The 118,136-nt window shown below is 45.7% G+C and overlaps 1 protein-coding gene across 2 annotated transcripts; it reads left to right on the forward strand.

The window, feature by feature from the left end:
* Positions 1–45,088: 45,088 nt before the first annotated feature.
* On the forward strand, positions 45,089–110,421 carry LOC136579064 (N-acetyllactosaminide beta-1,6-N-acetylglucosaminyl-transferase-like). 2 transcript variants are annotated; one of them, XM_066579354.1, is made up of 4 exons: positions 45,089–45,222; positions 45,357–46,168; positions 90,513–90,602; positions 109,318–110,420. In XM_066579354.1, exons 1-4 carry the CDS (start codon positions 45,191–45,193, stop codon positions 109,506–109,508), a joined length of 1,125 nt encoding a protein of 374 aa, XP_066435451.1. In that variant the 5' UTR covers positions 45,089–45,190; the 3' UTR covers positions 109,509–110,420. The 2 variants fall into 2 exon arrangements, with proteins under 2 accessions (XP_066435451.1, XP_066435450.1); XM_066579353.1 differs by having other exon boundaries at positions 45,091–46,168; positions 109,318–110,421.
* The last annotated feature ends 7,715 nt before the right edge of the window (positions 110,422–118,136 follow it).

Raw genomic sequence — 118,136 nt, forward strand, 5'->3', positions numbered from 1 at the left:
CTTCAGTACTCGGGTGAAAAGATTCGGGGGGGCGCCGGGGAGCGGGGGGAGGCGTGGCGGCGCGGGGGGTACCAGCGGGGAACAGGGGGGAGCCCTCTCTCTCTCCCCCCCACTCCCCGCTGCAACCCCCCACTCACCCACGGAGCCCACCGAATCTTTTCGCCTGAGTACGGAAGTACTCGAAAATCGCGGTACTCGGGCGAAAAAGGGGCATGGCCGAGTACGCTCGCTCATCTCTAATCATAATATATGATCTAATGAGTTTTATGTTCAACTCAAAGTACTTCCACAAGCTCAGGGGGACTGCGATGGGGACTCCTTGTGCCCCATCGTATGCCAATCTATACCTGGGCTGGTGGGAGGAACGAGTTGTCTTCTCGGAAGATAATACACAGTGGACTCAATATATTCTTTTCTGGGCCCGTTATATCGACGACATCCTGCTTCTTTGGACTGGAAACGAATTACAGTTCCATGAGTTTGTCCAGTTCCTGAACTCCAATGAGCTCAACTTGAGATTCACGTCAACAATTAATGACACCTCTATTGAATTTCTCAACGTTATTATTGCATTAAATCAGGATGGGTCGATTTCCTTAAATCTATATCAGAAACCAACAGTGACTAACAACTTGCTCCAGTGGGACAGGTTTCATCCTTACAATCTTAAAAAGAGTATTCCAAAAGAACAATACCTTAGGATCAGAAGAAACTGTTTAGATCTCCCAGCCTTTGAACTCGAAAGTCACAAACTTCAACGTAGGTTCCAGGAAAGAAGATACCCATTGGAAATTTTAGAGAGCGCATGCGAATTTGCTCGGCGTCAAAACCGGGAAGAACTATTGATACCAAAGAAACAAGATGAGCCGTGCACTATACGAGTATTGGGCACGTATGACACTTGTCATACAGAAGTTAAAGAGATCTTTAAGAGATATTGGGATATCCTCAGTAATGATAAGGATTTAAAAGGTAGAATCCCGGAGACACCACGTATTACATATAGAAGAGGATGAAACATCAAAGACCATCTGATTAGAAGTCATTTTGATCCAAGGACACGTCAGGAGAACTGGCTGGCTAGGAGTAGACCTAATGGAACTTTTCCATGTGCGGGCTGTCTAGGATGTAATGATAAACAGAGAAGTGAGTCATTTGCTTCTACAAATACTGGCAAAATATATCAAATTAGGAATTTTTCTAATTGTACCACAAAAAATGTTGTGTATCTCATTACTTACTAGTATTTAGATAGGTTAATTATTTGCATTTTATCATTGGGCGGTAAATTAGATGACACCATCGTTATATGCATGGTTTTGACGGTCTCAGTTATCAGCATGGATTGTGTTGGTCCCGATTGCCCCTTAAAAAATATCTAGAGATTGGTTGGTCCAGGAAGTTTTCAGGGGTTTGTCTTGATATACCTCTGCCTCTGCAATGCTATTTCTATACTATATTTGATTGGGGAAATAATAATACTGCCCTATACATAGCATATTATTTATAATTGTGTGCTGTGTACTCTATACTTACTATTAACAACTGTCCAACTCATATCATGTCATCTTTAATTGCATATTAAGTGCAATATTACTTTTTAGAGTTGCGCCTTGTGTATTTTATACCTACCATTAATAATTGCCCAACTTTGATTAAATTATCTACAAGTACATTCTGCCATATAAGTGTTCTTGACTGTCAGTTGGCTACTACATATCACTTTTTACTCTGGGAATGTCTGTTACAAAGATGGCCGTTTCCAGCTATTCGCCCTCCCACTGCCGGCTATTTGTCCGACGTGAGTCATGGCGTCAGCACATACCGCTGACGCATCACGTCATCGGGCTGCAGTATGCCTTTGCATTATCACGTACGCTCCGCTGAAGCGTCGTGCGTAATGACGTGATTACACTACATGATTTCATCAACACCTACAACAAAGTAAGTCCGGAATCGGGGACTAAAATGAAAATCTCTACCCGTATTAGGAATCGGACATAATCATTGACATTCCTCTGTTGTTAAAGCCTATTGTAGATAGTCTTAATAATAGTTTGGCAGAGTAGTGTGTCTAGAAGATCTAATCATGTGGCTCATTCTGTTTTGATATTCTCCGGATTGGACTAGCCTCTACAAGCACCACTCAGGGGAAGGGCACATATAGCTCTGACCTACCATCAAGGCCGGAGGCTCTGCCTCTCTTATCATTAATGTTACCAGTTCCTCTGCTTAACAGATTAACGCTAGGCTGATCACACAAAACCCCTATATTGGTTCCAAGTCATATTGAATCAGGATTTAACTATATCAAATAAGCATCGATACATCTAGGAGCCAATTGTCTTTTAAGAGGGAAGGATTTAGTGGAAATCCAACTAATGTCTGATCATTCCTAGAGTTGGTCTAGCTATTATGCTAAAGGCAATATCTTCAACACTTATATCAACCAATGGTGTTGTAATAGATACCCAACAACTCTAATACAGACCAATGTCCGTTCTGTTTGTGTCATTACAAACAGAAACAAGTTAAACATCATAAATACCGCAATGATTGTTCATGGAGTTGGTCTATAGACATCTATTGAACAGATGAACAAACATCTTTGATCATACAGTTTGCATATCTATCTTTGTCCTCACTTATTTCTGGGTAAATGTGGGGTATTCTCAGAGCATCAATAAGATGAAAATTAGAGATGAGCGAACACCAAAATGTTCGGGTGTTCGTTATTCGTAACGAACTTCCCGTGATGCTCGAGGGTTCGTTTCGAACAACGAACCCCATTGAAGTCAATGGGCGACCAGAACATTTTTGTATTTTGCCGATGCTCGCTAAGGTTTTCATGTGTGAAAATCTGGGCAATTCAGGAAAGTGATGGGAATGACACAGTGACGGATAGGGCAGGCGAGGGGCTACATGTTGGGCTGCATCCTAAGTTCACAGGTCCCACTATTAAGCCACAATAGCGGCAAGAGTGGGCCCCCCCCCCCTCCCAACAACTTTTACTTCTGAAAAGCGCTCATTAGCATGGCATACCTTTGCTAAGCACCACACTACCTCCAACAAAGCACAATCACTGCCTGCATGACACTCCACTGCCACTTCTCCTGAGTTACATGCTGCCCAACCGCACCCCCTCCCCCCCACAGCGCACACCAAAGTGTCCCTGCGCAGCCTTCAGCTGCCCTCATGCCACACCACGCTCATGTCTATTTAGAATTGCGTCTGCCATGACGAGGGACCGCAGGCATACACTGCAGAGGTTGGCACGGCTAGGCAGCGACCCTCTTTAAAAGTGGCGGAGCGATAGCCCACAATGCTGTACAGAAGCAATGAGAAATAGAATCCTGTGCCACCGCCATCTGGAGCTGCACACGTGGGCATAGCAATGGGGAACCTATGTGCCACACACTATTCATTCTGTCAAGGTGTCTGCATGCCCCAGTCAGACCGGGCTTTTTAATTCATAGACACAGGCAGGTACAACTCCCTATTGTGAAGTCCCTGTCGACCCACAGCATGGGTGGCTCCCTGGAACCCACCGGCGGTACACAAAAATATCCCATTGCATTGCCCAACACAGCTGAGGTAGTAATGTCGTGCGTAATACAGGTGGGCTTCGGCCCACACTGCATGCCCCAGTCAGACTGGGATTCTTTACAAGTGGACACATGTAGGTTTAACTCCCTGTGGACCCACTGCCTGGGTGGGTGCCAGGAAGCCACCGGCGGTACATAGAAATATCCCATTGCATTGCCCAACACAGCTGAGGTAGTAATGTCGTGCGTAATACAGGTGTGCTTCGGCCCACACTGCATGCCCCAGTCAGACTGGGATTCTTTACAAGTGGACACATGTAGGTTTAACTCCCTGTGGACCCACTGCCTGGGTGGGTGCCAGGAAGCCACCGGCGGTACATAGAAATATCCCATTGCATTGCCCAACACAGCTGAGGTAGTAATGTCGTGCGTAATACAGGTGGGCTTCGGCCCACACTGCATGCCCCGGTCAGACGGGTTCTTTAGAAGTGTACAGATGTATTAAAAACTCAGTGTGCACCTACAGCATGGGTGGCTCCCTGGAACCCACCGGCGGTACACAAAAATATCCCATTGCATTGCCCAACACAGCTGAGGTAACGTCAGCTGTAATGCAGGTGGGCTAAAAATTAATTTGATTACACTGTAGGCGAGGGCCCACACAAATTGCTGTATCAACAGTACTAATGTACATCCCAAAAATTGGCCATGGCCAGCCAAGAGGGCAGGTGAAACCCATTAATCGCTTTGGTTAATGTGGCTTAAGTGGTAACTAGGCCTGGAGGCAGCCCAGTGTAACGAAAAATTGGTTCAAGTTAAAGTTCCAATGCTTTTAAGCGCATTGAAACTTATAAAAATTGTTCTGAAAAATTATTTGAGTGAGCCTTGTGGCCCTAAGAAAAATTGCCCGTTCAGCGTGATTACGTGAGGTTTCAGGAGGTGGAGCAGGAGGAGGAGGAGGAGGAATATTAGACACAGATTGATGAAGCAGAAATGTCCCCGTTTTGGATGGTGAGAGAGAACGTAGCTTCCATCCGCGGGTGCAGCCTACGTATTGCTTACGTATCGCTGCTGTCCGCTGGTGGAGAACAGAAGTCTGGGGAAATCCAGCCTTTGTTCATCTTGATGAGTGTTAGCCTGTCGGCACTGTCGGTTGACAAGCGGCTACGCTTATCTGTGATGATTCCCCCAGCCGCACTAAACACCCTCTCCGACAACACGCTAGCCGCAGGACAAGCAAGCACCTCAAGGGCATACAGGGCTAGTTCAGGCCACGTGTCCAGCTTCGACACCCAGTAGTTGTAGGGGGCAGAGGCGTCACCAAGGATGGTCGTGCGATCCGCTACGTACTCCCTCACCATCCTTTTGCAGTGCTCCCGCCGACTCAGCCGTGACTGGGGAGCGGTGACACAGTCTTGGTGGGGAGCCATAAAGCTGGCCAGGCCCTTAAAGACTGTTGCACTGCCTGGGATGTACATGCTGCTCGATCTACGCACATCCCCTGCAACATGGCCCTCGGAACTGCGCCTTCTGCCACTAGCGCTGTCGGCTGGGAATTTTACCATCAGCTTGTCCGCAAGGGTCCTGTGGTATAGCAACACTCTCGAACCCCTTTCCTCTTCGGGAATCAGAGTGGGCAGGTTCTCCTTATACCGTGGATCGAGCAGTGTGTACACCCAGTAATCCGTCGTGGCCAGAATGCGTGCAACGCGAGGGTCACGAGAAAGGCATCCTAACATGAAGTCAGCCATGTGTGCCAGGGTACCTGTACGCAACACATGGCTGTCTTCACTAGGAAGATCACTTTCAGGATCCTCCTCCTCCTCCTCCTCCTCCTCAGGCCATACACGCTGAAAGGATGACAGGCAATCAGCCGGTGTACCGTCAGCAGCGGGCCAAGCTGTCTCTTCCCCCTCCTCCTCATCCTCCTCATGCTCCTCCTCCTCCTCCTGTACGCGCTGAGAAATAGACAGGAGGGTGCCCTGACTATCCAGCGGCATACTGTCTTCCCCCGCCCCCGTTTCCGAGCGCAAAGCAGCTGCCTTTATGGTTTGCAGGGAATTTCTCAAGATGCATAGCAGAGGAATGGTGACGCTAATGATTGTAGCATCGCCGCTCACCACCTGGGTAGACTCCTCAAAATTACCAAGGACATGGCAGATGTCTGCCAACCAGGCCCACTCTTCTGAAAGGAATTGAGGAGGCTGACTCCCACTGCGCCGCCCATGTTGGAGTTGGTATTCGACTATAGCTCTCCGTTGTTCATAGAGCCTGGCCAACATGTGGAGCGTAGAGTTCCACCGTGTGGGCACGTCGCACAGCAGTCGGTGCACTGGCAGCTTAAAGTGATGTTGCAGGGTGCGCAGGGTGGCAGCGTCCGTGTGGGACTTGCGGAAATGTGCGCAGAGCCGGCGCGCCTTTACGAGCAGGTCTGACAAGCGTGGGTAGCTTTTCAGAAACCGCTGAACCACCAAATTAAAGACGTGGGCCAGGCATGGCACGTGCGTGAGGCTGCCAAGCTGCAGAGCCGCCACCAGGTTACGGCCGTTGTCACACACGACCATGCCCGGTTGGAGGCTCAGCGGCGCAAGCCAGCGGTCGGTCTGCTGTGTCAGACCCTGCAGCAGTTCGTGGGCCGTGTGCCTCTTATCGCCTAAGCTGAGTAGTTTCAGCACGGCCTGCTGACGCTTGCCCACCGCTGTGCTGCCACACCGCGCGACACCGACTGCTGGCGACATGCTGCTGCTAACACATCTTGATTGTGAGACAGAGGAGGAGGAGGAGGAGGAGGGTGCTTTAGTGGAGGAAGCATACACCTCCGCAGATACCAGCACCGAGCTGGGGCCCGCAATTCTGGGGGTGGGTAGGACGTGAGCGGTCCCAGGCTCTGACTCTGTCCCAGCCTCCACTAAATTCACCCAATGTGCCGTCAGGGAGATGTAGTGGCCCTGCCCGCCTGTGCTTGTCCACGTGTCCGTAGTTAAGTGGACCGTGGCAGTAACCGCGTTGGTGAGGGCGCGCACAATGTTGCGGGAGACGTGGTCGTGCAGGGCTGGGACGGCACATCGGGAAAAGTAGTGGCGACTGGGAACTGAGTAGCGCGGGGCCGCCGCCTCCATGATACTTTTGAAGGACTCCGTTTCCACAACCCTATACGGCAGCATCTCAAGGCTGATGAATTTTGCGATGCGGACGGTTAACGTTTGAGCGTGCGGGTGCGTGGCGGCGTACTTGCGCTTGCGCTCGAACACTTGCGCAAGCGACGGCTGAACGGTGCGCTGAACTACACTGCTGGATGGGGCCGAGGACAGCGGAGATGAGGGTGTGGGTGCAGGCCATGAGGCGGTAGTGCCTGTGTCCTGAGAGGGGGGTTGCATCTCAGTGGCAGGTTGGGGCACAGGGGGAGAGGCAGGGGTGCAAACCGGAGACGGTGAACGGCCTTTGTCCCACCTTGCGGGGTGCTTGGCCATCATATGTCTGCGCATGGTGGTGGTGGTGAGGCTGTTGGTGTTGGCTCCCCGGCTGAGCTTTGCGCGACAAAGGTTGCACACCACTGTTCGTCGGTCGTCAGGCGTCTCTGTGAAAAACTGCCAGACCTTAGAGCACCTCGGCCTACGCAGGGTGGCATGGCGCGAGGGGGCGCTTTGGGAAACACTTGGTGGATTATTCGGTCTGGCCCTGCCTCTACCCCTGGCCACCGCACTGCCTCTTGCAACCTGCCCTGCTGATGCCCTTGACTCCCCCTCTGAAGACCTGTCCTCCTGAGTAAGCGTTGCACACCAGGTGGGGTCAGTCACCTCATCGTCCTGCTGCTCTTCCTCCGAATCCTCTGTGCGCTGCTCCCTGGGACTTACTGCCCTTACTACTACCTCACTGCAAGACAACTGTGTCTGATCGTCATCGTCCTCCTCACCCACAGAAAGTTGTTGAGACAGTTGGCGGAAGTCCCCAGCCTCTTCCCCCGGACCCCGGGAACTTTCGAATGGTTGGGCATCAGTGACGATAAACTCCTCTGGTGGGAGAGGAACCGCTGCTGCCCAATCTAAGCAGGGGCCCGAGAACAGTTCCTGGGAGTGTTCCCGCTCCTGAGCAGGTGTCATTGTAGTGGACTGAGGAGGCTGGGAGGAAGGAGGAGCAGCAGACAGAGGATTCGGATTGGCAGCAGTGGACGGCGCAGAACTGCGGGTAGACGATAGGTTGCTCGAAGCACTTTCTGCCATCCAGGACAGGACCTGCTCACACTGCTCATTTTCTAATAACCGTCTCCCGCGTGGACCCATTAATTGGGCGATGAATGTGGGGACGCCAGAAACGTGCCTCTCTCCTAATCGCGCAGCAGACAGCTGCGACACACCTGGATCAGGAGCTTGGCCTGTGCCCACACCCTCACTTGGCCCTCCGCGTCCTCGGCCACGTCCACGTCCACGTCCTCTAGGCTTACCCCTACCCCTCAGCATGCTGTATTACCAGTGATTAGATTTCCCAGGCAGGAAATAAATTGGCGCAAGACTGCAGGCCAAATATAATTTTTGCCCTTTTTGGAAAACGAAAGGCCCCACTGCCTCTAGTGAATGAATTATCTAAGTTTAATAACTGTGCTGTGTCCCTGCTTATGTGTCACAGAACGTGAGGGTAGCAGAGTTATTATAACTCTTGGAGAGCAGGTATTTTTTTTCCCAATTAAGGAAAGCAAATGGCGAACCCAGCAGTAAAGCGTAGCTGGGTGCGTATGATTTAGCAATGTTTTTCACGCAGCTCACACGTCTACACAGGCGTAAGGACGGACACAGGCTGGACAAATAGATTTGTTTTCAGTTTTTTCCCACCAACAGGCAGCACTGCGTATATTCAATGAACCTGCGAAGTTTAATAACTGCGCTGTGTCCCTGCTTATGTGTCACAGAACGTGAGGGTAGCAGAGTTATTATAACTCTTGGAGAGCAGGTATTTTTTTTTCCCAATTAAGGAAAGCAAATGGCGAACCCAGCAGTAAAGCGTAGCTGGCTGCGTATGATTTAGCAATGTTTTTCACGCAGCTCACACGTCTACACAGGCGTAAGGACGGACACAGGCTGGACAAATAGATTTGTTTTCAGTTTTTTCCCACCAACAGGCAGCACTGCGTATATTCAATGAACCTGCGAAGTTTAATAACTGCGCTGTGTCCCTGCTTATGTGTCACAGAACGTGAGGGTAGCAGAGTTATTATAACTCTTGGAGAGCAGGTATTTTTTTTCCCAATTAAGGAAAGCAAATGGCGAACCCAGCAGTAAAGCGTAGCTGGGTGCGTATGATTTAGCAATGTTTTTCACGCAGCTCACACGTCTACACAGGCGTAAGGACGGACACAGGCTGGACAAATAGATTTGTTTTCAGTTTTTTCCCACCAACAGGCAGCACTGCGTATATTCAATGAACCTGCGAAGTTTAATAACTGCGCTGTGTCCCTGCTTATGTGTCACAGAACGTGAGGGTAGCAGAGTTATTATAACTCTTGGAGAGCAGGTATTTTTTTTCCCAATTAAGGAAAGCAAATGGCGAACCCAGCAGTAAAGCGTAGCTGGGTGCGTATGATTTAGCAATGTTTTTCACGCAGCTCACACGTCTACACAGGCGTAAGGACGGACACAGGCTGGACAAATAGATTTGTTTTCAGTTTTTTCCCACCAACAGGCAGCACTGCGTATATTCAATGAACCTGCGAAGTTTAATAACTGCGCTGTGTCCCTGCTTATGTGTCACAGAACGTGAGGGTAGCAGAGTTATTATAACTCTTGGAGAGCAGGTATTTTTTTTTCCCAATTAAGGAAAGCAAATGGCGAACCCAGCAGTAAAGCGTAGCTGGCTGCGTATGATTTAGCAATGTTTTTCACGCAGCTCACACGTCTACACAGGCGTAAGGACGGACACAGGCTGGACAAATAGATTTGTTTTCAGTTTTTTCCCACCAACAGGCAGCACTGCGTATATTCAATGAACCTGCGAAGTTTAATAACTGCGCTGTGTCCCTGCTTATGTGTCACAGAACGTGAGGGTAGCAGAGTTATTATAACTCTTGGAGAGCAGGTATTTTTTTTTCCCAATTAAGGAAAGCAAATGGCGAACCCAGCAGTAAAGCGTAGCTGGCTGCGTATGATTTAGCAATGTTTTTCACGCAGCTCACACGTCTACACAGGCGTAAGGACGGACACAGGCTGGACAAATAGATTTGTTTTCAGTTTTTTCCCACCAACAGGCAGCACTGCGTATATTCTATGAATAATAACTGTGTTGTGGCCCTGCCTATACAATTCTTTCCCTGCAGTATCAATGGAGGGTGCAATGCTCTGCAGAGGCGATTTTGAGAAGCCCAAAAAAAATGCAGCACAGCCAACAGCAGCCTGGACAGTACTGCACACGGATAAATATGGCCCTAGAAAGGACCGTTGAGGTTCTTGAAGGCTACACTCACTCCTAACACTCTCCCTGCCTATGCAGCACTTCTGTCCCTAATGCCAGGTGCAACGGTCTGCAGAGGCGATTTTGAGAAAAAAAAAAAAATCCCACTGCTAACAGCAGCCAACACACAGCTATCAGTGGCCCTAATAAGGACCTTTGGGGGGTCTTGAAGCCTACACTAACTACCAATTCTTTCCCTACAGCAGCTCCGGTATAAACAGCACTGTCCCTCATCTAACTCACACCGCATCTGAGGCGAGCCGCGGGAGGGGCCGACTTTTATATTAGGCGAACACCTGATCTCGCCAGCCACTCACAGCAGGGGGGTGGTATAGGGCTTAAACGTTGCAGGGGGAAGTTGTAATGCCTTCCCTGTCTTTCAATTGGCCAGAAAAGCGCGCTAACGTCTCAGGGAAGGAAGTGAAAGTAACCAGAACACCGCATGGTGTTCGTCACGAATAACGAACATCCCGAACACCCTAATATTCGCACGAATATCAAGCTCGGACGAACGCGTTCGCTCATCTCTAATGAAAATACATCTATCCCAGAGTACTAATAGATGAAAATACATCTATCCCAGAACACTAATAGATGAAAATACATCTATCCCAGAGTACTAATAGATGAAAATACATCTATCCCAGAACACTAATAGATGAAAATTAGAGATGAGCGAACACCAAAATGTTCGGGTGTTCGTTATTCGTAACGAACTTCCCGTGATGCTCGAGGGTTCGTTTCGAACAACGAACCCCATTGAAGTCAATGGGCGACCAGAACATTTTTGTATTTCGCCGATGCTCGCTAAGGTTTTCATGTGTGAAAATCTGGGCAATTCAGGAAAGTGATGGGAATGACACAGTGACGGATAGGGCAGGCGAGGGGCTACATGTTGGGCTGCATCCTAAGTTCACAGGTCCCACTATTAAGCCACAATAGCGGCAAGAGTGGGCCCCCCCCCCTCCCAACAACTTTTACTTCTGAAAAGCCCTCATTAGCATGGCATACCTTTGCTAAGCACCACACTACCTCCAACAAAGCACAATCACTGCCTGCATGACACTCCACTGCCACTTCTCCTGAGTTACATGCTGCCCAACCGCACCCCCTCCCCCCCACAGCGCACACCAAAGTGTCCCTGCGCAGCCTTCAGCTGCCCTCATGCCACACCACGCTCATGTCTATTTAGAATTGCGTCTGCCATGACGAGGGACCTCAGGCATACACTGCAGAGGTTGGCACGGCTAGGCAGCGACCCTCTTTAAAAGTGGCGGAGCGATAGCCCACAATGCTGTACAGAAGCAATGAGAAATAGAATCCTGTGCCACCGCCATCAGGAGCTGCACACGTGGGCATAGCAATGGGGAACCTATGTGCCACACACTATTCATTCTGTCAAGGTGTCTGCATGCCCCAGTCAGACCGGGCTTTTTAATTCATAGACACAGGCAGGTACAACTCCCTATTGTGAAGTCCCTGTCGACCCACAGCATGGGTGGCTCCCTGGAACCCACCGGCGGTACACAGAAATATCCCATTGCATTGCCCAACACAGCTGAGGTAGTAATGTCGTGCTTAATGCAGGTGGGCTTCGGCCCACACTGCATGCCCCAGTCAGACGGGTTCTTTAGAAGTGTACAGATGTATTAAAAACTCAGTGTGCACCTACAGCATGGGTGGCTCCCTGGAACCCACCGGCGGTACACAAAAATATCCCATTGCATTGCCCAACACAGCTGAGGTAGTAATGTCGTGCGTAATACAGGTGGGCTTCGGCCCACACTGCATGCCCCAGTCAGACTGGGGTTCTTTACAAGTGGACACATGTAGGTTTAACTCCCTGTGGACCCACTGCCTGGGTGGGTGCCAGGAAGCCACCGGCGGTACATAGAAATATCCCATTGCATTGCCCAACACAGCTGAGGTAGTAATGTCGTGCGTAATACAGGTGGGCTTCGGCCCACACTGCATGCCCCAGTCAGACGGGTTCTTTAGAAGTGTACAGATGTATTAAAAACTCAGTGTGCACCTACAGCATGGGTGGCTCCCTGGAACCCACCGGCGGTACACAAAAATATCCCATTGCATTGCCCAACACAGCTGAGGTAGTAATGTCGTGCGTAATACAGGTGGGCTTCGGCCCACACTGCATGCCCCAGTCAGACGGGTTCTTTAGAAGTGTACAGATGTATTAAAAACTCAGTGTGCACCTACAGCATGGGTGGCTCCCTGGAACCCACCGGCGGTACACAAAAATATCCCATTGCATTGCCCAACACAGCTGAGGTAGTAATGTCGTGCGTAATACAGGTGGGCTTCGGCCCACACTGCATGCCCCAGTCAGACGGGTTCTTTAGAAGTGTACAGATGTATTAAAAACTCAGTGTGCACCTACAGCATGGGTGGCTCCCTGGAACCCACCGGCGGTACACAGAAATATCCCATTGCATTGCCCAACACAGCTGAGGTAGTAATGTCGTGCTTAATGCAGGTGGGCTTCGGCCCACACTGCATGCCCCAGTCAGACTGGGGTTCTTTACAAGTGGACACATGTAGGTTTAACTCCCTGTGGACCCACTGCCTGGGTGGGTGCCAGGAAGCCACCGGCGGTACATAGAAATATCCCATTGCATTGCCCAACACAGCTGAGGTAGTAATGTCGTGCGTAATACAGGTGGGCTTCGGCCCACACTGCATGCCCCAGTCAGACGGGTTCTTTAGAAGTGTACAGATGTATTAAAAACTCAGTGTGCACCTACAGCATGGGTGGCTCCCTGGAACCCACCGGCGGTACACAAAAATATCCCATTGCATTGCCCAACACAGCTGAGGTAGTAATGTCGTGCGTAATACAGGTGGGCTTCGGCCCACACTGCATGCCCCAGTCAGACGGGTTCTTTAGAAGTGTACAGATGTATTAAAAACTCAGTGTGCACCTACAGCATGGGTGGCTCCCTGGAACCCACCGGCGGTACACAAAAATATCCCATTGCATTGCCCAACACAGCTGAGGTAGTAATGTCGTGCGTAATACAGGTGGGCTTCGGCCCACACTGCATGCCCCAGTCAGACGGGTTCTTTAGAAGTGTACAGATGTATTAAAAACTCAGTGTGCACCTACAGCATGGGTGGCTCCCTGGAACCCACCGGCGGTACACAAAAATATCCCATTGCATTGCCCAACACAGCTGAGGTAGTAATGTCGTGCGTAATACAGGTGGGCTTCGGCCCACACTGCATGCCCCAGTCAGACGGGTTCTTTAGAAGTGTACAGATGTATTAAAAACTCAGTGTGCACCTACAGCATGGGTGGCTCCCTGGAACCCACCGGCGGTACACAAAAATATCCCATTGCATTGCCCAACACAGCTGAGGTAGTAATGTCGTGCGTAATACAGGTGGGCTTCGGCCCACACTGCATGCCCCAGTCAGACTGGGATTCTTTACAAGTGGACACATGTAGGTTTAACTCCCTGTGGACCCACTGCCTGGGTGGGTGCCAGGAAGCCACCGGCGGTACATAGAAATATCCCATTGCATTGCCCAACACAGCTGAGGTAACGTCAGCTGTAATGCAGGTGGGCTAAAAATTAATTTGATTACACTGTAGGCGAGGGCCCACAAAAATTGCTGTATCAACAGTACTAATGTACATCCCAAAAATTGGCCATGGCCAGCCAAGAGGGCAGGTGAAACCCATTAATCGCTTTGGTTAATGTGGCTTAAGTGGTAACTAGGCCTGGAGGCAGCCCAGTGTAACGAAAAATTGGTTCAAGTTAAAGTTCCAACGCTTTTAAGCTAATTGAAACTTATAAAAATTGTTCTGAAAAATTATTTGAGTGAGCCTTGTGGCCCTAAGAAAAATTGCCCGTTCAGCGTGATTACGTGAGGTTTCAGGAGGAGGAGCAGGAGGAGGAGGAGGAGGAATATTAGACACAGATTGATGAAGCACAAATGTCCCCGTTTTGGATGGTGAGAGAGAACGTAGCTTCCATCCGCGGGTGCAGCCTACGTATTGCTTACGTATCGCTGCTGTCCGCTGGTGGAGAACAGAAGTCTGGCGAAATCCAGCCTTTGTTCATCTTGATGAGTGTTAGCCTGTCGGCACTGTCGGTTGACAAGCGGCTACGCTTATCGGTGATGATTCCCCCAGCCGCACTAAACACCCTCTCCGACAAGACGCTAGCCGCAGGACAAGCAAGCACCTCAAGGGCATACAGGGCTAGTTCAGGCCACGTGTCCAGCTTCGACACCCAGTAGTTGTAGGGGGCAGAGGCGTCACCAAGGATGGTCGTGCGATCCGCTACGTACTCCCTCACCATCCTTTTGCAGTGCTCCCGCCGACTCAGCCGTGACTGGGGAGCGGTGACACAGTCTTGGTGGGGAGCCATAAAGCTGGCCAGGCCCTTAAAGACTGTTGCACTGCCTGGGATGTACATGCTGCTCGATCTACGCACATCCCCTGCAACATGGCCCTCGGAACTGCGCCTTCTGCCACTAGCGCTGTCGGCTGGGAATTTTACCATCAGCTTGTCCGCAAGGGTCCTGTGGTATAGCAACACTCTCGAACCCCTTTCCTCTTCGGGAATCAGAGTGGGCAGGTTCTCCTTATACCGTGGATCGAGCAGTGTGTACACCCAGTAATCCGTAGTGGCCAGAATGCGTGCAACGCGAGGGTCACGAGAAAGGCATCCTAACATGAAGTCAGCCATGTGTGCCAGGGTACCTGTACGCAACACATGGCTGTCTTCACTAGGAAGATCACTTTCAGGATCCTCCTCCTCCTCCTCCTCCTCAGGCCATACACGCTGAAAGGATGACAGGCAATCAGCCGGTGTACCGTCAGCAGCGGGCCAAGCTGTCTCTTCCCCCTCCTCCTCATCCTCCTCCTCCTCCTGTACGCGCTGTGAAATAGACAGGAGGGTGCCCTGACTATCCAGCGGCATACTGTCTTCCCCCGCCCCCGTTTCCGAGCGCAAAGCAGCTGCCTTTATGGTTTGCAGGGAATTTCTCAAGATGCATAGCAGAGGAATGGTGACGCTAATGATTGTAGCATCGCCGCTCACCACCTGGGTAGACTCCTCAAAATTACCAAGGACATGGCAGATGTCTGCCAACCAGGCCCACTCTTCTGAAAGGAATTGAGGAGGCTGACTCCCACTGCGCCGCCCATGTTGGAGTTGGTATTCGACTATAGCTCTACGCTGTTCATAGAGCCTGGCCAACATGTGGAGCGTAGAGTTCCACCGTGTGGGCACGTCGCACAGCAGTCGGTGCACTGGCAGCTTAAAGTGATGTTGCAGGGTGCGCAGGGTGGCAGCGTCCGTGTGGGACTTGCGGAAATGTGCGCAGAGCCGGCGCGCCTTTACGAGCAGGTCTGACAAGCGTGGGTAGCTTTTCAGAAACCGCTGAACCACCAAATTAAAGACGTGGGCCAGGCACGGCACGTGCGTGAGGCTGCCGAGCTGCAGAGCCGCCACCAGGTTACGGCCGTTGTCACACACGACCATGCCCGGTTGGAGGCTCAGCGGCGCAAGCCAGCGGTCGGTCTGCTGTGTCAGACCCTGCAGCAGTTCGTGGGCCGTGTGCCTCTTATCGCCTAAGCTGAGTAGTTTCAGCACGGCCTGCTGACGCTTGCCCACCGCTGTGCTGCCACACCGCGCGACACCGACTGCTGGCGACATGCTGCTGCTGACACATCTTGATTGTGAGACAGAGGAGGAGGAGGAGGAGGAGGGTGGTTTAGTGGAGGAAGCATACACCTCCGCAGATACCACCACCGAGCTGGGGCCCGCAATTCTGGGGGTGGGTAGGACGTGAGCGGTCCCAGGCTCTGACTCTGTCCCAGCCTCCACTAAATTCACCCAATGTGCCGTCAGGGAGATGTAGTGGCCCTGCCCGCCTGTGCTTGTCCACGTGTCCGTAGTTAAGTGGACCGTGGCAGTAACCGCGTTGGTGAGGGCGCGCACAATGTTGCGGGAGACGTGGTCGTGCAGGGCTGGGACGGCACATCGGGAAAAGTAGTGGCGACTGGGAACTGAGTAGCGCGGGGCCGCCGCCTCCATGATACTTTTGAAGGACTCCGTTTCCACAACCCTATACGGCAGCATCTCAAGGCTGATGAATTTTGCGATGCGGACGGTTAACGTTTGAGCGTGCGGGTGCGTGGCGGCGTACTTGCGCTTGCGCTCGAACACTTGCGCAAGCGACGGCTGAACGGTGCGCTGAACTACACTGCTGGATGGGGCCGAGGACAGCGGAGATGAGGGTGTGGGTGCAGGCCATGAGGCGGTAGTGCCTGTGTCCTGAGAGGGGGGTTGCATCTCAGTGGCAGGTTGGGGCACAGGGGGAGAGGCAGGGGTGCAAACCGGAGGCGGTGAACGGCCTTTGTCCCACCTTGCGGGGTGCTTGGCCATCATATGTCTGCGCATGGTGGTGGTGGTGAGGCTGTTGGTGTTGGCTCCCCGGCTGAGCTTTGCGCGACAAAGGTTGCACACCACTGTTCGTCGGTCGTCAGGCGTCTCTGTGAAAAACTGCCAGACCTTAGAGCACCTCGGCCTCCGCAGGGTGGCATGGCGCGAGGGGGCGCTTTGGGAAACACTTGGTGGATTATTCGGTCTGGCCCTGCCTCTACCCCTGGCCACTGCACTGCCTCTTGCAACCTGCCCTGCTGATGCCCTTGACTCCCCCTCTGAAGACCTGTCCTCCTGAGTAAGCGTTGCACACCAGGTGGGGTCAGTCACCTCATCGTCCTGCTGCTCTTCCTCCGAATCCTCTGTGCGCTGCTCCCTGGGACTTACTGCCCTTACTACTACCTCACTGCAAGACAACTGTGTCTGATCGTCATCGTCCTCCTCACCCACAGAAAGTTGTTGAGACAGTTGGCGGAAGTCCCCAGCCTCTTCCCCCGGACCCCGGGAACTTTCGAATGGTTGGGCATCAGTGACGATAAACTCCTCTGGTGGGAGAGGAACCGCTGCTGCCCAATCTAAGCAGGGGCCCGAGAACAGTTCCTGGGAGTGTTCCCGCTCCTGAGCAGGTGTCATTGTAGTGGAGTGAGGAGGCTGGGAGGAAGGAGGAGCAGCAGACAGAGGATTCGGATTGGCAGCAGTGGACGGCGCAGAACTGCGGGTAGACGATAGGTTGCTCGAAGCACTTTCTGCCATCCAGGACAGGACCTGCTCACACTGCTCATTTTCTAATAACCGTCTCCCGCGTGGACCCATTAATTGGGCGATGAATGTGGGGACGCCAGAAACGTGCCTCTCTCCTAATCGCGCAGCAGACAGCTGCGACACACCTGGATCAGGAGCTTGGCCTGTGCCCACACCCTCACTTGGCCCTCCGCGTCCTCGGCCACGTCCACGTCCACGTCCTCTAGGCTTACCCCTACCCCTCAGCATGCTGTATTACCAGTGATTAGATTTCCCAGGCAGGAAATAAATTGGCGCAAGACTGCAGGCCAAATATAATTTTTGCCCTTTTTGGAAAACGAAAGGCCCCACTGCCTCTAGTGAATGAATTATCTAAGTTTAATAACTGCGCTGTGTCCCTGCTTATGTGTCACAGAACGTGAGGGTAGCAGAGTTATTAACTGTGGCAGAGCAGGTATTTTTTTTCCCAATTAAGGAAAGCAAATGGCGAAGCCAGCAGTAAAGCGTAGCTGGCTGCGTATGATTTAGCAATGTTTTTCACGCAGCTCACACGTCTCCACAGGCGTAAGGACGGACACAGGCTGGACAAATAGATTTCTTTTCAGTTTTTTCCCACCAACAGGCAGCACTGCGTATATTCAATGAACCTGCGAAGTTTAATAACTGCGCTGTGTCCCTGCTTATGTGTCACAGAACGTGAGGGTAGCAGAGTTATTAACTGTGGCAGAGCAGGTATTTTTTTTCCCAATTAAGGAAAGCAAATGGCGAAGCCAGCAGTAAAGCGTAGCTGGCTGCGTATGATTTAGCAATGTTTTTCACGCAGCTCACACGTCTCCACAGGCGTAAGGACGGACACAGGCTGGACAAATAGATTTCTTTTCAGTTTTTTCCCACCAACAGGCAGCACTGCGTATATTCAATGAACCTGCGAAGTTTAATAACTGCGCTGTGTCCCTGCTTATGTGTCACAGAACGTGAGGGTAGCAGAGTTATTAACTGTGGCAGAGCAGGTATTTTTTTTCCCAATTAAGGAAAGCAAATGGCGAAGCCAGCAGTAAAGCGTAGCTGGCTGCGTATGATTTAGCAATGTTTTTCACGCAGCTCACACGTCTCCACAGGCGTAAGGACGGACACAGGCTGGACAAATAGATTTCTTTTCAGTTTTTTCCCACCAACAGGCAGCACTGCGTATATTCAATGAACCTGAGAAGTTTAATAACTGCGCTGTGTCCCTGCTTATGTGTCACAGAACGTGAGGGTAGCAGAGTTATTATAACTCTTGGAGAGCAGGTATTTTTTTTCCCAATTAAGGAAAGCAAATGGCGAACCCAGCAGTAAACCGTAGCTGGCTGCGTATGATTTAGCAATGTTTTTCACGCAGCTCACACGTCTCCACAGGCGTAAGGACGGACACAGGCTGGACAAATAGATTTCTTTTCAGTTTTTTCCCACCAACAGGCAGCACTGCGTATATTCAATGAACCTGAGAAGTTTAATAACTGCGCTGTGTCCCTGCTTATGTGTCACAGAACGTGAGGGTAGCAGAGTTATTAACTGTGGCAGAGCAGGTATTTTTTTTCCCAATTAAGGAAAGCAAATGGCGAAGCCAGCAGTAAAGCGTAGCTGGGTGCGTATGATTTAGCAATGTTTTTCACGCAGCTCACACGTGTCCACAGGCGTTAGGACGGACAGAGGCTGGACAAATAGATTTGTTTTCAGGTTTTTCCCACCAACAGGCAGCACTGCGTATATTCTATGAATAATAACTGTGTTGTGGCCCTGCCTATACAATTCTTTCCCTGCAGTATCAATGGAGGGTGGAATGCTCTGCAGAGGCGATTTTGAGAAGCCCAAAAAAAATGCAGCACAGCCAACAGCAGCCTGGACAGTACTGCACACGGATAAATATGGCCCTAGAAAGGACCGTTGAGGTTCTTGAAGGCTACACTCACTCCTAACACTCTCCCTGCCTATGCAGCACTTCTGTCCCTAATGCCAGGTGCAACGGTCTGCAGAGGCGACTTTGAGAAAAAAAAAAATCCCACTGCTAACAGCAGCCAACACACAGCTATCAGTGGCCCTAATAAGGACCTTTGGGGGGTCTTGAAGCCTACACTAACTACCAATTCTTTCCCTACAGCAGCTCCGGTATAAACAGCACTGTCCCTCATCTAACTCACACCGCATCTGAGGCGAGCCGCGGGAGGGGCCGACTTTTATATTAGGCGAACACCTGATCTCGCCAGCCACTCACAGCAGGGGGGTGGTATAGGGCTTAAACGTTGCAGGGGGAAGTTGTAATGCCTTCCCTGTCTTTCAATTGGCCAGAAAAGCGCGCTAACGTCTCAGGGAAGGAAGTGAAAGTAACCAGAACACCGCATGGTGTTCGTCACGAATAACGAACATCCCGAACACCCTAATATTCGCACGAATATCAAGCTCGGACGAACGCGTTCGCTCATCTCTAATGAAAATACATCTATCCCAGAGTACTAATAGATGAAAATACATCTATCCCAGAGTACTAATAGATGAAAATACATCTATCCCAGAGTACTAATAGATGAGAATACAGCTATCCCAGAGTACTAATAGATGAAAATACATCTATCCCAGAGTACTAATAGATGAAAATACATCCATCCCAGAGTACTAATAGATGAAAATACATCTATCCCAGAGTACTAATAGATGAAAATACATCTATCCCAGAGTACTAATAGATGAAAATACATCCATCCCAGAATACTAATAGATGAAAATACATCCATCCCAGAGTACTAATAGATGAAAATACATCCATCCCAGAGTACTAATAGATGAAAATACATCCATCCCAGAGTACTAATAGATGAAAATACATCCATCACAGAGTACTAATAGATGAAAATACATCCATCCCAGAGTACTAATAGATGAAAATACATCTATCCCAGAGTACTAATAGATGAAAATACGTCCATCCCAGCGTACTAATAGATGAAAATACATCCATCCCAGAGTACTAACAGATGAAAATACATCCATCCCAGAGTACTAATAGATGAAAATACATCTATCCCAGAGTACTAATAGATGAAAATACATCTATCCCAGAGTACTAATAGATGAAAATATATCCATCCCAGAGTACTAATAGATGAAAATACATCTATCCCAGAATACTAATAGATGAAATACATCTATCCCAGAGTACTAATAGATGAAAATACATCTATCCCAGAGTACTAATAGATGAAAATACATCTATCCCAGAGTACTAATAGATGAAAATATATCCATCCCAGAGTACAAATAGATGAGAATACATCTATCCCAGAGTACTAATAGATGAAAATACATCCATCCCAGAGTACTAATAGATGAAATACATCTATCCCAGAATACTAATAGATGAAAATACATCTATCCCAGAGTACTAATAGATGAAAATACATCTATCCCAGAGTACTAATAGATGAAAATATATCCATCCCAGAGTACAAATAGATGAGAATACATCTATCCCAGAGTACTAATAGATGAAAATACATCTATCCCAGAATACTAATAGATGAAAATACATCTATCCCAGAGTACTAATAGATGAAAATACATCCATCCCAGAGTACTAATAGATGAAAATACATCTATCCCAGAATACTAATAGATGAAAATACATCTATCCCAGAGTACTAATAGATGAAAATACATCTATCCCAGAGTACTAATAGATGAGAATACATCTATCCCAGAGTACTAATAGATGAAAATACATCCATCCCAGAGTACTAATAGATGAAAATACATCTATCCCAGAATACTAATAGATGAAATACATCTATCCCAGAGTACTAATAGATGAAAATACATCCATCCCAGAGTACTAATAGATGAAAATACATCCATCCCAGAGTACTAATAGATGAAAATACATCCATCCCAGAGTACTAACAGATGAAAATACATCTATCCCAGAGTACTAATAGATGAAAATACATCTATCCCAGAGTACTAATAGATGAAAATACATCTATCCCAGAGTACTAATAGATGAGAATACATCTATCCCAGAGTACTAATAGATGAAAATACATCCATCCCAGAGTACTAATAGATGAAAATACATCTATCCCAGAATACTAATAGATGAAATACATCTATCCCAGAGTACTAATAGATGAAAATACATCCATCCCAGAGTACTAATAGATGAAAATACATCCATCCCAGAGTACTAATAGATGAAAATACATCCATCCCAGAGTACTAACAGATGAAAATACATCTATCCCAGAGTACTAATAGATGAAAATACATCTATCCCAGAGTACTAATAGATGAAAATACATCTATCCCAGAGTACTAATAGATGAAAATACATCCATCCCAGAGTACTAATAGATGAAAATACATCTATCCCAGAGTACTAATAGATGAAAATACATCTATCCCAGAGTACTAATAGATGAAAATACATCCATCCCAGAGTACTAATAGATGAAAATACATCCATCCCAGAATACTAATAGATGAAAATACATCCATCCCAGAGTACTAATAGATGAAAATACATCCATCCCAGAGTACAAATAGATGAAAATACATCTATCCCAGAGTACTTATAGATGAAAATACATCCATCCCAGAGTACTAATAGATGAAAATACATCCATCCCAGAGTACTAATAGATGAAAATACATCCATCCCAGAGTACTAATAGATGAAAATACATCCATCCCAGAGTACTAATAGATGAAAATACATCTATCCCAGAGTACTAATAGATGAAAATCCATCCATCCCAGAGTATTAATAGATGAAAATACATCCATCCCAGAGTACTAATAGATGAAAATACATCTATCCCAGAGTACTAATAGATGAAAATACATCCATCCCAGAGTACTAACAGATGAAAATACATCTATCCCAGAGTACTAATAGATGAAAATACATCTATCCCAGAGTACTAATAGATGAAAATACATCTATCCCAGAGTACTAATAGATGAAAATACATCCGTCCCAGAGTACTAATAGATGAAAATACATCTATCCCAGAGTACTAATAGATGAAAATACATCCATCCCAGAGTACTAATAGATGAAAATACATCCATCCCAGAATACTAATAGATGAAAATACATCCATCCCAGAGTACTAATAGATGAAAATACATCCATCCCAGAGTACTAATAGATGAAAATACATCCATCCCAGAGTACAAATAGATGAAAATACATCTATCCCAGAGTACAAATAGATGAAAATACATCTATCCCAGAGTACTTATAGATGAAAATACATCCATCCCAGAGTACTAATAGATGAAAATACATCTATCCCAGAGTACAAATAGATGAAAATACATCCATCCCAGAGTACTAATAGATGAAAATACATCTATCCCAGAGTACTAATAGATGAAAATACATCTATCCCAGAGTACTAATAGATGAGAATACATCTATCCCAGAGTACTAATAGATGAAAATACATCCATCCCAGAGTACTAATAGATGAAAATACATCCATCCCAGAGTACTAATAGATGAAAATACATCCATCCCAGAATACTAATAGATGAAAATACATCCATCCCAGAGTACTAATAGATGAAAATACATCCATCCCAGAGTACAAATAGATGAAAATACATCTATCCCAGAGTACTTATAGATGAAAATACATCCATCCCAGAGTACTAATAGATGAAAATACATCCATCCCAGAGTACTAATAGATGAAAATACATCCATCCCAGAGTACTAATAGATGAAAATACATCCATCCCAGAGTACTAATAGATGAAAATACATCTATCCCAGAGTACTAATAGATGAAAATCCATCCATCCCAGAGTACTAATAGATGAAAATACATCCATCCCAGAGTACTAACAGATGAAAATACATCTATCCCAGAGTACTAATAGATGAAAATACATCTATCCCAGAGTACTAATAGATGAAAATACATCTATCCCAGAGTACTAATAGATGAAAATACATCTATCCCAGAGTACTAATAGATGAAAATACATCCATCCCAGAGTACTAATAGATGAAAATACATCCATCCCAGAATACTAATAGATGAAAATACATCTATCCCAGAGTACTTATAGATGAACATACATCTATCCCAGAATACTAATAGATGAGAATCCATCCATCCCAGAGTACTAATAGATGAAAATACATCCATCCCAGAGTACTAATAGATGAAAATACATCTATCCCAGAGTACTAATAGATGAAAATGCATGTATCTCAGAGTACTAATAGATGAAAATACATCCATCCCAGAGTACTAATAGATGAAAATACATCCATCCCAGAGTACTAACAGATGAAAATACATCTATCCCAGAGTACTAATAGATGAAAATACATCCATCCCAGAGTACAAATAGATGAAAATACATCTATCCCAGAGTACTTATAGATGAAAATACATCCATCCCAGAGTACTAATAGATGAAAATACATCTATCCCAGAGTACAAATAGATGAGAATACATCTATCCCAGAGTACTAACAGATGAAAATACATCCATCCCAGAGTACTAATAGATGAAAATACATCCATCCCAGAGTACTAATAGATGAAAATACATCTATGCCAGAGTACTAATAGATGAAAATACATCCATCCCAGAGTACTAACAGATGAAAATACATCTAACCCAGAGTACTAACAGATGAAAATACATCCATCCCAGAGTACTAATAGATGAAAATACATCCATGCCAGAATACTAATAGATGTAAATACTTCCATCCCAGAGTACTAATAGATGAAAATACATCCATCCCAGAGTACTAATAGATGAGAATACATCTATCCCAGCGTACTAATAGATGAAAATACATCTATCCCAGAGTACTAATAGATGAAAATACATCCATCCCAGAGTACTAATAGATGAAAATACATCTATCCCAGAGTACTAATAGATGAAAATACATCTATCCCAGAGTACTAATAGATGAAAATACATCCATCCCAGAATACTAATAGATGAAAATACATCCATCCCAGAGTACTAATAGATGAAAATACATCCATCCCAGAGTACTAATAGATGAAAATACATCTATCCCAGAGTACTAATAGATGAAAATACATCCATCCCAGAGTACTAATAGATGAAAATACATCCATCCCAGAGTACTAATAGATGAAAATACATCTATCCCAGAGTACTAATAGATGAAAATACATCCATCCCAGAATACTAATAGATGAAAATACATCTATCCCAGAGTACTAATAGATGAGAATACATCTTCTTTCCTTGATGTTCATAACATCTAGCTCACTCTGTTCCTGATGATCCGCTGATATACAGCGGGGAAACGTGTCGAACTATATATGAGCCGTTTATTATTACGAAACATCTAAAAAGTTACTAAATATCTAGAAATATATGAGAAACCTCTATTATAAGGTCCCCTATCGGGAATGGAAAGTAAATACATAATTAGCCCACCTTTATATGTGAATAAAAGACACAAGGAACCTAGTGTTATCAATAGGTATTCACAGCTTTATTGGAAGGACTGATTCACTATTTGGTAAACATAACTGGGGGAAATAAATGGAAGATAAACCCAGTATATTATTATTGATATCTGCTCTGTATGAGAAAAGCAGAATATACCATCAGAGTTTTTGATATACATATACTGGTTGCATGTCTGGTACGTGGAGTAGGTCTGATCCACACGCTGGAAGAAGCCGCACTATTATCCTTAACCTATGACTTCTGAATTACGGCATTAGATCATAATATATGCTAAGCTTATAACTAGAGACAGCAAAATCTGCGTGAATACATTTTCTGTTTTGAGGACGACTCACGTACACTACGGCAAACCACAGTATTTGATTTATATGTATCACATATGTGTCTGTCATTGTCTATGATATCACGATACCCACTTTATTGAAGTTTTTGTTATTGTCTTTATGTCTTCTTCCCGTGTGCCCATGAGATATGTTTTTAAGTGATATTTAATAAAATTTGGGATATTTTATATTGTCTATGCTCGCTACTATGGAGCATATTAGCGAATGAACCGATTTTTTTTTTTGGACTATTGGAAACTCCACGCTAAGCTGTATGAGTTTTTTCAAAAAGCAGGACAATAGGGGAGGTCCTACCTTTCTCGCACGTAGTTAAGATTGAGCAACTCCTATCTTATTACTACGCAGGGGAATCCTCATAGTGGAAACAAAGCCGTTGAAATCATAGGTTTCGCTTCGTCCCGTTTTGCGACTGTGATTTTCATCTGTTTAAGGGCTTAAACACTTGAACATGTTTTATTCCCCTTTATGCGGCCATCATAATCGCGGTCACATAACGGGACAAAACCATTGATTTCAGTGGTTCCATTTTCACTATCAGGATTCTCACCCCTTCATTGTACGGTTGAGAAAAGATAGGTCCTGCCCTTCCTTTCCCGTACGTAGTTAAGATCGGGCAGGACCTATTTTCTCCCGTTTTTTTTTCAAACTCCTGCACTATGGCACGGAGTCTGAACGACTGGTAAAAAACCTTGTTCATGCGCAACTACACTCTGTACCGGATGTACAGACGGACATATAAAACCGCCCTAAGGGTAACTTCACACTCCTGATTCACAGATTCGCAGATGCAAGTGCTTTTTATAACAAAACCGCATCTCATAAGGATCGTGGCATGTCATCCATTGTTTTCAATGCCAAGAGCTCTGATCGCACCATGTCTACCTAGCACACAGTGGGATGCTACCGCCATCTCCATTTTAAACAATGGGCGCTGCAATGCGAGGGCACGACCAAGGATAGGTTGTGCCACAATTTGTTTCCCGCATCGCTCATATGTATGACCCCATTCAAAAGAATTGGGTTCATATTCGTGCAAGAATCTCGCCCTTGTGAGGTCGGCCTGAGTCCTAATTAAGCAAAATCGCAAGCAAATTCTTGGAAATTAGGACTTAAAGGGGTTGTCCCGCGAAAGCAAGTGGGTCTATACACTTCTGTATGTCCATATTAATGCACTTTGTAATGTACATTGTGCATTAATTATGAGCCATACAGAAGTTATCAGAAGTTATTCACTTACCTGTTCCGTTGCTAGCGTCCTCGTCTCCATGGTGCCGTCTAATTTTCAGCGTCTAATCGCCGGATTAGACGCGCTTGCGCAGTCCGGTCTTCTTCTTTTCTGAATGGGGCCGCTCCTGGTAGCTCCGCTCCGTCACGTGCCGATTCCAGCCAATCAGGAGGCTGGAATCGGCAATGGACCGCACAGAAGCCCTGCGGTCCACCGAGGGAGAAGATCCCGGCGGCCATCTTCACCAGGTAAGTAAGAAGTCACCGGAGCGCGGGGGTTCAGGTAAGCACTGTCCGGTTTTCTTTTTTTACCCCTGCATCGGGTTTGTCTCGCGCCGAACGGGGGGGCTGTTGAAAAAAAACAAACCGTTTCGGCGCGGGACAACCCCTTTAAAATAAATAAATCAATAAAATATGTCCCATCATGGTCTGATCGCTGTGTATTTACCCCTTAAACCCCCTTGGGCAGGTCCTGACTCCTTTTCTTCACAGGTTGGACTTCCTGTATTGGCTGACTACACTGCTCAGGAATATAAGAAGTAGTTAGAATTAAATGTAACAATTCTTCCTTCCCATAAAGTTTCAGAAAGCAGGTGGACAATCATACAGAAAGTTTGCTTGCCATGATACAATCTCTTTCTTACATTCTGCACGGTAGCAACCAGAAAAAGTAACCAACTAGATACATTTCCTGATTCTGATCCTCAGACGTGTATCTGGAGCAGTTGTGGCCCTCAGGGGGCCAGAAGTCTTTTGTTTAAAATGTATTGAAGGATATACAGAGGAAGGACTGTGCAAATAGAGTTATTGGTCAGGTCTTTGTTCCTTTTATGTTCACGGAATATGATGTTTTATTAAACAAGTCTTGATGTGTATTTTCACAAAATATCCCTTATCTCGGGTAAATATACACACAGGTACAGAAGTGCCTTGGCATACAAGAGTAATTCATTCCATAACAGAGCTCTTAAGCCAAAACACTCGTATGTCAAATCACTTTTCCCCATTGAAATGAATGCGTTTCAGATTAATGGCGTTTCAATTCATTTCAATGGGGAAACTAACTACACTACATGTAAAAAAAGAAACATCAAGACTCCACTACCGCCGGTTCTCGTGCGGGTCTTCGTCCCTGCTGCCGTGTCCTCCTCCGGGCCGACAGAGCATTTCTTCCTGGAAGCGGGGCTTGAATACCCCGCCTCCAGCAAGCTAATGCTCTGATTGGTTAATCCTGTGCCCCGTCAGCCAATGTAAGCCGGCACTGGGTTAACCAATCACAGCCATTTAATGACATCAAGCTTTCATTGGTTAATGCGGCGCTGGATTAACCAATCAGAGCATTCGCTTGCTGGAGGCGGGGTATTCAAGTCCCGCTTCCTGCTTTGTCGGCTGTGAAGGAGGACGCGGCAGCTTGCAGCAGTGCCACAGACCACGGCGAGGACTGGAACGCCAGAGGTAGTTAAGTATTATACCCTCCAAACCAGCTTGAGAGTTTCTTGACTTGCAAGCAGGCTCGTAACCCGATTTTTTTGCTCTTATATCAGAGCAAAGATTAGTGAGTAGAGATGAGCGAGCGCACTCGTTGAGGCAAATTACTCGAGCGAGTATCGCCATTTCCGAGTAGATGCCTGCTTGCCTGAAAAGATTTGGGGGCCGGCGGAGGGTGGGGGCGGCGGGGAAGAGCGGGGGGGGGGAGATCTCTCTCTCCCCCCTGCTCCCCTCGCTCACTCCCACTACTCACCGCTCACCCCCGCCAGCTTCCGAATCTTTTCGGGCGAGCAGGCATGTACTCGAAAATGGCGATACTCGCTCGAGTAATTTGCCTCAACGAGTGCGCTCGCTCATCTCTATTCGTGAGATAGCCTGCTCGCAAGTCAAGAAGCTCGCAAGCTGAGGCACTCGTAACCCGAGGTACCACTGTATTTCTGAACTATGGACAGTTTTACAGAGCATCCCAGTGTAAGACCTCTTATCTGGTACTTATTGCTGCTTTTACAATGGAGGATTCTCGTTTGCACAAGCGAACGATCTGATGACATCATCACCACCTTGCTCGTGCTTGTACAGCCTGTGTAGACAAGCTTATCCACCGTTGGCTAGTTCAACGAGAATTGTTCACTTCTCGCTCCGGGTTTCCCAGTCTCTATGTGAAAAATTGATCGAATGCTGATTAAGTGCAACAAGCCAACGATGATTTTTAGTCCTGCAGAAACTGAACAACGAATGAGAAGCAAACGATTCTCGTTCGTCATTGGCTCACATTTAGACTGCACGATTATCGTTTACTTTCGTTCATTTGAATGATAGTCGTTCCATATAAATGTATCTTTAGGCCTCCTTCTTACAAACATCATTATAACGCTTCAGTAGCCTAATAAAAATTGGGACTTTTGGAGCTTAAAATCGCGGCTATTTTTTGCAATTTTTGATGTCTGTCTGCGACGGAGTGCTCTGATGTCAGAGCCCCGAAATCCCTTGGCTGGCAAAACAACTTAAATGACTTGAAATGCCTCAATAGAGGCATCTGTCATTGTTTACCAGTGCTCGCCGCTGTTTAACTCCCCCCCCCCCTTTACCGTCCGGCTTGCATAGACATCCATAGAAGTCCATGCAGCCTCCAGTGTTTTGCTGTCAAAAGATAGGACAAGTTGTATATTTTGGCACGAGACTTATTGGCGTTAAAAAAACTTTTTAGGCACGTCAAAAAATCGTTCGTCTAAAAGAACCCAAAGGAAACCATTGGTTCTTTTAGACATGATTTTTTGACTCATTAAAATGATGCTCGTGTGAAAGAGGCTTTAGGGTGGATTTGCATATTGAAATGAAATTTCCACATCCTTCCCCATTGGATGACCTAGACCACATTACCCTCCCTGTATAGACAATTTATACTGCTATTTTTGTAAATGGGCCGGACTTGATATCAAATATCAACGTTATAAAATCAACCTTCAGGGGATGGACAAAAATATAAAAACACTGTACAAAATGCATGGGATTTTAACCATTAGCACTGAGCTGCCCTTTTGACTCCTGCATGGCTGAAAGCTTTCCCAGCAAAATTTATGTTTACTTCACCTCTTGCCTTGCTCTGGGTGGTTTTGGGAGCCAACTGGTAACAGCATCTGAGTGCCTCAAATCCCTGACCAACAGAACCTTGTTGCTTAGGCAGATGTTCACTTCTGCCTGGCAGCATTTGTGTTCTATCACCTCCACTTAAAATTGGTCTTTACATGTCTTATTGAAATATGATTTATAATCCCATGTAATTTAAGGCATGCATTTTACACGGTGTTTCCATATTTTTCTCTACCCCTTGTATCTTACAATAATAATTTCAAGCTGATACAATGCAGGGTAAATGAGGCTTTTTGGAGCCTCAATAATGAATAGCTGACATTCAGAGACCTAAATTATGAAATTATCAAAGCATGTGGTACAGCAACATTTCATGCGTATGCTCTTTTTATCCCAACCACGCCTCCAAAGCCAATCCTAGTCATAATTCAAGACAATCCTGCATTCTCTGGCCCAGTGCCCAGAACAAACCATGGAAATAATGCCCCTGAATTCTTCCCAATATTAATGCTCACTGTCCCCAAACTAGGGTCAACCAGTGTCTAAACAGTGGTGCCACTTTGCAGCTATTAGTCACTATTACAGCCATGAAGAATTAGTACTTGTGATGGTAACAAAGAAAAGTAAAAAATAGATAAGATTGATACCAGAAAATCCCACATGGTCCATCTAGTCTGCCCTTATATTAGCTCCTTTTTGTTTCCCTCTTAGTATAGATCTATGCTTCTCCCAGGCATGCTTAAAGTAAATCACTATGGATTTTCCAACCATGTCTGCTGGAAGTTTGTTCCAAACACCTACTGACATTACTTCTGATGTTCCCTCAATTTATTTCATCCTGTGCCGTCTTGTTCCTCTGTTGAATTTCTTCTTAAACACGTCTCCCTGGCACCTTATTTCAACCACCTGATATGCTACCAGCCATATAACACCTTTTGACTTAATCCCTTAAGGACCAGGGGATTTAGGTCCTAACGGGTCAGACGCTTTTTAGGGATTTTTCCTGTATGGTGGTTTTTCATGCCATATTTTTTTTCTATAGCCACCAAAATGATTTCTTCTGCGTTTTCTTTTTTTGTGATATATAGGGCTGTTTTTTAATATATTTTTTCACAGATTTTTTTTTCTATTTTTTTAGCGTTAGTAAGGGTAAAATACCCAATTAAAAAAAAAATTATACTTATTTTTAAAATTAGTAGATTTACTCTAAAATCAAGCACAGGAATGGGTTCCTCATTTAGTTTCAGGTGTTTTGATATAAAATATTGTATATTCTCGGATTACAGGGCGCATATGGAGATGGTTTAGGTTAGCGTCGGTGGTGGGCCATTTTCTTTTTTATATATATTTTTATTTAATTCAGTAATTTTTTTACTTATTTTTGTAACATTTTTTTTACATCTATGTCCCAAGTGACGTTATATAAGGCCTCTAGGGGTCATTCACATTGTCTTTTTTTAATTTTAAACTTTTCCACTGTGGTGTCAGTAGTCACTGGCAGAGCTGGTCTGGTACTGCTAAGACCCTGCAGCTGCGCTGTGGCAGGGGACACCCAAGCAGTCACGTGATCGCCAAGTCGAGTAGCAGAAGTGACACTTTAATTTTCTCTATTCACTACATAGCGCTCATTGAACACTATGTAGCCTGCAAGAAAGAAGGCAGAAGCGGTTAAAAACTGCTCTGTCCTCTCCAAGCTCTCAGTTATAACCAACAGCTGTGACCCGACCTGCTCCTGCTACATTTCAGGAGCTTTAAACCCGTGCCATATTGATACTATCAGCCGGGATTAAAGCCTAGCACCAAGCACTGTAAATTAACGGTTCTTGGTCCTTAATGGGTTAATAATGGATCGGCACAGCTGAAACATGCATTGCATTTTAAGGGTATTCCAAATGTATTTGCAGCAGAAAATCCGCACCAAAATCCACATCAAATTTTGTGTAGAAATTTACACCTTTTGTACTGATTGGGCCGTGCATTCTGGTGCAGATCAATTCAAAGTACAAAATTAGTCGTGGATCTGCAGAGGAATCCACTTCAAAATCCACCCCAATAGTAATGATGCAGATTTTGGTGTGGATTTTCCAGTGCGGATAATCCACACCATGTTCCTCTACATGTGAACATACCTTAACCCCTTAGTGACCAGGCTTTTTTGCTTTTTTCCATTTTTGTTTTTTCCTACTCCCTTTTAAAAAATCGTAGCTCCTTAATTTATCCATCAATGTCGCTGTATGAGGGCTTGTTTTTTGCGGGACGAGTTGTATTTTTCAATGGCACTATTTATTGTACCATATAATGTACTGAAAAACTTTTTAAAAATTCTTAGCGGGGAGAAATGGAAAAAAAAACGACATTCCACCATCTTTCGGTGCATCCTGTTTCTACGGCGCACAAACTGCAACAAAAACGACCTGATATTTTTATTCTATGGGTCAGTATGATTACTACGATACCAAACTTATATAGTTTTTTTTTTGCTGTAGTACTTGTATTTTTTTTTCAAAGATATTTAATTTTTTTCAATTATTTTCTGCGGTCATTTTGTGCGCGCAATAACTTTTTTATTTTCTGTCGACGTAGTTGTGGAAGGGCTCAATTTTTGCGGGATGTCCTGTAGTTTCCGATAGTATCAATTTGGAATACATACAACTTTTTGATCACTTTTTATTGCAGTTTTTCTGGAAGACAGGGTAACTAAAAAAGTGTATTTCTGGCATTCTTTATTTTTTTTTTCGGACGACGTTCACCATGCAGGAAAAATAATGCACTACTTTGATAGATCGGACTTTTACGGACGCGGCGATACCAAATATGTATTTTTATTTTATGATTTAGATTTTTTAATAATTGATATGGCAAAAGGGGGGTGATTTAAACTTTTATAACTTTTTTTTTTTTTTACAATTTAAAAAACTTTATTGATCTTTTTGTTAACTTTACTTTGAAGTCCCCATGGGGGACTTTAACATGCGATGCTTTGATCGCTCCTGCAATATGACGTAATGCTATAGCATTATGTCATACTGCTTTTTTACAGGCAGTCTATCAAGCCACCCTGTGTGGATGGCTTGATAGGCAGTCTGCTAAGGCAGCCCTGGGGCCATTCATTAGGCCCCCGGCTGCCATGACACCTGCACGGATCCCCCGATCTCACCGCGGGGGGGCCGTGCGGGACCCCCAAACAGCGTTCGGGGCATTTAAAGCTGCAGGACGTAAAAACACTATAGCGTGGTCACTAAGGGGTTAAGGAAGAGATGAATAAAGACTGATTTTATTATCCTGGATGTCTCTAGTGCCTTGGGTTTTCTTTGCATTGTTTGACATAGTGGATTGGTGGAAAGGCCACATCGCGCAGTAGGAAGGAGTGAGGAGTGGTACATGGGGTTCCAACAGTGTTTCACGATGTTGCTCCAATAACACAGCTATGCCCAAAAAACAGTTTCTGTTAGGGCTATGCCCAGAGGCGTAACTTGAAGCAAAACTTATAACAGGGCCCCCAACTATAATGCTTTACTCATAGTACTGGGTTACCTATATGGAGAAGAGAGGCCTTATGGGCCCCCTAAGGCTCCTGGGCCCGGGTGCAACCGTATCCCCTGCATCCTTTATAGCTACGCCCCTGGCTATGCCCAAACATATGTCTTAGCCATCGTGGATGTTAGCACTTGTAATGTCAGGATTACTTCACAAGGAACAATTGTTGTGATGGTTCTGAGATCCCATCTTTTCTAGTAATCTGGTTCAGGTCTTGTATTTGGTTCTCTGCATCTTCTGATCTGGTGGGAGTGGTTTTAGGTGAGACTTGCTTGGTTTTACCTGTGGATAATTTAGGAGGACTTTTTAACCTGGCCTTGCGCTTGGCTCACTGCTGTTTAATTCAGTCTCCCTCAGACTGTGGTGGAAATTAGAGGTTGGTGCTGGATTACCTGTTTTGCTGGTTCTTCCCTACGCTAAATACTGAGGTTACTATTGTGCTGTGTTTTCTTCTCCTTTTCCACATAGGGTCTGCTAGTGGCCTAGCTACGTGGTCAGGTTCGCCCTTATTAGGGCGGGTTAGCTGTGTAAAGGTTGGTCCCTTTCCTGGGTAAAGGCTTCATAGGCACAATGTTTCCCTGGTGTCTGTTTTCTTTATTGTTTACCATGGTTTTGTGTACACTTGTGGTCTGTTTGTTCACAGCCCATGAGACCATTTAAATTGGACATGACAACAATCTTTTTTTCCAACATCGGTAACAACTCCAAAATGAGATTGGTATTGGAGAAGACAGAGCATAGAACGTAACATCCCTAAACACTTTTTTTTTACACGGAACTGGACAGTCAGGAGCCAGGAGTACAAAAATTTTTCTTGTCTGTTGGCCATATTGCCAAAGGGAACTACTTCCAAGGACCGCAAGGATATTCTCATCTGAAACATTTACTGCATATGCTATAATAAATCGAACTTGTCCTAATACATAGGGGAGCCAGGCATGACTACTCAGTGCACCCTTAGTACTTGTCCTAATATATAGGGACCCAGACATGAATACACAGTGCACCCTTAGTACTTGTCCTAATATATAGAGGACCCAGACATGACTACACAGGGCACCCTTAGTACTTGTCCTAATACACAGTGCACCCTTAGTACTTGTCCTAATATATAGGAGACCAGACATGACTACACAGTGCACCCTTAGTACTTGTCCTAATATATAGGGGGCCCAGACATGACTACACAGTGCACCCTTAGTACTTGTCCTAATATATAGGAGACCCAGACATGGCTACACAGTGCACCCTTAGTATTTGTCCTAATATATAGGAACCAGACATGGCTACACAGTGCACCCTTAGTACTTGTCCTAATATATAGGGACTGAGACATGGCTACACAGTGCACCCTTAGTACTTGTCCTAATATATCGGAACCAGACATGGCTACACAGTGCACCCTTAGTACTTGTCCCAGTATATAGGAGACCCAGACATGGCTACACAGTGCACCCTTAGTACTTGTCCTAATATATAGGAACCAGACATGGCTACACAGTGCACCCTTAGTACTTGTCCTAATATATCAGGGACACAGACATGACTACACAGTGCACCCTTAGTACTTGTCCTAATATATAAGGGACCCAGACATGGCTACACAGTGCACCCTTAGTACTTGTTCTAATACATAGGGGACCCAGACATGAATACACAGTGCACCCTTGGTACTTGTCCTAGTATATAGGAGACCCAGACACGACTACACAGTGCACCCTTAGTACTTGTCCTAATATATAGGGGACCCAGACATGGCTACACAGTGCACCGTTAGTACTTGTCCTAATATATCGGGGACCCAGACATGGCTACACAGTGCACCTTTAGTACTTGTCCTAATATATAGGGGACCCAGACATGAATACACAGTGCACCCTTAGTACTTGTCCTAATATATCGGGGACCCAGACATGGCTACACAGTGCACCTTTAGTACTTGTCCTAATATATAGGGGACCCAGACATGAATACACAGTGCACCCTTAGTACTTGTCCTAATATATAGAGGACCCAGACATGACTACACAGTGCATCCTTAGTACTTGTCCTAATATATAAGGGACCCAGACATGGCTACACAGTGCACCCTTAGTACTTGTCCTAATATATAGGGGGCCCAGACATGACTACACAGTGCATCCTTAGTATTTGTCCTAATATATAGGAGACCCAGACATGACTACTTAGTGCACCGTTAGTATTTGTCCTAATATAGAGGAACCAGACATGGCTACACAGTGCACCCTTAGTACTTGTCCTAATATATAGGGGACCCAGACATGGCTACACAGTGCACCCTTAGTACTTGTCCTAATATATAGGAGACCCAGGCATGGCTACACAGGGCACCCTTAGTACTTGTCCCAGTATATAGGAAACCCAGACATGGCTACACTGTGCACCCTTAGTACTTGTCCCAGTATATAGGAAACCCAGACATGGCTACACTGTGCACCCTTAGTACTTGTCCTAATATATAGGAACCAGACATGGCTACACAGTGCACCCTTAGTACTTGTCCTAATATATAGGAACCAGACATGGCTACACAGTGCACCCTTAGTACTTGTCCTAATTAGAGATGAGCGAACGTACTCGTCCGAGCTTGATATTCGTGCGAATATTAGGGTGTTCGGGATGCTCGTTACTCGTAACGAGCACCACGCGGTGTTCCGGTTACTTTCAGTTTCCTCTCTGAGACGTTAGCGCGCTTTTCTGGCCAATTGAAAGACAGGGAAGGCATTACAACTTCCCCCTGTGACGTTCAAGCCCTATACCACCCCCCTGCTGTGAGTGGCTGGGGCGATCAGATGTCACCCGAGTATAAAAATCGGCCCCTCCTGCGGCTCGCCACACATGCCTTGTGACTTAGCTGAGGGAAAGTGCTGCTGCTGGTGCTGCTGTAGGGAGAGCGTTAGGAGTCAGTGTAGGCTTCAAGAACCCCAACGGCCCTTCTCAGGGCCACATCTACTAGTGTGCAGTACTGTGTTAGCACAGTATTTATTTTTTTTTTGTCCAAAATTGGATCTGCAGAGCATTGCGCCCAGCAATAGGGACAGAAGTGGGGGTTAGGCAGGGAGAGTGTTAGGAGTTAGTGTAGGCTTCAAGAACCCCAACGGTCCTTTCTAGGGCCACTTCTATCCGTGTGCAGTACTGTCCAGGCTGCTGTTAGCAGTGTTGCATTTTTTTTTTTTCTTCTCAAAACCGGCTGTGCAGAGCATTGCACCCGGCATTAATACTACAGGGATAGAATTGTGTAGGCAGGGCCAGAAGACATACATTATTCATTGAATACACGCAGTGGGGTCTTCCCTTTGCTAAAAAGGAAAAAAATTATATTTGGCCTTCCTGTGTCAGTCCTAAGGTCTGCGTGTACGTGTGTGCTGCGTGTACAACGTACAAAAATCTGACGCAACCAGCTACGCTTTACTGCAGCCTAGCGCCATTGTGTATCCTGACTGGCAAATACCTGCTCTGCTAGAGTTAATAACTCTGCTACACTATACTTGTGTGACACTTTTTGAGGGCCACACCACAGATATTAAACTTCTTGTTCATTGAATATACGCAGTGGGGTCTTCCCTAAGCTAAAAAGGAAAAGAAATTATATTTGGCCTGCCTGTGTCAGTCCTAAGGTCTGCGTGTACGTGTGTGCTGCGTGTACAACGTACAAAAATCTGACGCAACCAGCTACGCTTTACTGCAGCCTAGCGCCATTGTGTATCCTGACTGGCAAATACCTGCTCTGCAAGAGTTAATAACTGTGCTACACTATACTTGTGTGACACTTTTTGAGGGCCACACCACAGATATTAAACTTCTTGTTCATTGAATATACGCAGCGGGGTCTTCCGTTTGCAAAAAAGCGAAAACATTATATTTGGCCTGCAGGCTTGCGCCAATTTATTTCCTGCCTGGGAAATCAAATCACTGGTAATACAGCATGCTGAGGGGTAGGGGTAAGCCTAGAGGACGTGGACGTGGACGTGGCCGAGGACGCGGAGGGCCAAGTGAGGGTGTGGGCACAGGCCGAGCTCCTGATCCAGGTGTGTCGCAGCCGACTGCTGCGCGATTAGGAGAGAGGCACGTTTCTGGCGTCCCCACATTCATCGCCCAATTAATGGGTCCACGCGGGAGACCTTTATTAGAAAATGAGCAGTGTGAGCAGGTCCTGTCCTGGATGGCAGAAAGTGCTTCGAGCAAGCTATCATCCACCCACAGTTCTGCGCCGTCCAGTGCTGCAAATCCGAATCCTCTGTCTGCTGCTCCTCCTTCCTCCCAGCCTCCTCACTCCACTACAATGACACCTGCTCAGGAGCGGGAACACTCCCAGGAACTGTTCTCGGGCCCCTGCTTAGATTGGGCAGCAGCGGTTCCTCTCCCACCAGAGGAGTTTATCGTCACTGATGCCCAACCATTCGAAAGTTCCCGGGGTCCGGGGGAAGAGGCTGGGGACTTACGCCAACTGTCTCAAGAAGTTTCTGTGGGTGAGGAGGACGATGACGATGAGACACAGTTGTCTTGCAGTGAGGTTGTAGTAAGGGCAGTAGGTCCAAGGGAGCAGAGCACAGAGGATTCGGAGGAAGAGCAGCAGGACGATGAGGTGACTGACCCCACCTGGTGTGCAACGCCTACTCAGGACAGGTCTTCAGAGGGGGAGGCAAGGGCATCAGCAGGGCAGGTTGCAAGAGGCAGTGCGGTGGCCAGGGGTAGAGGCAGGGCCAGACCGAATAATCCACCAAGTGTTTCCCAAAGCACACCCTCGCGCCATGCCACCCTGCAGAGGCCGAGGTGCTCTAAGGTCTGGCAGTTTTTCACAGAGACGCCTGACGACCGACGAACAGTGGTGTGCAACCTTTGTCGCGCCAAGATCAGCCGGGGAGCCACCACCAACAGCCTCACCACCACCAGCATGCGCAGACATATGATGGCCAAGCACCCCACAAGATGGGACGAAGGCCGTTCACCGCCTCCGGTTTGCACCGCTGCCTCTCCCCCTGTGCCCAACCTGCCACTGAGATACAACCTCCCTCTCAGGACACAGGCACAACCGTCTCATGGCCTGCACCCACACCCTCACCTCCGCTGTCCTCGGCCCCATCCACCAATGTCTCGCACCGCACAGTCCAGCCGTCGCTAGCGCAACTGTTGGAGCGCAAGCGCAAGTACGCCGCCACGCACCCGCACGCTCAATCGTTAACCGTCCACATAGCCAAATTTATCAGCCTTGAGATGCTGCTGTATAGGGTTGTGGAAACAGAGTCCTTCAAAGCTATGATGGCAGCGGCGGCCCCGCGCTACTCAGTTCCCAGTCGCCACTACTTTTCCCGATGTGCCGTCCCAGCCCTGCACGACCGCGTCTCCCGCAACATTGTACGCGCCCTCACCAATGCGGTTAGTGGCAAGGTCCACTTAACTACGGACACGTGGACAAGCACAGGCGGGCAGGGCCACTACATCTCCCTGACGGCACATTGGGTGAATTTAGTGGAGGCTGGGACAGAGTCAGAGCCCGGGACCGCTCACGTCCTACCCACCCCCATAATTGCGGGGCCCAGCTCGGTGGTGGTATCTGCGGCGGTGTATGCCTTGTCCACTAAACCACCCTCCTCCTCCTCCTCCTCAACCTCTGTCTCGCAATCTAGATGTGTCAGCAGCAGCAGGACGTCGCCAGCAGTCGGTGTCGCGCTGCGTGGCAGCACAGCGGTGGGCAAGCGTCAGCAGGCCGTGCTGAAACTACTCAGCTTAGGAGATAGGAGGCACACGGCCCACGAACTGCTGCAGGGTCTGACAGAGCAGACCGACCGTTGGCTTGCGCCGCTGAGCCTCCAACCGGGCATGGTCGTGTGTGACAACGGCCGTAACCTGGTGGCGGCTCTGCAGCTCGGCAGCCTCACGCACGTGCCATGCCTGGCCCACGTCTTTAATTTGGTGGTTCAGCGCTTTCTGAAAAGCTACCCACGCTTGTCAGACCTGCTCGTAAAAGTGCGCCGGCTCTGCGCACATTTCCGCAAGTCCCACACGGACGCTGCCACCCTGCGCACCCTGCAACATCGCTTTAATCTGCCAGTGCACCGACTGCTGTGCGACGTGCCCACACGGTGGAACTCTACGCTCCACATGTTGGCCAGGCTCTATGAGCAGCGTAGAGCTATAGTGGAATACCAACTCCAACATGGGCGGCGCAGTGGGAGTCAGCCTCCTCAATTCTTTTCAGAAGAGTGGGCCTGGTTGGCAGACATCTGCCAGGTCCTTCGAAACTTTGATCAGTCTACCCAGGTGGTGAGCGGCGATGCTGCAATCATTAGCGTCACCATTCCTCTGCTATGCATCTTGAGAAGTTCCCTGCAAACCATAAAGGCAGCCGCTTTGCGCTCGGAAACAGAGCCGGGGGAAGACAGTATGTCGCTGGATAGTCAGAGCACCCTCCTGTCTATATCTCAGCGCGTTCAGGAGGAGGAGGAGGAGGATGAGGAGGATGAGGAGGAGGGGGAAGAGACAGCTTGGCCCACTGCTGACGGTACCCATGCTGGTTGCCTGTCATCATTTCAGCGTGTATGGCCTGAGGAGGAGGAGGAGGAGGAGGAGGATCCTGAAAGTGATCTTCCTAGTGCGGACAGCCATGTGTTGCGTACAGGTACCCTGGCACACATGGCTGACTTCATGTTAGGATGCCTTTCTCGTGACCCTCGCATTCAACGCATTCTGGCCACTACGGATTACTGGGTGTACACACTGCTCGACCCACGCTATAAGGAGAACCTTCCCAGTCTCATTCCCGAAGAGGAAAGGGGTTCGAGAGTGTTGCTATACCACAGGACCCTGGCGGACAAGCTGATGGTAAAATTCCCATCCGACAGCGCTAGTGGCAGAAGGCGCAGTTCCGAGGGCCATGTAGCAGGGGAGGTGCGTAGATCGAGCAGCATGTACAGCCCAGACAGTGCAACAGTCTTTAAGGGCCTGGCCAGCTTTATGGCTCCCCAGCAAGACTGTGTCACCGCTCCCCAGTCAAGGCTGAGTTGGCAGGAGCACTGTAAAAGGATGGTGAGGGAGTACGTAGCCGATCGCACGACCATCCTCGGTGACGCCTCTGCTCCCTACAACTACTGGGTGTCGAAGCTGGACACGTGGCCTGAACTAGCGCTGTATGCCCTGGAGGTGCTTGCTTGTCCTGCGGCTAGCGTCTTGTCGGAGAGGGTGTTTAGTGCGGCTGGGGGAATCATCACAGATAAGCGTACCCGCCTGTCAACCGACAGTGCCGACAGGCTAACACTCATCAAGATGAACAAAGCCTGGATTTCCCCAGACTTCTCTTCTCCACCAGCGGACAGCAGCGATACGTAAGCAATACGTAGGCTGCACCCGCGGATGGAAGCTACGTTCTCTCTCACCATCCAAAACGGGGACATTTCTGCTTCATCAATCTGTGTCTAATATTCCTCCTCCTCCTCCTCCTGCTCCTCCTCCTGAAACCTCACGTAATCACGCTGAACGGGCAATTTTTCTTAGGGCCACAAGGCTCACTCATAATTTTTCTAAACAATTTTTAGATGTTTCAATGCTCTGAAAAGCGTTGGAACTTTAACTTGAACCAATTTTTCGTTAAACTGGGCTGCCTCCAGGCCTAGTTACCACTTAAGCCACATTACATTAACCAAAGCGATTAATGGGTTTCACCTGCCCTCTTGGTTGGCCATGGCCAATTTTTTTCAGGTACATTAGTACTGTTGATACAGCAATTTTTGTGGGCCCTCGCCTGCAATTTTTAGCCCACCTGCATTAAGCACGACATTACTACCTCAGCTGTGTTGGGCAATGCAATGGGATATTTCTATGTACCGCCGGTGGCTTCCTGGCACCCACCCCTGCTGTGGGTCCACAGGGAATTATAAATGCATCTGTTTCCACTTGTAAAGAACCCCAGTCAGACTGGGGCATGCAGTGTGGGCCGAAGCCCACCTGCATTAAGCACGACATTACTACCTCAGCTGTGTTGGGCAATGCAATGGGATATTTCTATGTACCGCCGGTGGGTTCCAGGGAGCCACCCATGCTGTAGGTGCACACGGAGTTTTTACTACATCTGTCCACTTGTAAAGAACCCCAGTCTGACTGGGGCATGCAGTGTGGGCCGAAGCTCACCTGCATTAAGCACGACATTACTACCTCAGCTGTGTTGGGCACTGCAATGGGATATTTTTATGTACCGCCGGTGGGTTCCAGGAAGCCACCCATGCTGTCGGTCGACAGGGTCTTCACAATAGGGAGTTGTACCTGCCTGTGTCTATGAATTAAAAAGCCCGGTCTGACTGGGGCATGCAGAGACACCTTGACAGAATGAATAGTGTGTGACACATAGGTTCCCCATTGCTATGCCCACGTGTGCAGCTCCTGATGGCGGTGGCACAGGATTCTATTTCTCATTGCTTCTGTACAGCATTGTGGGCTATCGCCCCGCCACTTTTAAAGAGGGTCGCTGCCTAGCCGTGCCAACCTCTGCAGTGTATGCCTGCGGTTCCTCCTCATGGCAGACGCACTTCTAAATAGACATGAGGGTGGTGAGGCATTAGGGCAGCTGAAGGCTGCGCAGGGACACTTTGGTGTGCGCTGTGGGGGGGAGGGGGGGGCGGTTGGGCAGCATGTAACCCAGGAGAAGTGGTAGTGGAGTGTCATGCAGGCAGTGATTGTGCTTTGTTGGAGGTTGTGTGGTGCTTAGCTAAGGTATGCCATGCTAATGAGGGCTTTTCAGAAGTAAAAGTTTTTGGGAGGGGGGGGCCCACTCTTGCCGCTATTGTGGCTTAATAGTGGGACCTGTGAACTTGAGATGCAGCCCAACATGTAGCCCCTCGCCTGCCCTATCCGTTGCTGTGTCGTTCCCATCACTTTCTTGAATTGCCCAGATTTTCACACAAGGAAACCTTAGCGAGCATCGGCGAAATACAAAAATGCTCAGGTCGCCCATTGACTTCAATGGGGTTCGTTACTCGAAACGAACCCTCGAGCATCGCGAAAAGTTCGTCCCGAATAACGAGCACCCGAGCATTTTGGTGCTCGCTCATCTCTAGTCCTAATATATTGGGGACCCAGACATGGCTACACTGTGCACCCTTAGTACTTGTCCTAATATATAGGAACCAGACATGGCTACACAGTGCACCCTTAGTACTTGTCCTAATATATCGGGGACCCAGACATGACTACACAGTGCACCCTTAGTACTTGTTCTAATATATAGGGGACCCAGACATGAATACACAGTGCACCCTTAGTACTTGTTCTAATATATAGGGGACCCAGACATGAATACACAGTGCACCCTTAGTACTTGTCCTAATATATAGGGGACCCAGACATGAATACACAGTGCACCCTTAGTACTTGTTCTAATATATAGGGGACCCAGACATGAATACACAGTGCACCCTTAGTACTTGTCCTAATATATAGGAACCAGACATGGCTACACAGTGCACCCTTAGTACTTGTCCTAATATATAAGGGACCCAGACATGGCTACACAGTGCACCCTTAGTACTTGTTCTAATATATAGGGGACCCAGACATGAATACACAGTGCACCCTTAGTACTTGTCCTAGTATATAGGGGACCCAGACATGACTACACAGTGCACCCTTAGTAGTTGTCCTAATATATAGGAGACCCAGACATGGCTACACAATGCACCCTTAGTACTTGTCCTAATATATCGGGGACCCAGACATGACTACACAGTGCACCCTTAGTACTTGTCCTAATATATAAGGGACCCAGACATGGCTACACAGTGCACCCTTAGTACTTGTCCTAATATATAGGAACCAGACATGGCTACACAGTGCACCCTTAGTACTTGTCCTAATATATCGGGGACCCAGACATGACTACACAGTGCACCCTTAATACTTGTCCTAATATATAAGGGACCCAGACATGGCTGCACAGTGCACCCTTAGTACTTGTCCTAATATATAAGGGACCCAGACATGGCTACACAGTGCACCCTTAGTACTTGTCCTAATATATAGGGTGCCCAGACATGACTACACAGTGCACCCTTAGTACTTGTCCTAATATATCGGGGACCCAGACATGACTACACAGTGCACCTTTAGTACTTGTCCTAATATATAAGGGACCCAGACATGGCTACACAGTGCACCCTTAGTACTTGTTCTAATATATAGGGGACCCAGATATGAATACACAGTGCACCCTTAGTACTTGTCCCAGTATATAGGAGACCCAGACATGGCTACACTGTGCACCCTTAGTACTTGTCCTAATATATAGGAACCAGACATGGCTACACAGTGCACCCTTAGTACTTGTCCTAATATATCGGGGACCCAGACATGAATACACAGTGCACCCTTAGTAGTTGTCCTAATATATAGGAGACCCAGACATGGCTACACAGTGCACCCTTAGTACTTGTTCTAATATATAGGGGACCCAGACATGACTACACAGTGCACCCTTAGTAGTTGTCCTAATATATAGGAGACCCAGACATGGCTACACAGTGCACCCTTAGTACTTGTCCTAATATATCGGGGACCCAGACATGACTACACAGTGCACCCTTAGTACTTGTCCTAATATATAAGGGACCCAGACATGGCTACACAGTGCACCCTCAGTACTTGTCCTAACAGTACTTGTCCTAATATAGAGGGGACCCAGACATGGCTACACAGTGCACCCTTAGTACTTTTCCTAATATATAGGGGGCCCTGACATGACTACACAGTGCACCCTTAGTATTTGTCCTAATATATAGGAGACCCAGGCATGACTACTCAGTGCACCCTTAGTATTTGTCCTAATACATAGGAGACTCAGACATGACTACACAGCGCACCCTTAGCACTTGTCCTAATATATATATAAGACCCAGACATGACTACACAGCGCACCCTTAGCACTTGTCCTAATATATATATAAGACCCAGACATGACTACACAGTGCACCTTTAGTACTTGTCCTAATATAGAGGGGACCCAGACATGGCTACACAGTGCACCCTTAGTACTTGTCCTAATATATAGGGACCCAGACATGGCTACACAGTGCACCCTTAGTACTTGTCCTAATACATAGGGGACCAGACATGGCTGCACAGTGCACCCTTAGTACTTGTCCTAATATATAGGGACCCAGACATGGCTACACAGTGCACACTTAGTACTTGTCCTAATATATAGGGGGCCCAGACATGGCTGCACAGTGCACCCTTAGTACTTGTCCTAATATATAGGGACCCAGACATGGCTACAGAGTGCACCCTTAGTACTTGTCCTAATATATAGGAGACCCAGGCATGACTACTCAGTGCACCCTTAGTATTTGTCCTAATACATAGGAGACTCAGACATGACTACACAGTGCACCCTTAGCACTTGTCCTAATATATATATAAGACCCAGACATGACTACACAGTGCATCCTTAGTACTTGTCCTAATATAGAGGGGACCCAGACATGGCTACACAGTGCACCCTTAGTACTTGTCCTAATATATAGGGACCCAGACATGGCTACACAGTGCACCCTTAGTAGTTGTCCTAATACATAGGGGACCAGACATGGCTGCACAGTGCACCCTTAGTACTTGTCCTAATATATAGGGACCCAGACATGGCTACACAGTGCACCCTTAGTACTTGTCCCAATATATCGGGGACCCAGACATGACTACACAGTGCACCCTTAGTACTTGTCCTAATATATCGGGGACCCAGACATGGCTACACAGTGCACCCTTAGTACTTATCCATTCCTGTTGCTCTGCTATGTTCCACTCCTCTTCACGGCATTGTAGACTACATGTGGCCCCTGGACCGCATTCTATGCACCCCTTTTTTGAAACCCAATAAAGAATTAATTTAAAAGCAGGACATGTAAAGGCAGACAATACTAATTTCAACAATATTATTGTATTTGTAGAAGAAACTTCCTGTCGAGCAGCAGACCTCAGTGATACAATTGTTGCGATGTGTCTGCAGCTGTAATTGCTCGTTAATGTGATGCTACTGTATTCTTGAGTACAGAGCAGATTCAGTAGCAGGGCTTGCTGGTGAAACATATGCAAGGAAAAGGGAAAGGACAGATTAGAGCAGTCAGTGACATGCTGCTGGGTGCCAGAGCCTTAACCAATGAGCGCACTAAGGGTTTTCATATGCAAATGTTTAAAGTGAACAGAAGGTCATCACAGCCTCATGCAGAAAATCATATGAAGAAAGGGAGAGAACATCGACTGGTGCTGCTGGAAACCCAACAGAGATGACATTGCCAGAAAGGAGGCTTCCACAAAGAAAAGACAATGCACCATTTAGCAATCCGGGGGTATGCAGAAGATGAAAGGGACCTTTCGATGGAGGTATAAGATTTATTACCATCCTATTTAATGATGAGTTCTTGGATGCGATGCATGTTTCCTATTCCGATACTAAGTGTTGCTCTTCTGTTGTTATATTATAACAACAGTCTTACAAAGTGGAAATCTTCCCACAGAATGAATGCTACGGAAGAAAGAATCCTTTTACTGGAAGCCTGTGATGCACTTTTAAATGGACGAAAATCCCCTTTTGAACTCCCAGCGACCAACCCGTCTGAAAGGTATAACTGTCAAGATTATATCAAGCACAGGCACTACATCACAGCTCCTCTCTCCGATGCAGAGGCACATTTTCCTCTAGCTTATGTGATGACAGTACACAAGGAATTTGACACATTCGAGAAACTGTTTAGGGCTATCTACATGCCCCAAAATGTATACTGTATCCATGTGGATGAGAAGTCAAGTGCCGATTACTTGCAGGCGGTCGACGATTTTATAAATTGCTTTCCTAATGCTTTTCTCGCCTCAAAAATGGAGCCTGTGGTTTATGCTGGAATATCGAGACTGCAGGCGGATCTGAACTGCATGAAGGATCTGCTGAAGTCAGAGGTGCGCTGGAAGTATGTGATCAATACGTGTGGACAGGATTTCCCTTTGAAGACTAACAAGGAGATTGTGCAACATTTAAAAAAGTTTAATGGGAAAAATATCACTCCCGGGGTCCTGCCTCCAAATCATGCCATCCCCCGCACCAAATATGTCCATCGTGAGGATATAGCACATGCTTATGTGCGGAGGACCAACATTGTAAAGCCTCCCCCTCCTCATAATATCACCATATACTTTGGGTCGGCATACGTTGCTCTGACAAGGGAATTTACCAAATTTATTCTAGAAGATCCGAGAGCTTTAGATCTACTGAAATGGTCTAAGGACACTTACAGTCCGGATGAACATTACTGGGTGTCACTGAATAGAATACCAGGTATGTAGTATCGAAACCAGTTAGACGCAGTTGGTTTGCTATATCTTACGTGGATTAACCCAAAACAACATTCTTTTACTAAAAGTCCTAGACAATGTATACTTGAAACGTAGCTGGTGGCTCACATTGTTTTGCCTTAAATATTTAGCTCTAAGGCTTGAAGATAAGACGTCTACGATTACTAATAGTATGAGGTCATTTGCCTAGTATACCTATTTTGTTCACCTGTTATTAATTCCATGGCTGCAAAATAGTCTACGCTTTAAAATGCTTTCATTTAAAGAGTGGGACAATGAAAACTCCATTTTCAGGTTCTGTCACATTCATAGTGCCTTATTAATTCATTAGATTACTAAAGTAGACGGGACAATGAAAACTTCATACTCGGCTCTCTGTCACATCCACAGGACCTACATTTGTCCATTAGAATACTAAAGCGGAGAGTAAGGATGGTCTCACACAGGTGGGTCGGATTCCGCATGCGGGAGCTCACAGTGGAAGCTCTGATCCTGGTTGGTAAACCTGCGTTCCTGTCATTTCTGTAAAGCGGATGACCGTGGACGCTCACCGATGGTCATGCGCAGTACAGATTTTTTTTAAAAAGTCAATTGTGGATGGGCTGCGAATCAGACAGCTTCAATGGAAGCCATCCGTGCAGATTCCACAGAGGAATAGAACATGCTGCAATTTAAGATCCACTTGCGGAAATCGCAATTGCTATCCGGTAGAGATGAGCGAGCATACTCGCTAAGAACAATTACTCGATCGAGCATTGTCCTTAGCGAGTATCTCCCCGCTCGGAAGAAAAGGTTCGGCTGCCGGCGCGGGTGACAGGTGAGATGCGGCCATGAGCAAGGGAGAGAGGGAGAGAGAGATCTCCCCTCCGTTCCTCCCCGCTCTCCCCCGCCACTGTCTAGATGAATCCTAATGTTAAAAACCCATATAATGTGTCTAAAACCTAAAGAAAGGTATTGTATATTGAACACACCACATCCAAAAGGTTTAAACTGTAGGATGGATCTAATATTATTAAAACTTTGTTCTGTTAGGGTGGTTTCACATCTGCGCTCAAAGTTCCTGTTTCTTGCGGGGAGCAAGAAAGGGGAAGCCCTGTGGCCGAACAGCTTCGTCTTATGACAGAACTGAAAAACTCCGAACAGACTGATTATAATGGAGTCCATTCACTTTCAGCTCAGCATGCAGACCTTTTTCTTCCATTATTCTGCAACAGAACCTTGGACCAGAGATTCCAACACAGATGTGAAATCACCCTTACTTTTCTCATATGGTCCACTCTGCCATGAAGCCTCATGAAATATCTAGGCCTGTGTTAAGCGTGTCAAAGATGGTCATAAATTTGTACTTCCAAATTCTTCTATGACCTTGAGATTTTAAATTGCCCTTTTATATTGTAACCTTCATATGTTCTATGTTGTGTCCTTGGCTAGAAAAATGCTCAGCCACAGGTAACGTTCTCTTCTCATCCTTGCTTGAGGTTTTTGCCTTGTTTCTCCAACATAAAGACCCCCAACAGGACATTTACTGCACAGGATCAGGTACACAACATTGGGCGCAGAACATGTGAATGTCCCAGGGATCTTACCAGTCATAATCTGTTATAAACAGTTTACAACCAATAGGTCATACATGTCTTAAACATTATAAGTCATACCTATGATACTCAGACATATCCATAAAGAAATGTAGACATCTGTTGAACTGACCTTTGAAACGGCCCTAACAATGGCTGAACACAAAAATGCCTGTTTAACCGTCATGTAAACCTTATATAAAATGTAATAACTTTTGTAAGTTCAAAAAAAGGAAAAACACTAAAAAGGTGACAGTGAAGTAACGCCTTCAATATGTGTTTACAAGAGGATCCTCCAGTATGCCAGGTTCTGAGACAATAATAATAGACTTTGCTGGTACATGTATGAAGCAGCCTCATTTAAGGCCGCCTGCAGACGAGCGGGTCGGATCCGGCAGCGAGAAATCTCGCCGCGCGATCCGACCCCAGAGCCTGCAGGGGCGAGCGCGTACTCACCCGCGCCTGGCGGCCCCGGCTCTTTGATGTGCCGGCTGCCGCGCAGCCGGCGCATGCGCAGACCGGAGCCGGCGGCCAGGTGAGTGCGTGCTCCGCACAAAATTAGAACATGCCGCGGTTTGTTTGCCGCGCGAGATTTCGCGCGGCCAAACCGCGGCCGTCTGCATAGGAGTGCGTATTGTAATGCACTCCTATGCAGACTTTCAGCGGCGGAAATCCCGCGGGAAATCCCGCGGCGGGATTTCCGCTCGTCTGCAGGCGGCCTAAGTCTATGCATTCCTGTTTGGGGCAATTACTATGGAGTGTTTCACAACTAATTTACGAGAATGCATTAATATCATCTGTGTGCATAATGAACATGTCATCGTTTAGCATGTAATTAAAGGTGGGTGTGCATGTTTTGTATGAAATGGAGGGTGTTTTCTTCACTGTAGTCTACTATATGCAAACTCTGTATAATCTCAGATACAGCAGCACCACAAACAGCAAAGCAAAAACCACAGTTTAATACAGGAAATGTTTCTACTGAGGTCTCAGTCAGACGAGCAATTTATTCGAGGGTGTCTAGGTCCGTGAAACCGAAACGCAAAACACATGTATGAGCCTCGTGTGGCGCAGAGTGTAAGCTCTCACCTACGACCTGAAGGTTGCAAGCTCAATCTCCGAATGATTCAGGTAGCTGGCTCAAGGTTAAAGGGGTTGTCCCGCCGCAGCAAGTGGGTCTATATACTTCTGTATGGCCATATTAATGCACTTTGTAATGTACATTGTGCATTAATTATGAGCCATACAGAAGTTATCAAAAGTTATTCACTTACCTGTTCCGTTGCTGGCGTCCTCGTCTCCATGGTTGCCGTCTAATGGCGTCCAGACGCGCTTGCGCAGTCCGGGTCTTCTTCGTTTCTCAATGAGGCTCCGTGTAGCTCCGTGTAGCTCCGCCCCGTCACGTGCCGATTCCAGCCAATCAGGAGGCTGGAATCGGCAATGGACCGCACAGAAGCCCTGCGGTCCACCGAGGGAGAAGATGCCGGCGGCCATCTTCAGCAGGTAAGTAAGAAGTCACCGGAGCGCGAGGGGGGGGGGGGGGGTTTGAAAAAAAAAACCCGTTTTAAACAACCCCTTTAACTCATCCTTCCGAGGTCGGTAAAATGAGAACCCAGCTTGGTGGGGGGTAATAAGTAATAATTACCTGAAAGCGCTGCGGAATAAGTTGGCGCTATACAAATACCAAGATTTATTTATGTATAAAAAAACGCATGACCAAAGCTTCAGACGTGTTTTTATTCCCACTTGTTGTGCGGTCACACGAAGGTAAAATTCGCACACATAGTGCGGCCCCATTGAAAGCAGTGGGAGAGGATCGCTATTCCCTGCAGTGGCTGTGACAGCTGCAGCAGGGGATTCCTTGAATGCGAAACCCCTGGATGCTGTCACATCCAGGGGTTTCACCTTGTTGTCAATGTGGCAGCAGCCCAGCCATATTGAAAACCTATGGAAAAGATCACGCTCTTCAGCCACAGTGCTGTCACAGTGTTCAGTGATGAGGGGACTCCCCGCAGGGATGACGGAATCCCCTGCCACAGCTGTCACAGCTATCCCATTGCTATTAATGGGGCAAGTGCTGCTGCCTCTCCATTGAAAGTACTGAGATGAAGGCAACTCCCACAGGGATTTTCAGGGTGGAGCTTAAAATATAAGCCCTACACCGACTAGAAGCCTAAGCTGCAAGAAAGAAAACAATACATCAAATAGAAATGGTGTCCGGCTCTTCCTTTTCTTCTGCCTAGGGATTGGTCAAAGCGCTCAGCCAATCAGAGGCAGAACTTCCAGGATGTGGGAATTTTTCAATCCCCAGCAAGAAGAACATGAATAAGAAGAGTTCTGGGGACCTGGGAAGAAGACACGCTGCAGCCCAACACGCTTCTAGGTCATGTATTCATAATTTTTATTTGTTTCCTGCAGATAGGGCTTATTTAAGGGCTTTGACTATAGGATTTCCTATTGTCAAAGTTGCATCGATTCAGACAAAAACTGCGTTTTTGTACTAATCGAAAAAAGTGTCCTATTTTTTCCCGGGACAAATTTTAAACACATGTAAAAAACGGACATGTGACCGCTTTCATTGAAAAGCATTGGTTCTAATAGATCTGCTTTAAAAGCACGCCTATACATGAGTTTAAAATTCGCTCGTCTGACTGAGCCCTGATCGGATAATTTTGTTGGGTTTTCCTGGTCTACTGGGAGTTTAGGTCAATTTTTCACATTATCTTCTCATTTTAAGTAAATAGCAGTTTTGCTAGCTATCATACAGGCTACCACATAAGCACAAGTGGTTTGAAAAGTTACTGTCCGTATAAAGCAACCTTCTAGTTCTGGGCAAACAAAGATGGCCGCACACCTTCTCTGACTGCCTCATGCAAACTATGTATTAGTATGGAACATTAGTCTAAGACACTACATGCTGTTTTGATTTACCAGTGCTGCCCACATGAACAGTGCTAGGCGGTCAGATCAGCATGTAGTGTCTTTCTAAATAGGGAAGATGGGCCAATACCTCTCCAGTGCCACCTATATAGAGTCTGACATTGACTTGCAGGAATTCTGCCCTCCAACAGGTGGTGCTGAAGAGGTATTGTTCCATCTTCCCTATTTGCATATTTCTGAGAGGAGCATGGATGGCCTTATAAGTCTTCTCACACCTTAAGGAGAAATGATACGCTTCTCGACCCTAGACTACCAATGCATACTATACACCGTGTGCATCAGGTAGTCAGAAACGTTGCGGACATCTTTGTTTGTTCAGGTCACTTTAAGTCTGGATAAACTCCCATCCATAGGAATAACTGATACCCCAAAAAGATAAACACATGAACGAAAAAATTGGAATGTTTAAATCTAGAGATGAGCGAGCGTACTCGGAAAAGCACTACTCGCTCGAGTAATTTGCTTTATCCGAGTATCGCTGTGCTCGTCCCTGAAGATTCGGGTGCCGCTGCGGCTGACAGGTGAGTCGCAGCAGGGAGCAGGGGAGAGCGGGCGGGAGAGAGGGAGAGAAAGATCTTACCTCCGTTCCTCCCCACTCTCCCCTGCAGCTCCCCGCTCCGTGCCGGAACCCGAATCTTCAGGGACGAGCACAGCGATACTCGGATAAAGCAAATTACTCGAGCGAGTAGTGCTTTTCCGAGTACGCTCGCTCATCTCTATTTAAATCTCATTTTTTATAGTGTATGCTTTCTAAATAAAGAAATACGTCCCCCCGCCACATGGCGCAAATGTAATGTCTAGAGAGCCTAACATTTACAAATGGACTTTGTTAACTGTTGCTTTTAATTATCTGAAGGCTAAATGATCCTTTCAGTGAAATGAGGTTTCTTCATGAAGATTTAAGGACTCTCACATGGGTGGAATTTTTTGTGCATTCCACACCAAAAAAAAATGAGCTTTAATCCGCCGCTTTGAATTCCACAACAAAATCTGCAAGTCACGTTGCAGATTCTGATGCGGAATTGCTGGCATAACTAAGCCATTCTCATTCCACATCAAAATCCACATAGAAGACAACTCCCTTTTTAAGGGTGCATTTAGGTTTAACACTAGAGATGAGCGAACGTACTCGCTAAGGCAAACTACTCAAGTGAGTAGTGCCTTATACGTGTACCTGCTCGCACGTCTCAAAAGATTCGGGGGCCGGCGGGGGGGCGGCGGGGGAGAGCGGGGAGGAACGGGGTGGGGCAGATCTCTCTCTCACTCTCTCCCCCCTGCTCCCTCTGCTCACTCCCACAACTCACCGCTCTCCCCCGCTGACACCCGAATCTTTGGAGACGAGCGGGCAGGTACACACATAAGGCACTACTTGCTCGAGTAGTATGCCTTAGCGAGTACGCTCGCTCATCTCTACTTAACACTCAATTACCGTGCTTTCCCTGATAATAAGCCCTACCCCAATAATAAGTGGACGGAGTGGGGGGCTCAAAATATAAGCTCTCCCCCAAAAATAAGCCTAGGTACACTACATGTAAAAAAAACCCAAAACAATACTTACCTAGCAGCCAGGGTTCGGGTCCTCGCACTGGGCTGCGGCATCATTCATTCAATGACAATGATGTCATTCAATGAATGGCTGTGATTGGTTAATCGAGCACTAGCTCTCATTGGTTGACTCGATCAACCATTCAGAGCATTAGCTTGCTGGAGGCGGGATATTCAAGCCTCGCTACCAGGCAGAACTGGACACAAGGACACGGAAGCCTGCAGCAGCGACGGAGACCAGCGCGAGGGACCTAAATACCAGCTGCTAGATGAGTATTATAATACACCCCCCGAAAATAAGACACTGCCTTTTTTGAGGCAAGAATATTATAAGACAGTGATTAATTTCAGGGAAACACGGTAGTTCACTGGTACTTAATTATTTTATGTTTAGAATGACATGTCCTTTATCCAGTCCCTTTTTACGGCTGTTGCGGGGAAAAACCTGAGATAATATGTAAACATGTATTTTGATGTTGCATTTGGACAATGTTAAATGGCAGCTCTATACTAAAAAACAAATAAATAAAGAATTTGAAAAAAAAAATTGCACGGAACCTACAGATTTTGGTGCAGAATTAATATGACATGCGGTGTATAATACGGAAAAATACCACCGATTTAAAAGGTCCCTTGGGAGTCCCTCCAAAGAAATTGATTTGTCATTTAGACATCAACTAGATTGCATCTGTGTGGGTCTTGGGCTGTGGTAACCATGGAGCCAGTGACATAATTTGCCCTGATATTCCTATGGGATAGGATCAAAGCCAAGGAGAAATAATTGTTTACTGGCTCCATACTGGGATATTAGTTGCAAATTCTAACGAGCTATCAGTGTCATTGTTTGATATGCCTAAAGATAGAATGTTAAAATCTCTTCTCAGGTTTCACAGAAAGCAAAAGAATTAAAAACTGCACCAAAGTTCACTATATGAATGTGGCTTAAAGAGACTATCACTTACTTTTAGCTCTATAAGCTACTGTGTTTCCCCCAAAATAAGACCCACCCCAAAAATAAGCCTTAGCATGATTTTTCAAGTTCTTTTGGGGGAGGCTTGAAATATAAGCCCTACCCCTAAAATAAGCCCTAGTGACAGATTTAAAAAAAAAAGTAATTAGGAATACATGGTGCATGAAAAGGGCCACGAAAACGAAGAAAAACCCCGCGCCCACCATAGACTCCCAGGGTCAGGTTTTTCATTGTTGAGAAGAAGAACCGGGGTCTCCGACTCTGTATTGGTTACCGGGAGCTAAATAAGATAACCGTCAGAAACCAATACACGCTTCCTCTCATCCCTGACCTCTTCAATCAGGTTTCCGGGGCCCAGTGGTTCTCTAAGCTCGACTTGAGCGGAGCTTACAACCTAATCCGTATAAGGGAAGGGGATGCGTGGTAGACAGCCTTTACTACACCTCTTGGGCATTTTGAGTACCTCGTTATGCCATTCGGCTTATGCAATGCCCTGCTCTTTTTCAAGGGTTCATGAATTCCATCTTCCAGAATATCATGGGTATCTTCGGGTGTAGCCTAGAGACAAACATTCACTGGCAATTGCTCGAGGAAAACAGACACGTTTAAATGCTATCAGACTCCCACCCCAGCAGCTGATTGGGGCGGGAGTCTGACAGCAGCAGGTTCCACTCAGGGAGGTGTTGGGGAAACTGCCCCCAGCCTTGCTGGATCGACGGCAGCCAAGGAAGCATGCTCGGTCGTCAAGCAAGATTCAGGCAGCCAGGGGAGGTCACCAGAACAGGGGCTCCCCTGCGCCCAGGTGACAGGGCAGGCGGTGTGGGCACGCGGCCCCGAACACCACCAGAAGGGCCGGCCAACAGTGCAGCAGCGTGAATTACACAAAATCCCCGGGGAGCCTGGGACAGTGAAAGCTGCTTACACCTGGGGCCGGCTGGGGAGCCAGCCTGACTGACAGCAGCAGCGTGGGGGAGAACTGTTGGCCGGGAGCTGGGACTGGAGGATGATACTGGCCTTCCAGGACCTCCAGGGGAGCATTGTCATCAGCCAATCAGGTACAGGGGGTGCCACCAGGCTGTCAGTGTTCTCTCCAGCACTACTTCCTGGTGGCGTCAAGATACACCAGTACCCTGCACAGGCATATAAACATGATGCAGTATTTTCTCTGTACCCTCCAATAGAAGCCTGTTTAAGTTCTCTGCTGATATACACGCTTTCACACTAGCAACAATATATCCTCTGTAGAATATCTGCCCTGTTAACAACAGAGTTTATGTGTCCTGTGTTTAACTGTAAATGGCCGCTGTTTACACTGTGTTATATATGCCTGGGTCATGAGATGCAGACATCCAATGAAACTGCTGCCCATATAAAATAAGCAGGACACATTTGGTGACATCGGCAAGGTACCCTGGCGGCTGATTGACTGCATACTGACCTCTGCAGCAGACATTATGGGAAATTCAATTTTCCTCCGCTTATCACCAAAAATTGGTTCAGGCTGACCGCATTCGATTTCGTGAAAATCTGGCCAATTTTATCACCTGGCGGATCAGGAAGAGCAACACTAATCCATTTTAGCATGAGTTTATGAGAGATTGCTCCTGTCAAACTTGATCACCTTTTACGAGGACGTAGGTTCCAGACTGGAGCGAGGAGAGCCATTGGATCTTGTGTACCCGGGCTTTCCAAAGTGTTTGATACTGTGCCACATAAAAGGTTGGTATATAAAATGAGAATGCTTGGTCTGGATGAGAATCTGGGTAAGTAACTGGTCAGTGATAGAAAGCAGAGGGGGGTTATAAATGGTACCTACTCTGATTGAGTCACCATTACTGGTGGGGTACCAAGGGGCAGTACTGGGGTATATTCTTTTAAATATATTTATTAACAACCTTGTTAATAGCAATATTTGCAGGTTATAAACTATGCAAAGTAGCACAAGAGAGGACAGTATACGGCTGCAAATGGATCTAAATAGGCTGGAGGTTTCGGCAGAAATGTGGCAAATGAGGTTTAACACTGATAAATGTAAGGTTCTGCACATGGGCAGGAAATACATGTCACCATTACACACTAAGTGGGAAACCACTGGGAAACACGGACATAGAAAAGGACTTGGAGAAACTACCCTGTTTCCCTGAAAATAAGACATACCCTGAAAATAAGACAAAGCATGATTTTCCAGAATTTTTGAGGATGCAAAATGATTTTTCAGGCTTTTTGAGAATGCTTGAAATATAAGCCCTACTCCAAAATTAAGCCCTGCTAACAGTTAATTAAAATAGTCAATTTAAATAGTGTCCAGGCAGCTATACATGTAAAAAAGTTAAACCGTTTTGAACAAAAATTAATATAAGACACTGTCTTATTTTCAGGGAAACATGGTATAAGCTTAACTGAAGCAACCAGTGTCAGGCAGCTGCTGCCAAGGCAAATAGGATCATGGGGAGCATCAAAAGAGATCTAGGGGTGCATGATGAGAGCATTGATCTTCCTCAAGTCCCTGGTCAGACCACACATGGAATATTGGGGACAGCTTTGGGCACCGGTACTCAAGAGGATTTTCACACACAATATGCAGAGAATAGAACAGACTGATTTCATTGGGTTAGTTTAGATGTGTGTATATGGCATGCACATTTCGGTTACTCAAAAAAATACGCAGGATTCTCTATTTTACTGCACATCCGCGTAAGGAAAGAGAACATATCGAACTTGTTACACTAATTGGCTATTTCAATGGCTGAGAACATCAGTGTATTTTTTTTTTTGTGCGCATGAATTGCGCACGCAAATACTCAAGCCCATTCCACAAAAGTGTACCGCAAAAATCACACGCAAATATGCTTACGCTCAGGTGAATCCGGCTTAAGTAAAAAATAATTCTTCTCATTGCTTTCAATAAAGCAAAAAGTAAGGAAGACACTGGAGTGTAGGGATCCCCGTTCTCTTCCTAAAGTTCTATGATTAGAGATGATACCGTGTTATATCATAGATAGAGATGAGTGAGTATACTCGCTAAAGGCAATTGCTCGAGCGAGCATTGCCTTTAGCGAGTATCTCCCCGCTCGAGACGAAAGGTTCGGGTGCCGGCGCGGGGGAGCGGTGAGTAGCGGCAGTCAGCAGGGAGGAGCGGGGGGGGGGGGGGGGGAGAGGGAGAGAGAGATCTCCCCTCCGTTCCGCCCCGATCTCCCCCGGAGCTCCCTGCCCGCCGCCGGCACCCGAACCTTTTGTCTCGAGCGGGTAGGTACTCGCTAAGGGCAATGCTCGCTCGAGCAATTGCCTTTAGCGAGTATACTCACTCATCTCTATCTATGATATAACACGGTATTATGTTGGTAAAGTTTAAATGTTTATTTAAGTAATTAAGGGGTTAAACAAAATCTCCAATTTATACTACTGGATATAAAAGTTTTAGACACAAGCTGTATGTTTGCTGTAATTAGGATGTGTCATTGCTACAACACTTCTCGCTGCCTGTTTAATAGGATGTAAGAGTGGAAAGCTAAGAGAAGCGAAGCCACAAAAACTAGTTAAAAGATTAAGCAGCACAACCTGCATCATAGAAATCATTAACTTTCTGGAAGACACATGCTAGTTAGCAGTGAGGGACTCAGCTTAATCATTTGAAGGCCGGCTGCACACAAACGGATCTGCATTGCGATACCACAGTAAATACTGCTATGTAATAATAATAATCTTTATTTGTATAGCGCCAACTTATTCTGCAGCGCTTTCAGGCATGGACAAATGCAAAACAATACAACAATTACAATGTGAGGTACATTGGGTTAGACACAAATGGGTTGAGGGTGGTACAGGAGGTGCAAGGGGTGGGGAACACAGGCAATAGGAAGTTTTATGTACAGATCATTTATCAGACGGCAAACAGGGTGGAGCACCATAGGGAGGGGCGAGGGACTAGGTCAGGAGATTTGGTATGCTTCCCTGAAGAGGTGCGTTTTTAAAGGGGTTGGCCCGCGCCGAAACGGGTTTTTTTTTTTATAACCCCCCCCCCCCCGTTCGGCGCGAGACAACCCCGATGCAGGGGTTAAAAAAACAAACCGCTCAGCGCTTACCTGAATCCCGGCGGTCCGGCGTCTTCATACTTACCTGCTGAAGATGGCCGCCGGGATCTGCTCCCTCCATGGACCGCAGCTCTTCTGTGCGGTCCATTGCCGATTCCAGCCTCCTGATTGGCTGGAATCGGCACGTGACGGGGCGGAGCTACACGGAGCCGGCATTCTGCACAAGCGGCTCCATTGAAGAGAGCAGAAGACCCGGACTGCGCAAGCGCAGCTAATTTGGCCATCGGAGGGCGAAAATTAGTCGGCTCCATGGGAACGAGGACGCTAGCAACGGAGCAGGTAAGTAAAAAACTTTTTATAACTTCTGTATGGCTCATAATTAATGCACAATGTACATTACAAAGTGCATTAATATGGCCATACAGAAGTGGGGGGGGGACAACCCCTTTAAGGGGACAACCCCTTTAAGGCACGTCTGAAATTTCGTGCATCGGGAATTGTCCAGATGCCTTGGGGTAGAGCATTCCAGAGGATGGGTGCTGCTCTAGTGAAGTCCTGTAGGCGAGCATGAGAGGTTCGTATTACAGGGGTGTTTAGTCTGAGTGTGTTAGCGCTTCTTCCTGCACCCTTGTGGAAACTTATTGCGATTTCCGCAAGCAGAGGAAAAATCGCAGCATGTTCTATTTTAGTGCGGATGCCACACGGACCGCTTCCATTGAAGTCAATGGAAGCCGTCTCACCCGCGGCCCATCCGCAATTGACATTGCGGATATTTTGCAGGTTTGCAGCTAGGCGATGACGTGGGAAAATAAATATTGAAAAAAATAAATCTGTGCTGCGCATGTCTGACGGCGGCTCACTGCAGCCATCTGCAGTACAGGTACGAGCGGACACTGTTTTGATAAATTATATTTGACATTTTTGAGATGTACTTCAAACATTTAAATGGTCACTGCAGTCTCTATGATACCCAGTGGGATAAATAGCAAAAGTAGAAATCACTTTATTTACCTAAAATGACCTTTTTATGTTGAAAAAAAATCACAGTAAAACATTGGCAACTAGGGGTCTCACTTTCTTCTATTTTCTGTCCACTGCCTGTTGTCTTGCAAAGTTCTTCTATAGTAATGGACACACTGAGTCGAATTACAGGGTTTGGAGTGGGTGCTTTGCTTTCTGTTTTCTCATGCTGCTTATAGATGTAGAAGGGATGAACAGGGAGTTACTGGAGGGAGACAGAGGTAGAGACTCACAAAGAGACATGGCTGCAGCTTCTAGTAAGTGTTTACTGTCTCACAGCTCCTGAAATCATATCTACACTGCTCTGTACTGCTGTATAATGACATATATGATGCTGTTACTTATGAGACTGTGTCACATAGATGGAGAAAATGATATCCTGGTCTCTTATGGCCCAATGTCCACTTGCACGCACGGATTCCACTGCTGAATCCCGCAGCTGTGTTCAGCCGTGCCTGCGGACATGGGGAGAAAAAAAAACATTTTCTTACCTGTCCAGCTCCAGCACGGATCTCCTCTGTGCAAGCTGGATCTTCCTTGTTTAGCACGGCGCATGCGTCCGGACGTGTCGCCGACGTGACAGACGCATGCGCAGTGCTATTTTTTTTAATCTCCTGCTTTCCTGCGTCCACATCCTCTTTAAGCAAAAAAAGGGAATATAATAATGTTCTAACACTATGTGTCTTTATCTCCCATTAATAGGGATGTGCCAAGATGGCATCCCTGTTCATATGCCTTATTAGAGCATATAAAAGTCAGAGTGGGGTTCACCACTCAAGAGCGGCTGCTCTTCTGGCAGATGTTGTGCTATACTGATATTACAGGATGGCTATTCATATGAATGGCCATCCTGTAATAGTGCATTTCCTTGAGAATGGCTTAGATGGCCATGACTTCATCTAGCAAAATCCTGCTTTCAACACCCCCAGAGGTCAGCTGTTCTCCACCCCAGGCTCCACATTCAGAGAGGGGTAGTGCATATCACAACCCCCTTAACCTTAGTGGACAACATCACTATTCTTAGAACTTAGTTAGATATTTACCTGAGTTCCATATGTCATGAGCCATAGTAGTGAGTGACATTGGTAGTGTTGAAGCAACAGAGGGTTTTTTCCCTACAATTTCTGGCCCTGAAGTCCCATCAGCATTGTGCAACAGAAATCCAGAGTCATCTGAGCAGACAATGTTTTTCCGCTTTTCAGTGACCCATTTTTGGGATCTTTTGGTCATTGCAGTCTTCCCTTTTTGTTTCTCTTAGACAGTAATGGTGCTCGTACTTCAGCCATTGTAGCCCTTCCATGCTAAGGAACAATGAGTTGTGTGTTCAGAGATATTAGTTGGAGCAGCAGCATTGTATTCCTCTGCAACTTGTTAGACTGTACACCACCTGTTCGGCACAATGATTCTTGACATCCTCCTCTGAACCCTTGCGTTGAATTGTTTATGTCCAGAGAAACCCTTTTTGCTGGGTGTTTTTCATTTGTATTGTGTGAGTTGACCCTCCAAGATTAGTAGGTTTGAAATACTGGCCCCCAGAGGCATAACTTGAAGCTGCTGGGCCCCAGTGCAAAATCTGGAACGGGGTCCCCAACCATAAAGCTTCATTGATAGTATTGGTTTGCACTATGGGGAAGAGAGACTTTTTGGGCCCCCTAGAGCTCCTGGGCCCATGTGTGACCGCACCCTCTGCACCCCCTATAGTTACACCAGTGCTGACCCCAATTAGTCTAGCAGCATGAGCATTTCATGGTATCACTATGACAAAGGACCCCAGCCTTATACCCCCCTGCCATATGATAAATGTTTATATTACAAAATGTAATAAATCTTTATTCTCTAGTATGGCTCAGGCTTGCAAATTTTATAATACATTTCCCAATGTTCACTGCAGTGAAAACCCACTATTTATTTACCTATTGTTTGCCCATTGGGACTTATTTTATGCAAGTTCTATAATAACATGATTTTGTGCTATACTTAGTTTTTTGCATCTTACAGCAATTGTGATTTTGTTAGTGTATTTAATAGACATTCAATATTTTTTGTGCCATTAGACATGATAAATTAGAATGACATAGTCGAGGTTTAGTAACATGGAGCTTGCAGTGGATACAGTATATGTGCAAGACATTAGGAAAAAGCTGGCCTCAGAGGAACCTTCACTCTCTTCCATAGTTGAAGATTAACTAGTCAACTCCGATAGTGGTAAAAAGTAACTTGAGAGACTCAGGAATTTATAGAAAATTATCCAAGTGTTCATTTCTCACCCTATTTAAGCACCATTGACTTTTTAACCTTTAACGATACACGATGTAAGTTTATGTCCTGGATGGGGGGCTTTTAACTCACCAGGACGGAAACTTACATCCTGCCAATGATCCGGCTCAGAAGTGAGTCTGCGCCATACTGCAGAGGGAGCCAACTGTGATTGATAGCCGGCCTCCCGTTGCAACAGCAGGGGTAGATGAGAACATCGATCCCCGCTCTTAAATCCTTACATGCCACAATCAATGTACATTGTGGCATATAAAGGATTCACAGATGGTGCGCACTCCCTCTGTGACGTCATTGGCACTTCACAATGTAATCACTGAGAGCCAATGGGTTGCCATGTAAACAGTACACCATATACTGGTGTCCTGTCCTACCATGGCCTGCAATCGCTGTTGTGAGCCCTCGTACCACTAGTAGGGGTGACTGACTGTTGTATGCGATGGCCCCCCAGACCATCACACCAGCAGGGGGCAGTGTGCCGCTGTATAGCGAAGGCAGGATTGAGGTGTTCACTCCGGGGTCTCCAGACATGAACATGTCAGTGCCCAAACTAAACCTGGATTCCTTGCTGAAGACAACCCAGTTCCACTCCATAGCAGTGCAGTTGCAAACATAATGTGCGTCATGAGACCAAATCTCCTTCAGCCAAGCGCCTGGATATGGTGCCAACAGACAAAGGGGTCTGTAACAATGGTGCCACCTGTCTCTAGATAGCAGACAACAAAACAGTTGGAGCTGCTCTTGCTGATCACTTGATCAGATGATGCTCTCTACAGGTGGTCTGTCGAGGGCGTCCTGAGCCCAGTCGCTTTCTGTGCCTGTCCTCACGAAATCAGAGCATGGTGGGTTCAAGTTCCCTGTTGGAACATAGAAAGAATGTTTTTTTCTTAAAAGTGCTTTGAAAAAAAATTAGTTTTTCTTTATAAGAGCCTTTATTTATTTTCATGACAAAAAATAAAGCAAAAAAACCGACAGATTTAGTATTGCCACCCATAATGACTTGAGCAATAAAATGAGAACACTATTTATCCCGCAGGGTGAGCATTTTAAATAGCTAAAACGAAAAAAGGGGTTTGGTCCAGTGTTAGCCACTAGAGCATAATGTGATTGTTCCCAGTAAGAGAAACCACGTAATCCTGTAGATCTGAAAGATCGCTATAACATCGTGTTAGCCATTAAAATGTATCATATCTACAAGATTACTTGGTTTCTCTTACTTAGAACAATCACATTATAAATAACTGAAATGCCAAAATTGCTGTTTCATGTTCATTCTGCTTAACAAAAACAAAAGCAGTGAAAGAAGTCATGTCTACCTTAGTGGCGATTATGAAAAGTACAAGTCATCCCACCAGAAACAAACCATCATACAGCTCTGTGGATGGAAAAGTAAAAATCCAATTATGCCCCTGCTCCAGATTTCTGACGAGAGTTCTCAGTACAAAATCAGCCTTACTCCATGTCTAGAAAATACATACAGTGGGAGACATTGTTTCGGCCATAGTGTGGCCTTTCTCAAGCCATAGTTTGACCGAAACATTGTCTCCAATGTATGTATTATATTAGACATAGAGTAAGGGCGCATTCAGATGACCGTATATCGGACAGGTTTTCACGCCGGCCGATATACAGCGTCCCTCTCTGCAGGGGGAGGAGGCTGGAAGAGCCGCGAGCAGTTTACTGAGCTCCCGCCCCCTCTCTGCCTCCTCTCCGCCCCTCTGCACTCTTTGCAATGAGAGGAGGTGGGATGGGGCGGGGCTAAGTTTTGAGGAATTAGCCCCGCCCCATCCCGTTTCTCCTCATTGAAAAAAGTGCAGGGGGGCAGAGAGGAGGCAGAGAGGGGGCGGGAGCTCAGAGTACTGCTCCTGGCTCTTCAAGTCTCCTCCCCCTGCAGAGAGGGATGCCATATATCGGCCGGCGTGAATATGCGGCCGATATACGGTCGTCTGAATGCACCCTAAAGTTGATTTTGTCCTGACAACTCTTATCAGAAGTCTGGTGCAGGGGCATATTTAAATATTTGGCTGATTTTGGAGCCGCTCTTGGCCACAGCTATTTTGACTGACGCCGGTAAAGAATTTTTTTCTACAGTTTGCAAAAACAAATATGTTATGAGTTTTTGAAATCAGCAACACAAAAATAAAAATTGTTAGTAAAACTTGAGTGTTTTTATTGTGCAAAAGTAGAAAACCCTAAAAAAATATATATAAATATAATTATGGTATCGTCATAACTGAATACCCCTCAAAATAAAGTTATCATCTCATTTATACTGCACAGTAAAACACCATAACCCCCCCCCCCCCCCCCAAAAAAAAATTGTGCATTTTTTACCCTGCCACTTCCAAAAAGTTAATAAAACTTATACAATACATTATATAGTGCTATTAAAATAATACAACTCATCCAAGAAAAAAATAAAGCCTAATATCATTAATTACCTCGGAGTCCAAGCAGTCTGGGCAGAGTCTAGGACCTTTCCTCTCCTTGCGAATTCTCCCCACTCTGCTGTGTTATCCTGTGTTCAGATGCACCAGTCTGTCAATCAGCTCTGTGTATTCTCTGCTCCAGCACACCTTAGGAGTTACATTGCCCACAATATGACAGTTTTGGAGCATTTTTCTCAGTCTTTCCTGAATGTCCTACACAGCAGTACATATACAGATGGAGATGTAGCAAGATCCATTCAGGGTGGGAAATACCGGAGATCGAAACAAAGTGTCCAAATGAAGAATCTTCTCTTGCTTAAAGGGGTTGTCCCGAGGCAGCAAGTGGGTCTATACACTTCTGTATGGCCATAATAATGCACTTTGTAATATACATTGTGCATTAATTATGAGCCATACAGAAGTTATAAAAAGTTTTATACTTACCTGCTCCGTTGCTGGCGTCCTCGTCTCCATGGTGCCGACTAATTTTTGGCCTCCGATGGCCAAATTAGCCGCGCTTGCGCAGTCCGGGTCTTCAGCAGTCTTCTATGGAGCCGCTCGTGCCAGAGAGCGGCTCCGTGTAGCTCCGCCCCGTCACGTGCCGATTCCAGCCAATCAGGAGGCTGGAATCGGCAGTGGACCGCACAGAAGAGCTGCGGTCCACGAAGACAGAGGATCCCGGCGGCCATCTTCAGCGGTAAGTATTGAAGTCACCGGAGCGCGGGGATTAAGGTAAGCGCTCCGGTAAACTTTCTTTACTTCCCTGCATCGGGGTTGTCTCGCGCCGAACGGGGGGGGGGTTGAAAAAAAAAAAACCCGTTTCGGCGCGGGACAACCCCTTTAAAAGTCTAGCCTGGCATATGGAGGAATTAGGGGTGCTCCAAAATAGCGTTTGGCAGATGCTCTTGGCTGGAATCTAAGTACATTCTGCCCATGACGTCGCTGTGGCTATGGTCGGGTGAGCATAGCTGTCTTCTGGAGAAGACCTTCCTTTGCTCCTATTTACAAAAGCTAATAGCCTCAATCAGCCATCTATCTATGGTGAATTTGGAGGCTCCCTCCCTCTCTTTTTTTAGGCCACAAACAGGTGATCCATTTTCCAGAAACTATCAGACCAGGAAATATAGATTCTCAGACATCTGTGTACATTTAGTGTCTGCAGTGTCTGTAAGCACCTTTCCTCCTCTGAGATTGGTTTGACACACAGGCCTGGCAGGACCATCTCTAGATTGATATCGGCATAAGATAGGCATTTAGGTCTGGAAAGAGGGTAGAGTTCTCAATACTACCTTATTCGCAGAAAATAGCATAGTGACATAGTATGTTAGGCTGAAAAAGACATATGTCCATGTAGTTTATCCTATTACCCCACCCCAAGGTTGATCTAAAGAAAGGCAAAAAAAACTGTAAAGTAGAAGCCAATTTTCCTCATGTAATGGAAAAACATTCCTTCCCAACTCCAACCTGGCAATTGGAATAATCACTGGATCATCGACCCTTCTGAAATAACCAGTGACTGTAACATGTAATATTGCTACACTCAAGAAAGGCATCCAGGCCCCTCTTAAACTCCTTTAGTAAGTTTGCCTTCTCCACGTCCTCAGGCAGAGAGTTCCATAGTCCCACTGCTCTTACAGTAAAGAACCCTCTTCTAGGTCTGTATAAAAACCTGTTTTCTTATAGACGTAGAGGATGCCCCTTTGTTACAGTCACAGTCTTGGGTATAAATAGATGATGGGAGAGATCTCTGTATTGTCCTTTGATACATTAATACATAGTTATTAGGTCGTTTCTCAAGTGTCTTTTTTCTAAAGTAAATAACCCTAATTTTGATATCCTCTCTGGGTATTGTAGCCAAGCCATTCCATTTATTACTCTAGTTGCCCGCCTTTGAACCTGCTCAGGCTCTGATATGTCCTCCTTGAGTACCGGTGCCCAAAACTGTCCACAATATTCCATGAGTGGTCTGACCAGTGATTTGTTAAGAGGAAGAACAATTTTCTCATCATGTGCCCCTAGACCTCTTTTGATACATGCTATGGTACTTTTTGCCTTGGCAGCAGCTGCCTAACACTAGTTTCTCCAGTTAAGTTTCCAGTTAACTAAAATCCTCAAGTCCTTCTACCTGTCAGTTTCCCCAGTGTTTTCCCATTAAGTGCGTAATGGTGACATGTATTTTCCCTGCCCTTCAGCATAACCTTACATTTACCATTGATTCTCCCCAGTCCAGTCTAAAATGTACCTCCTTGTAGAAGCTGATCAGGTTGGTTTGACAGGAGCAACCCCTCATAAACCCATGCTGATATGGCATAATACAGCTATTTAGCTTGAGGTACTCCAGGATAGCATTTCTTAAAAAACTCTTCGAACAATATTTAAATGTTAGAAGTAAGACTTACCAGCCTGTAGTTTCCAGATTTACTATTCGACTCCTTTTTGAATATTGGCACCACATTTGCTATGTGTCAATTCAGTGGTAAAGACCCTGTCACTATAGAGTCCTTACAAATAAGAAACAATGGTCTGTCTATCATATTACCTAATTCTTTTAGAATCTGGGGGTGTATGCCATCGTGAACCTGACAATTTTAATTTGTTTAAGGTGGCTCTGCATATCTTCCTGGGTTAAACTGATGACATTTAGTGGAGAGTTTACTTTATAACAGCATTTCATCTGACATTTCATTTTCCTCTGTGAATACACTGTTAAAAAAAACTAATAGATTTACTTTCTCCTCATCACTTTCTCCAATTTTTCTTACATTATTTATTAAAGGGCCAACACTTTCAGTATTAATCTTTTTACAATATATATAGTTGAACAGTTTAGGGTTAGTTTTGCTTTTTAGCAATGAGTCTCACTATCTCCATCTTTGCTGTTTTTATCTGTTTTTTACAGAATTTATTTTTTTCCTTATAGGTTTTTAGTGCTTCTTTGCTGCCCTCTTGTTTTAGTAGTTTAAACAATTTCTTTTGTTGTCTGTTACCCCCTTACATCTTTATTGAGCCACATTGGTTTTCTTCTATTAGGTAGGAACTACTCACAGTGAGCATTTTAAGATATTTCTTATTTACTGTCTCAACCTTATTGACTGGGACAATGTATTCAGAAATAAGAGTAAAGGGCATTTTTGCACTGATTGAACTTTGCCTTCCTAAAGTTTAGTATTTTTGTAGCTCCCCAATAAAATGCACTATTGAAAGATAAGTGCAAATTTCTTATATTATGGTCATTATTTCTCAGTTGCTCCCCAACCTGTATCCCTGTTATTCTGTTGCTTATATTAAGTCCAAAATGGCCATCACTCTAGTTGGGTCCTGTGCAAGTTGGGAAAGGTATTTATCTTTAGATATTGTGTTATCTTTATATAAACGTGTTATCTTTACGAGATCCACAGGTTTCAGCTTCCCAGTTGATATTCAGATAATTAAGTCTCCCATAATTACCTGAATGTGATTTATGTGATTTTCGTCTATTGGCTTTAGTAATAGATTTTCAGTAGCTTCTGTTATATTTGGTGGTCTATAAAAAAATTCCTAAGGATTTTATTATTGTTTTCCCCTCCATGTATTTGTACCCATAGAGACTCCACATGTTCATCTCTCTCCCATATATCTTCACGCAGTATGGTCTTTAAATAGGACTTTACATAAAATCACCCCCCCCCCCTCTCCACACACACACTTTTTCTGTTTTTTACAATTTTTCCTGAACAGACTGTAACCTTGTAAGTGAATTGCCCAGTCACAGCTTGTAACCAGCCAGGTCTCCGTTATTCCCACTATGTCATATTTTTCCTTAGACATTATTACTTCCAGTTGTTCAACCTATTGTTCAGACTTCTAGCATTAGTCAACATACAGTTTAGAAAGTTTTGGTTATTTTTTTATATTAATTGTATCCTTATTAATTGTTCTGCCAGTTCAAACTGTTCTAATCCTTCCCACCGCTCCACCTCCATGTTCATTACTTAGTCCCAGGTCACTGTCTATACTGTCTTCCCCTCTATCTCTCTGGTTGTCCTCTGTCCCAGTCCCTAGTTTAAACACCCTTCCAACTTTATAGCCATCTTCTTACCCAGCACAGCTGCACTCTCCCCAATTCAGATGTAGCCCATCCCTATGGTACAAGCTGCAACCAGTGGCAAAGTTGGCCCAGTTCTCCAGGAACCCAAACCCTTCCTTCTTACACCAACTCAAGATAGATAAAGTTCCTTTGCAACCAACTCTTGCAGTTTGCAGAGCCATTTGACACACAATTGCCACCATGAAAACTACCCTGTTTCCCCGAAAATAAGAAGCGTCCTATATTAATTTTTGCTCCCAAATAGACGCTACGTCTTATTTTCAGGGGGTGTCTTATTTCGCCGCGGCATTCCGTCTGTGGCCGCTAATTCCTCAATTGGCCAGCTTTGTGGACGAAATTTCTCAGAAATCTTGTCCAAATGGGACAGCAAATCTGTCACGGCAAAGCTGGGAGAAGCCAGTGTTGTGGTGCGGATTCACCGGCCACAGAAACGGAAAAACGTGCAGCCAGGTCGCTTCAAAACAAGCGGCTGAGTGCCGTGGGTTTCTATTCTCCTCGTTCACCCTGGATTGCTGTGGGGGCGAAGGGCTGGAGGAAGCACGCTTCCCGCCGCCTCCAGGAGCGAGGTCCCCCCCTCCCGCCGCCCCTGCCTCCTCACCGCTCAGTGCTCTGTCCTCCATTGACAGCTCCCCTTCAGCGCCGCGCGCCGGGAAGAAGTCGGTCAGCCTCTTGGGTCCCGTTCTTGTTTGTCTTCTCCTGCTCATCGGTGCGTGCAGCAGCTCCTCCGGCACCTTTCCGGTAAGTTTAGGGACCTCGGGGTTCTTCTTAGTAGCTTTAAAAGTTGCTTGGGGTGATCCTCTGTACGGAGCTCAACAAAAAGCGACCGCCATTAGAGCCGTCCAGGCCACGCCCCAGTGCCGTGGGTTTTGAAGCAGCGCTTTCCCGGCGGAAATCTTGCTGTTTATTGCTGTGGCCAAACTGCGAGATTTCTGCTGGAAATACGCTCTGTGAGAACCCAGCCTTAAGAATCACACACAGGTTGCCTGAATCACACACAGAGCCATAAAAAAATAAGGGCTGTAAAGTAACGTACCTGTCTGCAGACGGAAGTTCCTGTACCACTTGTAAGCAGGGATGGTATTGCAGCTTCCGGCCACCAGGGGGAGCTCATCACAGCAAACATGTACAGCAGGAACAGAACGCACAGTATGGACTTTTCTAGCCAGCAAGGGGCGCTCAAAACAGCACACTCGTACAGCATAGCAGGGACAGGATAACAGCAGACTGTCTGCAGATCTACCTATATGTCTGGAGGTAGAAGACAACAGGGATGGCAGCAAGGGACAAGCCTCTTGACTTGCCTGCACACTTTACTATGCCTTACTATCGGGGGGTGCCTTATATTTGGGACTTCTGCAAATTTCAGGGGGTGCCTTATTTTCAAGGGGTGCCTTATTTTTGGGGAAACGCGGTACCTCTAAATGTGAAGGAGAACAAATATGCTTCCCAAAGTGATATTCATACAGTTTCCTCAAAACCAACAGCAAAACCCATCTTAGAAAGGGATTAATCCTGGTTAGTTGCAATTTTTGAATGGCTACCTGGAACCATTTCATTACAGGCTGTTTAAGAAAGGATCTAATAAGGTAAGTCGAAACAGCAGAGACTTGAACACTAATGATACTGGGTCTGAGCCCCTTGTTGAATCTATTTTGTAGGAACTATAGATTAAAGAAGGAAACTGCCCAAGGCCCTAAACTCCTCTTAGCAGGGGCTAAATATCCCTCCTAATTAATTGAGGGTGGGACCCTAGTGTTGCAAGCACCTGCGCTAAACATGGAGGGGAACATTAAGGCTGGGTTCCCACGGGGGGGATTCCCGCCGGAAATCCCACGGTTTGGCCGCAGCAAAAACCGCGAGATTTCAGCCGGGAGAACCGCCGCGGAAAAACCCGCGGCAGCTTTGAAGCGGCCTGGCCGCTCGCTCATCCGCTGCGGCCAGCGCTCCCATAGAGGAGAGCGTGGCTGCAGCGGAAAGAAAAAAAGAATGGACATGCTGCAGTCGGCAAAGCCACGCCGCAGCCGCGGTTTCTGCCGGATTAACCGCAGCGGATTGGCCGTCCCGTGTGGACGAGATTTCTGAGAACTCTCGTCCACATGGCCGGCCAATCTCGGGATTAGCGGCCGCAGGCGGATTTGCCGCGGCGAAAGTCCGCACGGAATTTCCGCGGCAAATCCGCCCTGTGTGAACCCAGCCTTATTACTGGTGTTGAGCCTTAATTCTGGTGTTGGCTGCACTTTTTTTTAACACGAATCAATTTAGACAGATTTACTATTGATTTGTCCAAAAAGAACACATGTTGTACCTTTCACTTAACTTTTGAAAAGTTTCCAAAAAAGGTCATCCATCACTTGAGGCTTGGCCAGGATTTGGAGACATTTATGACATACAACTTTTTAAAAAGTTACAAAATTTGTTGCAATCTCACTCCAGTAGCTGAGAGGTGTACGAATTAACTCCACCACTCTAGGCGTATTTAAGGATGCGACAAATTTATCAACATTGTGTAACATTTGATACATTTGTCTCATTTCAAAATGGGGAAGAAAAAAAAAAGCATGGCAAAAAAAACTACAGCAAAATTCCCCGTTGATAAATGCCCCTCATTCTTAATAACGGGGTTTTAGATAACCTCGGGCCCTATGTGCATATTTCAGGGGGCTATATTTATCTGGCGTCAGGTGAAGAGAGGCTAAATGCTGACTTATTTTGATAAGGACTGCCACGGGGCTGACAGTTGAGATATGATAACTCCTTACTTTTGGCTTAAACTAAGTCAACTAATGGGTGCTGTAAACAGACTAGACAGTCTAAAGATTCAACAGATTTATCATTTGGCAGAGTCACTGTGATAAACGGGTGTGTTTTAACACTGTCTGGTCTAAGTTTCCTTTGTCCTATTGGACAGTATTAGTAAATCTGCCCCATTGAGTCGAAACATCACTGTCATGTTTGGTAAACAAAGGAATTGTTCTTTTATTGCAAGAACGGAGTGCTGCGATCTCTCCACGTTTGTTTGGATATAAGACTTACTCTGAAGCCGCATTGTAATACTACGTGCCCCATCTGAAATATTTGGATATTGCATTCTGCAGCAGGGCTGCTGATTTTCTTCTATATTTATATGCACATACTGTAGTTACATCTGAGTACTGAACTGCAGTAATGCAAACAGCATATTAAGATGCATTTTAAATTTGAGAAACAGGATGGATAGGTAAAAGTACCATGCAGAATCTAGGTCCAGTGTCCACATTGACATTTCAGACGGGCCACGGATTCTGCGGGAAAGCAGGAGTTTAAAAAAAAACTCTACAGCACATGTGTGGCTTCGCGCTGGCCGGTGCTTTCTCACACATCCGCAGTTAAGACCGGAACAGGTCCACGGCTGTGAGCAGCGTCCGATTCCCGCATTCGGAATCCGACCCACCCGTGGACATGAGGCCTTAGACCTCATGTCCACGGGCAAAAGATTATTTAAAATTCGCAGCGGATCACCGGCATGCGTATCCGCACCCCATAGGGATGCATTGACCACCGGCGGGTAGATAAATACCTGTGGATGGTCAATAAAAGTGACTTAAAAAATGGAGCATGAAAAAATCCGGACCATACTCCATTTAGGTGCGGGTCTCCCGCAGGCTTCTATTGAAGTCTATGGAAGCCGTCCGGGTCCGCGGGAGACCTAAAATCAGAATATACTCACCTGCTCCGGATCTTCCCTTCTTCGCGGCTTCATCTTCCTTCCGTTGCGGCTGGATCTTTTTTCTTCGGGCCAGCACATGCGCACGGCACGCAACCGACGTGCCCTGCACATCCGCCGGGCCGAAGAAAGAAGATCCGGCCGCGACGGAGAGAAGATGAAGCCGCGACGAAGGGAAGATCCGGAGCATGCAAAGAGGTAATTGCTATTTTGATCCCTCATGTCCGCTGGGCAGGAGGGACCCGCTGCGGATTCTCCATGGAGAATCCGTAGCAGGTCTGATTTTCCCCGAGGACATGAGGCCTTAATCGCACAGTAGTACTAACAAAAAAGTGCCATATAGTTGAATGTTAACATAGACGTTCCATGGTAGCAGTGCTGTCAGCAATCACTTAATGCTGCTCATAATGGTACTGCCCACAGAATAAAGTTAACATCATTTTTACTGTATTGTAAATGCCGTAAAAACTAGAGATGAGCGAACGTACTCGTCCGAGCTTGATACTCGTTCGAGTATTAGCGTGTTCGAGATGCTCGTTACTCGTGACGAGTACCACGCGATGTTCGAGTTACTTTCACTTTCATCTCTGAGACGTTAGCGTGCTTTTCTGGCCAATAGAAAGACAGGGAAGGCATTACAACTTCCCCCTGCGACGTTCAAGCCCTATACCACCCCCCTGCAGTGAGTGGCTGGCGAGATCAGGTGTCACCCGAGTATAAAAATCGGCCCCTCCCGCGACTCGCCACAGATGCGTCCTCAGTGTTCTGGGTCTCTGCTGGGTGTAGTAGTACTCCTAATTCATACGCAGCCAGCTAAGTGTTACAGCAGGCTTGCGCAAAATTATTTCCTGGCTCTGTCTGGGCTGTGAAATCACCACTGTATTCCAGTCCACAGTGCAACACTCTGCAGTTATTTGACATACTCCAGGGCCAGTAGTGGTGACGCAGAGAGAGAAGAGATATATTGATTGAATATAGGCAGTGGGCCTTTGCAAAAACATTTGGGGAAAAAAATCTATTTGGGCTGCCTGTGACTGTCCTCAGTGTTCTGGGTCTGTGCTGGGTGTAGTAGTCCTCCTAATTCATACGCAGCCAGCTAAGTGTTACAGCAGGCTTGCGCAAAATTCTTTCCTGGCGTTCCGTAAGCGAAGTCAGCCTTCAACCACAGGCCAATAAGCGGCACATTTAATTATAGCTTTTTGTTTCTGCATTACTGGTAATACAGCATGCTGAGGGGTAGGGGTAGGCCTAGAGGACGTGGACGCGGGCGAGGACGCGGAGGCCCAAGTCAGGGTGTGGGCACAGGCCGAGCTCATGATCCAGGTGTATCGCAGCAGACTGCTGCGGGATTAGGAGAGAGGCACGTTTCTCGCATCCCCACATTCATCTCACAATTAATGGGTCCACGCGGTAGACCTTTATTAGAAAATGAGCAGTGTGAGCAGGTCCTGTCGTGGATGGCAGAAAGTGCATCCAGCAATCTATCGTCCACCCAGAGTTCTGCGCTGTCCACTGCTGCAACTCTGAATCCTCTGGCTGCTGCTCCTCCTTCCTCCCAGCCTCCTCACTCCATTACAATGACACATTCTGAGGAGCGGGCAGACTCCCAGGAACTGTTCTCGGGCCCCTGCTCAGATTGGGCAGCAATGGTTCCTCTCCCACCAGAGGAGTTTATCGTGACTGATGCCCAACCTTTGGAAAGTTCCCAGGGTCCGGGGGATGAGGCTGGGGACTTCCGGCAACTGTCTCAAGACCTTTCAGTGGGTGAGGAGGACGATGACGATGAGACACAGTTGTCTATCAGTGAGGTAGTAGTAAGGGCAGTAGGTCCGAGGGAGGAGCGCACAGAGGATTCGGAGGAAGAGCAGCAGGACGATGAGGTGACTGACCCCACCTGGTTTGCAACGCCTACTCAGGACAGGTCTTCAGAGGGGGAGGCAAGTGCAGCAGCAGGGCAGGTTGGAAGAGCCAGTGCGGTGGCCAGTGGTAGAGGCAGGGCCAGACCGAATAATCCACCAACTGTTTCCCAAAGCGCCCCCTCGCGCCATGCCACCCTGCAGAGGCCGAGGTGCTCAAAGGTCTGGCAGTTTTTCACTGAGAGTGCAGACGACCGACGAACAGTGGTGTGCAACCTTTGTCGCGCCAAGATCAGCCGGGGAGCCACCACCACCAGCCTCACCACCACCAGCATGCGCAGACATATGATGGCCAAGCAACCCACAAGGTGGGACGAAGGCTGTTCACCACCTCCGGTTTGCACCACTGCCTCTCCCCCTGTGCCCCAACCTGCCACTGAGATCCAACCCCCCTCTCAGGACACAGGCACTACCGTCTCCTGGCCTGCACCCACACGCTCACCTCCGCTGTCCTCGGCCCCATCCACCAATGTCTTTCAGCGCACCGTCCAGCCGTCGCTAGCGCAAGTGTTTGAGCGCAACAGCAAGTACGCCGCCACACACCCGCACGCTCAAGCGTTAAACGTGCACATAGCCAAATTGATCAGCCTGGAGATGCTGCCGAATAGGCTTGTAGAAACAGAGGTTTCCAAAGCATGATGGCGGCGGCGGCCCCGCGCTACTCGATTCCCAGTCACCACTACTTTTCCCGATGTGCCGTCCCAGCCCTGCACGACCACGTCTCCCGCAACATTGTACGCGCCCTCACCAACGCGGTTACTGCCAAGGTCCACTTAACAACGGACACGTGGACAAGCACAGGCGGGCAGGGCCACTATACTGACGGCACATTGGGTGAATTTAGTGGAGGCTGGGACAGAGTCAGAGCCTGGGACCGCTCACGTCTTACCCACCCCCGAATTGCGGGCCCCAGCTCGGTGCTGGTATCTGCGGCAGTGTATGCTTCCTCCACTAAACCACCCTCCTCCTCCTCCTCCAACGCAACCTCTGTCTCGCAATCAAGATGTGTCAGCAGCAGCACGTCGCCATCAGTCAGTGTCGCGGGGCGTGGCAGCACAGCGGTGGGCAAGCGTCAGCAGGCCGTGCTGAAACTACTCAGCTTAGGAGAGAAGAGGCACACGGCACACGAACTGCTGCAGGGTCTGACAGAGCAGACCGGCCGCTGGCTTTCGCCACTGAGCCTCCAACCGGGCATGGTCGTGTGTGACAACGGCCGTAACCTGGTGGCGGCTCTGCAGCTCGGCAGCCTCACGCACGTGCCATGCCTGGCCCATGTCTTTAATTTGGTGGTTCAGCGCTTTCTGAAAAGCTACCCACACTTGTCATACCTGCTCGGAAAGGTGCGTCGGGTTAGCGCACATTTCCGCAAGTCCAAGACGGACGCTGCCACCCTGCGGACCCTGCAACATCGGTTTAATCTGCCAGTGCACCGACTGCTGTGCGACATGCCCACACGGTGGAACTCTACGCTCCACATGTTGGCCAGACTCTATGAGCAGCGTAGAGCTATAGTGGAATACCAACTCCAACATGGGCGGCGTAGTGGGAGTCAGCCTCGTCAATTCTTTACAGAAGAGTGGGCCGGGTTGGCAGCCATCTGCCAGGTCCTTGGAAACTTTGAGGAGTCTACCCAGATGGTGAGCGGGGATGCTGCAATCATTAGCGTCACCATTCCTCTGCTATGCCTCTTGAGAAGTTCCCTGCAAAGCATAAAGGCAGACACTTTGCACTCGGAAACAGAGGCGGGAGAAGACAGTATGTCGCTGGATAGTCAGAGCACCCTCCTGTCTATATCTCAGCACGTTGAGGAGGAGGAGGAGGAGGTGGAGGAGCATGAGGAGGAGGGGGAAGAGACAGCTTGGCCCACTGCTGAGGGTACCCATGCTGCTTGCCTGTCATCCTTTCAACGTGTATGGCCTGAGGAGGAGGAGGAGGAGGAGGAGGATCCTGAAAGTGATCTTCCGAGTGAGGACAGCCATGTGTTGCGTACAGGTACCCTGGCACACATGGCTGACTTCATGTTAGGATGCCTTTCTCGTGACCCTCGCGTTACACGCATTCTGGCCACTACGGACTACTGGATGTACACACTGCTCAACCTACGGTATAAGGAGAACCTTTCCACTCTCATACCCAAAGAGGAAAGGGGTTCGTGAGTGATGCTATACCACAGGACCCTGGCGGACAAGCTGATGGTAAAATTCCCATCGGACAGCGCTAGTGGCAGAAGGCGCAGTTTCTGAGGGCCAGGTAGCAGGGGAGGCGTGGAGATCAGGCAGCATGTACAGCACAGGCAGGGGAACACTCTCTAAGGCCTTTGACAGCTTTCTGGCTCCCCAGCAAGACTGTGTCACCGCTCCCCATCAAGGCTGAGTCGGCGGGAGCACTGTAAAAGGATGGTGAGGGAGTACGTAGCCGATCGCACGACCGTCCTCCGTGACGCCTCTGCCCCCTACAACTACTGGGTGTCGAAGCTGGACACGTGGCCTGAACTCGCGCTGTATGCCCTGGAGGTGCTTGCTTGTCCTGCGGCTAGCGTCTTGTCAGAGAGGGTGTTTAGTGCGGCTGGGGGAATCATCACGGATAAGCGTACCCGCCTGTCAACCGACAGTGCCGATAGGCTAACACTCATCAAGATGAACAAAGCCTAGATTTCCCAAGACTTTTCTTCTCCACCAGCAGACAGCAGCGATACCTAAACAATACGTAGGCTGCACCCGCGGATGGAAGCATTGTTCTCTATCACCATAAAAAACGGGGACCTTTTAGCTTCATCAATCTGTGTATTATATTCATCCTCCTCCTCCTGCTCCTCCTCCTGAAACCTCACGTAATCACGGCGAACGGGCAATTTTTCTTAGGCCCTCAAGGCTCAGTCATATAATTTTTGTAAACAATTTTTATACGTTTCAATGCTCATTAAAGCGTTGAAACTTGCACCTGAACCAATTTTTATTTTAACTGGGCTGCCTCCAGGCCTAGTTACAAATTAAGCCACATTAACCAAAGCGATTAATGGGTTTCACCTGCCCTCTTGGTTGGGCATGGGCAGTTTTTCTGAGGTACATTAGTAATGTTGGTACACCAATTTTTTGGGGCCCTCGCCTACAGTGTAATCCAATTAATTTTTTGCCCACCTGCATTAAAGCTGACGTTACATCAGCTGTGCTGGGCACTGCAATGGGATATATTTATGTTCCGCCAGTGGGTTCCAGGGAGCCACCCATGCTGTCGGTACACACGGAGTTGTAACTGCATGTATCCACTTCTAAAGAACCCCAGTCTGACTGGGGCATGCAGTGTGGGCCGAAGCCCACCTGCATTAAACATGACATTACCTCAGCTGTGCTGGGCACTGCAATGGGATATATTTATGTACCGCCGGTGGCTTCCTGGCACCCACCCATGCTGTCGGTCCACACGGAGTTGTAACTGCATGTGTCCACTTCTAAAGAACTCCAGTCTGACTGGGGTATGCAGTGTGGGCCGAAGCCCACCTGCATTAAACATGACATTACCTCAGCTGTGATGGGCAATGCAATGGGATATATTTATGTACCGCCGGTGGGTTCCTGGCACCCACCCATGCTGTGAGTCCACAGGGAGTTGTAACTGCATGTGTCTACTTATAAAGAACTCCAGTGTGACTGGGGCATGCAGTGTGGGCCGAAGCCCACCTGCATTTAATCTGACGTTAGCTCTGCTGTCCAGGGCACTGCAATGGGATACATTTATGTACAGCCGGTGGGTTCCAGGGAGCCACCCATGCTGTGGGTGCACATGGAATTCCCATTGCGGAGTTGTACCTGCCTGTGACTATTTATAAAAAAAACGCGGTCTGACTGGGGCATGCAGACACCTTGACAGAATGAATAGTGTGTGGCACATAGGTTCCCCATTGCTATGCCCACGTCTGCAGCTCCAGATGGAGGTGGCACAGGATTGGATTTCTCATTGCTTCTGTACAACATTGTGGGCTATCGCCCTGCCCCTTTTAAAGAGGGTCGCTGCCTAGCCGTGCCAACCCTCTGCAGTGTGTGCCTGCGGTTCCTCCTCATGGCAGACGCGCATATAAATAGACATGAGGGTGGTGTGGCATGAGGGCAGCTGAAGGCTGCGCAGAGACACTTTGGTGCGCGCTGTGGACACTGGGTCGTGCGGGGGGGGGGGTTGGGCAGCATGTAACCCAGGAGAAGTGGCAGCGGAGTGTCATGCAGGCAGTGATTGTGCTTTGTTGGAGGTAGTGTGGTGCTTAGCTAAGGTATGCATTGCTAATGAGGGCTTTTCAGAAGTAAAAATTGTTGGGGGGGGGCCCACTCTTGCCGTTATTGTGGCTTAATAGTGGGACCTGGGAACTTGAGATGCAGCCCAACATGTAGCCCCTCGCCTGCCCTATCCGTTTCTGTGTCGTTCCCATCACTTTCTTGAATTGCCCAGATTTTCACAAATGGAAACCTTAGCGAGCATCGGCGATATACAAAAATGCTCGGGTCGCCCATTGACTTCAATGGGGTTCGTTATTCGAAACGAACCCTCGAGCATCGCAAAAATTTCGTCCCGAGTAACGAGCACCCGAGCATTTTGGTGCTCGCTCATCTCTAATAATGACATCAGGCATATCTAGAGCTCCTAGAACCAAATGGATGGTATTTTTAAAATAGCACAGTAGCACAAAAATACCCAAAATAAGGTCTAAAATCAAAGGCACCAGGATTTTTTTTTTTGTTCCCCAGTGTTATCCCCATGTAAATATTATGTGAAACATTTCAGCATTTCAGAATGAATACACTTTAACCCTTTCCAATCCAATTTGTATTCTGGTTTTCCTAGGGGGCTTACTCTTTTTCTGCTGATATACAACAGCGCTATATGCTGGCTAAAGCCAGTACTGCATGAGGTGACACGTTGGATAGGCTCCAACAGCAGAGAGGCTGGCAATATACAGTAAGAGAACCCCGACGGACATCTTCCAACATCAGAGCTGCACAGCCTTAAATCATAATGTCTTTAGACGTCAGACAGTGGATTGGAAAGGGTTAAACTTTGACTCGGAGCTAAACTCTAAATCACAGGGATGGACCACACTAGCCTTATCATGTAGAGTGACAGCTCTCTCCCCTTATGTTATAGGGAAAGAACGGTCACTATGCATGATATGGGTGGGAGAGGCCAGTGTGTCTCATCCCCCAGTCAAACTTTAAAGTGTGTTTATTCTGAAACGGTGCACCATTTCAGAATAAGACATATACTGGGGTAATAGGCATCCCTGTCCCAGGTTCATGCTGCCAGCAAACCTACTGCACACTGATGTGAGGCAATCACCACAAAATGGCTATCTGCCTATGGTTTATCTTTTCCTTTTGGAGAAGACTTTGGCTTAAATTCCCAGTCATTGTTACAAGACTTGTTAAAAGGTCTGACATTGACTTGCAGGAATGCTGCCTTCCAGTAGGTGGTGCTGTAGAGACATTGTTCCAGATTCCTATTTGCATATTTCCCAGAGGAGCATGGATGTCCTTATAAGTCTCCTCACACCTTCTAGATGCTCTCCCTAAGGAGAAACAATTTCCTTCCCGACCCACCTCTATAGGTCCCTCACTAGCCAAGCCAGAATCTTTCTGCACACTGATGAGGGGCAATCCCCCCGAAATGGCTGTCTGTGTATGGTTTATCTTTTCCTTCTGGAGAAGACTTTGGTTTTGTCTTAGATTCCTAGTCATTGTTACAAGGCTTGTTAAAAGATCTAATATTGACTTGCAGGAATGCTGCCTTCCAATGAAGTGTTTTATGAACTGCCCTAACAGTTACAGCATTCACTTAGGACAATCTTATATACAAATGTTCAGGTTATTGACCTTTAATATGCGGAAAAAAGTTCTAGACAAATATTTATTTCTATAAAAATGACTGGTGTCAGACATGTAATAAAGTAACTATACTTGTATACATCCTTCTTAGATTCCATTGGTTTCTGTTACTTCTCTTGCATTCTAGCACAATCTTGTTCTCTATAGGAGCTCTCCAGTTCTGGCAGCTGTGTCTTGCACTACTTGATTTATACCCGCTGTTTACCCTCTGTTATTGTAGTTTGTTTGTGCTGGTTCTCGTCAGACATTTTTTATAGACATTTGTTAGTCTACTCTGACCTCCATGAGATGGTTATGCAAAGTCTGACACCAAAGTTATTATCTGTTTTATTCCTCCCAGTTTAGTTTTAGCATTTATTTTAGTAAATACAGATATTATGAACCAGTGCCAGCAGAGACAGTACAGTACTATTGTTGCTCTTTTACTCTGACCTTGTCTTGTTCATTTGTATTTTCTGTACCGCCGTGTCCTCACTTATTCCCTTTCCTTCATTCTATACCTAGGGATATATAAAGAATCCAGTTTAATTTTCAGAAGTGGGGTCGCCCTTTTTGGGGTGGGTACTCCGCTTTATTGGCAGGACCAGTCAGGGTAGATCAGGGATAGCTCTTAGGCCTCTCTTTTGTTTCTACCGTTGCCAGTTATATTGTCTTGCACATCTAGTAACTCTTTAACGCCATGTGTTCTATATGTCAGTTAGCCAGTCCCTGTCCTGTGTTTCAGAATCTATTGGTTGGTTTCCTTGACAGGACTGAACAGCCATGACAAAATCGTAAGAATGCTGTTTTTTTTTTTTGAACAGATGTAGATATAAAATTTTCTCTCCTTTCACACTTTATATGAAGGCAAAGATGATGCAATTGAACAAAAAAAAACAAAAAACAGGCCTTTTTCAAAGTTTTAAACAAGGGCAGCATGGTGTCTCAATGGTTAGCACTGTTACCTTGCTGCGCTGGGGTCCTGGGGTCAAATCCATTCAAGGAGACCATTTGCTTGGACTTCCTCGCACACTTCATAAACATACTAAGGCCTCATGTCCACGGGGAAAATAGGATTTAGGATCCGCAGCGGATCTCCCGCGCGCGGATCCGCACCCCATAGGGATGCATTGACCACCCGCGGGTACATAAATACCCGCGGATCGTCAATAAAAGTGATTTTAAAAAAAATGGAGCATGAAAAAATCTGGACCATGCTCCATTTTCATGCGGGTCTCCCGCGGGGACGGCTCCCGCGGGCTTCTATTGAAGCCTATGGAAGCCGTCCGGATCCGCGGGAGACCTAAAATAGGAATTTAAAGCATTTACTCACCCGCAGCGGACCGCGAAGCTCTTCTCTTCCTCACGGCCGCATCTTCCTTGCTTCGGCTCGGCGGATGTGCCCGGCGCATGCGCGCGGCACGTCGACGACGTGCCGGCGACGTGCCGCCGGCGTCAGGAATTCATCCGCCGGCCGAAAATGAAGATCCGGCCGTGAGGAACAGCTGACCTTCGTCGCCCGCGCCGGATAGGTAAATTCTTTTAAATTGCTATTTTCGGCGCTCATGTCCGCGGGGCAGGAGGGACCCGCTGCAGATTCTACATGGAGAATCTGCAGCGGATCTGATTTTCCCCGTGGACATGAGGCCTAATAGGTGAACTTAGATTGTGACCTCTAGAGGGGACAGAACCCAAATATCAATAATAAGCTTTATTTATATTATGACAACATATTTTGCAGCACTTTACAAATCAGAGAGAACACAGAAAATATAAGACATAACATAGTATTAAACCAATAGACAATTTGTGGAGTGAGGACCCTGCTCACAAGAGTTTACAAACTATGAGGAAATAGGGGTGACACAAGAGGTTACAAGTGCTTGTTCTGTGCAATGGGCCAGCCATCTTTTAATAAATAGGGTGATATACATAAAGCAAATCTCGTGCAATTTTCTCGCCCATGTCAAGATGGCCTAATTTTTTTATCTGCCTAAGAGGCTCTGTCACCATCTTTTTCCACCCTTCTCTGAGGGGCAACACAAGGCAGTGACAGTCACACTGATTACAGTGATATATCTTCTGTGTGGATCTGTGCAGTAGTTTTTGAGAAACTTCCTTTTTATAAGTAGCAGCACATGCATAGAGGACTACTAAAAGTCGCCCTGGATATTCATGAGTGGCAGGCTAATGCTGCCCTCCAGCCGATGATTGATAGCTGACTGCCTATTACTGCACATAGAAAGAGAACTGCCAATCATTGGCTGGAGGGCAGGGTGGGTATGGCTAGGCTGCAGCTTATGAATATTGAGGACTGATTCTGTATCTGGCTGCTACTAATAAAATGCAAGTTTCTCCAAAACTACTGCACAGATACACACAGCAGGTACTGGTGTATCTTGACGCCACCACAGTAATGGGTGGAGACATGGGGTGGGCTGCCGAAACTAGAGGGAATGCCCACAGCTCTGGATTGGCTGGTGGGTACAAACACACTTGCACTGAAGGCTGCTTCTGTAAGTGTGCCACTGGCATCTCCCTGCTGCTGATGTGAGTGTTGGGAGCCTGCTGTCCAGCGGAATTTCCCAGCTCCCGACCCCGCTGCTGTCAGCTTTGCTGGCATCTCCGCTAGCGGCAGCCTCCCCACTGTCACAGTCCCCATTGGTGGAGAGTGTGTCAGGTGTCTGCGCACGGCCCAGCAGACAGTCTCCCCGCCAGCGGCCTCCCCTCTGCAGCTTTCCGGCTGCAAGTGCTACGTTGCATTCATCCAAGCACTTCAACGCTGGCTCACACCTCCGTGCAGCTCCACTTGATCACTGCCAACCCCTCCTGCTTCTGCTGATGGTTTGTTCTGTCTGGCAGATGCTCAGTGTCACCGTCAACCTCGCAGCCCCCAGTCACTACTTTGAGTCAGGATACACAGTGTATCTCGCAGCCAATCCGAAGCTAGGGGAGTGACAGGGGCGTTCACTCCTGGTGACAGCTATCACACCCCTAGCTTCCGGTGGTGTCAAGATACACCAGTACCCACACAGCAGACATATCACTACAATCAGTGTTACCGTCACTACCTTATGGTGCTCTCGGAGGGCTGCAAAACCATGGTAACAGTCTTTTTAATTGCATCTATTGGATGTATTGAGCCCATACTTGTATGGATGATTTCCCACACTAATTTGAGTTGCTGCATCTGGAATGTTTTAGGGCAGAAGATAGATTTCTGCACTTGAAAAAAAAATAGAATTACTGGAAACAGACTCTTTTAATAGTTTACTGCATTTGGCATGTAGCAAATAATCCTTCAGATCAGTAAACCCAACTGCATGTGAAAAGACTAAAGATACATCAGACATTTATCTATGTCATGTGACGCATACAACATGTCTACAGTATTAGCTGACTATGGAGAGAGCTGGCACTGTATCAGATGTGGCTTACAGGGAAGGCAAAATCCTCTGTGTGCTACTGTAAACGAAGGGTTGGTTGATCAGGCTTCGTGTGGTCTTAAAGGGCTTGTACTGTACAAGAATGGGAAAAGGTGGGTGCTTCTTTCAAAAAATAGCTCCACTCCTGTCTGCAGGCTTTGTCTGGTATTACAGCTCAACCTCATTCATTTCATGAGAGCTGAGCAGCAATACAACCTATGGAAAGGTGTGGCACTGATGCTGGAAAAAAGCAGCCATGTTTTTGTAATCATGTACAACTTTAACCCCTTAAGGATTTTCTTTTTTAATTTCATTTTGCCTTTTTCCTCTCCATTTACAAAAAAAAAAATCTTAACTCTTTTATGTATCCATCAAGGTAGTTTTCTGAGGGCTTGTTTTTTGCAGAACAAGTTCTATTTTTCAATGTGCCGAATAATGTCCTGAAAAACTTTTTAAAAAGTGGAGTAAAGTGTAAAAAAAGCGAAATTCCGCCATCTTTGGAGGAGGGGCTTGTTTCTACGGTGTACACACTGCAGCAAAAATGACGTGATAACTTTATTCTATGAGTCAGTGCGATTACTACGATACCAGATTTTGCTGTGCTACTAAAATATGAAATACCTTTGGAAAAAAATGTAAAACATTTCTGCCGCCATCTTCTGACACCCATAACTTTTTTATTTTTCCGTTGACATAGTTATGCAAAGGCTCATTTTTTGTGGGACGTCCTGTAGTTTTTATTGGTACCATTTTGGAGTACATTAGACTTTTTGATCGCTTTTTATTACATTTTTTCTTGGAAATGGAGGTTACGAAAAAAAAGCGCAATTCTGGCATACTTTATTTTTTTTCTAACAATGTTCACCGTGCGGAGTAAGGCTGGATTCACATGAACGTATATCGGCTCGGTTTTCACGCCCAGCCGATATACGGCGTCCCTCTCTGCAGGGGGGGAGGCTGGAAGAGCCAGGAGCAGTGCACTGAGCTCCCGCCCCCTCTCTGCCTCTTCTCCACCCCCTCTCTGCCCCTCTGCACTATTTGCAATGAAAAGAGGTGGGGCGGGGTGAAGTTCCACGAATTAGCCCCGCCCCTGTCCAGCCTCTCCCCATTGCAAATAGTGCAGGGGGCGGAAAGGAGGCATAGAGGGGGCGGGAGCTCAGAGCACTGCTCCTGGCTCTTCCAGGATCCCCCCCCCCCCCGCAGAGAGAGAGACGACGTATATCAGCCAGCGTGAAAACTAAGCCGATATACGTTCGTGTGAATCCAGCCCTAAAAATGCGTTACTTTGATAGATCAGTCTTTTATGGACACAGCGATACCAAATATGCTTTTTTAACATTTTTAATTAGATTCTTTTATTATAAATACAGCAAAAGGTTTTTTTACCTTTTTATTTTTTTTAAATATTTAATAAAACTTTTGTCAACTGATTTCTACTTTTGTTTTTTTTGTCCCCATAGTGGCAAGAACTTATGATGGTTTGATCACTCCTGCAATACCACAGCATTACATTGCCTGTCAGATTGCGGTATAATCTGCCATGACAGCCCTGGGGGGGGGGGGGGGTTCAGTAGGTCCCCGGTTGTCATGGCAGCTGAATGGCACCCCACAATCTCATTGCAGGGGGGCTGTTCTAGACCCTGGACATTCATCGGACATTTAAAGGGTTAACAGCTGCGATCAGTGGCTGTGCTGATCAAAGCTGTGGCAGGCGAGTGTCGGCTGTAAAAAATAGCCAGCACCTGCATTATATGGCGCAGGATTGACTCCCCGCTCCCGCTCCATGATGCAAATGTACATCCTGGAGTGTTAAAGGGTTAACAAATGGACAATCCAGCAGTTTCTTGGTATAGAATATTACTGCACTTGAAAAAACAACTTTAAACCTGAATATTAAATCATACGCTCTACACTGGAAACTCACACTCCGCTCATTCTATCATATTTAAATAAACACAATTTAATAGCAAACCATAAAATACTATTAAAACAACTATAATTGGATGAACCGCAGGGCCCTCTGGGAAACACATAATACAATATAATGTCACAAACTATACTGTTGATGACCATGTACTGGGACTGCTATTCATTATGAAGCGACTCCAAGTTCTTATGAGACAATCGCCATAACAGATTTGCACCCCTAAGGAGTTCCTTCATGAACAAAAAGTCACTTCCGGGCTCTTCATGTATTAAGCGCACCATGCACTGGGGAAATCATACTGAGTCCAGTGTTGGAAATGCTGGGCTTGGTAAATTTTTCCCAGCGTGTATGTAAGAGGGTGATGCGAGGGCATGGGAGAATATTTACATGTATATTTGAACGTCTATTTATTTGTTAGATTAGGGATTAGAGCTGCGCCATTAACTCAGAGTGCAGCGGATGCAGCTAGAGGTGCCAGCTGGGTATATGCTAGAGATGCTAGAGGTGCCAACTGGGTATATGCTAGAGGTGCCAGCTGGGTATATGCTGCTTGGCACAGAGGAAGGACTGTGAGAAGGAGGCAAACAAATTGCAGTACGTAAAGTGGCGGAGGCCGTTTCCCGCAAGATTCCCTATGTTGAACTCGAATTGGGGCTCAGAGGCAAAGCCAGAGAGCAGCACCAAAAACTTCCACAGCTGCAGGGGACGCAGTGTTAGAGGTAATGGGGATACCCCAGGATCATGGAAAATACGCTCATAATATGCAGCACACATACTCCCATGTGAGTGAACCCTAAGCAATGCGGAGGACCAAGTGCAGTTGAGGTGACTCTCCCGCCATCGAGCAGTAAGTGGTGCACCAATGAGTCGGTATGCACAGCAGTAGAGACTTTGAGTAAAAGGGCTTGCGAGATTACGGGTTTGTAGCTCCAGCTTAGTATATAAAGAGTGCAGGTATTACTGTGTAATGTGCTTCGTAATCACATGGGATGTTATGGCGCAGTAAATCACCCATCGTACCCCCGGTGTCAGCGCTGGAAGCCACCACTCCGTGCTAAATAATACGCCTATTATAAAGTTGGAATGGGCGGACTAGTTAGCAGGACACTCAATGCATTGAGCGGCACCTTACAGCGCTGACAACAGGGGAACAGTTGGGAAGGGAAGGATAAATCTTACACCCCCGGACTCAACGGGTCACCTACTTTTAGCCCATAAACTTAGCATATAGGACTAAAAGTAGGTGACAGAATCTCTTTAAGTGTATCTTATGGGCTGGATTTCATTGGAATGATGGATAGGTTGGTGTGAAACCCATCATTGCCTCTCCTGATCTAGGTCGGGATTTTACCATCATCCGCAATTAGCTACGGTGAGGCTACTGAGCTTGTTGCTAGGGGTATAAGGGCTGCAGTTTAAGGCCTCATTCACATGGGCGTATGCAGTTTTGATCCATGAAAAATGCATCAGTTTTTTTTATTGCACGCTTATGCGTTTTTTTTACGTCCATGTTGCATTCGTATTCACTGTTTTTCATGTGTGCAAAAAAAAAAAACTGCCAGAAGACCCAATTGATTACACTTTTTTTCCTCTGACTCCTGGCAATATGCGTAAAAAACAGAATGAATATGCATATAACTTCAGGTTTCATTGTGTCTTTTTACACTCCCAAAGACTTTCATAGGTGGTTTTGGTCCCAGATGCGGAGCAAAATAGGACTTGCTGCAAATTTTTTTGTAAAATACACACATGAAAAACGCACTTCTGAATACACTAATCATAATCAATAGGTTTGCGTTCAGTCCGTAAAAAAATATATACTGGATAGGGCCAGAAAATACGCCGCTGTGAATGGGCCCTTAGGCAGCGGGTGCCAGAGCCTGGGAGACACACAACTCTGGTTTGGAGAAGCTTGGTTGATGCATCATAGGTGCCATCAGAGCCGTAATTAGAAGCTCCTGGGCTCCAAAACAAAATCTGTAACAGGGCCCCCAACTATAATGCTTTATTTAAAGTACTGGGCTCCCTATATGGAGAAGAGAGGCCTTATGGGCCCCTTAAGGCTCCGGGGCCCCGGTGCAACCGCATCCCCTGCATCCTCTATAGTTACGCCAGTGGGTGCTATACTTTATGTATAGGTGAGGAAATTGTTGTTTAGTTAGTGCCAGGATGCGCTGGCATGTATTCTCTTGTTTTGGCCATGTATCTGGCTGTGTATGATGGAACTGGAGTTTGTGGCCAAAATAAAGCTAAGTTGAACTTAACCCAAATCATCTCAGCTATTTTGTCTTTGCTAAACCGTACCCCCAAAGTATAAATCCCACAAATAGGGATACACCGTTGCTGCTCAGATCCTTTCACCAAGTTGAGGGTGGTGGTACTGGTTCTCTCTCATGTTGCAGCTTCTACTCGTCTTCGATACTCAGTTCAGTGGACGTTGGCCTTCCTCCAGCAGTGCCAGCTCCTCTACAGATCGTTGCACCCGCAGTGGTAGCTCGGCAGTGGCACCTCTACTTACTTCTAAGTCTCTCTGCATCTCAGATAGTCAGCCCTTCAGAAAACTACCACACCTCTTTCACTCCGCTCCCCCTACCTTGTCTGACAAGTGCGGAGTCTAGCGCGATTGAGCAGTTGCAAGCCGCTGCATTAGTAAGACGAGAGTAGGTCAGCACTCTACCCTCTTACATCGATTTCACAAGGCAAAGCCAAATCGCTAACCACTAGATGGAAAGCATTACAGCAATGTTTCCCAACTCCGGTCCTCAGGGTACCCCAGCAGGTCGTGTTTTCAGGATATCCAGTAGTAAGAACACCGGTGGCAATGTCTGACACTATTATAGTGGGCATTTGCCAACCTTTATCTGCATGTATGGATTCTCTTCCATCCCCTAGTACCATATGTGTAAACTTGTTCTAGCGTGCCCGCTCCGCTAGTGGCCAATTTTTCAGTTTGTATTTCCCGTTCCCAGAATCCCTTTAGTCTGGCCCTTTTTAGAATTTCCATATTAATGAGAACATTAAACTAACTTTTCTTTTTTAAACTGATCTGCATGGGCACAACCTGTCTAAGGCTGCTTTCAGAGAAGCGCGGTTTAACTTCGTATTTAGTCCATGTTTTGCAGACCGTAATACTATATATAATAGCTGATGTAAATCTATGCATCTATATACATGGCCGTACTTTTACAGCTGTACTTTAAAAACGTAGCATTTTTATCCGTTTTTGCCTCCATATTTATAATATCCTCTGTTGGGTAAATACTAGAGATGAGCGAGCATACTCGCTAAGGACAATTACTCGATCGAGCATTGTCCTTAGCGAGTATCTCCCCACTCGGAAGAAATGGTTCGGCTGCCGGCGCGGGTGAGAGGTGAGTTGCGGCCATCAGCAGGGGGGAGCGAGGGGGAGAGAGGGAGAGGGATCTCCCCTCCGTTCCTCCCCGCTCTCCCCCGCCGCTCCCCGCCCGCCACCGGCAGCCGAATCTTTGCTCCCGAGCGGGCAGGAACTCGCTAAGGGCAATGCTCGATCGAGTAATTGTCCTTAGCGAGTATGCTCGCTCATCTCTAGTAAATACAGATTAGTATTTGTTTTGTGGAAAAGAAAGCCAATGATGGCAAATACGGGGTGGGGGTGGGAATTGCAGATCAGTTACTGATGACTGTAATGTCATGTATAACACCTCTGTATTACAGATCCATATTGTGGACGTGTTGCAATACGCTCATCTGTATCTGGCCTTAGGCTTGACACACACATTTTTTTGGGGGGTGGGGGGGCAATTTTTTTATTCAAAGCCAAGAATAGATCTAATAGTACAAAATAATATATAAAGGAAAGACTTCTATTTTACACGCCTGACTCTGGTTTAAATCTGCATAAAAATATCAGGTGTGATGTGGACTTTAAACGGGTTGTCTCACCACAGCCTTTATCTGTAACACGGATGAGTGCGTTCCAAAATCTGGAACAGTGGTAAAGTCTGTGGTTGGACAACCCCTTTAACCCCCTAGTGAATGCCAATACACCTTTTTACGGTGCTCACTAATGGCCTTTAAACCTGCACACACATCTTTTTTAGTCGGTGGCTTAGCTGACTACTGACAGACAGGCTCCTGCTCCAACTGCCAAAAATGAAGAAACTTCAGATCCTGTCAGTTTAACCCTTACCTGCTGTAATCAATAGCAACTGCAGCATATAAGCAGATAACAGGGGGAGGGGGCTTTTTCTGCTACCCATCAGCACTCTACAGTGCAATCACGAGGTACCAAAAAGTTCCCATGACAGCCAGAAGCCTGACAAAGGCCTCTCACTGTGTCCGGACTGAAACCCGAGAACTCCTGTGCTCCAGGCAGCAGCTCTACCAGCTGAGCTATCCAGCCCTTTGGATAGCTCCCGTGCATGACCTGGTTCTGGTTCCCTACTTTTATTTCCCTGATTGGCTCCTTCCTGTCCCTTAATTAGCTACATTATATAAACCTGGCCCTGTCTCTTTCTCCTTGCGAGATTATTATGCTCCAAACTTGTAATCAAGCTCCACTACCTGCCCGCTCCTTACACAGCAAACAGATAGACTTGTGTACCGACCACTACCTTCACCCTAACTATGCTACTTGTCTGCTCCTATTGTACTGCAACCAATACTACCCGTGTACCAATCACTGGCTACCCTGACTATGCTATTGGCCGTACTGGTCGCAGCAAGAGGTTCCAACCCAGAAACAGATCGTTACATACAGAATCCAATAGGATGCTGTCGAAGGCTTAGTGGAATGCACTACATAAGTAATGCAGTGTACTATCCTAGCGATTGAATGATCACATCTTCAAGTTCCCTTCAAGGCCAAAAAAGCAGCATCAGAAAAAGTCCAATAACATTTAATTTAAAGAAAAAAAAAATCTAGTTTAAATAAATACACATTTTTTTCCAAAAAAATCCCTCTGTAAGGCCTCATGTCCAGTAGGAAATTCAGGCCCGTGCGGATTCTTCATGCAGAATCCCGCAGCGGGACCCTCCTTTCCCGGGGACATGAGACCTGAAAATAGATTCTTCTTACCTGTCCGGACTCTGCGGGTTCCTGTCCGTCGCGTCCAGATCTTCTTTCTCTCTGCCCGGCGGATGCGCTCGGCACGCCAGCAGAGTGCCGCGTGCATGCGCCGTGCACTCTTTTTTTGTTGTTGTTGTTTCTGAACTCCTGCTCTCCCGCGCTCCCACGCCGGAGAGCAGAAATTCAGCTGCGGGTGTACCGCGGGACCGGATGGTTTCCATAGGCTGCTATGCAAGCCTGCGGGAGACCCGCAGAAAATGGAGCATGCTGCTTCCATTAAAATGCCATCCGCGGGTGCAAATTTCAATTTAATTGCCTGCGAATGGCCAATGGATCCCTATGGGCAAATTTGAATGTGGATTCCGCAGCGGAATCCGCAATTTAATTTTGCTAGTGGGCATGAGGCCTAAAGCCTTTACATGCTGTGAAGTACATGTAGGGGGTTAACAGTGGGGATTGCTGTTTTTATCGACCCCCCAGGCCGGTTATGAGTCACAGCTTGCTACCGCTGCGGAATAGCACAGGCTCACTTCTGCTCCATGCCATCCACAGGAAGTAAGTTTACATCCTGTTGTGTTACGCACCCCTCCAGCCTGAATGTAAACTAAAGTAAACTTTGACAAAAGCCGCAGGGCATCACAAATCACATATCAGGGGTAGAGACTATTTCATACAACCCATATAAATAACAAAACGTCCCTCCTATAAAATATCGCAAACAGAAGAAAAGCAAACTAGAGTGCAGGACTTATGAAAAAAAAAATTATATATATATATATTAGATATAGAAAATTCATACAGAGAAAAAACACAAATATACACCCAAGTATAAAAAAAAAACATTAAAGGTGTATTTTTGTGTTTTTTCTCTGTATGAATTATCTATATCTAATATATATATATATAATTTTTTTCCCCCATAAGTCCTGCACTCCAGTTTGCGATAAGGTAAACTTTGTAGCGTTAAGAGGTTAAGCATCATACACTGGATGGCTGAAGGTATGGAAGGGAAAGAAATTGTTAAGTGTGAGACATAGGATCCTGAAGTTTGGTTTAAACCAGTTTGTATTGACTTTTCTTTAAAACATAAAGTAATAAAGAAATAACAGGGACCATTACTAGAAGAATCAAATGAAGTTAGTAGGTGATAAGTTGTGAAGTTTAAAACCAGCATTCTAGAGCATCCTGCATATCCTAGAAGGAATCCTTGAGAACCAGACAGCACACAAACGGCATCCGTGTGCTCTCTGATCATTTTTTAATCCCAAATTCAGTGTTTTGGCTCATTTTTGTGCATAGGAGAATATATCCCATTGCTTTCATTGGGTTCGTTCTTATTCCTTTATTATATTTGTGTGGTTCTTGCAGGTGCAAAAAAGTTGGACCTACAATATGTTTTACGTATTTGCGCACCAAAGAGCGAGTTGATTCCCCCACCCGTGTGAACTAGCGGTGCCTTCGCAAATACGCTCATCCTCTGCACAAAAAAAGTTGTGCCGCCCTTAACCCTCCCTAATTTATTGATTGTGCATGTGAGTTCTCATGAAAACCGACTTGAAAAATGATGATCTTCTTTAATGTTCTGAACCGCAGATGTCCCGGGATCCACGCCAGATGCGCAATGGGAAGGTGATGTCAGAGCAATTAAGTGGAGAGACATGACTGAACACGGAGGCTGCCATGGTAATATAATTGGTTTTATTATCATTATAGCAATATCTAATGTATTAAACAGGACAATAATGCATTACCACTTCTACACTGAAGTACTGGAAATATTAAAATTGCTTATATTCATAGAGTCAATGATAGTGTTCACACGAGCGCATGTGCGCAATGTGTTACGTGGGCAGTTTTTACAGGCAAAACATGCAATGAATGACAAAAACCCATTAGTTTCAATGGGTTCACTCAGCTTAGCATATGTTTCACGCTGCATGTCCTATTTTGGAGCTATTTACACATAACAATAGGCCATTGAAGAGAAGGGGCCAGCGCAGATGTGCAGCAAATACATGGGCCCTTCTGCATTCCCACTGGCCGCTCTTACGTGACACTGGAAAAGATAGGAATTGCGGGAATACGCCCGCCGTTCCCATAGACTCCTATGGAAGCCTATGAGAGCTATCAGAAAAGGGAAGGGGGAGGGAGTTTAGCAGTAGCTTGTGTTGCTAAAGTCCCTCCCCCCCCTTGCTTCCAGCTCCCATAGGCTGGGGACGGAGGGGGTTGGAGTTTAGCTCTGCTAAGCACCCACCCCATCCCACCCCCTCCCTTAGGTAGCACTTGGCAAGGGGCGGAGAGAGGGAGAGAGTTTAGCGCACTAGCTCCGCTAAGCTCCCGCTCCCTCCCCTTGCCGACAGCTGGCAAGGGGCGGAGAGAGGGAGAAAAGGGGGAGGGAGTTTAGCAGAACTGAACTTTCTCCCCCCAGCTGACAGTATTCTGGGCTGCAGCGTATCTATGCCGCAGCCCGGCCATCTGAATGGGCAAGAAAACGGGAGATGCCGCGACTGCCTCTCATTCATGTGATTTTCAGCCACGATGTTGAAAATCGCAGTGCCCATGTGAAAGAGGCCTGAATGTGAGGTTTCTGCATCTGAACGTCTTACAAGTTCCTGATGTATTGGAGCTGTTAGTCTATTCATTAGACAGTTATATAGTGCTGTATAATAATCACGTTTCTAGTAGTTAGGAGAATGTACAATTACTGATCTGTTATGTACTTTGTATCAATGCTTAGACTAAAGTTGTCTGATTTTGAAAATCAGAAAACTAATATGTATGGAGGTCTTCCAACTCTACCCGAAATAGCAGGTGTTGGGGAAACAGAAGGGATCATCATGTAAAGACTTCAACAAGCCCATTCTTTTGTTCCCTTGAGTGATACGTCTTTGACAAAGGAGTTCCTAAGTCTATCCATTGAGTATGGGCCATCAATGCTTTAGAGTTGGACAAGCCTTTTAATACACTGCCCTATACACAGCAGCCTGTCAACCACAGTCCCGAGGGGCAGAGGAGGGGGAAGTAGAGTCCTCCGCTCATAAATAGACTTAGATTATGAGCCTGATATATGTTTTCAGCGCTGCAAATACGGTAGCAAAATGACACAGTTTTTATTCTGCTTTGGCTAATAGTATTACAGACCCGTACATATAATATGCTTGCCTTATTTCCCTTATATAGGGCAGCATATTATGCTGACAGATCCTCTTTAAGAAATATGACCCTAAACGGGTTATCCGCTATTCACAGGATAAGTGTACATTTGCTAGGAGTCCAACTGCTGCCCACCGATCACGAAAACTGGGGTCCCATTTGAATGGAGTGGTGGCTGAACATGCATGCTGCTGCGCCATTCATCTGTATGAGACTGCTGAAGAGAAGGTAGAGCAGTCGGACCACAACTAACACTTGGATAGGAGATCAGGCCTGACAACTTTAAAGGCAATGGACACCTTTGAGGGCAAATTTCTTTTTTCACTTAAATGCATGTATTTTGGGCAGACAATCATTATTTCATTAGTGGTTAATTAAAATTTTTGCATTGTCTGTCTTCTTCAGCTTCTGCATATCACTGTATATAGACACTGCAGGCTAATGATCCTTTCCAAATATTCTGCCCGTGCCAACGATCACTGATCGACAATGAGCTTGTTACCTCTGTGTAGATCGGCAAATTATCTGCTGTATGGGGACGGCTGATTGTTCGTCTCCATGGAATAGTCATTACTCAGCACAGTTGCTCAGGTTAGCATTGTTGCTCTGGGGTTCTGGGTTTAACCCCCCCCCCCCCCCAAGGACAACATCTGCATGGAATTTGTATGTTCTCCCTGTGTTTGCGTGGGTCTCACAAAACATACTGGTAGTTGACTATAGATTGTGAACCCCAATGTGGACTGAGCCCATTAACCCGTTACTTGTATGGGCGAGAAAATATAGGACTTTCCCTATTTTTCCGGCATATAGTATTAACTAAATGTGGAAAAGATAAGATAGGACCTTGCTTCCCGCTGTTTTTTTCAAACTATGGCAGGGAGTTTGAATGGCCAAAGAGAAAAAAAATACCTTGTTCATTCTCCATAGTGGCGAGCATAGTTGCGTCTATGGCCGTTTAAAACCGCCCTTAGTCTCAATAGGAGATCTGTCACCATGCTGGACAAACAGGCATAGGGTCTAGAGATGACCGAGTATACTCGGTAAGGACAATTGCTCGATCGAGCATTGTCCTTAGCGAGTATCTCCCCGCTTGGTAGAGAAAGTTCGGCTGCCGGTGCGGGTGACAGGTGAGTAGCGGCAGTCAGCATGGGGGAGCGGGGGGGAGAGAGGGAGAGAGAGATCTCCCCTCTGTTCCTCCCCGCTCTCCCCCGCAGCTCCCCGCCCGCTGCCGGCAGCCGAATCTTTGCTCCCTAGCGGGCAGGAACTCGCTAAGGGCAATGCTCGATCGAGTAATTGTTCTTAGCGAGTATGCTCGCTCATCTCTAATAGGGTCCTCTTACACTAAATCGCTCAGTGTAAATGCCGGCAACGACTAAGCGGCAAACGATAGTTTGTTTGTCGTTCAGTTTCTGCAGGCATAAAGATCAAGCGATGATCGGCCGTGTAAACATATCATAGATGATCGATGGGCTGTTTAATGTGAATGGAGGCGAGCGGCCCACTCCGCCTCCATTCACTGAGTGATCCTGAGGAAAGCACCCAACTGTCGTCCCGTGTTCAAGGACCCTTAGTTTTCATCCGTTAACTCTTCCCTCCGGTACATTATTATCAGTTAATTTATGACAACAGCAAAGTTTCCTGGTTGTGGTCATAAATTAGCTGATAAAAACAGCAGGAGAGCAGAGTTATGGCCCGTTTACACATAGCGATTTCCGTTCAAAATTCGCTCAAACGAACGAAAGTGAGTGATTAACATTACATCTAAATAGAGCCAACGACTGAATGACTTACGAGAATTGTGCACTTCTCGTCAATTGTTTAGTTTCAGTCGGCATAAAAATCATTGTAACTTCTTGTTACATTTAAACACTTAGAATGTGAAGTAGTAAAGGAGAAGTGAATGATTCTCAACGATGATCTGCCTGTCTAAATAGGTTGTACGAGCACAAATGATTGCAAACATGTTAGCGGTCACGTCACTCGCTCGTTCAAATGAGAACCAGCTCTTGTAAAAGGGGCATTAAGGGCTGAAAACTAAGTCGTCATTCTAGCATCACTGGCAGATCAACCAATTCAGACTGCAGTGTCTATATACAGTGATATGTAGAAGCTGCAGAAGACAAATACTGCAACATTTTTATTAAACCCTATTGCTTTACATTGCATCTTGAGACAACCCCATTTAGGATGTGTAATATGATTCAATAGGACTTCAATTTTTCCAAATGAGAGAAAAAAATCACAAGCAACTCTGATTCACACGACGAATAACAAAAGGTAATAACTAGAGATGAGCGAGCACCAAAACGCTCGGGTGCTCGTTACTCGAGTCGAACTTTTCGTAATGCTCAGGAGCTCATTTCGAGTAACGAACCCCATTGAAGTCAATGGGAGACTCGAGCATTTTTCAAGCTGACCCATGATCCGCATAAGGGAGGTTGTGTGAATCACCTGAAAACATCAGAAAATTTTGGAAACACCACAGAAACGGATAGGGAACAGCAGGAGCAGTATGCATGGATGCATCTGAGGCTCCCAGGTCGCACTATTAAGCCAAATTGTGGGCAAGAGCCTGGCGGTCACCCCCCTAACAATTTACATGGGACAGACCATAATCAGCAAGGCACACGAGCTGGCACATCTAGGTGCAACGAAGGCCAATCACCGCCTGCGGGTGACTCCACTGTCTCTTCTCCTGTGTTACATGCGGGTATTGCTGTCCAATCCCCACCAGGACGCAGGCACGAGCCTGTGCCCACAACGTACTGAAATTTTTCCCTGCGCAGCGTTCAGCTGTCCTTATTCCACACTGTCCCTGGATAGCCACACCACCCTCATGTCTATTTATAAGTGCGTATTGGATGAGGAGGAACAGGAGACTCACACTGCAGAGGGTTGGCAGGGCCTGGCAGCAACCCTCTTTAAAATTGTGGGCGATAGCCCACAATGCTGATGACAATTGCTGATAAATTAATGTATGATCATCATTCCAATCCCGTGCCACCTCCGCCACAAAATTTCATGAACCACAAACGTGGGCATAAAGGGGACTCAGATGCTAGAACTTCTACACATCTCCACAATTCAACAACCCATTCTAAAACCAAAGATTGGTTTCAAGCAGGAGGTGTCGCAAAAGTAGCCACCACAGGTATACAGTGAATCTGTGAAAGTCTCATTAAATCAATTACGCTTCCTTTGATCGCTACAAGGACAGCATGAAGCATGAAGAAGTTTGAGTGGCCAAACCTGGCACAGTTACACCTTACCCAGGATCTTGGCCTCTGCTCATACCCTCATTCGGTTGCCCACATCCACGTCCTCGACCCTTAACCCTAGTCTTGATCATGGTGTATAAAGCACTGCGTCAAAATGCTACGCAAACTGCGAGGTATTTTGCGTACGCTTTAAACCAAAAATAGACAGTGTAAAATGTGTACAGTATTGTTATATAGTGTGGATCAACAGGACACACACTTGGGCCTATTATGCAAATGATTTCAGCCAAAAACAAATAAAAAATGAAAGGAGTTTTACTAGTTCTTATATAGTCAGTGTACACCAGTAGCAGCTCCCTCTACTGTGCCCAAGGGCTACTTAGGATCTCAGCCGATTGTCTTCTCCGTCCCGGCCACCGGCTGTGTGTGCGCTGACAGCAGCGTCCTCTTCTAAATCGATCGATTTTGGATCCAAGGAAGATGAAATCTTGGACCATCTCGACTTCTTCATTGTTGATGTTTATGCTTATTGTACCGTTGCCTACCGCGGTCATGACTTTCGTTTTCTTGCCGTTGAGGTCCAGTCCCATGCGTTCGCTTTCCTTTTGCACTCGTTGGATAAGGTATTCCAGGTCCCTCTCACTTTCCACAAGCAGGGTGGTGTCATCTGCATATCGGAGGTTGTTGACATTTCTACCACCGATTTTCACTCTGATTTCTAATTTATCCAAATTGCATCGCCTCATGATCGTTTCTGCGTACAGATTGAACAGAACTGGTGATAGAATGCAGCCTTGCCGGACGCCTTTCTCGATTCTGAACCAATCCGTGTTTCCATAAGCTGTCCTGACTCTTGCTTCTTATATGTATATACTTAGGTTAATTCTGGTACTGTTAAAGTTAAATTTAAAAAAGTTATAGGTAGTAACGCACTGGCTGACTGTACACTGCCAAACTACACCCAATTTTGGCGCCTACTGGTCTCACAATTTTGCGAGTAACTTGTGCTGCCATTGGCTGCAGCAGATGAGTACATTTGGGCTGTGTGGCCATCTGCACCGTGTGTGTCCACCTTTACGACGGACCTCTACTCATTAGCCACTGCTGCGTGCTCGCCCACCAGGCTAAAATATGCCAAGTAGCCCTCTTCTTGCAGAACCCTTCCATAGTTGAACTGCAGCTTACAACAGACAGCAATTGAAATAAATAGACCTTATGAAGAACCTGTTCCAATTGCAGAACACCCTGAAGCCAGGGCTATAGTCAGCTATTTGCTGTCTGAGGAAATATGTAAAACAGTTGCTGGCGAGATCGTATGCTTCATCAATGGTGCATGAGAACACAGAAGGATTGCACTTGTTATATATTGTATCTTTTTTTCAAACATTCTGAAAATCATCAAACTGAAAAGCGGCAAAATATACAATATGTCAGATTCACTTTTTATCATGACTGCCCATCCTAACATGAATTTCAGAGGAAACCTCATACTAGCGGAGGCCAACTGTATAATATAGTCTAGAAAAGCGAAAGTAGAGGACAAAACTGCATTTCATTCTACACAAGCACTGGTAGCAGGGAAAGCAACCGCACCCCATTACCTAGAAAACATTTCCATTTCCTGTTCAAAGACTGAAGGACTTTGCAGATAAGCAGCTTGAAAGGCAATCTAGTTCAGTGCGACGGGATCCTTCTAACGCTTTATAAAATTAATTAAACAAAAATAATGAAAATGTTATAAATGCAAATATTCTAAATCATATCCCAATAGTTCACATATGGAACACTAACTGCCATCTGAAGGAGATCATTCAATTTTTTGACTTTGTGGTTGTCATTTCTCTACCTTAAAAACTTTTCTTTCACTTTAATGGGAAGTTTCTTCCTGATGCGAATTTCGCACCAAGTGGTGGAAAATGTTTAATCACATAATTAAAATTATTTTTAGTCCAACATGCATTTAAGTGAAAAAAAATGTCCCAAAGACGTCCATAACTTTTAGGTTTTCTTTACAGCTTTTTTTTTCTCAACTGCAAACCAAACACATGCGTGTGAGGCCTAAATGTGATTGTTCTCAGTAAGAGAAACCAAGTGATCTTGTAGATATGATACCTTTTAATGGATAACAAAAATACATGATGTTATTGCGAGATTTCGAACCTCTCAGGATCCTTCCTCAGGCATAATGAAACAGATCTGTACAAATGTACACATGAAATGGCACAGACATAGCGGGACTAATTTGCACTTAAATTAGGCCTTATTCACATGACTATATATATGCGTCTAAATCAGCTGGGTTAAAAAATCGCAACCATCTAATGCATTGGGTTCCAATGTATTCATTCAGAGGAGCGATTTTTTAGCCGCGTAAAAAAATCGCGCCGGGAGTAATAGGACATTGGCAACTGAAAACGGCGACCAATTATATACAGTGTGTGAAAAGATTGATTTGCCCTATCTTTTGCTGAGATACATTGGAAGCTCCCGTAGGATCTATGGAAGCTAAAACAAAGGGGGGGGGGGGATTTACTTGCTTTCAATGCTGGGAAACGAAGACACCACAGCTGCCCGTGTGAATGGATAAGAAAACGCAGCTGAAGCTCGGGACTTGATCGCGGCTATTCTTCATTCATGCTATTTTAGCCCTGAATGGCCGAGCGTAGAAGTGCGTATGGTCGTGTGAAGGAGGTCTAAGGAGCTTATCATATGTTTGACTTTTAACCCTTTTCAGAATGATTGACAAATTATTTAAATAACATCCAAAGGCCTATTTCACATGACCATGTTTCACATGTCCGCAGGTACTATCTCAGTGTTATGCGTGAAACTCAAACACACGCATCAGACAGAGCCCTGACAAGAACCGTAGGCTGTCATCGGTCAAGTAGAGACCAAAAAAGTCTCAGTTTGACTAAGTTTCCATTCATTTCCGCCATTTCTGCCAGACAAAATATATATCACTGAAAAGATATGTTACACAAGACCATCCATCAGTGAAATTCATGATCATCAAAAGAGAACTTTTTTTTCAAAAGAAATCCCAAAAACATACTAAAAATAGAGACCCCACATGGCAGTCCCAAATGGGACAAATGATGATAAATGATAGGGCACTGCAAATGAAATAAAGCACTAAAAATGTTCAAATGTATAAATGCTACACAGAGTCATTGACATGTATTTAGTTCACGCTGTCAGCCCAGCAGACGAAGAAACAAATTCATCAAAGACCTCAAGAATGTGTACAGCTACTGCGTCAGTTAGAACTTCCCAACATGTGAAACTGAAATTCTGATTTGTGTCTCACGTGAGTCACCTGGCGCTTATAATAAAGACAACTGGGCAGAGTTATGTCATCCCCACCAATTCCATCGTCTGACGCATACTTTTAACAAACACTTCAAATCCAAGGATGAACCTCTGGCTGCACGTCGGCCAAACAGAGTCCGCAGTCACTAGAGCCCCCGAAACGTCACTACTGTGGTGGACAGCTCGAGTCCGTGCCCTGCTCACTGCCTCTGGATTACACCTCTTGGCTTGTGAATGGACTTTGAGCACTAAGATGACTTTTTGTAACAAAACGTTTAGATGTTAATGTTTAGAATGTTTCCAACATTCTGTTGTAAAGTACTGTTGAGTGGTGTGCATGTAAAATCATTTACCAAATGCCATTGGTAACAAAAAGGGTAGGAGGAATGATGCCATCATGCACCTAATAAGACTATCAATTATAGTCCCATACAACTCTACAATATTCAAAAATAAATATAATAAAAGATATAGGTATATTTTAAGCTCATATTAAAGGACAGGGTATAGAGGACATTTCCAAAAATCAATAAAACCTCTTCCTTATCTGTGATTTATGAGTATTTGGAATGAAGGAACAATCGGCTATGCTCTTCTGCCCAGCACGAATGTCGATAATGAATGAAAACTTCGGAAAGATGACAGCTTTTAGTTCTGTTTGGGAGTTCCATCAGAATTCTATTTTCGAGGATTTAAATGTAACCTCAGGATGGAATCTGGAGATGAAATGCAATGTGAACAACGGAGATAACTTATCAACATGATATTGCAATAACATTTAGAAACATAAACTCTTGTAAAGCCGGCAAACTCAGCTCTACTGCAATTTGTCAAACCTTTTTTTTTTTTTTTTTAGTTTAACAGTAGTTTAGGATGAAAAAAAACTTTACGTTCTTTCATGTACATGCTTGTAACATCAACTAGTCTTCCCTGTGCTATTAAAGGTACAAAGGAATGCCGGCTATCTATAAGCAGAGATATGGTGAGGGAACACTTAGCTAACTTACATGAATTCAAGTGTCTAGATGAATTACATCCTAGGGTACTGAAGGAAACAGCAGAGGTAATTGCTGAACTATTCACCGTAATCTCTAAAAATTCCTGGGGAATTGAAGTTCCAGAAGATTGGAGAAGGGCAAATGTTGTTCCTATCTTCCAAAAATGGGAAGACGGTGGATTCAAAAAACTACAGGCCTGTGAGCCTGACTTCTATACTGGGAAAGATCTGTGAACAAGTTTTTAAACAGTATGCATGCAAGTATTTGGATGAGAATGGAGTAATTAACCAGAGCCAGCATGGGTTTGTAACAAACAAGTCATGCCAGACAAATCTAATTTCCTTCTATGACAGAATCCCTGACTCAGTTGATCAGGAAAATGAGGTGGATATAGTATATCTTGACTTTAGTAAAGCATTTGGCAAAATATCTGATACCATCCTTATTGAAAAAAATGACCAAATATGGGATTGACAAGGCAATGGTTAGGTGGATTAACAACTGGCTGAGTGATCGTACTCAAAGAGTGGTCATAAATGGCTGTACATTCAACAGGAATGGGCCTCGTGTTGTTCAACATTTTTTATAAATGATCTGGATAAGGCAATTGATGGGAAACTGATTAAGTTTTCCAACGACACAAAGCTAGGAGGGATAGCTAACACTAGAGTAGCGAGAGAATTTAAAAAGTTCTAGACAAGCTTGAACAGTGGATGGTGACTAATAGAATGGTATTTAACAGGGAGAAATGCAAAGTCCTACATCTGGGTGAAAAAAAACACATACAGAATGGGAGGAATTGAGCTAAGCAGCAGCACATGTGAAAAAGACGTGGGTATACTAATAGATCATAGACTGAACATGAGTCAAAAATGTGATGCAGCAGCCAAAAAGGCAAACACAATTCTGGGATGTATTAAGAGAAGCATAGAGTCTAGATCATGTGAGGTCATTATCCCCCTCTACTCTTCCTTAGTCAGACCTCATCTGGAATGCTGTGTTCAGTTCTGGGCACCCCTAATTTCAAAAAGGCATAGACAAACTGGAGCAAGTTCAGAGTAATGTTACCAAGATGGTGAGCGGTCTGCAAATCATGTCCTATGTGGAATGGTTAAAGGATCTGGGAATGTTTAGCTTGCAAAAAAGAAGGCTGGGAGGAGAGTTAATAGCTGTCTACAAATATCTGAAGGCTGTCACAGTGCAGAGGGATCAGCCCTATTCTCATCTGTACAAGGAAAGACTAGAAGCAATGGGATGAAACTGAAAGGGAGGAGATACAGATTAGATATTAGACAGCAAGGGTGATGAATGTGTGGAACAGGTTGCCACGGGAGGTGGTGACTTCTTCAATGGAAGTCTTCAAACAAAGGCTGGACAGACATCTGTCTGGGATGATATAGTGATCCTGCATTGAGCAGGGGGTTGGACCCGATGACCCTGGAGGTCCCTTCCAACTCTACCATTCTAGTCTGTGTATCTACAGTATACATATTACACTTGTACTGACATGCAATATGCTTGTGAATATATTCTTTCCCCCTACAATATGAATAATGTGAAAACCAAATTTCGTCATCGGAAATTCCTCTGTTGTGTCTCCATAGCAGTTTAACCATCGAGGGAATAATCAAGTGCACTCTTGTGAGCAGCCTTACAGATGTATTTATCTTGAGTGTCCTTCAGGGAATTAGACCTGTATATTATATTCCACACAACCTGTGGTTATCTTAGTATAGCTCAAACAAAACGGTATCCCAGGTACAATATTCCTATTATGGATCTCTAGCCACACAAGTAATGCAGAGAGGAGAAAACGGACAATTCTACAAAGAATTATTACACATTTTACACTTTAATCAGGAATGTCAGAGTTTTTTAGGCTAAGTTCAATAAAATGTCATTGACACCAAAACCAACGTACTGAGTTTGGAGGACGTCATGGTCAGGAATGATCAAAGGGCATTTCCAGTTAAAATAATCACCACTGTTGTCACACAAAGTGGTTTCACACAAGCGTATTATATATGTCTGTAATAAGGACATGTCACAGAAGACACTGCAACCGTATATCATGAGTAACTCATTAGTGTTTGATCTCTATTTGCCTCGGTATCCACTGTCATTGTTTGTATTTTCTACTGGATAAGTACTGATTCATATTTGCACAATAGAAAATAATACCAATGAATGTAAATACGGAGATAATAATAATAATCTTTATTTGTATAGCGCCAACGTATTCCGCAGCGCTTTCAGGCATGGACAAATGCAAAACAATACAATTACAATGTGAGGTACATTGGGTTAGACACAAATGGGTTGGGGGTGGTACAGGAGGTGCAGGGGGTGGGGAACACAGGCAATAGGAAATTTCATGTACAGATCATTTATTAGAAGGCAAACAGGGTGGGGCACCATAGGGAGGGGCGAGGGACTAGATCAGGAGATTTGGTATGCTTCCCTGAAGAGGTGCATTTTTAAGGCACGTCTGAAATTTCGTGCATCGGGAATTGTCCGGATGCCTTGGGGTAGAGCATTGCAGAGGATGGGTGCTGCTCTGGTGAAGTCCTGTAGGCGAGCATGTGAGGTTCGTATTACAGGGGTGTTTAGTCTGAGTGTGTTAGCCGATCGGAGTGAGCGGGCTGGGTGGTGTACTGACAAAAGGGAGGCGATATATGCTGGCGCAGCGCTATGCAGGGCTTTGTGAGTGAGGTAGAGGAGTTTAAATTTAGTTCTGCAGTGGATGGGCAGCCAATGCAGCGACTGGCATAATGCAGAGGCGTCTGAATAACGACTGGATAGAAGAATGAGCCTAGCTGCTGCATTAAGTATGGATTGGAGTGGAGCGAGTCTAGTGCGGGGGAGGACGATGAGTAGCGAGTTGCAGTACTCAAGCTGGGAGTGGATGAGGGCGACCACGAGTGTCTTTAGCGTGTCCGTGGTTAGGAACGGACGTATTTTAGCAATATTTCTCAGGTGCATGTGGCATGTTTGGGCCAGAGATTGGATATGGGGAGTAAAGGAGAGGTCAGAGTCCAGTGTGACCCCGAGGCATCGGGCATGCCGCCTGGGGGTTATGATGGTGCCAGACACTGGAATGGAGATGTTGAGGTGAGGTCGGTTAGAAGGTGGAAACGCAAGGAGATCAGTTTTAGAGAGGTTTAGTTTGAGAAAAAGGGAGGACATAGTGTTAGAGACAGTGGACAGACAGTCGGTGATATTTTGGAGAAATGGTCCAGAGATCTCATGAGAGGAGGTGTATAGTTGGGTGTCGTCAGTGTATAGATGGTATTGGAGGCCAAATTTGTGGATGGTTTGTCCAATTGGGGCAGTATAGATAGAGAAGAGAAGGGGACCAAGGGCCGAGCCCTGGGGTACCCCAACAGCGAGAGGAAGTGGAGCAGAGATAGAACCAGCAAAGGAAACACTGAAAGAGCGGTCAGAGAAGTAGGAAGAGAACCAGGAGAGAGCAGTGTCCTTTAGTCTGCCGGCAGCTTTGACTTTCTCCACAGCCACTCGGCGCACCTAGAGCACCGCCGGATGAAGCGCATTTGGGATGTGAGCCAAGGTTGCCATGGTCTGCGTTTGACGGCTCGAGTCACGGGTGGTACCGCTTCATCCAGGGCACGGCTGAGGGTGGTGTGATAGTGTTCGGCTGCCAGGTTAGGGCAGGGGATAGGGAGGACTGAATAGTTTCGGCAAACTGTTTAATGTGGAGACAAAAATGGACAAAAGTAGCGCATGCTGCGTTTTTAAAACATGGCTGTGAGAGATACAGCTATGTAAATAGATACATAGGTTTACATTAGCTTTGTATTATGCAAAACAGGGACCAAATATGTTTTTTTTGCTACCAAGAACATTCATGAAAGTCTGATCATGAATGTCAATTGGATGCGGGTCAGAAACGTTATCTTTTCTCCTTAGGGAGAGCACCTAGAAGGTGAGTGAGTGAGGAGACTTATAAGGCCATTTATGCTCCTCTGGGTAATATGCAGATCAGAAAGATGGAACAATACCTCTGCAGCGCCACCTATTGGAAGGCAGCATTCAATGGGACACCTAATAAGACAATTATGTCACATTCAAGGGTTAAGCCATCAGTGGATTAACCCTTGAATGTGACATAATTGTCGATTGGAGAAGGATACACACTTTATGTAATTTATGGATAGTGTAGAGTTGACTATTATATTTTTATTCATGATCTACTTTGGACGTGCATTTTCTGTAAATAAAGAGATTTCATAGTATTGTTGTGAGTGCATGAACCTTATGGTGGGTTAACATCCCTTGATGGTGTTTACTTATTTGGCCCTCTGGTGTATGTAGGTGGTTCATGGATCAGATCACAGCATACCTGGATTTGGATCTGGGGGTTAGAAAAGACATGACGTGGTGATTTCTGTGATCTAATATGGCCTTATAGCAGGGGTGTAGCTGGAGGGGATAGGCAGGGCATGTGCAGTCAAGACTGAAGGGGAGGGGAAAGGCCAGCCTGCCCCCCCCCCCCTCCCCCCAATTTACTCCTTTGGTATGTATCTTTGAAACTCCCCCACACCTTTTTTTTTCTCTTTTTCTCTCTCTTCCTTCCTTCCATCTTCCTTCTCTTTCTCTTCTCTGTAAAATTCCTTTCTACTAAGCTATCTATATTAAACCTATATAGAGTTTTAGTTGTGTTAAATTTTTGTAACTGAGATATTACCTCCTTATATTTTGACAACATGGATGTATAGTTATCTATTTCATTTTAATAACATTAGTACCCAGATCCAAAGATTAGGCAATATAGAAGCTTGAATTGTTGACCTCATAAGTTCTAGGGGATTTATCCCCTTCCTATAACAATACCACGTGAAAGTTGACTAATCATAAAATCAAAAGGAGAAATGCATAAACTAAAATGTGTTTTGAAACTACATAAAAAGATCTTCTGGCTAAGGCCTCTTTCACACGGCCTACAAAATCATGAGATTTTACAGCAATGCAACATCGCTACAAAACGCATGTATGTGCAGCCCATGGTTTTTTAATGGGTTCTTTCTGGCTGCAAAACATCTCTCACGTGAAAGAACCCATTGAAAATCATGGGCTTCACATACATGCGCTTTGTAGCAATGTCGCATTGCTGCAAAATATCACGCTTTTGTAGCCCGTATGAAAGAGGCCTAAATATTTCATACAATCTATATGGTCCTGTGACACCAACTTGTTACTATTTATTTTATTTTAATATATACACAAAGTTTAATAAAAAGTGATTAAACATAACAGTTACAACCATTTGAAGTGGGGTTGGGAATGCTGAGTTTTCAGCTGTCATACATGTGTGCAGAGCAGATGGGGGTGGCAGCAGAGAGCCATCTGGGATTCTCCTGCCTGTCCCAGGAAAGGGGTGGCATGGATGTTTCTTCATGATATCACCCACCTCCCCCAAATCATTAATCAGAGACATATTTGGTACTGGTGTATTTTGTCTACACCGGAAGTGGTGGGTGTCGACAAGGGTAAGGCAGTTTGACATCCCGGTGATGCCCCCTGTTGCTGATTGACTACACGGCTCGCTCTCTGTCGTTTGCCTCTCAGGTCCTGGGACTCACCACTCCCGATCTGCCTTCTCCACTCACTGTCTGCATAGAGCTGCGGGTCTGAAAAGAGATGGGCGGCGGGGGGTGGGAGGTTGTCCTGCGCTGCGGATAGGTGCTCTTGTCCTGGTAATGTGCCCATTAAAGAGGGGAGGCTCTCTGCAGCGGTGCGGTAACAGCTTGGTGTTGGGCACAGCCACTGGGTGGTAGTGGTGAAAATGATGTTGGATGGTCGGCCATGTCTTGACAGTGTGGGGAAGAATTATTTGCAGGTATGGAGGGTTAGGGTTAGTTTCTGTGTAAGGCTTACATTATTTGCTGTAAATACTTCCATGTTACTGCGGCTGCGCTCTCACATCTAATGATGTACAGCTAATAATGTAAGCCTAACAGTGAAACTAACCCTAACCCTCCATCCCAGCCATAACTCAATCTCCACGCTGCTGGGACCTTGCAGCTTCCAGCCAATCAGGACCTTTGGGAGCGTTACCTACCCCTTAGCTGTCACTCAAGGTCTCCACCCATTATTCTGGTAGAGACATAATTAATACAATAGTACCAACATATTTACTCACATATAGGGGTCTTTTTATCCCAAAAAAGGAATTAAAAGATGAGCACTTACTCATCTTATCACTTCTCTATGCTGTTTAACCTTGCAGGCGCTGCAGTTGTTGCTGACAGCGACATCTAAACGTTTTAAAAGAAAACTTTTTCCCCCTAACACAATGATTTAAATGTTGAAAAACTAAAAAGAGCAAAAAAAAACAACACATAATTGGTATTGCCACATATGAACAACTCGCACTATAATATAGGGCAATATTTATCCAGCATAATTCATTCTGTAAAATAAATAATTAAAAAGGAGACATTATCTGTTCGCTTTGCTTCCATGAAACGGAAATACGCAGTAATCAAAAATTCGTATATACCTCAAAATGGCACCCATGAAAACTACAAGTCATCCTGCTAAAAATAAGCCCTCATACAGCCCTGTATGGCCGGTCACCAGGGGTGTATCTATAAGGGATGCGGGGGATGCAGTTGCACCCAGGCCCAGGAGCCTTAGGGAGCCCATAAGGCCTCTCTTCTCCATTTAGGGAGCCCAGTACTATGAATGAAGCGTTATCGCTGGGGGCCCTGTTACAGGTTTTGCATTAGGGCCCAGAAGCTTCACGGTATGCCTTTGGCGGTCACCAGGGGGTTAGAGAGGTTAGCTAGGAACATTTGTTTTGGAAAAGATGTTCAGCCTGCTGTAATAAAATAAAAAGTTCTACTCACTTTTCCCACTCTTCCACCACTGCTGTTTCACTGACACCAGGTCATGTGACCCTCGCAGCTAACCACCGGCTGAATCGGTGATTGACTGTAGTGGTCACAAAGCCCAGGTGTTCGCGACATCATCACCTGCTCTGTGCACCTGGAAGTGAAAACTGAAGTGTGAGTGGGGGTGAGGTTGAGGGGGTGGGGGGTTCAGACTGATTCTTTGCCCCGGATGACGGAAAGCCTAGCTATGCCTCTGCCTTATAAAACATGTGATTTATGGATATTTGCACTTTACGTGAGTCTTGGGAACCTTTATGTATAATCCCGTTGACTTTGAATATGGCATATAGCCATATCACTGGTTTTGAGGTTATTACATGCGGTCTTATAGGACATGATCAGCATAGCTAAGGAACATGCTGTGCTCTATGTGTTACTTCTTCATTCGGCCGGGGATTATGTCCTGCTGCTGCTTGGCAGTAGTCATGTGACTTGCTGTCGGGCTGTGTCTAGGGGCATTTCCTTTATTATTGGCTGGACTCAGTGCAGAGAGCGTTTGAGGACGCCAGTGCTGACAAGGATTAAATATCACTCTGTGTTCGGATCACCATTATGCTGTTTTGTGACACAGATGGAAAGCCTCTTAGATTCACTATGAGAGGTGTGTCTTTGTATTTAATGCATAATAAACTATGATAGACTGTCCCCTAAGTTTTGGGGATGCGGTAAATGAATTGATTGGTTAATGCTTAGTTCATACTCCCTATTTTTATGGGCATTTTATGTTTATAGGTTTACCTAGAAAATTACAAAAATAAAGATACATACAAAAACAAACACATGAGGGACATTGTGCAGAGGTATGCCTCAAAAGTGTTTGGTGCAGAGAGAAAAGTTCATCCATCACTTCGAACGGTGAGGGGTTTCCACATAATACCCACAGAATGAAGCGGAATCCCGACCAAGGCAAGCGCCAAAAGGGCCGAGTTGCATATAGCTCAATATAGCCAAGAGCTACTCATTTAAACAACATTAAAGCATTCAAATGTTACAGAAACCGTAACTAAAGATAAGATCATAAGATAGGGAAGAGAAAGAGAAAACTGAGAGAGAACAAAAGAAGAAAAAAAGTGTGTGTGTGGAGGGGGGGGGGGGGGGGGGGAGATTGGGAGTAGACGTAGTCCACCCCAAGAAATACATACATACATTTATGCATACAATTTATATATTCTACAGTATACATTATAAAATATATAAAATACTAGTTCTACACAAAATGGTGATTACAGTGCAGTTACCTCCCAAGATCACATGTGGCATCTTCTTTGACTGGAGTTGTCCACTTTCTCCTTTCTTCTTCATCTGCCCAAGACTGCCATAAAGATTCCTTAAAATGATGACTCTGCACACTTTCCCCATTTTGCCGCTACCCCCAAGGCCTCTCAGTGCCTTCCACAGTTAAAGTGCCCTCTCTTGTGCCCCACAAAACAATAGTGTTTTCATTCAGTAATAGTGAATACTATAAGAAATAATGCTTTTTTGTGTCCCCACAATGTAATAATACCCTTTTATCCCCATATAGGACTAATTCTGCCTTGTGCCCCCTCAAACAAAGTAATAATACCCCCCAGAGTGGACACTTCAGAGGAAATTCCACCCCATGTGAACATAAATTAAAGGGTTTGTCCATTTTTTTAAATTCCTGCCCCCCACAGAGTAATAGTGTCCCCCTGTCGAGTAACAGTGTCCCCGTAGAGTAATATTGTCCTACTGTACATCACAGAATAAAAGTGACCCTCTATGCCCTATAATAATATAATAGAGCCCCCTTGGCAAGCAAACTTTGTTTTCCAACAAACAGCCCACACTCACCCTGCCTGTAGTGTAAAGTCATGCAGCCCTGAGCACTGAATGGCTCCTTTCAGAATTCTCATCAGTAATTTTGGCGCTAATGGGAACTGTTGGGTGATTTATTAAAAAAGCACTGCATTTTGGGAAGGGGGGCAACCAATCACAATATTACAGTATCTATAGCTCTTCCCCTCTAGGCTGTGTATTTTGCAGTTTTCCTCTGGCCTCCAGGTCACCTGACCAGCACTCTGACAACAGTCTGTGCCCTGCAGTTAATGGGACAGATTTATGGCAGCTGTCTAAAAGAAAAATGTTCTTGCCCATAGCAATCATTCCCAGAGCAGATTTCCTTTTTGTACTCTGCTCTTAAAAAATGAAAGCTGCTCTGTGATTGGTTACTATGGGCAAGAAAGTCTGCTTTTCTTCAAGGCAGTATCATAAATCTGCTTCATTAACTACATGACACAGAGCATTGTCAGTGGTCTGGAGGCCAGTGGAATAGTGCAGACTACACAACCTGGAGGAGATGAGCTACAGAACTCGATTCTTCATGGTAGATGTAAGCAGGGGCGTAACTATAGAGGGTGCAGGGGATGCTGTTGCACCCGGGCCCAGGAGCCTTAGGGGGCCCATAAGGCCTCTCTTCTCCATATAGGGAACCCAGTACTATGAGTAAAGCATTATAGTTGGAGGTCCTGTTACAGGTTTAGCATTGGGGCCCAGAAGCTTCACGTTATGTCTCTGTGCAGCATGAATTAGGTATGGGTACGGGTACAGATACAGATAGAGGGGGGGCCCCAGCTCACGTTTTGCATCAGGGCCCCTGAGCCTTTAGTTACGCCCCTGGATGTAAGTGATATTGTGATAAGTTCACTCCGCAGACAAAACCCAAGTGCTTCTTTAAAGGTTCGATTCTATGCTATTTAAAAGTAATCTAAAGATATAAAACTTGAAATGTTGGCGCAATTCAAGAAGGAACGCTTCTATTCACTTATGTCTTTGTCTTCCGTAGGCCGTTATGTAAGAGATATCTGCATCTATGGAACTGGGGATCTACAATGGTTAATGAATTCCAATAGCATCTTTGCTAACAAGTTTGAACTGAAATCCTACCCCCCGACAATGGAATGCCTCGAAATGAAGATCAGAGAGCGAGCTCTAAATCAGAGTGAGGTCACTGTGCTGCCTGACTGGTACTTGTAAGCAGAACACTGTGCACACAAAACAGCCTGAAGAATTGATAGATGTGCTCTAATATGGAAAAGCAGTGAAAAGTAAACAGCTTTCTCTTAGGAACGGTCCTTAAAAGGCAATTTGAGGCCAGGAAGCAGATATCATCAAGTAACTTTCTCTTCACCAGACATGAGTAAAACTTTCCTGTTTTTTGACTATTTGTAACAAGCACATGTTTATACGTTGTTGGTGATGAAAGCTGTGATTGTCTGGAAATGAATTGCACCACAACTCTTTACATGGTAGTTGACAGTTACTGTAAGTGTTCAAAAACCCGCAAAGAGGAACGCTCATGTTTCTGGTAAAGCTATGGGACGTGCTGCTTCCGGTATCTGCAGGCTGAAACTACACTGGTGTTTTTAGGAAAAAGTTTTAAAAAGTTAAGTATTATACAGTATTTATTTGTTAGGTTCACAATACATAGTAACCGTTCACCGGAAATTATTTTTTTAAATTCTCCTGTATATAGATGACAGAATTGTTAGGTTGATGTCATACATAGTCTTTTTTTGTGTGTTTATGGCACTGGTGTTGTTGCTGCCTTTTCTGCATTGAAAAAATGCTGCATGTGGATGTTGGCTGTGGAGCTTTGGGAAAAATGAGAAGCACTGAAAATACTGCATTTTTAACTGGTGTTTTTTTCCATCACTTTTGCTAAAAATTTTGGGGTACATGTTGTGTTTTCAAAATTGCAGCATGCCCTAGCATTCTTTCTGGCGTTTTCCTATACAAAAAAAAAAGACTAGAAAAAAAACACCTGTGTGACCAAAAGGCCACCCAGAAAATACTTGTAAAATTGCAGGCATCATATTAAAAAAACATTAAATTTTCCTGTTTTTTTTCCACCCGAACAAAATCACCCCCCCCCCCCCAAAAAAAAAATGAGGACCGCTTTAAGGGCTTAGTCACACGGGCGCCCATGTGACTGAGAACTTACTGCAGGAAGAAGACGGCCGCACTTCAGGACGGACGACTCCCCACAGCGCCAAAGAAAGAACACATGACCGGCAATGAAACCGATCACATGTTCTTTCTTCCAGCGCTGCAGAGAGACGTCCGTCCTGAAGTGCGGCCGTCTTCTTCCTGCAGTAACACGGGCGCCGATGCGCTGTGTGACTAAGCCCTAAAGGGAACCTGCCAGCTCAAATATACGGTCTAAACTTCAAGCATCATGTTATGGAGCAGGAGGAGCCGAGAAGATGCATATTTAGTCTTATGGGGAAAGATTCAGTAGAACTTGTATTCTATTCATTTACATCTCTGCTCACTCTGGCGGTCCAATGGGTGGGGCTATCAGTGATTGACAGCTATCTCTGTGCATGCACTAATCCCTCTAAATCACTGATAGCTCCTCCCACTGGACCTCAAAACTCAGAATGAGCAGAGATGTAAATGAATAAAATACAAGTTATACTGAATCTTCCCCCACAAAACTATATATCAATCTGCTCGGCTCCGCCGGCTCTATAGAATGCTGCCGGCAGTTTGGACAGCATGGTTGAGCAAACATGTTACCTTTAGGTATGTTCACTCAGAGTGTAAATGCTGCACATTGTCCACATGGTAAACCAAAGCATTTACAGTACAATCAATATGAATGAGAGTTAACAAATCTTCTCCACATAGGGCAGAATTAATACACCCTGCAGATTTTATTTTAGCAGCATGTCAATTGTTTGCTACGGATTTTACCCTTTGCAAAGCATTAGGTGCGGGTTCACTATGACTTCTCCATCGTGGAAAATACGTAGCAGATAGAACCTTTGTGAACATACCCTTTCAGTGCATCATGTGGTTCTTTTCATTCCCTCCCTACCTAATGTACAGTATTAAAGGGGTTGTTTGATAATAAAACATGATTGATCCATTGGTCTCTCCCCTTCTGAACAGGTTGTAATTTAGTTACATTTTGAAAACTTTAGTGTTCCCCCCCGATCTGTTCGATTTACTCAATTCCGCTGATATGTCGTTCCCTGGGATGCCTCAACTTGCGGTCCAAGGCAGGAATGGCCTGTTATAATTGACCTGCATTGGAGTGCCTTCTGTCTTAGAGGTTTCTTGGGTAGTTTTAGCCCTAATCGACAGGCCAACACTGTGATGGATGTGAAGGTGCACAGGAAGTGGCGCAACCAGAACCTACTACTGTAAAAGGACTGGGTGCACAGCAGTGGTGTCAGGATCGTAAAAGATAGAGAAATGGGCTAAAAAAAGATATTTGGGCAGCTAAAGGGGCCAAATTGAAGTATGGAATCTTTTCAAATATGGAATCTAAGGTCAGATAACTAGAGATGAGCGAACGTACTCGTTTCGAGTACTTACGCACCCGAGTACCGCCATTTTCGAGTACTTCAGTACTCGGGTGAAAAGATTCGGGGGGCGCCGGGGGGCGGGGAGAGGCGTGGCGGCGCGGGGGGGAGCAGCGGGGAACAGGGGGGAGCCATCTCTCTCTCCCTCCCCCCCCCCACTCCCCACTGCTACCCCCCGTGCCGCCACGGCGCCCCCCGAATTTTTTCGCCCGAGTACGGAAGTACTCGGAAATCGCGGTATTCGGGCAAAAAAGGGGCGTGGCCGAGCACGTTCGCTCATCTCTACAGATAACCCCTTTAAAAGACAATATTTAACTGTACTTTAAGCCCCCAAGAGTGCAGCTATTTTGGGCTCTGCTGATATATATATGTTTCAACATCCAGAGAACCGTAGCGTTTAACATTTTTCATCAATGTAGCCATATGAGGGCTTGTTTTTTGTGGAATGAGTTGTATACTGTAATGGCATCACTTTGGGGTACATATAGTGTATTGAAAATCTATTCGTCTATTTGTCCTTTTTTTAGGGGGGAATGGAAAAAAAATGTTATTCCACCACCGATTAAAGGGTTGCGATTTTACAATTTTTTTCACCTTTCAGTATAAATTACCTTATTCTGTGGATCGTTATGATTAAGGCAATACCAAATTTCTATCGTTTTATTAATGTTTTACTACTCTTGCACAATAAAAAACACTTTACAATTTATTTTTTTGTTTTTCTCTACATTCTGAGGCCAACATTTTTAGTTTTTTTTGTACTATGGACAGAGCTGTATGAGGGCTCAGTTCTCATCGTTACCCATTGGGAGTACACGTCACTTATGGATTCACTTTTATTACTTTTTTGAGAGGCGGTTGAAAAATTGCACCTTTTTTCCCCTTATATCATTTTCCTACAGGATAAATTACATTAATTTCATGATACGGGCCATTACATTTGGTGTTATACCAAATATGCGCACTTTTTAAAATATTTGTATTTTTTCCATATTAAAGCATTTTGTAAGGGAAAAAGATTTTTTTTGTGTTTCTTCCTTCTTTTTTTACATTTTTGAATGTTTATCAAATTTTTTTTCTGCCCCACTGGCGTACTTGACCATGCGATTGTTTGATCACTGATATAACACACTGCAATACTTCTGTATTACAATGTATTATGCCAGTCAGCGTAAAACTGACAGGCAGCCTAAGTGTACCTTTAGGCCTCTCTCACATGAGCATATGCCAATAGCCCGTTGATTTCTATTGGGCCTCTCACATTTGCATTTTTTCCGCACGTATTACTTGCGCACAAAAGAAATCATAGCACGCATTATTTTGATGTGTATAATGTGCACATGCATGCCAAGATAGTGTATAGGGATTGTCGGCACCCAGCAAGTATGCATGTTATTGCATAGTGGCATGGCGCGCCACTACTTACAGTTTGTGAGCCACACCTTACTATCACATTTGCGAGTTGTTCCTGAGAATTCTGGGGGCAACTTGCATCAGACAACATATGGATACCCACAGAGGCGTAACTTGAAGTTCTTGGGCCCCAGCGCAAAACCTGTAACAGGGCCCCCAACTATAATGCTTTAGTCATAGTACTGGGCTCCCTATATGGAGAAGAGAGGCCTTATAGGCCCCCTAAGGCTCCTGGGCCCGGGTATAAGCATATCCCCTGCATCCCCTATAGTTACGCCAGTGAATGCCCATCCATGTGCTATGTAATCTGCATGGACTTTGCACAATGCATGTCCTATTCTTGGCCGAAAATATGCCCATGTGAATAAGCCCTAACAATAAAAATTGTTATATCCCATAAACTGACAAAGGCCTTGGGATACATTATGTAGCAATCAACTATTTATTTTCTTGCACCAAGAACCACTGATAAACCGCTCTCGAATATTTACTCTTTAGTGATTAGCAAGAGTGGACATGACAGCGCTGTTTCCCATGCGCTCCACAACGTCAAACTGTGTGTTTTCAGTCCTAGCAAATACAGTATATTGAGGCTAAATGAACGAGCATAAAGGGCAATATGTATCTAAGTAACACATACCTGTTTATTATGGTCTGTACATATGTAGTGAACATACTGGGATGATTTAGTGAATCCTGCACTGAGCAGGGGGTTGGACCCGATGACCCTGGAGGTCCCTTCCAACTCTACCATTCTATGATGCTATACTGTATATATCTGTATGAATTAATTGCCAGTTCTGCTAAAATACGGATTACTGTGTGCACTGATATTGCTGCTTTCAGATCGGTCTTGAAGAACTTTTTAGAGAATTTCCATAAACAGTCCTGCTAGAAATCACAAAGTAGGGGCACCCAATGAGCAGCCCAACTTTCTGGGAAGTGAGAATGAGCCCGCATTTGAACCCCTTGGCCAGTTATTAGTGGCAAGAGGACTTTTCATTAATCAAAGGGGTGTAATATTTCCTAATCTTAATTTTACTATTATAGATCTTAAAATAATCAGCATAGTCTTGTGACAGATATTCGTTACCCTATGAGGTTTAATGTATTCTGTAGCTAAGTGTTCCCAATGTGTGATGTCACAGATTTATCACTAGAGATGAACGAGCCTACTCGCTAAGCATTGCCCTTAGCGAGTACCTGCCCGCTCGAGACAAAAGGTTCGGGTGTCGGCGCGGGGGAGCGGTGAGTTGCGGCAGTCAGCAGAGGGGAGCGGGGAGGGGGGAGAGAGGGAGAGAGAGATCTCCCCTCCGTTCCTCCCCGCTCTCCCCCGCAGCTCCCTGCCCACCGCCGGCACCCGAACCTTTTGTCTCGAGCGGGCAGGTACTCGCTAAAGGCAATGCTCGCTCGATAGCTCAATAGCTACAATATGACAATCTATATAATTAATCCAAGCTTAGAGATTCTTAATCTAAAAGCATTTTTACAAAAATCTGATCACTACCAGGGCATGAGATGGGGAAGAGTGAGGCAGGGCTGTTGACCAGCTGTTTTTCCCCTTTTTTTTGCTGTTGGCATATCAGTTTTTTCGGTAAGGTTGCATTCATTCAGGCAAGCACGATATCTCACTCTAAGACCGGCTTCACACGAACGTATGCGTATTTGCACATGTTTGAATGTAGCATTTTTGCGGAATTTTTTGCATGCACATTGATATATTTTACCATTCTTTTTGTGCCCGTTTTTATCTGCATGCGGCAAATAAAAACGCACCGATTGAACTGTCTAATTAGTGGTAAAGGGGTTTTCCCAGGGAGAATACTATTGATGAGCTGTCCTCAGGATGGGTCATCAACAGTTGATACATATTTGGTATAGCTGCGTTCGTAATAGTATGATCTATCAAAGTAACGCATTATTCACCCCGCAAGAGGAACGTTGTCAAAAAAGAAAAACAAAACGCCAGAAATGCGCTTTTTTTGGTCACCCTGTGTCCAAGAAAAAAATGCAATAAAAGCGATCAAAAAGTTGTATGTATTCCAAAATGGTACACACGCAAACTACAGGGCGTCCCGCAAAAAATGAGCCCTCACACACCTATGTCAGTGGGGAAATAAAAAGTTATGGGTGTCAGAAGATGGTGGCAGAAAATAATTTTAAAAAATTAAATATCTTTGAAAAAATAAGTGGTTCAGCAAAAAAAAAATATACATATATATAAGTTTGGTATCGTAGTAATCATACCGATCCATAGAATAAAGTTATCATGTCATTTTGGTTGCGGTTTGTGCGCCGTAGAAACAAGATGCACCGAAAGATGGCCATCTTCTTAAGTGGTTAATGGGTTCTATTCTGTGTGGATTGTGCGCTTAATCTCTCCGCACTGCATGTGAATGAACACATTGAAATCAATGTGTTATTTTCGTGCTCGAGTTCTGTCTATATCACTTCCGGATGGAACTTGCGCATGAAAATCGCCCGTCTGAATGCAACCTAAAATGTAACTAGAGATGAGCGAACGTGCTCGTTTAGAGCAATTACTCGATCGAGCATCGCTTTTTTCAGTAACTGCCTAATCGGGCGAAAAGATTCGGGGGGCGCCGGGGGTGAGCGGGGAGCTGCGGGGAGAGTGGGGGGGGGGGAGAGAGCTCCCCCCTCTTTCCCCCTGCTACCCCCCGCTCCACCCCACCGCCCCCGGCTCCCCCGGAATCTTTTCATCCGATTAGGCAGTTACCGAAAAAAGCGATGCTCGATCGAGTAATTGTCCTAAACGAGCACGTTCGCTCATCTCTAAATGTAACCTAAAAATTGATCTGATGGGTAACCCCTCTAAGAACCCAGACCCTGTATAGTGACAATGTCTAATACCGTTACATTGAGGAGTTCTGGGTTGTCTTGAGACATTGAAGATTATAATCTGACCGATGTTTCCATTTGACAAGAAGTATAATGATCAGCCTAGGGAAGAAGTATATAGAGTGCCTAAAATAGACCATTATCCTTCTATTATCGTGTATTCTTAGGTGTGTTCCTGCTATTTCTTAAAAAAACAAGAACCAGCAGGGGCGCCAACGTTAAAATGCAGGTTATGTATGAGCTCTACATTGCAAGTAACACAAGTGTAGCTCTATAGGGGTTATTCGTATAGACTGTATATATGCTGATATTTCGGAAGCCGTTTAGCTCTAATCTGGACTCTGTTCTACTATTAATTCTCCTTTTCGCCTGTTGTACTATTGCACTGAGTCAAAATTGTAGCAGGAAGTGACAGTTGGAGTGTGAGAATACTTCTGTGAGCAGAACAAGAACTGTTACTTCTGTATTTACATAATACAAACGGATACACTGTGCAACATTACCATTAACAGGAAATAGTTAGGTAATGTTTTATGAAGGAAAGCAAGATGTTCTATAGAAAATGTGAATAATACTGGATATTTATATACATTTCTCCTCATTAAACAAAAGATAGAAATAAAAATGACAAGTGTGCGTACTGTAAATGTAGATAGACACATACACTTTAGAGATGAGCGAGCATACTCGCTAAGGCACATTACTCAAGCGAGTAGTGCCTTAGCCGAGTATCTCACCGCTCGTCTCTAAAGATTCGGGGGCCAGCTCAGGTGACAGGTGAGTTGCGGCGGGGAGCGGGGGGAAGAGAGGGAGAGAGAGATCTCCCTTCCGTTCCTCCCCACTCTCCCCCGCCGCTCCCCGCCCTCCGCCAGCCCCCGAATCTTTAGAGATGAGCGGGGAGATACTTGGCTAAGGCACTACTCGCTCGAGTAATGTGCCTTAGTGAGTATACTCGCTCATCTCTTATACACTTCTATCGTAACTGTGATTAGACTCCAATTCCAAGATGTACAGTAGTAAAATGTCATTTTCATCTTTTATTTATCAAGCCATGAGCCAAAGCAAATTGCCGAGCCTGTCTTATGATAGTCTGTCGTCTGCTTGCAATGAATGAAGACATGCAAGAACGTCGGTAGGTCCTGTATTTTTCACAAGGTTCATGTGCCGCTGTATGCTGCTACCACAACACATTATATTATTACACAGCTAACTTTTTGAGGAGTTTTCTGTTATTTTTTTATGCCCATGCTCCGCTTTAGACCGACTTCACATGGATGTATTGATGCGTGCAAAACCTGCACATGCAATACGCAAAGAATAGAACGCATTGATGTTAATAGGTTCGCTCGCCCTTCCGTATTTTGGCATGCACATTTCGGTTGCGCAAAAAAAGATACATGTTCTATCTTTCTGTGCATTTGCACACTAAAGGCTTCATGGAAGTGGGTGCACAAATGCGTACGCAATATGTAAGGAGTTGCGTGAAACAATGCGTGTGCAGAAAAAGTATAGTAGAATACGCCGGCACAAGAAAGTTTCACTAAAGCACGTCTGTGTGAAGCTGGCCTAAGGGCTTGTTCACACTGGTGAGCAGGATGTCAGGTCGTGAGTCACAGCCCGATATCGCACTTGTCAAAGCCCCATGGGTGCGAGGCAATTTCATGCGAAAACATCCTTGCATCGCTGCAGGTTAGCAGGGAATCCCCCATCGCGGCTGTGACACCACGGAGTTCTCACATTGCTTCCAATGCTGCCGCTGGCCCCATTGAAGACCATGGCAGATCTCGAAGCAAGATAGGGCATGCTGCGATATGTTCCCCGCCTAGCATTACATTGTGGCGCCATGCAAGAAAACATCGCTAATGTGAATGAACCCATTCAAAAGAATGGGGTTCATATTTGTGCAAGATTTGCGCATCTCGCACAATTTTGTCGTCCGTGTGAAATAACTGTTACAACAGTAATATGTCCCTCACAACACAGTATATAATGCCACTGTTACTATATAGCTATGCAACGT

Source organism: Eleutherodactylus coqui, chromosome 9 (genome assembly GCF_035609145.1).
Source record: "Eleutherodactylus coqui strain aEleCoq1 chromosome 9, aEleCoq1.hap1, whole genome shotgun sequence".
Taxonomy (NCBI): Eukaryota; Metazoa; Chordata; class Amphibia; order Anura; family Eleutherodactylidae; genus Eleutherodactylus; species Eleutherodactylus coqui.

Coding starts and splice junctions, on each gene's coding strand:
- LOC136579064 (XM_066579353.1), top strand. CDS start 45,250: ATGATGAGTTCTTGGATGCGATGCATGTTTCCTATTCCGATACTAAGT. Junction 46,169..90,512: donor GTCACTGAATAGAATACCAG/GTATGTAGTATC, acceptor TCTGAACCGCAG/ATGTCCCGGGATCCACGCCA. Junction 90,603..109,317: donor TGAACACGGAGGCTGCCATG/GTAATATAATTG, acceptor TGTCTTCCGTAG/GCCGTTATGTAAGAGATATC.